The 137,691-nt window shown below is 51.1% G+C and overlaps 8 protein-coding genes across 20 annotated transcripts; 5 read left to right on the plus strand and 3 right to left on the minus strand.

Annotated features, from left to right (window-relative positions):
* Positions 1-1,215: 1,215 nt before the first annotated feature.
* Positions 1,216-12,209, plus strand: PELI3 (pellino E3 ubiquitin protein ligase family member 3). 4 transcript variants are annotated; one of them, XM_005227001.5, is made up of 8 exons: positions 1,216-1,333; positions 2,479-2,631; positions 3,167-3,238; positions 5,628-5,757; positions 6,588-6,689; positions 7,656-7,850; positions 8,169-8,357; positions 9,991-12,209. In XM_005227001.5, exons 2-8 carry the CDS (start codon positions 2,480-2,482, stop codon positions 10,558-10,560), a joined length of 1,410 nt encoding a protein of 469 aa, XP_005227058.1. In that variant the 5' UTR covers positions 1,216-1,333; position 2,479; the 3' UTR covers positions 10,561-12,209. The 4 variants fall into 4 exon arrangements, with proteins under 4 accessions (XP_005227058.1, XP_010819358.1, XP_005227060.1 ...); XM_010821056.4 differs by having other exon boundaries at positions 10,018-12,209; XM_005227003.5 differs by lacking the exon at positions 3,167-3,238.
* Positions 12,210-14,615: 2,406 nt separating this feature from the next.
* DPP3 (dipeptidyl peptidase 3) lies at positions 14,616-46,499 on the plus strand. 2 transcript variants are annotated; one of them, NM_001024513.2, is given in 18 exon segments: positions 14,616-14,657; positions 16,057-16,331; positions 24,677-24,766; positions 25,365-25,502; positions 26,085-26,159; positions 27,010-27,103; positions 30,963-31,093; positions 31,205-31,335; positions 31,414-31,472; positions 33,736-33,930; positions 34,173-34,285; positions 34,634-34,726; positions 36,349-36,411; positions 36,510-36,634; positions 36,762-36,882; positions 38,265-38,444; positions 43,087-43,249; positions 45,965-46,499. In NM_001024513.2, coding segments are annotated over 17 exon segments (2,193 nt in total). In that variant the 5' UTR covers positions 14,616-14,657; positions 16,057-16,061; the 3' UTR covers positions 46,117-46,499.
* A 1,766-nt stretch (positions 46,500-48,265) lies between these two features.
* BBS1 (Bardet-Biedl syndrome 1) lies at positions 48,266-64,395 on the plus strand. Of its 3 annotated transcripts, XR_009493371.1 has the most exons (18): positions 48,266-48,341; positions 48,680-48,756; positions 48,873-48,907; positions 52,011-52,283; positions 52,398-52,444; positions 52,591-52,629; positions 52,755-52,827; positions 54,390-54,521; positions 55,229-55,335; positions 56,886-57,006; positions 57,171-57,329; positions 58,458-58,527; positions 59,099-59,257; positions 60,135-60,268; positions 61,197-61,331; positions 62,101-62,187; positions 62,406-62,579; positions 64,272-64,395. XR_009493371.1 is itself a non-coding variant. In XM_010821174.4 (17 exons), the coding sequence occupies exons 1-17, from the start codon at positions 48,295-48,297 to the stop codon at positions 62,490-62,492; spliced, it is 1,782 nt and encodes a 593-aa protein (XP_010819476.2). In that variant the 5' UTR covers positions 48,266-48,294; the 3' UTR covers positions 62,493-64,395. The 3 variants fall into 3 exon arrangements, 2 of the variants coding, with proteins under 2 accessions (XP_010819476.2, XP_005227291.2); XM_010821174.4 differs by having other exon boundaries at positions 62,406-64,395; XM_005227234.5 differs by having other exon boundaries at positions 48,683-48,756; positions 62,406-64,395.
* A 2,488-nt stretch (positions 64,396-66,883) lies between these two features.
* Positions 66,884-77,427, minus strand: ZDHHC24 (zinc finger DHHC-type containing 24). 2 transcript variants are annotated; one of them, XM_005227111.5, is made up of 3 exons: positions 76,878-77,427; positions 75,562-75,839; positions 66,884-71,579 (listed from the first exon to the last, which is right to left on the minus strand). In XM_005227111.5, the coding sequence occupies exons 1-3, from the start codon at positions 77,003-77,005 to the stop codon at positions 71,284-71,286; spliced, it is 702 nt and encodes a 233-aa protein (XP_005227168.1). In that variant the 5' UTR covers positions 77,006-77,427; the 3' UTR covers positions 66,884-71,283. The 2 variants fall into 2 exon arrangements, with proteins under 2 accessions (XP_005227168.1, NP_001192908.1); NM_001205979.1 differs by having other exon boundaries at positions 71,171-71,579; positions 77,080-77,360.
* An 809-nt stretch (positions 77,428-78,236) lies between these two features.
* On the plus strand, positions 78,237-90,019 carry ACTN3 (actinin alpha 3). 2 transcript variants are annotated; one of them, NM_001076157.1, is made up of 21 exons: positions 78,237-78,445; positions 81,875-81,989; positions 82,166-82,285; positions 82,580-82,666; positions 82,746-82,833; positions 83,312-83,390; positions 83,472-83,553; positions 84,287-84,372; positions 84,675-84,767; positions 85,203-85,433; positions 85,558-85,705; positions 86,125-86,275; positions 86,795-86,903; positions 86,999-87,139; positions 87,402-87,584; positions 88,032-88,166; positions 88,257-88,436; positions 88,698-88,844; positions 88,941-89,006; positions 89,486-89,644; positions 89,731-90,013. In NM_001076157.1, exons 1-21 carry the CDS (start codon positions 78,299-78,301, stop codon positions 89,887-89,889), a joined length of 2,706 nt encoding a protein of 901 aa, NP_001069625.1. In that variant the 5' UTR covers positions 78,237-78,298; the 3' UTR covers positions 89,890-90,013. The 2 variants fall into 2 exon arrangements, with proteins under 2 accessions (NP_001069625.1, XP_024843025.1); XM_024987257.2 differs by having other exon boundaries at positions 78,266-78,445; positions 88,698-89,006; positions 89,731-90,019.
* Positions 90,020-90,157: 138 nt separating this feature from the next.
* Positions 90,158-95,749, minus strand: CTSF (cathepsin F). 2 transcript variants are annotated; one of them, XM_005227037.2, is made up of 14 exons: positions 95,412-95,749; positions 95,104-95,202; positions 94,728-94,812; positions 94,575-94,636; positions 94,368-94,443; positions 93,215-93,325; positions 92,950-93,095; positions 92,766-92,862; positions 92,602-92,682; positions 91,672-91,791; positions 91,521-91,585; positions 91,166-91,256; positions 90,746-90,804; positions 90,158-90,664 (listed from the first exon to the last, which is right to left on the minus strand). In XM_005227037.2, the coding sequence occupies exons 1-14, from the start codon at positions 95,622-95,624 to the stop codon at positions 90,590-90,592; spliced, it is 1,380 nt and encodes a 459-aa protein (XP_005227094.1). In that variant the 5' UTR covers positions 95,625-95,749; the 3' UTR covers positions 90,158-90,589. The 2 variants fall into 2 exon arrangements, with proteins under 2 accessions (XP_005227094.1, NP_001068884.1); NM_001075416.2 differs by having other exon boundaries at positions 93,215-93,328; positions 95,412-95,722.
* A 22,962-nt stretch (positions 95,750-118,711) lies between these two features.
* Positions 118,712-121,981, minus strand: CCDC87 (coiled-coil domain containing 87). The gene has a single exon (XM_005227235.5). The coding sequence runs from the start codon at positions 121,822-121,824 to the stop codon at positions 119,251-119,253; it is 2,574 nt and encodes an 857-aa protein (XP_005227292.2). The 5' UTR covers positions 121,825-121,981; the 3' UTR covers positions 118,712-119,250.
* An 86-nt stretch (positions 121,982-122,067) lies between these two features.
* On the plus strand, positions 122,068-135,731 carry CCS (copper chaperone for superoxide dismutase). 4 transcript variants are annotated; one of them, XM_059882906.1, is made up of 8 exons: positions 122,068-122,115; positions 122,448-122,520; positions 129,596-129,779; positions 129,994-130,171; positions 130,743-130,803; positions 134,959-135,036; positions 135,108-135,211; positions 135,335-135,731. In XM_059882906.1, exons 3-8 carry the CDS (start codon positions 129,677-129,679, stop codon positions 135,714-135,716), a joined length of 906 nt encoding a protein of 301 aa, XP_059738889.1. In that variant the 5' UTR covers positions 122,068-122,115; positions 122,448-122,520; positions 129,596-129,676; the 3' UTR covers positions 135,717-135,731. The 4 variants fall into 4 exon arrangements, 3 of the variants coding, with proteins under 3 accessions (XP_059738889.1, XP_005227132.1, NP_001422193.1); XM_005227075.4 differs by having other exon boundaries at positions 129,642-129,779; NM_001435264.1 differs by having other exon boundaries at positions 129,642-129,779; positions 135,292-135,615.
* The last annotated feature ends 1,960 nt before the right edge of the window (positions 135,732-137,691 follow it).

Consider the following 137,691-nt stretch of genomic DNA (forward strand, 5'->3'; position numbering starts at 1 on the left):
AAGGTCACAGAGGCTGAATAAATGCTGTTCCCTATAATCAAAGAAATGGGAGGTACAAAGGCCTTGTGCCCAGAAGCCCCTAAGGCCCTGCATGGTATCAGTCAGAGGCCTGCTCTCCTGCTTCTGAAGCCTGAGCAAGACTTCCTCCATTTTAATTTCCCTAACAGTTACAGTTCTAAACAGGCCAAGAGATAATAAGCTGTAGAGATCTTACCTGATGCATTTCTGGGTCTCTCCTGCTCTGTACCTCTGACTGCCCTCTTGCCATCCTGTGGTCCCGAGTCATAGCAACAAGGTATATAGAAGCCATGAGTCCAGACTGGAGTCACACAGCTGAAATCCACTTTTGATCCCTTTCAGGGAAAATAACCATGACCAAATCAGATTCCCAAATCTCTGTTTTCTCATCTGCAAAATGGGTGGTTAATAGTGTCTGTCTCCCAAGAATCAAAGGGTTTATTTTGTTCAAAGCACAGCCCATAGCACCTGCCACAGACTAATAGATGAGATCTCTTGCAAGCCCAGGCCCGGAGGGATCTCCATCCCGTTTGCGGCACCTCCGGCGGTGTGCGCAAGCTGGCGGGCGGGAGGGAGGCATTCCTGGACACCGGAGGGAGCCCAGAGCCAGAGAGCAGTCGCCCAGAAAGTAGTCCAGCTGGGCTGGAAGACAGATCAAACGCAGCGGCTTTCCTTTGCCTCCCCACTGATGCACACCCGTACCTCTGTCTCCTCTAGTATTTCCATTCTCTCTCTCCTTCCCGCCCCTGCCTCTCTCCTCTAATTCCGCAGTTTCCCCATCTGGAAGGCGGGAGGTGCAGAGTCCCTGGCCTAAGCTGCGGTAAAGGGCCTCCAGCCCAGGGAGGCAAGGTGGGTCTCAAGGAGAACCCGGGAGTCTCCAGAAACAAGGGCGGGGTCTGGGGAACCCGAACTGGAGAAGGGGGTCTCAAAGACTTACCTGAGAGTCCCGGCTGACGCGAAGTTGGGAGAGAGCGTTCCTAAAGCAGAGTGGTGGGCGTGGCTTCCAAGGGACCAGCCGGCGGGGCTCGATAAGGGGCGTGGTCTCCTGAGAAAGGGCGGGGCTCCGCCGACTGGGGCAGAGCTTCGCCGCAAGAGGCGGAGTCTCGAGGGGCGGGGCTTCCGTGGGGCGGGGCATAGGGACAGGGGGCGGAGCGTGACTGTTTGCGCTCGTACCCCTCCCCGGCCCCGGGTGTCCCCGTGACAAGGCAGCGCGGAGCCGCCGCCGGCCGGGCCCATCCCGCCGCAGCGGCCCCTGGGCCGAGCAGGGGCGAGGAGCAGAGGGAGCAGCGCCAAGCGGGGGCCAGAGCGCGGCCAGGTGAGCCCGCCGGGGCGGAGGGGGCGGGGGCTTCGCCGGGCGGGCCCCAACAGACGCTGGGGGCGTGTTTGAGTGTCAGGGTGGCGGGGGATACTCGGTCCGAGGGCGGGCGCCTGTGGCTGTTTGCGCGATCGCGCCTGCTGTCGCGGGTCTAGGGTGGGCTCTGTGCCCGTCCGGGCACCGCTCGCGGGGCTCCGGTTGTGCGGGACTGTGTGCGTGCGCGCGCGTGTTTGTGTGGAGGGGCCGCCGGCTGTGTCTGCGTATGTCTCTGGGCTGTCATTGTGCCCGCCCCAGGCGCGGGGCGCCGGCCTGCCCCGGCGCAGTCCCTCCTGCGCGGGGATGTTTTCCAAACAGGCTTCCTGCGGAGACGGGCTCTGCTGCAGCCCAAGCGGGAGGGGGAGCGCCGCCCCCACAGGCCTCCAGAGACCTGAGCGGCCCGGGGACTGCAGACTGACACCTGAGGGAGGGAGAGGGGCGCACCCGGGAGGGGTCCAGAGCCCTGTCCGCAGGGTGAGGACAAGATGGGGAGACTGAGGCAGGTGAATGGAGAGGTAGAGGTGGCCAGACAGGCGGAGGTGGGGAGGAGGGTGGGTAGAGAGGTGGCGAAAAGGACAGCGGCGGGGACAGAGAGTCATTGAGAAAACAGACAGACAGATAGAGGCCTAGACCAGCAAAGGGGCAGAAAGATTAAGATGGATAGGTAGATTCCAAAAACCTGACAGAAGGGTTCCTCAGAGGCCCTGGGGCTGAGAGCCAAACCCAGGAACTGAATGTAAGATGAGCAGTAGGGGCCCCCAACTCCTGGGGTGCTTTTCTTCCAAGCACATCCCAGACAGAGGTCCTGCCAAAAAGAAGCTTCTGGCCACCCCAAGTTGAGCCATCCCTCTGGCTCTGCCAAATATTCTGACCCTCTGATTGGGCAGCTCCTCCCTCTTGGTTCCACCCCATCCATCTCCCTTCCCTGGTATCCCAGCAACGCTGACAGTTTAGGGGAGGCAGAGGTGAAGTGGTTGCCATAGCAACAGAGTGGGTGAAAGGTCATTCTGGTCTTAGCCTAGGTGGCCTGCAGCAGGCTGGAACTGGCATTGAGGGGGGTTGGGGTGGGAGGCTGCAAAGCTCTTTTTCTCTTCTCCCACTCTGCCCAGAATGGTGCTGGAAGGAAACCCTGAAGTGGGGTCTCCCCGAACCTCAGACCTCCAGCACCCGGGGAACCAGGGCTCTTGCGTGCTCTCTTCTCCCAGTGAAGATGCACAGCCAGGGGAGGAGCCCATCAAGTATGGCGAACTCATCGTTCTGGGGTGAGCCTCCCTGGTCCGAGGGGGCGGGGCACCAGGCACCCCACAGGACAGCCAGACCAAGGGTCCCAGCTCTCCCCATTTACAGCCTTCTGCTGCTCGTCCCTCCTCACCTTCCCAGCTGAGAGACAAAGTTGACCAAGCCCACCTCAATTCACAATTGTTATTTTATCTTCCCATTTTTCATAAATTATGGAGACAACCCTGCCCACCTAAGTTTCTGAACGGAAGAAAGTAGCACCAGCTGCCTTTTTAAAACACCTCATGTGTGTAGTCTGGGATGAACTCTGGTCCTCCAGCAAAAGTGCTTGGTTCAAATCCTGCCTTTGTAAGTTGCTTAACTTCCCTGTGCCTCCATTTCCCCACTTACCAGTAGAGATGATGATAATAATAATACCTCAGAGGGCTGTTGGAAGGAACGACTGAGGTGATTTCTGTAAAGCACGTAGCACAGTGCCTGGCCTGCACCAAGTATTCTGGGAGGCAGGCGTGTGCCAAGCCCTTTCATGGACATTATTTCATTTCAATCTTCACAAAGATGCTGTGAGGAAGGAGGTGAGGAAACCAAGGCTCAGAGAGGGGAAGTGGCTGGCCCAAGGGCACACAGCTGGTAAGTGGCAGGGCTGGGATTTGGACCCAGGTCTTTCTTACTCTAGGTTTAATGCACTTCCACTAAGTGACAGCTGACCCTCGTGCTACAGATGAGGAAACTGAGGCCAGGAGAGAGGAAGCAACGTGAGCTGGTAGCTGAGTAGACCTTATCCGTTCCTGGTCTTCGCCTGACCAGGATGCTTGCCCCATGCACAGATCCCTCTCCTTCCTCCCTTCTGTACCTCCTTTTGGCCTCTCTCTGTGCCCTGAAGAGAGTATCTGATAAACTATGTTATCACTGTGATGACTATTTAGAAATAATAGTGGCTACTGTTTGTTGACATGTACGTGCCATGTGCTTTTATTTTTATTTTTTGGTAATAGTAGTCATAGATAACATTTATCAAGGGCTTGTTAAATATATGCCAAACTGTGCCAAGCATCTTAAAATGCTTTATCTCATTTAGCTCTCATAATGAACCTGTGAGGTAGATCCTTAGAAAATTAGCCCCATTTTACAGAGGTTATAGGGCTTCCCAGGTGGCACTAGTGGTAAAGAACCAGCCTGCCAACGCGGGAGACATTAAGAGATGCGGGTTTGATTCCTGGGTCAGGAAGATCCCCTGGAGGAGGGCATGGCAACCCACTCAGTATTCTTGCCTGGAGAATCCCAGGGACAGAGGCACCTGGCAAGCTGCAGTCCACAGGGTCACACAGAGTCGAACATGACTGAAGTGACTTAGCATGCACAGAGGTTATCTGATAAGCAGAAGTGCCCAGATTTAAGTCAGGTCCATCTGAACCCTCAGGCGTGTCCTGAACTGCCCTACCCCCCATATGTGGGGAGAGCTTACAAGTGCAAAAGTGATGCCCCTCTCAGGGGTGCTTGCATTAGAAAAGCAGCCACTTAGGAAGTCCCTGGCGGTCCAGTGGTTAGGACTCCACGATTTCACTGCCGAGGACCCAGGGTTTGATCCCTGGTTGGAGAACTAAGATCGTACAAGTCACGTGGCACTGCCCGCTCCCCCCGCCCCCAAAGAAAGCAACTGCTTCATGTCCCAAAGGAAGAGCTGGAATCACAGCTGGGAATGAGGCCACTGATGAGGGAGAGCTCAGACCTAAGGCGACAGGCCCTCTTGAGAGCCATCTGTTCTCCACAGAGCAGTGAAGCCCCACGCCGGCTGGACATCAGAGCCACCCAGAGAGCACATTGAAAAATTACCCACTGACAAGCTCATCCCAAATCTACAGAATCAGAATCTCCCTCTGTGGGTCCAGAGAAGATTCTGATTCAAGTGGTCCTTGGCTGTATTTGGCAGCTATTCATCCTTTTCACTTCCTGCTGCCAAACCTGCTGTGGCTCCCCAGTGCTTATGGACTAAAGTTCAGAATGCTCTTCCTGGAGTTCAGGGCCCTCCCACCAAGTTCATTTTCCCCGACTGCACTCTCCCACCCAAGTCATCACTCAAACCCTGCCTGCCACAGGGCCTTTGCTCAGGGTAAGCCCTCCTTACTGAGAATCTTCTGCAAAAGAGCCTGGAGTCAGACAGATGAGAGGTCAAATCTAGACTTTTCCCACTTCCTAGCCTGGGACCTCAGGCAAGTCATTTTACCTCCCTGAGCCTCAATTTGCCTCATTCATAAAATGAAAAGAAAGATAGAAAGACACTTGCCTGGCAGGACATTACACAGATTCCATTAGGTAATTAATAATGTGAAGTACCAGGAACACAGGAGGCTCCAGTTCATGGCAGCGATCAAGGTTATGACTCACCCCATCTTTGCCTTCTACAATCTGGACAAGGCTGGAAAGGAAGAAATTTGATGTGTATGAATGTGTAGAGATAGTGGCTTTGTGGGTCTACTTTTTTTTTTCTTCCTTTCTGGTTTCCAAGTAGTACTTGTGATCTAATAAATGACAGTTTGCTAAAGGTGACTCCTTTCTAGTTCTTCAAGGCCGGGTATAGGTGTCCCATCTCTTCGAAACCTGCTCCTGGGATCAGAATTCCTTTCTCCTGTCTCTAGGCCTGGGACACACTTGGCTTGTGTCTGGATCAGGGCAGGTGGCATCCAGGTTCCTCAAACAACTTAGGGCACAGAACTGGCCTGTGGTATGTCATCTGTACCACCCCAGCACCGAGTGCCTGACCAGGCATGGTCCAGGAGTCCAGAAAACACTGGTTAATTGAATGAAAACTCTTTTGAAGATCTTTTGACCACCCCCACCCCCCACTTCACTTCTCCAAGGCACCAATTTGATAGAGTAGGGTCTTTTATCTGGTAGTTCTAGGGCTTGTTTATTAAGGCAGGATCTGCCCAGAAGTTGGTGGTTCCTCCTAGTCTCTCAGGGACTCATCTGCTGTCACTCTCTGCCTGCAACCTTTTCTTCTTAACCCCCTCATCCACAGCTACAATGGGTGTCTGGCAAGTGGGGACAAGGGCCGCCGCCGAAGCCGCCTGGCGCTGAGTCGCCGGCCACACGCCAACGGAGTGAAGCCAGATGTCATTCACCACATCTCAACGCCGCTCGTCTCCAAGGCAAGCAGCTTGTCCTAGCAGACCCGGTGCCAGTCTTCCCAGTCCTACATGCCCACAGGCCCGCCAGAGCAGGGGAACCCACGTGTCTTCACTCATGACCCTGGGAAACCAGAGCATGGGGCTGGTGGGAGACTCCTCGCAGTATGTCGTAGCTTGCAAAGTATTTCCTGGACCACTAGATCCCATCCCTTGGGAGGGAAGTGGTCAACATCATTTGAGGCGGCCAAGGCTCCAGGAGGGGACATGACAATCACACTGTAATGACAAAGGCAAAGCCTTTGGCTTCGGAGGTTTGGGGTTGTAATTTGGGCTCTGCTGTTTCCAGTCATTTGACATCTGACCGTTTCCTTCTCTTCTCTGAGATGCAGTTCCTTCAACAGTAAAATGGGAATGATAACCATGCCTCCTTTGGGAAGCTGTAGGGATAAATAGGGGCTTTTCCAATGGCTCAGTGGTAAAGAATCTTCCAGCAATGCAGGAGACACAGAAGAGGCAGGTTCCATCCCTGGGTTGGGAAGATCCCCTGGAGAAGGAAATGGCAACCTACTCCAGCATTCTTGCCTGGGAAATCCCATGAACAGAGGAGCCTGGTGGTCTACGGTTCATGGGGTCACGAAGAGTAGGACATGACTGAGCAATGACCGTGCACACGGGGATCAAATAAGATAACCTGTGTAAAGGGCTGGCTGCAGAGTTTGCCCTCTGTAAGAGGTGGAACCACCCCTTCCCTGGGAATGGCTGCTGGATGTCAGGCTCCAGCTTCTGTCACAGAAGCGCACACTTCTCCTGACTATATCCCCAGAGAAATGACTTTTCCTTTCTGTCCCCAGGCACTGAGCAACCGTGGCCAGCACAGCATCTCCTACACACTGTCCCGGAGCCACTCGGTCATAGTCGAGTACACACACGACGGTGACACAGATATGTTCCAGGTAGGCTCAGGTGACCCCACAAGCCTCCTGGCCACTGGCCACCAGGCCTGGATGCTCAGCTGTGCAGGTGTCCCAGGGGGAGGCTGGCGGACCAAAGGCTGGGGGGCAGGTGCTTTGGAATCCTCAGTGCAGCGGACCACTCTTCAGACGAGGAAGCAGGATACCTGAGGGAGGGCTGTTGACTTCCCACTCACACAGCAAGTCAGTGGCTGGATCAAGGTTCACACCCAAGCCTGGACTCCCAGGCTATGGGAGACATACAGTTTAGGGGTTCAGAGTGTGGTGTGAGAGTCCTGCTGCTTGGCCTCTGCTCCCAGTTCTGTCACTTAGTAGCTGGACGACTTTGGGCAAGAGTCCCTTAACCTCTCTGGGCCTTGGTTTCCTCATCTGTAAAGTGGGGCTAATTTACAGTCCCACCTTCATTGGGAAGATTAACTGAGATCTGCACACGAACTGCTTAACATGATATATAGTAAACATTTACTCCAAATTCACTGTTTTCTACTACTATTTGAGCCTTCCCAGACTATGGGTGTCAGTTACCCTTTCACTGTTCTATCTGCAAATCAACTAGTTTTTTTTTTTGGTTAATTATTTATTTGGATGTGCCAGGTCTTAGTTGCAGCATGAGGGATCAAATTCCCTGACCAGGGATCAAACCCAGGCCTCTTGCACTGGGGAGCATGGAGGACTGGGCCACTTAGCCACTGGACCACCAGGGAAGTCCTGCAGATGAGCTAGTTTTTAATTGAGTGGGGCGGTTCCCAGAACTGTGGGGGAGACAGAGACAGAGAAACCCAAACAGCAGTGATTGGATGTGGACGTCTGGGGAACTGGGGTGGCGTTATCTCCCTGTCGTTTGGTCACCCTGCCCACAGAACAGCTTCCGGGAGCCCTGGGGTGGGAAGCCCTTGGCACTGACCTTTGCACACACCATTCCTGTGCTTGCCCTCCCCTCCCTCACAGATTGGCCGCTCCACGGAGAACATGATTGACTTCGTGGTGACAGACACGTCCCCTGGGGGAGGGGCTGCCGAGGGCCCCTCTGCCCAGAGCACCATCTCCCGCTATGCCTGCCGCATCCTCTGTGACCGCCGGCCACCCTATACTGCCCGAATCTATGCCGCTGGCTTCGATGCCTCCAGCAACATCTTCCTTGGAGTGAGTGAGCCCCCCCAGGCAGGGAGCAGTGTTGCATCTGAGAGTGAGCCCAGGGGTAGGCTGGGGAGGGGCAGCCTCCAGGGGTGATGGACCAGCCTGCAGTAATCATAACCACAACCTATGCGGGGATTAGCACCCCCACTTAACAGATGAGCAAAGTGAGGCTCAGAGAGGTCAGGTGATGCCCAAGGTCATACAGTGCCAATTCCAGTCCTCTCTGGGCCACCTCTGGGCTCCAGGGTACAGGGGCAGCACTTCCGGCTCGAGGCCTGCTGGGGGCCGCTCAGGGATGTGATCTGATCCCACGTGTGGTCCCAGGAGCGGGCAGCCAAATGGCGGACCCCCGACGGGCTGATGGACGGCTTAACCACCAACGGGGTCCTGGTGATGCACCCAGCAGGCGGCTTCTCTGAGGACTCAGCCCCGGGTGTCTGGCGGGAGATCTCGGTCTGTGGGAATGTGTATACTCTGAGGGACAGCCGCTCAGCACAGCAGCGGGGGAAGCTGGTAGGTGGCCTGTCCACCCTCCTCCCCATCCCCTCGTCCTTCCCGGGGCCCTCCCGATCTGCCCTGCCCCCTGCCCAAGCCAGGAGGTGATCTCCAGTCCTGCTGCACAGGGCAGCCCCCAACAGGCTCCATGTAGGGGTACATGCCATTTGCCCCACAGAGGGGACCAGACCAGCATCTCCAGGTGTAGCCCACATGCTGCCAGAGGCCCACGGGGTGATGTGAAGCAGCACGCACAGAACGTGGTACAGCCCCACGCGCTTCTGAGGATGTCAGCAGCTGAAACTCACAGCCTCTTACGAGGGTGACACTTGGCCTGTGTGTGAGCAGTTTATAGCCTGAAGTGTTGGTGGTTTTTAACGTGTCTGTCACGTTCAGGCAAGATTAGCTTTATTCTTTCCCAGCAGGAAAGGGCCTTGGAGTAGTGCTAACACAGGTGATGGGGAACCTAATGTTGGGAGCTGGGAGAGTCCTAGAGAGAGATGGGGCTTGCCCAATGTCACATGGCCACGATCCTCAAAGGGGCCACATAGAGGTTTTCCTAGGTGTGAACATATGGGGCAAGGAGATGCCGAGCCTCGAGGAAAAGCATGGCTTATCTTCCCAGGGCCTCAGTTCCACTGGGAGATCTGGGGAAACGTTATTTTGTAAAATTAGGCTTGTGAGCCTCTCACTGGTACCCGCTACTGAGCACCTACTATGTCCCAGGCACTGTTCCAAGTTCTCACACTGATTCATGAGAACCACTTGCTACACAGGGAAGTAAAACCCATCTTGAGGACAAGGAAATTAAGACACGGAGGGGATAAGTTACTTGACCAGAGACACAGAGTTAGTAAACACTGAGGCCAGAATTCATGCCCAGACTATCTAGCGCTAGAGTCCTTGCTTTTAACCTCAGCCCTTAGGCTTTGGGCTAAGCTGGTGTTTTAACACAGGAGATTCTGCCATCAGGGAAGATGAGCTTGAGAAAATGTTTTAGAAAACTTCCATTTTGGTCCAGGCCTTGTTTTTGGCCAGTATGTGGCATGTGGGATCTTAGTTCCCCGATCAGGGCTTGAACACTCTTCAGGGGAAGCACAGAGTCTTAATCACTGCATCACCAGGGAAGACCCAGTCCAGAGTCCCGTCTTTGTGATTTGACAGATGAAGTGACCGAGGCGCAGGTTTCAATGAGAATAAGGCATGGTGCCTGCCTGGGATTATTATTATTATTATTATTATTTTTTTGGCCTTGCTGCCTGGCTTGCAAGATAAGATCAAATCTTAGAAGACTTAGAAGAATCAGGGATTGAACCTACACCTGCAGCAGTGGAAGTGCAGAGCCCTAACCACTGAAAGTCCCTGCTAGTTTTTTGGGTTTTGGTTTTTGGGGGATGGTGCTTACCCAGGACCACTTTTCCTGCTGGCCCATGGGGCTTCTCAGTCTCCTCTGGTCCTCTGCCCCAGCCCTTACCCCTCTTCTGCCCCAGCCCAACCCCTCTTCTGACCCAGCTAGCCCCACGGGGTCCAGGGTGCACCCTCCAGGGAGGTTCAGGGGAATGGATGGGTGGCTTGACTGGGGTGATGGCGGCCGGATGGCTGGGGGTTCAGGAGCCCCTTGGGCACGAAGGCCCCTCTGCTGCCCCTGCAGGTGGAAAACGAGTCCAACGTGTTGCAGGACGGCTCCCTCATCGACCTGTGCGGGGCCACGCTGCTGTGGCGCACGCCGGCCGGGCTGCTGCGGGCGCCCACGCTGAAGCAGCTGGAGGCCCAGCGGCAGGAGGCGAACGCGGCGCGGCCCCAGTGTCCCGTGGGCCTCAGCACCCTGGCCTTCCCCAGCCCGGCGCGCGGCCGCACGGCACCCGACAAGCAGCAGCCCTGGGTGTACGTCCGCTGCGGCCATGTCCACGGCTACCACGGCTGGGGCTGCCGGCGAGAGCGGGGCCCCCAGGAGCGCGAATGTCCCCTCTGCCGCCTCGTGGGGCCCTACGTACCCCTGTGGCTCGGCCAGGAGGCCGGCCTTTGCCTGGACCCCGGGCCGCCCAGCCACGCCTTTGCACCCTGCGGCCACGTCTGCTCTGAGAAGACTGCCCGCTACTGGGCTCAGACGCCACTGCCCCATGGCACCCACGCGTTCCACGCCGCCTGCCCCTTTTGTGGGGCCTGGCTCACCGGCGAGCATGGCTGCGTCCGCCTCATTTTCCAGGGGCCGCTGGACTAGGCTCCCCGGGGCCCCTTGCTGCCGCGCCTGCCTGCCCGCCTGGGTCCCCCACCTCCAGGGAGCTCTGCATGTGAGACTCTACCTGCTGGCTCATCACCACACCAGATGGACGCGTTGGGTGGGTGGTGCCCTTCCCCTCCTAACTTGGGCTCCAGAGGGGGTCCCTGGACCCCCACCCCAGACAGAATGATGAGGCTCTCAGCACCAGCTCTGTCCTGGGCTGATGGAGGGAGGCCCAGCCCTTTTGCCCCCGCTCTTATAGGGGCATCCCACATCATGCCGCCTACACTGTGCCGCTGGGGGAATGAAGGGGCCACAGGTCCCTGACCCCCAGCTTAGGCTGGCTGTGCCCTGAGCCTGCCAACCCAGTTCTAGATAATCACCCCGCCGCTGCTGCCCTGGGTTCCCCTATAAACCTGCTGCTCAGCTGCCCTCACGAATCTGCGTGTCCCGCATGCGTGCAGTGCCTCCAGCCCCGAGTGAGTGCCGGGTGGGCGGCAGGCTGGGACCGACATCTGCGGATACCCACTGGGGACTGGACTCCTTGCCAAGTGTTATCTGGGGACACAGACTTGGTTCCCTGCCTGATAGAGTTCCCAGTAACTGAACGACAGACCAATTACTGAATGACAGCATGGCTTCCTGTGTACTAGGATCAGAGAGTCATCAGGAGTTGTGAAGCTGGTCTCACAGGTGGCTAGAAAAGTGAGACAGGCTTCACTGGAGGGGCTTAAGGGCTCTGCTTTGGTGGCCTGCTGGGAATCCCTACAGTAAAGGGGGTGCTCTAGGCAGAAAGGGGGCTCAGGGCAGGCTCAGGTGTAGGTATGCAGGGAACTGGGTGAGGGGTTCAGAGTGGCTGAAGCATGGGCTGCAGGGGGCAGAAAGAGGCTGGGACGAGAGGCTGGGGCCGTGCTGACAGGGAAGATGCTGGATGGAGGTTTGCATCCTCATTTCTGGACAGTCAGGGGTTGAGGAGAGGGAGAGGACTCGTGGTCCAGAGCGTTGGCTGTGACACAAGGGCTACTATCAACCAAATGCCCACTGCGTGCCCTGCACTGCGCTAATGGTAATAATAACTACGTTCATTAAGCACTCCCCAGTCACCAGGCTCTGCTTCTCAGAGGTTTTATTTAATTCTCACAGTAACCCAGGGAAGGAGGTGTTACCATTTCTGTTTACAGGGAGATTAAAGAACATGGTCCAAGTCACACAGTTTAGAAAGTGGTCAAGTCAGATTCTAATCCACAGATCCACAGCTGCCTGCCTGGCCTCAGAGCCTGCCCTCTCCTCCAGGGCACTGGGCAGCTCTCCTTGGATGGGGTGGGAGGAGTTGGGAGGGCAGCCCAGGTAAGGGGAACAGCATGGGCCAAGGTGTGGCAGGGAAAACGCTTGATGACCAATGAGCTGGGTATGGAGGGAGCAGAAACGAATGAAGGGTGGGAATGTTGGGCTGGCATCTGGTGGGCCTTTGTTGCCATGGAGACCAAATCTGAACTGGATCCCTATTCATCCTGGCCCATTCTCACCTCCTCCTGAGAGCCCAGGCAAGCTCGGGGTGCTACTGGGGTTGCCCCAGACCTTTCCTGGGACAAGCAAGCTGGAAAGATTAGGTAGATGGAGGTTCTGGAAATATAAAATTCTGAAAAAGAGCCTCTGAGTACCAACTCGACCTGGACATAATCCCTAATAGAAGGCAGAGCCTTAGATATTCCAAGGGGAGGGACCTGCCCCCTTCCACACAGCTGGTTGGAGCCACAGATATCAGACCTGGGGCTGTTGAGAGGACAGAGGGTATTTGCTGGTGGTGAGATGAGGATGCGATCAGATTCTTGCTTTACACCGCCACAGCGGGGGAGCCCCAATAAGGATGCTGGGGTGGACATGGGAGCATTGCAACTCCTACACACACACACACACACACACACACACACACAGCAGTAGGAATCCAACTCTTCCCAGCTCTCTGTTCTCTGTTGGGAACCAGACAGGGGAACACTTGCATGCCATTTCTATCAGGGAATCTCAGACCCTAGAAGGAGAGACAAGCAAAAGGCACAGGTGCCATAAGAGGGAGAACTCAGAGTGTTGGTGGAGGGGTCAGACGGCTCTGCCCCTTTCTAACTCTTGGAGCCTCAGTCTCTTTAACTGTTAAATGGAATAACTGTACCGCCATTACCAGGTGGTTGTGAATGTATGAAGGGCACCTGTAGCATAGGATGTACTTAATACTACTTCCTCACCTACCCCTTCTTTATCCCCATGGGAAAGAGCCAAGGCTAGGGGTGGCTATGACTCCAGTGAGTAGACTGTTGCATGTAATTCTGTGTGTGTGTGTGTGTGTGTGTGTGTGCATGTGCGCACACGCATGTGTTGAGCAGGGGGAGGGGACAATGTGGTGGAAGGCTGGACCCCGGTTCAGGGACACCAGAGGACTTCCTGGGTGGCCTTAGGGAAGTCAGTGAATCCATCAGCCTCCGTTTCCCCATATGTACTCTAGATTAAATTATATCCTAACTCAGGTTTTTTGCAGGAATTAAATGAGATCCTCCATGTCAAGCTGCTAGCATAGAACTTCAGGAAGTGCTCTTATTAGCTGTCTTGATGAAAATGCAGCTTGGCTGGGGGTTTCCCAGGAGTACTGGGATCCTTCCTTGGCCTGAGCTGCCCACTGGTGGCGATGGACGGCACTTCCTCCTTTATCCGTGTACATGTCAACCTCTCCCGAGTGTCAGGGAAGACTTTACACCTGTTTTAAAGACAATAAAAATTGGGGCACAGGGAAGAAGAGGGGCTATTTTCTAGGTACATAGACCAATTTATTGAGTTCCTCCCTGTCATGATCATCACCATCAGTGCCAACAGCACTGTTGTGCCAAACAGGGCCTTGGGCACCTTTTGTGAATGAGAAACTGGTGTGGGTGGTGGACACAGCTGCTCTGGGCCTAGACACAGGCGTGGCAAAAACTGGCAAGGAGGGTGTATGGATTTCAGGGTAGACCCTCTCCTCCACACTTCTCTGCACTGCACCCGGGGGCGTCAACACTGTCAACACTTCCCTCAAGCTTACAACTTCCCTCCAGGAAAGACGGATTTTTAGCCCGGTTTTCTGACTGAGGAAGTCAAGACTCACAGAGGTAAAGAGACTCATCGAAGGACACACAGCTACCAGGCAGTGGAGGCCCCCCTCAACCTTAGATGGCCTGGCTCTGCTCCATTTCTGATATGGGACCCTCAAAATGTTCCCCACTTGGCCCAGGCCAGGTGCTAGGCACTTTCACATGCCATTCCCCCACCCATCCCATCCTCTTGTGAGTTTCTCCAGACATGCAGCCTCGGCTCTGCCCTGGGCAGCCTTTTGAGGTTGTGGTCGGCCTTCTCATCCATCCGGCACCTGGCAAGCACCCCGAAACTGCCAGGCCCCTCGCCCCTTGTTCAGAAGAAACTGAGACGCGAAGATATTTAACTGCTGCCCTAGCCAGGTCCATGGCGAATCCGACAGGGTACAAGGCAGCACCTGCGGGCGTTTCTCCACGTCCCCCCGCCTCCCCTCCCCCCCACCCCCGACCCGCACGGTGGGACCATCTCAGCCCCGGCTGGAGCCCGCTGGACTGTGGACTCGACTCCCTAAACGGGAGTCTCGTCACTACCCATGGTCCTGGGTTCCTATACCCAAAACTGAAGTCGGGGGACTCAGAAATCTAACTCCAAAGGAGAGCGGGGGTCAGGACTGTGCGGGGGTTGTCGCCGGTGCTCCGTTCGTAACAGCCACGCTGCCCCGCCTGGTTTCGGGGTACCTTCTCTGCGCCGTCTGTTCGGACTAGGCCTGGGCCAGGCTGAACACGGAGGTTTCTGACCCCAGCGCGTGTACCGCCTGCGGACAAAAGGCCAAGGCCGCAGGGGCCATTCCGCTCTCCACCTCGTAGCGCCTGGGGGGCGGGGAGCCGGCTGGCCGGCTCAGAGCTTCTATTGGCTGGAGGCGATGCCCGTCCGGGCCCCGAGGCTCGGCAATTGGCTGGTGGAGGCGGAGTTGGCGGAGCCCCAATGAATGGGGGAGCCGGAAGCAGGAAGTGAGTGTGCGATCCGAGCAGCTGCTGCAGGTGAGGCGCGGCGACCGGGTTTTGGGGTCACCATGTGTTATCCTCAGGGGACAGGGCGCGTCTGGGCCGAGCTCAAGATCATTCCTTTTCTGCCCCCCCATTCCAAATTAATCGCGGCCCCGAAGCCAAGGATCGCTCCGGACAGCAAAGGGTTAACGTCCCTTTCGGAACCCAGGGGCTTGTGCCATTTGGGAGCAGCTTCGGGAGTGGTGGGGGTGGTAGGAAACTCTTTCAGAGTAAGAGAGGGCGTTGTGAATACTCTGGGTTGGGAGACACCCAGGTCCTAACTAGGCAGCAAGACTATCGATAAGCTGCTTGGCGTCTCTAAGCCTCAGTCTCCCTATCTGTAAAATGAGTTTTCTCTCCGCTCTGAGCTTCTGCAGCTAGGGAGGGTCCCCTGGCTGAGCACAGGGAGAGGTCAGGGGGATAAGAGTGGGACTGATCCTGCCAGCAGTGAGAACTGAAGAGTACAGGGAAAATCTTGTACTGCTGTAGGTACCTTCTGTCGATCAGGCTGACCTTGTGACCTCATCTAATTTGCATAGCCACCCAGTGAGGTTGGGGTTATTATCAGAGGCTGTCTTCTAGAGGTAGAAAAGTACAGCTGACTTGACATTTGGAGTCTGGGGTGAGCCAGTCTTGGAACCGGGGTCTTCCAGCTGGGACTCTGTCCTTGTGAACACAGTGGTGGGCAGAATCGAAGAACATGCAGGATAATTCTGAAGGGAAGGCTAGGAGATCAGAGAGGGAAGAGGGGTGACCACGGAGAGGGGCCTGGGAGCCCAGAGATGTGGAAGCTCGCTTTTGACCCCTCCCTTGTGTTATTAGGCAAAGCACCCCGCCTCCCTGGCCCTGGTCTCTCCATCTGTAATATTGCTGCTGCCGCCAAGTCGCTTCAGTCGTGTCCGACTCTCTGTGACCCCATAGACAGCAGCCCACCGGGCTCCCCTGTCCCTGGGATTCTCCAGGCAAGAATACTGGAGTGGGTTGCCATGTCCTTCTCCAATGCATGAAAGTGAAAAGTGAAAGTGAAGTCGCTTAGTCGTGTCCGACTCGTAGTGACCCCATGGACTGCAGCCCACCAGGCTCCTCCATCCATGGGATTCTCCTGGCAAGAGTACTGGAGTGGGGTGCCATTGCCTTCTCCAATCTGTAATACTAGGTAGTTGGATTCAGTCTTTAAGTTTGGGAGGCCACAGGCTGAATATTGCCTGCCAGAATATTGTGTAATCTTCTGGGGTGAGTCACCTAACCATCTCTGAGTCTCACTTGGCATATCTGGTGCATGGATGCAATGGTATTCCCTTCCTCATTCAGACTGTGAGCATGCAGACTCAGATGTACATGCCGTTGGTGTGGGATAAATGATGCCTGTGATCACGGTGATGGTTCTCAGCAGGGCCCATGGCGGACACCCAGTACATTCTCCCCAATGACATCGGCGTGTCAAGCCTGGACTGCCGCGAGGCCTTCCGCCTGCTGTCGTCCACAGAGCGTCTCTATGCCCACTACCTGTCACGGGCCGCCTGGTACGGAGGCCTGGCAGTGCTGCTGCAGACCTCCCCTGAGGCCCCCTACATCTATGCCCTGCTCAGCCGCCTCTTCCGTGCCCAGGATCCCGACCAGCTGCGCCAGCATGCCCTGGCCGAAGGCCTTACTGAGGAGGAATATCAGGTTAGTTCTCCCAGGCCAACTTGCATTCTGGGTGTGAGGGGCCGGGAAGCAGGGGTCCAATGGACTCTCTGTCTCTCTCTGAATTAGATCAAAGGTTTTAAACACAGGGACATCCCCTCCTGGAGTCTCAGTCTTCTCATCTACAAAGTATGCCTGAGGGTCGTCTGTACCTCTTAGGGTTGTGGCCCCCTGATGAGATAAATGATGGCTGTTATGATGATCACGAGAGCTGTGGAGTAGAGGAAACAGCTGTGGAGGTTCGGAGACGGTAGAGGAATGAGTCCAGTGTAGGAATCTGGAGGTCTGAGATCTGGACCAGATCTTCCTCTACCATGTTGCATGTCCCTGGGCAGAATGTTCTGCCTGTCATCTTGTTTTTATCTCATCTGTGGGTCTGTTGGCCAAGGAATACATGAATGCATTCTTAATGCTTTACAGCATTGCAGAAAGGCACAAAATAAAACACGAAGATCATTTTTTCTCAATGCCCAGCCCAGAGGTAACCACCAAAGATGGTGGGTATATAGCCTTTTCAGTCCTCTGTCTACACTGCATACCTGTACAAGTAGAAATACACATGTGTTAGTTGCTTATTTTCTCTTTCACATATGAGATCACATTCTATAGATTCTTATGAGTTCTGCTTTTTTTCACTGAACACTATATCTTGGAGAACTTCCATGGGGTACATAGAAATCCACCTCGTTTTCTTTTATTGACTGTGAAGCATTCCATAGCTTTGTACGATGTAATCAGTTTAGTCCTTTGTATATTGATGGACATTTAGGTTGTTTGTCATTCTTACAAACAAGACAAATAAGCATCCTTAAGCATGTGTGTGACTAGGATCTATTTTTAGAAGCAGAATTGCTGGGTCAAAGGCTCTGTGCATTGACAGTTGACTAGTGTTGTTAAATCATTTTCTGAAAAAGCTTCTCCAAGAATGTATAAGGATACAGTTTCTCTATATGTAAAATAAAGGGATTAGATTGCTTATCTCTGTGCTGAGGCCCAGGCTGTTTCTTCTATTTTTTGTTTGAACTTTGAGTAATCACATCCCATCTCTAGGCCTTGATTTCCTCATTAAAAGAGAGAATAGCTGGGAAAGTTAATGGAAAAGTGCTACCCAAGTATTCACTGTTTACAGTGGGATTGTTTTGTTTGGAAGTAGCAGAAACCCACCTCAAATTGGCTTAAATGGGAGGGAAAAAAATCATGACTCCCAGTTTCTGGTCTGGCATGTTGGGAGCTTAGATGTTGCCCATCTCTTCTAACAAGTAAAAAGCTGAAGAAATTGAAAAACCAACAACTCTTCTTAGATCCTTAAGAGAAGTGAGGTTCCAGAGCAAACTGCAGCCCCCAAAATTGGAGAAACAGACAGGCAGGTACAGAGAGTCACAACTTACCAGAGCAAAAACTCATGAACAGAAACCTCCATGGAACAGTGCTGGGGTAGGAAAATTGGAACTGTAATTGGTGAATTGCTAAAGGCTCAGTGTGGACAATTCTGAGAGTTGAAAACTCCAGGGGGAACTGGACATAAGGGGTCCCCACACTTTGGGGGGTTTTACCTTCAGGAGCTTCACCTGGTTCTCACAGTGAATTTCAGAGGAAAAAAATCCCTCTTGCTTCGGGCAGAGGGAGGTGAGAAGGAGCCATTTTCAAAATATGCTAGAGCATTCTGTTCTTCTTAACATGATCTGCCCTCAGGAGAAATTATTTAACCAGAACCAAACCTGTTAGGGATTTATTGGAGCCTAACTAATCTGGAAGAAGGGAAACACACAACTCTAGACAGCTCTGACCATCCGGTCCCATCTAAAAGGAGTGGGAATATGGGGCTGAGAAGAACATGTCAAGTTCAAAGTCCAGCAGCAAAGGCTCACTAAAATCATGGGACTCTAGAACACTTCCCCTGCCACCATTCCTTACCATCCCACTACTAAAGGCCTATTTAAGACAGTTCCTTTTACTCAGCACATCATGTCTGGCTATCAAGAAAAAAATTACAAAACATTCTTAAAGGCAGAAAACACAGCTTGAAGAGACAGAGCAAGTATCAGAACCAGACTCAGATACGGCAGGGATGTTGGACTCATCAGACCAGGAGTTAAAACAACTATGACTAATATTCTAAGGGCTCTAATGGATAAAGTAGACAGCATGTAAGAACAGATGGGCAGTTTGGGATTAACAAATATACAGTACTATATATAAAATAGGTAAATAACAAGGGCATAGTATATAGCACAGGAAATGAGACTCAGTATCTTATAATATCCTATAATGGAAAAGAGTCTGAGAAGGAGTCTAAAAGAATGCTAGAGGTCAGAAAATATTACCAGAAAGGAAGGGCACTTTTGATGGGCTTATTAGTAGACGACACAGCAGAGGAAAGAATCTCTGAGCTTAAGGGTATCTCAATAGAAACCTCCAAAATTGAAAAGCAAAATGAAAAAAGACTGAAGAAAACAGAATAGGATATCCAAGAACCATGGGACAACTATAAGGAATATAACATATATACAGTGATAAAACCAGAAGAAGAAAAAAAAACAGAAGAAATATCTGAAATAGTAATGACCGAGAATTTCCCCAAAGTAATGTCAGATACCAAACCACAGATCCAGGAAGTTCAGAGAACACTGAATAGGATACTAAATGCAAAACAAAAAAGAAACAAACCTCCATAGAGGCATATCATGTTTAAACTACAGAAAATCAAAGAGAAAGAAAAAAATCAAAGAGAAAGAAAGAACCTAGATGGAAAAAAATATCTACAGAGGAACAAAGATAATAATTACATCTAATCTTTCAGAAATCTTGCAAGCAAGAAGAGTAGACTGAAATATTTATAGTGTCGAGATAAAAAGCCACCAATCTAGAATTGTATGCCCTGTGAAATTATCCTTTAAAGTGTAGTGGAAATAAAGACTTTCTCAGACAAACAAAAATTGAGGGAATGTGTTGCCAATAGACCTGTTTTGCAGGAAATGTTAAAAGAAGTTCTCTAGAGAGAAGGGAAATGATATAGGTCAGAAACTCAGATGTACATTAAAAAAGAAAGGAAAAGCTGTGGTGAAGGAATAAGTGAAGGTAAAATAAAAACTTTTATATTTCTTATTCTTAACTGATCTAAGAGACACATTTATCCAAAATAATAATACCAGATCTAAGAGACACATTTATCCAAAATAATAATACCAGCAATATATCCAACTATGTATGCTTATGTACAAGTGAAATGAATGACAGCAGTGATATGAGGGAGGGAAGGCAAGAATTAGGATTATTTTATTATAAATGGACCATGAAATGGACTTGGATTAGTTATAAATGTATATTGCAAAGTCAACCACTAAAATGTCTATTGCAAAGTCAACCACTAAAAAAAGTAAAAAAAGAAGTGCAATTGATATGCTAAGAAAGAAGAGAAAATGAAATTGTATACAAGGCTAAGTTACAACCACCAAGGTAGAATAAGAATGGACGACAGGTGCCAGCATGGTCGGGCTCTGGTGACACTCCTCTTCCGGGCTGCAGATTGCTACCTTCTCGCTGTGTTTTCACATGGTGGATCATATGAGCTAGCTATCTGGGGTCTACTTAGTAAACGCATAAATCTCAATGAGGAGCATGATCTAATCTCCTCCCAAAGGCTCCCTCTCTTAATAGCCATCACCTTGGAGGTTAGGTTTCAGCATACTGGTTTTGGAGGGACACAAACATTCAGATCATAGCAATCAACAAACCTCTAGCTGCTGCTGCTGCTGCTGCTAAGTCGCTTCAGTCGTATCCGACTCTGTGCGACCCCATAGACGGCAGCCCACCGGGCTCCCCCGTCCCTGGGATTCTCCAGGCAAGAACACTGGAATGGGTTGCCATTTTCTTCTCCAATGCATGAAAGTGAAAAGTGAAAGTGAAGTCGCTCAGTCCTGTTGGACTCCTAGCGACCCCATGGACTGCAGCCCACCAGGCTCCTCCATCCATGGGATTTTCCAGGCAAGAGTACTGGAGTGGGTTGCCATTGCCTTCTCCGAAACCTCTAGCTAGACTAAGATAAAAGATGAGAGGTCACAAACTACTAGTATCAGGAATGAAAGAAGGAAAAAGAAAAAGAAATTAAAGAAGGGCTATCACTACAAATTCATGGGCAGTGAATATTCATGGGCAATATCCTTCCAATGATAATCAAAAAATACTCTAAAAAAGCTCATATGCACAAATTTGATAACCTATATGAAATGGACCAATTCCTTGAAAGACAATCTGCTAAAATACACAAGAAGAAATAGATAATCTGCAAAGCCTGTATCAAAGAAATAGAATCAATAATTAATAAACAACCTTCCAAAACAGAAAACATCAAGCCAAGATAAGTTCACTACTAGACATTTAAGGGTGACATTATACCAACTCTCTACAATCTTTCAGAAGAGAAAAGCAGAGGGAATACTTTCTAACTCATCTATGAGGCCAGTATTACCCTAACACCAAAATCAGACAAAGATTACAATGAAAGAAAACTACAGATTAATATGCCTCAAGACCATAGATGCAAAAGTCCTCAACAAAATAGTAAATTGAATCCAACAATGTATAAAAAGAATTATGCACCATGACCAAGTGGGATTTATCCCAGCTGTGCCAATCTGGTTCAGCATTCAAAAATCAATAAATGTAAATCATCACATCAATAGACTAAAGAAGAAAAATCACACAATCATATCAATAGATGCAGAAGAAGAAGCATTTGGCATTTGACAAATTCTAAGATTGCCGGGAGAAATATCAATAACCTCAGATATGCAGATGATACCACCCTTATGGCAGAAAGTGAAGAGGAACTCAAAAGCCTCTTGATGAAAGTGAAAGTGGAGAGTGAAAAAGTTGGCTTAAAGCTCAACATTCAGGAAACAAAGATCATGGCACCCGGTCCCACCACTTCATGGGAAATAGATGGGGAAACAGTGGAAACAGTGTCAGACTTTATTTTTCTGGGCTCCAAAATCACTACAGATGGTGACTGTAGCCATGAAATTAAAAGACGCTTACTCCTTGGAAGGAAAGTTATGACCAACCTAGATAGCATATTGAAAAGCAGAGACATTACTTTGCCAACAAAGGTTCATCTAGTCAAGGCTATGGTTTTTCCTGTGGTCATGTACGGATGTGAGAGTTGGACTGTGAAGAAGGCTGAGCGCCGAAGAATTGATGCTTTTGAACTGTGGTGTTGGAGAAGACTCTTGAGAGTCCCTTGGACTGCAAGGAGATCCAACCAGTCCATTCTGAAGGAGATCAGCCCTGGGATTTCTTTGGAGGGAATGATGCTGAAGCTGAAACTCCAGTACTTTGGCCACCTCATGCGAAGAGTTGACTCATTGGAAAAGACTCTGATGCTGGGAGGGATTGGGGGCAGAAGGAGAAGGGGACGACAGAGGATGAGATAGCTGGATGGCATCACTGACTCGATGGACGTGAGTCTGAGTGAACTCTGGGAGTTGGTGATGGACAGGGAGGCCTGGCGTGCTGCGATTCATGGGGTCGCAAAGAGTCGGACACGTCTGAGCGACTGATCTGATCTGATCTGAACACCCATTCATGATTAAAAAAAACAAATTGTAACTAGAAAACTTAGAGTTAATATCATATTTAATGGTGAAAAACTTCCCCACTAACATCAGGAATAAAGCAAGGATCTTCCTTCTCACCACTACTTTTCAATGTTGTACTGGAAATTCTACCTAATGCAATAAGACAAGAAAAAGAAATTACAGGTATACATATTGTAAAGGAAGACATAATACTGTCTTTGTTCACAGATGACATGATTGTTTAAGTGGAAAATCTGAAAGAATCAACAAAAACTCCTAGAACACATAAGTGATTATAGCAAGGTTGCAGGATGCAAAGTTAGTACATGAAAGTCAATTGCTTTCCTGTATTCCAGCAATGAGAACATAGAATTTGAAATTAAGACACAATTCCATTTACAATAGCACCCAAAAAAGTTGAAATAGTGATAAATCTAACAATGTGTAGAAGACGTATATGCAGAAAACTATAAAACTCTGATGAAAAATATCAAAGAAGAACTAAATAAATGGAGAGAGACTCCATGTTCATGGATAGAAAGATTCAGTATTGTCAAGATATCACTTCTTCCCAACTGTATCTATAAATTCAGTGCAATCCCAGTCGAAATCCCAGCAAGTTGTTTTGTGGATACCAACAAACTTATTCTAAACTTAATACGGAGAGGCAAAAGACTCAGAATAGTCAATACAATAATGAAGGAGAAGAACAAAGTTGAAGGACTAATGCTACTCTAGTTCAAGACTTACTATTAAAAAAAAAAAGACTTACTATTAAGCTACAGTAATCAGGACAGTCTTCTGTTGGCAAAATAATAGACAATAGATCAGTGCAATAGAATAGAGAGTCTAGAAACAGACCCCCACAAATTTAGTACAAATCTTTGACAAAGAACAAAGGTAATGTAATGAAACAAATATAGTCTTTCCAATAGATGGTGCTAGAATAACTAGACATCCACATGGTAAAAAAAAAAAAAAATCTCGACACAGATCTTATATCCTTCACAAAAATTAACTCAAAATGAATCACAGTCTTAAATACAAAACTAAAACTCCCAGAAAATAACATAGGAGAAAATTTAGATGACCTTGGGTATGCAGTTGACTTTTTAGTTATAACACCAAGCATGATCCATGATAGAAATAATTGATAAGCTGAACTTATTAAAATTTAATTTTTCTTTTTCTTGGCCATGTTATGTGGCATGTGGGATCTTAGTTCCTCGACCAGGGATCGAACCCACGCCCTCTGCATTGGAAGCACAGAGTTTTAACCACTGGACCTCCAAAGATGTCCCTAAAATTAAAGTTTTCTGCTCTGTGTAAGACACGGTCAAGAGAATGAAAAGATAAGTCATGAATGGGAGAAAATGTTTGCAAAAGATATATCTGATAAAGATGCCTTTCGGTAGCTGAGTCAATAAACAAACCGTGGTATATCAGACAATGGAACATTAGTGCTAAAAAGAAGTGAGCAATTAAGCCATGAAAAGACACGGAGAAAGTTAAATGGATATTACTGGGTGAAAGAAACCATCACGAAAAGGGTACATACTGTATGATTCCAGCTATGTGGAAAAGGCAAAACTATGCAGCTAGTAAGAAGATGGGTAGTTGGCAGGCGCTGGGAGGGGATATAGAGCACAGAGGATTTTTCAGACACTGAAACTGCCCTGTATACTACAGAGTAGTGTATCATGTGTAATGGCAGATATGTGTCTTTATACATCTATCCAAACCCATAGAATATACAATGCCAAGAGTGGTCCCTAATGTAAACTATGATCTTTGGGTGATGAGCTGCCAAGGTACATTCCTCAATTGTAAGAAATGTACCAGACTCGTGAAGAATATTAATGAGGTGGAGGCTGTGCCTGGCAGTGGGGTGGCGGGGTGTGGGGGGGAGCGCTTTGGGGTAATCTCTACTTTCCACTCAGTTTTGCTGTGAACCTAAAACTACTCTATAGAATAAAGTCTATTTTTAAAAAAGAGAATTATGGGCTCACATAATTGAAAAGTCCAGGGCTAGAGAGGCTTCAGTCATGGCTGGATTCAGAGACTCAGGGATACCATTGCGATGCAGTCTTCATCGCTCAGCTTTGCTTTCTTTTGTGACCTTAGTAGGGGAGCTCTAGGGGCTTTGGACTTGATGATTCCTGGTATGAAACAGTAGCTCTTCAACCGCTGGGAAACTTCTTGGTCAGGCTCTGGCTGGCCAGCTTGGGTCTGTGCCTACCTGGAGTTGGGGAAGGGAGATTTTGCCCCATCCCAAAAGGAAGCTGAGGCCATATTATCAGAGGAAGGGAGAGTAGATTTGGAGCCTGCAAAAGCCATAGAGTCATCAACCAAGGCCCCTCCATCCCTAACATTTTGATGCCTCTAGCGCCAGCTGCCTATCAGATGGGGGCTAAGGACAGGCTTCCTACAGGAGGTGGTGTCTGCGCTGGGCCTTCAAAGTCAGATGAGATGCAGGTGGCTGAGAGGGTGCTGATATGAAGGGAACAAGGTGGATGAGGGCTTGGGTGTATCAATATTTGGAAGCTGTTGAGGAGACCCATTTGGCTGGACCATGGGTGTATGAAGATTGGGCCGTGAAAGCAGCCCAGACTGGCACCTCCTGGGATGTGGGTCCTGCCCCCTAGATCTCCCCACCTCACCCATACAGCTTCCTCTGGGGTGTTAACATCCCAGGAGGGCCCCTCCATGGGGTGGGGAGGCTGCGTTTCCTCTGACACTGCCTTCCTCCAGGCGTTCCTGGTCTACGCCGCGGGCGTCTACTCCAACATGGGCAACTACAAGTCCTTTGGGGACACCAAGTTTGTTCCCAACCTGCCCAAGGTGAGCTGAGGAGGGCTGGGGAAGGTGGGCAGTTTGGGGCTGGTGGGGTGGAGTGGGGAAAGCAGCAGATGGAGCCCCCGCAGGAGTCAGGCTTTGACCTTGTCACCACCATGCCGCACAGCCTTGGGTCAGCCACCCCCCCGGGTGCTGCAGCGACCTCCCGACCATGCTGACCATGGGACAAATGAAGGGAGGCTGTGGAAGAGTTCTGAGCACCGTTCAGTGCTGCAGAGATGGGGCTGTCGGTCACCCCGGAGACAGTGGAGGAGAGTGGACGCAAGGAGTCCTTCTCTGGACCACAGGGCTCAGGCCCTTCTGGGGCAGACCCAGATCTTACACCAGGGCTTTCAGTCCCTACTCTGCACATGACTGGCCTGACGATCTTATTGAAATACAGCCTCTGACCCAGCCAGCTTGAGCAGGCAGGTGTGAGGTTCTGCTTTTCTCCGGCAAGGTCGATGCTGCCAGTCTGTTGACCACCCTCTGAGCCAGAAGGTCTTAGACTATGGGAGAAGAGCTTGGGGGTGGCTGGGGGGCTCCAGGAGGCAGGTTGGGTGGTGCGGCCTTGGCCAGGCCAAGGACCTCCCTTCCCCTGCAGGAGAAGCTGGAACGTGTGATCCTGGGGAGTGAGGCCGCTCAGCAGCACCCGGAAGAAGTTAGGGGCCTCTGGCAGATCTGCGGGGAGCTCATGTTCTCACTGGAATCGAGGCTTCGACACCTCGGGCTGGGGAAAGAGGTGAGGCCCCAGCCACGCTAGGGGGTGGGGGGCATCGTTGAGGGGCACCTGGCCTGGAGGAAGGGGCAACCGATGGGGAGACAGCGGGCTGTCCATCATGCCTGAGGCCAAGCTTCTGTCCAAGGCGGGTCTCAGCGTCGTCCTCAGTAAGTGGGTTGGATGGAATGCTTTGACATTCTGACATCCTGGGATGTTGTGTGCCAGGAGGAGGGAAGGAGAGATGAGCTGAGAGCTGAAGGGAGCTGGGGGCGGTGGGGGGTGGTGGTGGAAAGGAGGGGATCCAAGCTTCCCACATCTGGATGCTGCTTAGGAGTCGCTTGGGGTGAGGGACGCAGTGAACCTTAGGGTGGATCTGTGAGAGGCTGGCGCAGAGCTGTAGGAAGGCTGGGGATGGCCCTGTGTGTTGTTTGTGTTCCAATATTCTTCCCCTGGAAAGAGATGGAGAGGGACCTCGGAGGGTGCTAAGAGGAGGTGCAGGAAGTCTGAGGCTGGAGAGGGTGGCCAGAAAGGAATTTACCAGCTGACCCTGCAGCTCCAACCTCAGCAACAACTCCTATTTCCATTCTGCCCCTTCCCCGACAGGGCATCACCACCTATTTCTCTGGGAACTGTACCATGGAAGATGCCAAACTAGCCCAAGACTTTCTGGACTCACAGGTTTGGGGGATGGGCAGCTCGGGGTAGTGGCTTGTTGGGGTCCCCTTGGCACTGGCGGCCACTCCCCGGTCTCAGCTTGAGCCCAGAGGCACAGGCATTGGGGGTCCTTGAGGTGGAGAAGACTGAGGAACCCTTACCTAAGGGTCAGCATGAGTGCCCTGATGGAACCACCCCCACCCCACCCCAGGCTGAAGGGCCTTGTGACAGCCTCAGGGAAGGAGGACACAGAATATCAGACCTGCTTCAACAGAGCTCTGGTATCCATGTGTCAGTTTCACCTCCCAGCTCAGCCACTCAGTGATATCCCTTATCTGTGGCTTGAGGTCTGCCTCCTATAGCCCAAGTTAGCTGAGTTCATGAAGTGTCTGGCAGGTGTGATCGTATGTGCATATGTGCGTGCTCAGACAGGTCCAACTCTTTGTGACCTCGTGGACTATAGCCCGCCAGGCTCCTCTGTCCATGGAATTTTCCAGGCAAGAATACTGGAATGGGTTGCCATTTCCTCCTCCAGGGGATCTTCCCAACCTAGAGGTCAAACCTGTGTCTCCTGTGTCTCTTGCGTTGGCAGGTAGATTCTTTACCACCAAGCCACCTGGGAAGCTCACTGTCTGGCGCAGCACTTAGTAAAAGTGCTGTGTACTGAGTACTCAGTGTACTGAGCCGAGCAGGAGTCTGCCCTGGCCCGCCCACCCTGCTCCCTTCCCTCCCAGAAGACTACGGCTGGTCCCCCTGAGGCCCAGCCCGCTTTGCCTCTGTGTCTTCTCCCCCGGGTGTGCCCACTCTCCCTCCTTCCCACCCCACCGCCCACTCTGGATTTACTCTCCCCCAAACCCTGCCCTTTCTCTTCCAGAACCTCAGTGCCTACAACACACGGCTCTTCAAGGAGGTTGGCCAGGACGGGAAACTGAGCTACGAGGTGCGGTTGGCTTCCGTGCTGGGCACAGGTGAGCTCACAACCCCCTTCTTTTCCCTCTTTAGTGTTCCTGGACCAGCGTGGATGGGGCAGGAACCCAGGACAGGGGTTAGCTGCCTGAATAGCCACAGGGAGTAACAACAGTCATTCTAGCTATGGTGGATGTTGATGGAGGCTTATTGGGTGCCGAGCCCTGTGCCATGCTCAGCATATGGTGAGCACCCCTAGCCCTGGAGCTGGTGGTGATGTAAAGCTAGGGGAGACCCGAGGGCAGAGGAAGGGCCCTATTTCACTGGTGAACATCACTGCAGCAAGCCTCTGATAGGCCCCGAGTGTTGGCTGTGGTCCCCATCCTCCAGGCAATGGTGCAGAAGATAACAATTCATGTAAACAATGGAAATAGAGGCTGGACCATATGTCTCATGATGGCCTAGAGAGGAAATCCAAACTGCACGTCAGTGAAGGCTTAATGGAAAAAGTGTCCTGGAGGTTGGGGAGAATATAGAAAGGTGGGGCGGTGAACTTGCTGAAAGGTTTTTGCTGAGCCGTGAAAGATGCCAGGATTCTTGGCCTCCAGAGGAGAGGAATTCAATCTGGGGCCAGACACAAGGCTTGATCACTCAGAGCTTTTGTGTAATCAAGTTTTATTAAAGTATAAGAGAGATAGAGAAAGCCTCTACATAGACATTAGAAGCGGGCAGAAAGAGTGCCCCCCTGCTAATCTTTAGCCGGATGTTATATAGCTAATAGCAGTCTGCTAATTAGAGAAAGGAAATGTCTCAAAACTCAGAGACTGGCACCAGGCCCCTTACCTACAACATGCATTTTGAGATAACATTGGCTCAAGGTGAGTTGTCCTGGGCCATATCATGATTGACGTGAATCTTGAAGAAAGGCAGATTTCCAAGCAAATACATAGTTTCATTAACATAGATTAGGAGAACAACGTGTGAGTATAACATACTGGTTTGTCAAGTCAGTTCTGAGCCTTTAGGTGGAACCGACTTGAAGACAGAGTCTAGGGTAAATATATAGCACATTAACATAGCTTAAGACAAACATTTCCATAAGAAAAATGCATTGGTTAGCTCTAGGTTTGAGAAAAGTTAAGTTCAGGTGGAACCAGGTGTCCTTATGGTAACACAGAATTTTAAGAGAAACCTCTTTTTAAATCTGTACAGAGAAGGGGAAAAAATTCTAACCCTCATGGTTTGTTTCCTCCTGCCGCTTAAGAGAGAGAGAAAAAATGTCTGACACTTGCAGCTTATTTCCTCCATTTGGAGACCCCTGGCCTTCCTGCCTGTTACCCTCTCATTGCTAAACCCTGCTTCCTAAATATCTCTCAAAGTAGTACCTTCAGGGTAAAGCCGAGATTCACTTCTAAGGGTTCCATCATTCGGAATTTCTTGGTTATAAGTGAAGAAACCTATTTGCCTCAAGCAAAAGGGGACTTTATAGGCTTGAGTAATTAAGAAGCCCAGAATAGAAGGGCTTCAGGCACAGCTGGATCCAGTTGCTCAGATAGCATTCTCAGAAATTTTTCTGTCTCTTGGCTCAACTCCCTTCGACTTTATCCACAGCAGGCTGCTCCCACAGAGCCTGATAACCACTAGCCTGGCCGTTTCAGTAAAAAGAGGGCCCTTTTCTCCCAGAAGTAGTGTCTGAAGGTCTGGAAGTGGCTCAAGTTTCTCTGTTTTGGGTCTCCCATTTATATGAACCAATCCTTGTGGTTAAAGGACTGGTCTCTGATTGTCTAGACCTGGTTCCAAGCCTACCTCACAGTCAGGTGATAAGATCAGCTCCTCCCACTGCCTGGACTCAGGGTGGTTGTGGGCGGGTAGGTCCCAAAGGAAAACTGGAGTCTGTTACCAGGTGAGGGGGATATAGATGCAGTATTGAGACAAGAATCCAGGCCTCTATGAGGACCTATGTAATCTGGCCCTCCCTTCCCCAACAACCTCCCACCTCCTAGCCCCCAGCCTCCCACTTAGACTCTGGGCCACAGCCATGCTCAGCAACTTCCAATTTCCTGAAAACCCCATGTCTTACCTACCCACTCCAGGCCTTTGCACAGTCTGTTCCCTGTTCCCCCCAGAATGTCTCCTTCCCCTCCAGGTGTTCACCTGACGAGCACCCACTCGTCCTGGAGGCCAGGCTTGGACCTCACCTTCCCAGGACCCTTCCCTGTCTTCTCATAGCCTCTTTGCCCATCAGCATACCCAGTAATTTCCCGGTTATTTTCTGTTCACTGCAAGCTCCTTGAGAGGAGGACCTTTGTGTTTCATTCACCGGTGTCTCCCCAGCGGCCCGGCCTTGGTAGATCCTCAGATGCCAGGCAAATGAGGCCGGGTCGGGGACTGCACTCCTGGTGGAGGGAACAGCAAGAGCCAAAGTGAGGTGGTGGGGAAGTTTAGGGTTCAGCATGTATGTAGATTGACTTGACCAGGGCTGTCAACCGAAATGCCTCACGCGGCTTCTTCATACTGTTCATGGCAGCTGTGCTCCAGAGTGAACATCCCAAGAGAGCCAGGCGGAAGCTCTGTTGCCTTCTACGACCTGGCCCTTGGCAGCCAGTGTCACTTCTGCTGTAGTCACAAGCCTGCCTGCCCCTCTTCAAGAAGAGGGAATAAAGCCCCCACATTCTCACGAGAGAAGTCACATTGGGAGATAGGAAATACTGTGGCCATATATGGCCATATATACATATATTTAAAAATACAATCTGGAAGCATATCTCACATCAGGAGATAGGAAATACCATGACCATATATATGTAAATAAATATATATATTTTAAAATATAATGTAGAAGCGTGTTATATGGATCAAAGATAACAGGCAAGATACAACAGTATTAATATGCCATTGCTTCTCTAACAAATAGCCACAAAGGTAGCAGCATGAAAAACTCAAATTTAGGGACTTCCTTGGTGGTCCAGTGGTGAAGAATCCGCCTTCCAATGCAGGGAACATGGGTTTGATTCCTGCTCGGGGAACTAAGATCCCACATGCTGCAGGGCTACTAAGACTGCGTCCTGCAATGAAGACGGAGTGCAGCCAAAATAAAAATAAAGTGAAAAATTAAAAAAACCCGCAGATTTATTCTCTTATAGTTCTGGAGGTCCAAACTGGAGTCTCTTCTGGGGAAGTCTTCTTCCCTGCCTCTTTCAGCTTCTAGAAGCTGCCTGCATCCCTCGGCCCATGGCCTCTTCCTCACATCTTGCCCCCTCCTTTCTTCTCTCATCACATCTCCTACTTCCCTTCACCCTCTTGTCTCCTTCTTAGAAGGACCCTTGTGATTATATCTAGGGTGGGGCTAACTTTTTAAATACAATTTGCCACCCTGGGTTTGAATCCAACTCTGCTACTTGCTGCTGTGTGACCTTCAAAACCTAACTTAACTTCTTGGTGCCTTAGTTTCCCCATCTGTAGAAAAGAGATGATAATTTCCCTCTCCCCACAGAGTTGATATGAGGTTTCATTGAGTTAACACATATAAATCACTTAAAACATATCATGTTACAGAACACATATATATTAATATTTATTTGATTGTGCGAGGTCTTATTTGTGGCACTCAGGATCTTTCATCTTCGTTGAGCATGTAAGATCTTTAGTTGTAGCATGCGAACCCTTAGTTGCGGCACATGGGGTCTAGTTCCCTGACCAGGAATCAAACCCTGGCCCCCCGTGTTGGGAGTGCAAAGTGTTAGCCACTGGACCATCAGGGAAGTCCCCCAAATATATATATTTTTGAAGATAAAAGTTTATATTTTCTGTGAGCAATGGGGAGCCATCGAGGATGTTAGAGTAAACGAATGTCACAGTGAGAAGCCTGCTGGGATGTCTCACACTCGCCTTTCCCCTGAGCGATGATCCTTCTTCCCTCAGAGCCTAACCTGGATTCCGAAATGACTTCCAAGCTGAAGAGCTACGAATTCCAGGGAAGCCATTTTCGGGTGACCCGCGGGGACTATGCCCCCATCCTCCAGAAGGTGGTGGAGCAGCTGGAGAAAGCCAAGGTAGGGGGCGCTCAGGGCTGAGGTGTGCCACTCCCTGCCCCTCTGGGCAGCAAAGGCGGGTACCAGGATAGGGGGGCAGCCTGAGGCTGACCAGCCCCTGCTCACCCCCAGGCGTATGCAGCCAACAGCCACCAGGAACAGATGCTGGCCCAGTACATAGAAAGCTTCACCCAGGGCTCCATCGAGGCCCACAAGAAGGGCTCTCGCTTCTGGATCCAGGACAAAGGCCCCATCGTGGAGAGGTGAGGTGCCAGCCTCCATTCCGCCCCGCCCTGCCTCCCTGCCCGCCCCTCCTCCATCTCAGCCCTTCTCTCCCCCAGTTACATCGGGTTCATCGAGAGCTACCGAGACCCCTTTGGTTCCCGTGGAGAGTTTGAAGGTAACTTCTGGGAGGTGGGAGGTCAAGATGAAACCCTTCCCCCTTCCGCCTGATGACTCTCCCGTAGTAGAGAGTCATAGCAACAGCCATCAGTGATTTGCCGTGGACTGGACACCTAGCTATCTTCACTCATTTTGACAACCATCGTCCTATGAGGATTTCCCTCCTCACTTCACAGAGGTGGGAACTGAGGCAGAATTGGGGGGGTGACCCACCCCAGGCACCTCGGCTCTGAGTCACTTTGCCGTGCTGTCCCCTGTGTCTGGTCCAGGCCCAGGCTCCAGCTTTGTCACTTAACCCCACCTCTGAGCCTCCATCACTCCTTTTCAGGTGTCATGGAAAGTGAGGTATTACATGCAGACAGCTCAGCACAGTGCCAGGCATGTCAGTGGTGCTGGGTCTATGAGAGCAGAATTAACGCTGTGACTGTGAACTTGGCTGCTGTCATCCCAGGGCAGGTCGCAGGCTGCCTCGGCCCCTGTGCCCAAGCCCAAGTCGCAGCAGCCTCAGTCTCAGAGGTTCCCCCTTTGTACATAACTCATCATGATTATTAGAAAAGTAAGCCATGTTCATGGTCAAAAATTATGAAAACACACACCAAAAACAATCAATTGTGACTGCACCCACCCCAAGATTAAAGTTTGGAATGTACTTTTTGTCTTTTGTTTTTATAGAGAGCAATGCTTAGAAATGTATGTGTATAATTTAAAAATCCACACTTGTAAGTAATTGGAAAAGTACAGTCGTGTGTAGGGTAAAATGTGAAATCCTTCTTTCACTACCTCTCCTATATCGCTCCCCTCCAGAGGTGACCAGAGTTCACAGTTGAGTACAGGTCCTTCTAGACCTTTATCTAAGCATTCACACACACACACACATACACATACATGTTCCTTTTAAGTCATCTAGGTAAATGAGATTATATTCTGTATATTCTGTCACTTGCTTTTTTCACTTAGTCATGTATCTCGGATATCTTTTCCTTTCAGTATATATAGACCTACCACATTCTTTTAAATAGGTGTACAGTGTTCATAATATATCATAAATAATTTCCCATAACATTTGATATTGTACTCCATGTCTGCCAACTGCAGGGTGTGCCATCACATAGCTGTCCCCTGATTTTTTAATAATCCCCAGTTGTTGGGCATTTAGGTTGCTTTTTGTGCTTTGCTATTTTAATCATCCTTTCTTCTTGCCCTGGTGTGGTGGTTTCATCAGACAGAGTGAATCCAGATAGGGAGCCTTTGCCAAGCCCATCCCTTAGCCAAGGTTATCCCCTTCCTTAGTCTAGGTCAGGCTTTTCCAGGGTGTAGTCTATGCAGAGTTAGCAGGAATTATTCAGGGACTTCCCTGGTGGTCCGGTAGTTCAGACTCTATGCTTCCACTGCAGGGGACATGGGTTTGATCCCTAGTCAGGGAACTAAGATCCTGCATGCTACAGCCAAAAAAGAAGAAAGATTCAGCATGGAGCAGCAGAGAGTCTCTGCTTGCAGGACTCCTCAGTACCTTTAATATGCGAATGTGCATTGAGAGCCTTTAAGAAGTTGGAGATAGAGTATATAGTGTTGCCCAAACTTCTTTGACCAGGGAGGTCTTTCTTTTTGAAGGCTCTCATAGAAAATGTGTTCTGTAGAGTGCAATTTTGAAAATACTGCTTTGAGCCAGGAACTCTTAACTGTATTAAATCTGAAAGGATCAGCCCCAGCCCTCCAGTGCAGCAGCCTCACTCACCACCATGTAAGCCAGGTGCTCTAGCCATGCAGGACAGCTCACAGTTCCCCCAAAAAGAAGAGCATCTTTTTTCGCTCACATAGTCCCTTCCACTGGGCATCTGATCCTTGATCCGTTCCCCATCACCCACTAGGTACTCCCCACATACACCTTTAAGATCCATCTCAGGGCACTCCCTGGCAATCCAGTGGGTTAGGACTCCATGCTTTCCCTGCTGTGGCCCCTGATCAGGGAACTAAGATCCTACAAGCCACCTGGCATTGCCAAAAAAATTTTTAAGAAGTTTAAAAAGATCCATCTCAGGTGTTACTCAGTGAAGCCTTTTCTCTGTACCCTACTCTCCCCAAAACAGGGGCCTCCATGAAGGCAAAGCACAGGCCCAGGTTCTCCCGAGTGGCCAGCACAGGCTCACTGCGCCCAGCAGGCAGTCAATGCCTGCATAATGGCTGGAGGGCTATTACAGGAGAGGAGGAGGGTGTGGGATCCCCCAACCCTGCCCACTCACAGCCCACTCTGTCCCCCACAGGCTTCGTGGCCATGGTGAACAAGGCCATGAGTGCCAAGTTTGAGTGGCTGGTGGCAAGTGCGGAGCAGCTGCTGAAGGAGCTGCCCTGGCCCCCAGCCTTCGAGAAGGACAAGTTCCTCACCCCCGACTTCACCTCCCTGGATGTTCTCACCTTCGCTGGCTCCGGCATTCCCGCCGGCATCAACATCCCCAACTGTGAGCTTCCCCGGAGGGTCCTGCCCGCCCCCTATCCCCACCTGAACAAGACAGGGGCTCCCCAAACCCCCTAGGAGATGCCACTGAGAGTCACCCCCTCCCCCTCCACACACTCGCCCTGGCCACATAGCACCCTGCTCCACTTACATTCCCAGCCTGTCCCTCTGGTTAGACTCCTTGCCTGTGACCCTTGACCTTTGCCCTTGCCCTTTTCTCCCTGGTCTCCTTCCCACCTTCTCCAGATGATGACCTGAGGCAGACAGAAGGCTTTAAGAACGTGTCCCTGGGGAATGTGCTGGCCGTGGCCTACGCCACGCAGCGGGAGAAACTCACCTTCCTGGAGGAGGAGGACAAGGTGAGCACTGGCTCGGGGCCTGGCCTGACCTCAGCTGACGCGGGAGGGCGGAACAGGCCAGGACAGGGAAAAGGACGGGGCTTCAGGCCCGGCTCTGCTGCTTCCCCGCGGTGTGGCCTCGGGTCCTTGGAGCCTGTTTGCCCAGCCGGTGGTGGAGGAAGCCCCTTCCTCGTGGGTTGTTGCCAGGATGAGATGGGCTCTGCAGTGCCCAGAGTAGGACTGGCAGGTGGTAGACCTTTAGCAGATGTGTGCCTCACAATGGGCCCTCGGGCTGGCACGGGGGCTGTGGGCAGGCTGTGTGACCGTGGTGGGGCAGTGGGCAGCGTGGGTCTCTGCTTGTCTTGGCAGGACCTGTACATCCGCTGGAAGGGACCCTCCTTTGACGTGCAGGTGGGGCTGCACGAGCTGCTGGGCCATGGCAGCGGCAAGCTCTTCATGCAGGTAAGAACTCGAGACCAGGGGCTTCCCCAGCGGTCCAGTGGCTAAGACTCCACGCTCCCAGTGCAGGGGCCTGGGTTCAATCCCTGGTCAGGGAACTAGATCCACGTGCCAAAACTGAGTTTACATGCCACAACTAAAGATCCTTCTTACTGCTAAGGATCCCACGACTAAAAGATCCTGCATGCCAAAACTAAGACCCAGCACAGCCAAATAAATAAATTTAAAAAAAAAGAATAAAGGGCTAGTGCTGATACCAGTGGGACCCTCCTCAGTTCTAGGCCTATGGCTCCCCTTCCCCATAATCAGCCCCCCAGGGCGGGGAAGCTGGTCCAGTCTTGGCTCTCAGTGTCTCACCCTCCCCTAAGATGTCCCAGGATTGAGTGAGATCCGTAGGACAGGCCAGCGGAGGCCCCCACACAGAGTCTCCCACACAGAAGGACTTGCTTGGCTCAGGCCCAGGAAACCTGCCCTGAGGGTAATGACCCAGGCAGCTCCAGGGGCAGAAAAGCGGGGCAGGGGCGGTGTCTGGATGACCCCAGTCCTGAGGCTGCAGCACTGTCTTTGCATTGCTGTTCCCTGGACCCTGTACTTTTCTAGGTATTGTAGGGAGCTACCCCTTCCTGTGGGCCAGCCAAAGTGGCTGGAGCCCCCTCAACACCTACTCAGGGAATATGAGAAACATGTTAGCAGGCCAGGCGGAGCCCACTGTGGACTGTGCAGATGAGAGGACTGGAGGCAGGTGGGGTGGGGTCTGCTCCTCTTGGGGCCATGGCTGCCTCCCTGAATGGGGATCAGTTGGGCTTGGAAGTCAGAAAGATCCAGAGGGCAGCTGATGGGGGGAGCATCAGGCTTTGTCTTAGCTTCGAAGTCCCAGGGAAGCAGCAACAAACATAGCCCCTCTGTGGTCTTCTTCAGTCAGGTCCCCTCCCTGAGCCTCAGTTGGCCCATCTGTAAATGGGTTTCCTGACCCCTACCGTATGGCTCTTGTGAGGAATAAAGGTGAAGCCCTGGGATTTTCCTGGCATCCATAAGGCCCTCTGGAAATTGGTATTGTTGTTAAGAGACATTGTGCACAGATATTGTGTGCTCTAATTCTGCTCTGGGGTTCTTAGTCTCCAAGCCTTAGGTTCCTCCTTTGTGAAGCGGGATAATAATAGAACCTTCCTAGGAAGATGACTTAAAGGGTTAAAAGGCTGGCACCTGGAGAGGATGGTGAGGGTGAGAATCACGTGCTGTGGCTTCTCTGCAGCAGAGGGGCCACAAAGGTGAGGAGCCGCCAGGCCTCATGGCCCACGCACTGGGACATCTCCAGCTGGGTCTGGAGATACTGGGTCTGGGTCTTCACGTGACTTTCTGCACGTCCCTCTCCCTGATCCCCGGCCCACAGTGTCGCTCTCTGTGCAGCGGGGTAGGTGTCTCAGGTTCTTCCACCTCTGGGGGCTCTGAGAGGTGTCACAAAGCAGGTGTGGAGCCACCACGTGTCAGGCACCTGCTGCCCCTGCCATCTGCTCGCTGCTCCCTGGCTGCCTTTCTGAGCCCCTTGGATCCCGGGCTGAAGGCCTAACCTGGGCCCCGGGTACCCCACCCTCACCTGCCCCACGTTCGTGACCCTTCTCCTGCAGGACGAGAAAGGAGCATTCAATTTCGACCAGGAGACCGTGATCAACCCGGAGACGGGGGAGCAGGTGAGGGTGGCCTGGGTGGAGCTCCAGGGTACAGGGAGGGGGGCCTAGGTAAAGTGGCAGCCTCCCCTAAAGCCTGCTTCCTGGGCTCCCCCTCCCAGATCCAGAGCTGGTACCGGAGCGGGGAGACCTGGGACAGCAAGTTCAGCACCATCGCCTCCAGCTACGAAGAGTGCCGAGCGGAGAGCGTGGGCCTCTATCTCTGCCTCCACCCCCGAGTGCTGGAGTACGAGCCGCAGACCTGGGGTGGGGGGTGGGGGGTGCTCCTCTGTGGATGGGGGGGTGCTGGCAGGGAGGGCAGGGCCCAGGCAGCCTCTGACCCTGCTCCCCCACCTCTTCCCTCCCTCCCGAAGGATCTTTGGCTTTGAGGGGGCTGATGCGGAAGATGTCGTCTACGTAAACTGGCTCAACATGGTTCGGGCTGGGCTGCTTGCTCTGGAGTTCTACACCCCTGAGGCCTCCAGCTGGAGACAGGTAGGGGCTGGGGGACCCCTCAGAGGGAAGAGTCTCTCCTGGGGACCAAGACCAGGATTCTGGGTGTAGGGATGGGACAACTGTACCTACGAGGCACATGAACCGGGTTGATCCCAAACTCTACCACATGTGAGGGCAAGTCACATCACTGTTGTAAGCCTCAGTGTTCCTGCCTGTAGAATGGGAGTAATCGTCTTTTTGCCCACCTTTAAGGGAGAATCAGATGAGATGATGTTACTGTGACCACTAACAGGTGATACACAGGACTCCGTCTGTGCCGCTTGGTTCTAACCAGTTTATATGAACTGACCCCTTTGTCCCCAGTGTCAACCTAGGTGGTAGGTATGTTAGCACCTTCGTTTTAGAGATGAGGAAATGGAGGCACAAAGAGATTAAGTAACTTGCTGGCAAGTAACAGAGTCAGAATTTGAATCCAAGCAAACTGGCTCCAGAGCCATTAGGCTACGCTGTTTGGCTATGAGATGTACTTTGGAAACAGGGTAGGCAGGGACTTCCCTGGTGTTCCAGTGGCTAAGACTCTGCACTTCCACTTCAGAGGGCCTGGGTTCAATACCTGGTTGGGGCACTAGATCCCACATGCCACGACTAAAGATTCTGCATGCCGCAATGAAGACCTGGTGCAGCCAAAGTAATTGATTAATTAATTTTTTTTAAAAAGAAATTCAAAGCAAAAATTAAAAAAAAAAAAAAAGAAACAGGGTAAGCAATAGAAATCTTTTAAAAAGTCACCTAAGTCTGTTTTGAGGAGGTGATATTGGGTCATCGAAAGAACACACGTTTTAGAATCAGGAAACTTGGGTTAGTCCTTGTTCTCTCTTACCAGCTGTGTGACCCTGAGCACTTCACCTCTCTGGGCCTCTGTCTTGTCATCTGTAAACTGGGGATTATGATGCCCTCTTGATCCCACAGAACTGACTGCAAACAGGATTGTGGAGGAGAAAGTGGCTCAGGGTGGCAAGGGACCCTCTGGGGTAACTGCTGTCATCAGGGCAGGGTGTGGAGCAGAAGAGGGCAGGGTGGGTGACGAGGGGGCGCAAGGCTCTGGGTCCTGCCTGGAAATGGCCTCCTCGTGCCCCAGGGCAGCCTGCCCTTCCTTGTGAGAGGAGAAGGGAAGCATTTGAGGGGGGAGGAATTAAACACCAAAGGACCCACAGGGTGAGGGAGAATAAAACAACAATAAAAATTGACAGTTAGCAAGCACATATGATACATCAGGCCTTGGAATGAACTCTTGATACTGGGTTGGCTAAAAAGATCATTCCCGTAACATCTTAAGGAGAAACCTCAATGAGCTTTTTTGGCCAACTCAATACTTCTTACCTTGGGCCTACAAATGATTCCTTTCTCTTCGGCCCTGGCAGGCCCACATGCAGGCCCGGTTTGTGATCCTGAGGGTCTTGCTGGAGGCTGGCGAGGGACTGGTTACCGTCACTCCTACCACAGGCTCCGATGGGCGCCCCGATGCCCGGGTCCACCTTGACCGGGACAAGATCCGGACAGTGGGCAAACCCGCGCTGGAGAGGTTCCTGCGGAGACTCCAGGTAAGCAGGGGCCTCTTGCCTCGGAGGCCCCCTCCAACTCAGCCTGTCTGCACACTCTGTAACAGGGAAGGCTTCTTGGAGTAGGTTGTGTTTAAGCTGGAAATGGGAGTGCCAAGGAGGAAGCAACTGTGAAAAGATCTGAGTGCAGAAGAAACAGAGCATAAAGGCTGGTCTTGGGACTGGAAGGAGCTTAGTGGGTTGAGGGACAAGAAGGAGGAAGCCTGGAGCTTGGTGAGTGAAGGAGGGAAGGAGGGAAGGACGGTGTTCACTGCAGTCCTGGTTTCTCTCCCATGTTGGGATGTTTAGAGTCAGGAGACCTTTTGGGATTCTGGTGCCAGGACTAACCAGCTGTGTAATTGCCTTGCTGGCCTCCACTTTTCTCATCTGTTAAATACATCACCTGCCTCACTGGCAGGAATTCAATGAAGCAACATATATATGGAACTGAGCAATAAAATGGAGAAGGCGATGGCACCCTACTCCAGTACTCTTGCCTGGAAAATCCCATGGATGGAGGAGCCTGGTAGGCTGCAGTCCATGGGGTCACTAAGAGTCTGACACGACTGAGTGACTTCACTTTCACTTTTCATTTTCATGAATTGGAGAAGGAAATGGCAACCCACTCCCGTGTTCTTGCCTGGAGAATCCCAGGGACGGGGGAGCCTGGTGTGCTGCCATCTGTGGGGTCACACAGAGTTGGACACGACTGAAGCGGCTTAGCAGCAGCACCAGCAAAGCAATAAAAATCATGTTATCCAACCCAGTGTGACACCAAGTGTGGTCCAGGGACTAGCAGCAGCAGCAGCACCCAGAACATGCAGATTCTCAGGCCCCACCCCAGACCCCCTGATTCAGAAACTCTGAGCGCGAGGCCCCAAAACCTGCATGCTTACTAACCTTCCAGGTGATCCTGACACTCAGCAAGGCTGGAGAACCCCTGTTGGTGACCCACTCCTTACTGGGTAGTGCCTTCCATCAGAACAGGGTCCTGCTGGCTTTGCCAACCTGAAAAAGGCCCAGCCTTCAATTCAGCAAATATCTCTCTACGATTATACTCCCACCTATTTCCAGAAGGGATTTAAGGCATTTTCCTTAAAAGATATGTGTTTGACCATGAAAGTAAAATAAAATTAGGAATGAAAAAATATTAGATGCCCAAGGCAGTGCCATGTCCCAGATTAGATTCTGGAATAGAAAACAGACATTCATGGGAAAATGAGTGAACTCTCAATAAAGTCTAGAGTTTGGTTAAGAGTAACGTACACATTTTGCCCAATGTTGACAACAGATGAAACTGGGCCAGGAGCCCATGGGAACTCTCTGGGCTATCTTTGTGGCTTTTCTGTAAATCTAAAATTATTCCAAAACAGTTTATTAATAATAATAATAAGTCACTAGATAAAGGAATCAAATCCACCAAACCCTTGGCCAGTATTGAACTGTGACTTAGTGGTGACTGAACACAGGGTGTTCCGTCTTAGAGACTGAAGCAGGCGGATCTTTGTCCAGGATCATTCATTCAGCAGAATGGACAGTGCCACAGTGGTGGCTTTACAGAACATATGGAACATGGAACAGGAGATACAGAACATGGAGGCATTTTTTGGTGCGGCTGTTTCTTTCATTAGCCCCCTAGGAAAACCCAAGAGCACAGCAAAGACCTAGCCAGCAGGGAAGATGGAGTCTTTTCCACAGGGAAAGCCTTCAGCCACGGGATTACAAATAGTCATAGCTTTGGCTCACCCACATTGTAAAAACTGATGAGGTGAGATACAAATCTGTATTTCTGGCTTCTTGGAGGGCCTGCCATCAATAGACTTAATTCCCTGGAACCGAGCCGTGGCCACCGCGTTTGGCTATCTACACGTGCTCCACTCTCCAGTCCGCCAGGTCCACTTCCTGTTTCCTATACCTGCCTTAGTCACTCACTCATGATACCACCTGGCTCCCGTGGATACCCCTGTCGCCAGCTCTCTGGTTGAAGCTCCTGGTGGCTAACATGTCTACTTCATTAATCTATGTTCCCATGCTGGGTGTTAAGTATTATGCAAAAGAGAGAAAGGTGAGACAGTCTCTCTAACCTTCCCCCAGGAGTTCCCAGTCAGTTTTAATTCCTGCAGAGCTAGGGAAAATCATTCTACCCCTGGGCCTAAGAGGAGGAGTCCTACTTTGCCAGTGGCAAATTGGCAGAATAAATAAGGATCAGAGCCACAGATGTCAGTTATTTGGAAGAGAGCCAACTAGATCTCTTAGTCCTAATCTTTATAATCACTGAAACTAAAAATAGGCAGCTTAAACAGATTTTAGATCCAGCTGAAGATAAGAGAAGTTACAGAGAGTGCATCGTGTGTGCTAAGGCACTTCAGTCGTGTCCAGCTCTGTGCGACCCCATGGACTGGAGCCCGCCAGGCTCCTCTGTCCATGGGATTCTCCAGGCAAGAATACTGGAGTAGGTAGACATGCCCTTCTCCAGGGGATCTTCCCGACCCAGGAATTGAAACGTAGGTCTCCTTCATTGCAGGTGGATTCTTTACCATCTGAGCCACCAGGGATGCCCAGAGTATTTATATTTAGCACAGAGACACAAAGATAGAAAATTTGGAAGAAATTAAGAGACACGGAGGAGGGAGACTTCCCTGGGGGTCCAGTGGCTAAGACTCTGCACTCCCAATACTGGGGGCCTGGGTTTAATCCCTGGTTGGGGAACTAGATCTCACATGCCACAAATAAAGACCCCAAATGCCACAAGAAAGATAAAAGATCACAACTAAGACCCAGTGCATGAAATAAATAACATTAAAAAAAAAAAAAGACACGGAGGACAGTGTGAAAAGATCTACTGTACATGAACTGAAGTTCCAAGAAGAAAGGAGAGAGAAAAGAAGGAATTTTAGAAGAGATAATGACTGAGCACTTCATAGAACTGATGAAAGACCCAACTCAGAAATCCAAAGAAGCTCAAGAAATTCCAAGAATGACAAGCAAAACATGTGTCTAGAAATATCATAGAATAGAAATTCCTTGGTGGCCCAGTGGATAGGACTCTGCACTTCCACCTCAGGGACACGGTTTCAATCCCTGGTCAGGGAACTAAGATTTCACAAGCTGCACCATGTGGATAAGTAATACTGATAATGATAACTTCATCAAAACTTACCATAAAGAAGGTAAGAAGATGCATCTTAAACTGGGATAGGGTATTTATCACATATGAGTTAACAAAAGGTTAGCAGCTAAATATATAAAGAACTTTCCAAAAAAAGTGAAGAAAAAACAGCCTAACAGAAAAATAGGCAAAACTCATGAACCGAGGAAGAAAATAAATAACCCACCAACTTGTGGGATGTTGTTCCATCTCATTAGTCATCAGGAAAACACAACCCACATGAGATTTCCACCCACCAGCTCGGCAACGTGAAAAACTGTCAACATCACCCTGGTGAGCCGAGCCGGATGGACCGCCACCCCCCTGCCTCTGGGAGTGAAAACAGGTGCAGCAAATCTGGAAAACAATGGGGGCATCATCCTTTAAGGATTATTATCCAGACCTCGATTCTCCTGGGAAAACCTGCCCCTGATCACCAGGAGACGTACAATATGTCCAGAACAGCCTCGGAGGGCAAAAATCACAGGTTATACAGCAACAGTGGAAGAGACAGGACTGTGGCATGTTTGTAAGTGTAAGTTTGTAAGTATAGCCACGGGACTATATACTGCACTCACAAACACGTGGATCTCAGACGTAGTTCGAGCAGAAAAAGCAAATCACAGGATGTGGGCAAAAATGTAACATGAATTGAGAGTAAAACTCAGGGAAAACAAGAGGCTAATAAGCACAAAGTCAAGTGCTGATTCCTCAGGCGGGGGAGGCTACGAGGTGCAGTCAGGGAGGGATGATGTGAGTAACTGTTAAGCTGGGTGGTGGTGGTGTGGGTGTCATTCTTTATAAGGTAGGTACTGTATGTTTTTTATTTGAAATGAAATGTTTTTTATATGAAATGTTTTATTTTAAAAAGAGGGTGGGGACTTCGTGGTTGACTCTGAGCTCCTACTGCACGGAGTGAGAGTTCAATTTCTGGTCGGGGAAATAAAATCCCACATACCATGCAACCAAGAAAAAGTATTTATTGAACACTAAGAATATATTGGGCTTCCCTGGTGGCTCAGGTGGTAAAGAATCTGCTGGCAGTGCAGGAGACCTGGGTTCGATCCCTGGGTCGGGAAGATCCCCTGGAGAAAGGACTGGCTACCCACTCCAATATTCTTACCTGGAAAATTCCATGGACAAAGGAGTCTGGTGGGCCATAGTCCACAGAGTTGCAAAGAGTTGGACACAACTGAGCGAATTTCACTCAAGAATATATTGTCTGAACATTTGTCATGGTAAAAATTAAAAAAAAAATGTTTTTAAAAAGAAGATAATGTTACTATCCTCCTTGTGTACAGTTCAAGTGAGATAATCAAAGGGAACCATTAGCTTCACTTTAATATGGACCCTACTCAGTGCTAACACGTGATCTGCATGCCCGCGAGACAGCAGACGTGGTCCGGGGCAGGGTGCTGCTGGTCATGGCTCTTGGCAAAGCCCCGTGAATGCACGGAGGGCGTCCATCCAAAGGCACTAACTCCTGCATTCCCACAGGTGCTGAAGTCCACGGGGGACGTGGCCGGAGGCCGGGCCCTGTATGAGGGGTATGCAGCGGTCACCGATGCGCCCCCTGAGTGCTTCCTCTCCCTCAGGGATACGGTGCTGCTCCGCAAGGAAGCCCGGAAGCTCATTGTTCAGCCCAACACTCGCCTCGAAGGTAATGGACTCCTGGGCCCCCTGTGATAGAGGGCCCTCGGGGAGCACAGAGGAGGCCTGGAACTGACCCCGGAGCTCGGGAAAGGTTACTCGAGGTGGCTCCTGTCTCCCCCCTCCCTCCCGGCCCAGTCCTCCCCATGCCAAACCTCAGGCCCACACCTTCGCATCCACCACCACCACAGGCCAACCCCAACACACACACACACACACACATACACACAGGGTCAGGATGCTTGTGAGATGGCAACAGAAGGTTGAGGGCGGCCAGCAGAGCAGGGGCTAGTGAAACAGACACACCCCGGGCCTCGGAGGAGGCCGGGCATCATGCTGGAGAGTCAGGCCTGGTGGGGCCCAGGAGTGAGGTCAGGTGAGGCAGAGAGGAGGCACCCAGCAGGCTGAGAGCAGTCAAGTCAGAGCAGAGGTCAGCAGCCCCACGGTCCCTCTCCCCTCCTCAAGTGATGCTGCCGTTTCCAAAAGCCACGCACTTGTACCTTTTGTACTAAGAGCGTTTGCGCCTCCATGGGTAAGTGTGAGAGTTAAATGCAATAATTACCTCCTCCTAGTGAGGAGAGAGCATTTCAGAGGTTTAGCCTAAACTCTACTCTGGGGAATTCCCTGGCATCCCAGCGGTTAAGACAGCCCTTTCATTCCCGGGGCCTGTGTTCAATCCTGGGGGTGCCAGCACCCTGCTGCATTCACTCTCTTCTCATCCCTTGCCTCACGTTTCCCAACACTGGCATGTGAGGCAGTTGAGACGAGGTGGTGCCAGGCTGTGGTTAAAACATGAGCTTCAGAACTGCGCTGCATCCTTGGGCTATTCACTTAACCTTTCTGAGCTTGGGTGTCTTCATTCATAAAGCCCGTGTGGATTGTGCGCTGACTCTAGTGAACCTGAGTACTTCCTTCAAGTTCTAAGTGTATTCCAGGGATTAACCCTTTAAATACTCAATAATACCCAGTAAGGCATAGGTATTATTACAGGTAAGGAAACTGAGGCACAGAGAGTCAATTACTCAAGGCTTACAGCTTTTTACTGGAGGAACCAAGAGTCAGATCAAGAGCATTTGCTCCACTACGCTAGTCATGGGAAGCTGTGAGGGTTAAATGAAATAATTACCTCCTCCTGGTGAGGAAAAAGCATGTAAAATGTTTATTCCAAATTCTAGGGAATTCCCTGGTGGCCCAGTGGTTGGGACTTAGCGCTTCCACTGCCGAGGCTTGGTTTCAATCCCCCATGCAGGCTGCATGGTGCAGCCAAAAAAATAAGAATAATTAAAATAAAAAACACTTTAGTTAAAAAACAATATAAACTCCACTCTGTGCTCCAGAGGTGTCATGGTTTGCCAGCCCTCTCCCCTGGCTCACCACCCTGCAGGCACACCCTCTGAGCTATCACCCAGCTTCCTCTTCTTCATGGCGGCTGTCACTCTGCCGTTTTCCTGTCTGCTTCTCTCCATGGCAACAGGAACAGCATGTCCCCAGCACCTAGCGCAGGGCCGGGAGCCACTCAGTGCCTGTCAGTGAGTGAGTGAGTGGATTATACCAGGCTCCCAGCAAGTGCTCATTACATGGACAAGATCATCATTGCTTTGACTGTCCAGCTCTGGGCAGGCACTGGGGATGGACTCCTCACCTCAAGTTGTTCTCAGCCCATTAGAAATAAGACAGAGAGAGAAATGGTCTTACAAGGGAAGTGTTCATGGGTGCCCAAAAGACACAAACAGTGGTCTGAACACTTAGAGAAGGGAAGATCATATCTACCTTTGAGAGAATTGGGGAAAGGTGGGTCTGGGGAGGAAGTAGGGGGTAAACTTTGAGGCCCAAAGAACAGGTTGAATTTTCAAAGGTGGTGGTGATGGTGGTGGTGATTGTATTAATAGCTCACTTTTGAGGACTTCCATGGGCCAGAGTCTGGGTAAAAACTCTCCACGGATCAACTCCCAACAACTCAAATGAGGAAGTTTCCCCTATTTCAGCTGGAAACTGAGACACAGAGGGGCTGTATATTTGAAGTCACACAGGGAGTGGCTGGCAGGATCAGGATTTGAACTCGGGCCATCCGAGCTCAGAGCCTGTGCCCTTAGCTGCATACATCCCATAAGGCCACAGAGTACAATGAGGCACTGTGAGCAGGTAGAGAAGTGGAGGGATGTTAGAAGGAAGTGCTTCCCATGAGTATTCAGGGACACCACATAGGTTAGATGGGTGCCCTTGGAACAGCCCCAGTTGACAGATGAGGAAGTAGGTTCAGAGATCGCGATGCTTATGATAGCTGGCACTTGGTGAGTGTGCCTTCCACCCATTATATTATATTTAATCATCGCAGCTTCTTGAGAGATGTACTGTGCTTGCCCCCACTTTCCAGATGAGGAAACTAGGGCTTAGGTTAAGAAACTTGACCAGGGCCCCACAGTAGATGGAGATGAAGCAGTTCCTCCTGGAAGCCAAGGACTGTGTCTGTTTCACCTAACATGGCACTGTTGTAAATCTCTATTAAGTGAATGAATGAATGCAGCAATTCATTGAATACTCCCCCTTTAATGTTTCCTATCTCATAGGATTATGGAGTCAGTTAGATAATGAAATATTGAGCACAATTTTTGGCACATGGTAAAAACTCAGGAAGACAACTAGCTGCTTCTATGATTACGACTATGATTCTGTTTCCCTATTAAAACCTTTTCCTGCTGCTGTTTTTTCCCCATCTCCTCCCCAGGCTCAGAAGTACAACTTCTTGAGTATGAGGCCTCGGCTGCAGGCCTCATCCGATCCTTCTCTGAGCGCTTCCTAGAGGATGGGCCCGAGTTGGAGAAGATCCTCACCCAGCTGGCCACAGCTGATGCCCAGTGCTGGAAGGGGCCCCAGTGAAGCCCCATCTGGCCAGGCTTAAGGCACCTGTGAGGCCCTTCCCCGACTCGATCAAACCAAGGCTGTAAGTGGCCCCCTTTTTGTGGGCCCAGGAGAGGGGCAGGAGCCTGGACCTTGGTGCTACCTCAGCCAGGGGTGGTGACACTAAGCCCTTCCATTTGTCAGCACTTTCCAGCTTATCAGTGGTTCCCTTGTGTTATCTCATTTGATCTACACTGCCTTCTGCGGGGTGGGCAAGGCTCCTTGTCCGGATTCCCAGATGAGGAAATACAAGTTGTGAGAAAGTGACCTGTCTAAATCCTGCAGGATTCAAAACCTCTCCCAATCCAGTGCTCTTCATGTATTACTTTTATAACCAGAAAAATAAATATTGGAAACCACCACCATCTTCGCAATTTGTGTGGTTCTTTCTGGCCTTGGCCTCACGTCTCATTTGCTCCCAGCAGGGTGGTGGGATCAAGTCCTAGGGAGGGGGAAGGAGGGTCATTTTTAGGCTCCCATCTGCAACAGGATTTTGCCATCACCTCTAAATCTGGATATGCAGAGAGTCACATGGGTGAACATAATATGATTTTTGCCATCCTCCCTCATGGCTTTTCTTCTGTTTTAAAGAAGAACCTAAAAACTGGAACTAAGATCATGACTGTAGCCATGAAATTAAAAGATGTTTGCTCCTTGAAAGAAAAGATATGACAAACCTTAGATAGCATATTAAAAAGCAGAGACATCACTTTGCCAACAAAAGTCTGTATAGTCAAAGCTATGGTTTTTCTGGAGAAGGCAATGGCACCCCACTCCAGTACTCTTGCCTGGAAAATCCCATGGATGGAGGAGCCTGGAAGGCTGAAGTCCATGGGGTCTCGGAGAGTCGGACACGGTTGAGCAACTTCACTTTCACTTTTCACTTTCACGCATTGGAGAAGGAAATGGCAACCCACTCCAGTGTTCTTGCCTGGAGAATCCCAGGGACGGGGGAGCCTGTTGGGCTGCTGTCTATGGGGTTGCACAGAGTCGGACATGACTGAAGTGACTTCACTTATGGTTTTTCCAGTAGTCATGTATGGATGTGAGAGTTGGACCATAAAGAAGGCTAAGAGCTGAAAAACCAATGCTTTCTGATAGTGGTGTTGGAGAAGACTCTTGAGAATTCCTTGGACAGCAAGGAGATCAAACCAGTCATTCCGTAAGGAAATCAATCCCGAATATTCATTGAAAGGACTGGTGCTGAAGCTGAAGCTCCATTACTTTGGCCACCTGATGTGAAATGCCAACTCATTAGAAAAGACTCTGATGCTGGGAAAGATTGAAAGCAGGAGGAAGAGGGGGCAACAGAGGATGAGATAGTTGGATGGCATCACTGATTCAATGGACATGAGTTTGAGCAAACTCCAGCAGATAGTGAAGGACAGGGAAGCCTGGCTTACTGTAGTCTGTGGGGTCGCAAAGAGTTGGACAGAACTGAGTGACTGAACAGCAACAACAAAAAAAATTGGAACACCTCAATCCTAGAATTTAATCTTTTTTCCTTTTAATTTATTTTTGGCTGCTGGAGTACAGGCTCTAGGACTGGGGCTTCAATACTTGCCACAGAGGGGCAGAGTCAGAAGTTGTGGCCGACACAGTTGCTCTGTGGCATGTGGGATCTTCCCAGACCAGATCTTTTTCTAAATGGAACAGGTGTTTCCTTCATTGGCAGACAGATGGCTTCTTTACCACTGAGCCACCAGGGAAGCCCAGGAGTTAATCCCTTAAACTTTGGGTTTTGTTTCTCTATCCTAGACCTCGAGAGTAAGCAGGGAAGAAAGGACGCGGCCCCTTTTCCACCCAGGTAACCGTGAGGATGAGCGGACGAGTTAGTTTTGCTGTTGATAAACCGGAGAAGGGCACCTCTCCAGGCCTCAAAGCTCAAGGGGCCCGTGGCTGAGCCAGAGGTGCAGGGCCTAGAAGCTCCTGATGGGAAGAATCAGAGATAAATTATATAAGTCGGAACGAGGGATTGCATCTCAGCTGGTGGAAACCCCGGCAAGGACCAGCGCAACTTGCTCAGGAGCCTCTCTGTCCCGGGCCGGAAAGTTGAGCGCCCGGAACCTTGATACGCGAGCTTCCCCCCAACCCGGAAGCTTTTGGGCACTGCGCGGCGGCTGGCCACAGCCGGTTGCCAGGGTGACGCCTGGAAAGATGGCTGCTACGTCTTCGTCGGATTCAGACGGCGGCAAAGGCGAGAGGTGAAGGCTGCGATCCTTGAGACCCCTTTTCCTACATATGTAAAGAAGGTGCCCCGGTCCCTGGGATCTGGGCTCCTGCGAGTCTCAGCAGCGCTGGCAGTCCTTTAAAGATCACATAGGGAAACTGAGACCCAGGGAGTGAATGGGTGTGTGTGGGTGACTCGAGAGCTGCGATGGGGGAGCCGGAACTTGGACCCAGACTCTATACCCCTAGTTCAGAGCTCCCTACATACCTCATTCCCAGAAACAAGTTCCCGCAAAATGTTCTTCCTTCCCTTGGAATTCATCATCTGCCCCGCCCTCGCCCCTGTCCCCCAACTCTGTCCCTCTTCTCCCAGCAGTGAGGCCAATTCGAAATGGCTGGACTCGCTCAGCGATTCCATGGCGAACATCCACACCTTTTCCGCCTGCCTGGGTGAGTCTCTGGGACCAGGAACCCTGGTTCTGGGGAGACCGGGGTGTCAGATGGTCCTAGAGTTAAGCTTCTAGGATGCTGAGACCCTGGTTTATGGCCCTTTTTATGTTTTCCAGCGCTGGCCGATTTTCACGGGGACGGGGAGTACAAGGTAAGCCTGTCACCCCAGAAGTGAGGTTTCCTGATAGTTCCAAAGAAGCTCAACGTAATCTGGAATTCATGTGCACTTTGAAAAAGCACGTTTAGTGTTACACTTTATTTTTAACGTGGAAGTGGAGAGAACCTGTTGATTTCATATGACAGACTGCAGAAAGTACAGCTAAACAAAATGCTGCTGGAGATTATACTAAGACAAAGCCTTTTCATTTTGTTGACGTTAATTCTTGGCTGGAAGGGTGCATCCCATGGTTGGGGGCGGGGCGTTAGAATCTGGAGGGAATTTAGACAGGGAGGAGACTGAGAGTTTTATGTTTATCAAAAGGGTATGCATTTTAAGGTTAGCCGTGAGCTGATCGTCTTGAAGCTGGATGATGGCTATTTGGGGGTTTGTTATATGAGTCTCTAGTTTTGTATATGACTGAAATTTTTCATAATAAAAAGGTTAAAATTAAGATAAAAATATAAAGATAAGTAAAGAAATAAAAAATTTTAAAGGCACAGATTTTTTTAAAGGTTGAGAAATTATTGATCTAAAAGAAAGGAAGTTAACATATATTGAGTAATCATTTCTGGACTAGACCCTCTTTGAGGCATTTTCACATACATAGATACTGTTTATCTCCATTTTGTTAGTGGGAAAATAGATTCCAAAAGGCTGAGTTTACCGAGTTTGTAAAAGGTGGCAGACCTGGGCCTGTCAAATTCCCCATCACATGTTCCATTACAGCTCAGCCCTCACCAAGGGCAATGAACCTACAATGGATATGTTATGATGGCAGCTAGAAAGGAGTCATATCCTGCTTGGACAGTGCAGTAAGATTCGTGGCTTTGGCCCCCAAATCTCTGTCCATAGAGCATTCAACAATTAGCAAGCATACAGTGAACCCCTTGGTTAAGGGAATGGCAGTCCACTCCAGTATTCTTGCCTGGAGAATCCCATGGACAGAGAAGCCTGACGGGGTACAGTCCATGGGGTTGCAAAGAGTCGGACACAACTGAGCTACTAACACACACAGTGAACCTCTCCTGTGTGTAAGTTGTTGTGCAGACACTAAACTGAGAAATGAATCAGTCCACAGTCAGAAGGAAATACGGATACTGTCCTTGATTCATCCACAGTGTTGACTGAACACCTGGTGTATCCTTGGTGCTGGGTTGACGGCAGTGACGGGTAGAGAAATCACAGACCGCATGTGCTTAGTTGTTCAGTTGTGTCCTACTCTTTGCAGCCCCATGGGCTGCAGCCTGCCAGGCTCCTCTGCCCTAAACTGGAGGCAGGAGGAGGCAGTGCTACGTGAACTGTGCTGAAGGATGAATGAAGTGTGTCAAGAAGGCACGGAAGAGGGGAGGGCATCAGGCAGAGGGAACTGCACAGACAGAGGCAGAGACGCTTGCAAACTCACAGCGTATTTGTAGAGAGGAAATTGCTTTCGAACTGTGGTGTTGGAGAAGACTCTTGAGAGTCCCTTGGACTGCGAGGAGATCCAACCAGTCCACCCTAAGGAGATCAGTCCTGGGTGTTCATTAGAAGGACTGATGTTGAAACTGAGACTACAGTACTTTGGCCACCTCATGCGAAGAGCTGACTCATTGGAAAAGACTCTGATGCTGGGAAAGATTGAGGGCAGGAAGAGAAGGGGACGGCAGAGGATGAGATGGTTAGATGGCATCACCAACTCAATGGACATGGGTTTGGGTGTACTCCAGGAGTTGGTGATGGACAGGGAGGCCTGGCATGCTGCGGTTCATGGGGTCGCAAAGAGTCGGACACGACTGAGCGACTGAACTGAACTCAAATTGAACATTAGAAAGTTGAGGCCAATATAAAATAGTAGTTAAAACCACTGGCTTTGTTTTTTTTAATTTTTGGCTGTACCCTGCAGCATGTGGGACCCTAGTTCCCCAACCAGGAATCAAACTCATGCCCCTTGCATTGGAAGGCAGAGTCTTAAACACTGGACTTCCAGGGAAGTCCCAAGACCACTGGCTTTGGATTCAGACAGACCTAGGTTCAAGACCTAACTGTACCACCTACTAGCTGTGTGACTTTGACCTAACATCTCTAAGCCTTATAGTTTCCTCATTTGTGAATTGGGGCTAATAATTTTATCTACCTCACAGGTTGTTGACAGATTAAATAAAAGAGTACATGAAGTTACTGGTGTGGCTTCTGGCACACTGAGCATGCTCAGAATCCAGGCATTCTGTGGCAGCCTGCATTCTGGCTGGAGCATAGCATGGATGGGGAAGTGATAGAAAACCTGTTGGGATCCAGATCAGAGGGGCCTTGCAGGCTTCACTCAGGAGAATGGGCTTGCATGGCAGCTGCAGCAGCTTGGCGGGTAGATATACAAGAGCTCGGTTCTCCTTTGTGGGTTGCACGTCCCACTCTGTGCACTTGGTTCTGCTCCTTTGCCGTTTGAAAGCCAGGCCTCAGAGCCCACATGTGAGTTTCAGGCCCCCCAGTGACCTCAGTCATTGTCCCAGTGTGTAGAACAGTGTCTGGCATGGAGCAAGCCCTGAAGAAACACTTACTGAACAAATACTGAAAGTATCAGCTGCCCCCTGTTCCTCACTAGGCTCTGTGGTTCGCTGTCTCCTTTGACTTGCACTACAAGTGTCCTGCAGTGTGCACGGGTGCGTGTTAAGTTGCTGTAGTTGTGTCCAACTCTGTGCGACCCCATGGACTAGCCTGTCAGGGTCCTCTGTCCATGGAATTCTCCAGGCATGAATACTGGAGTGGGTTGCCATGCCCTCCTCCAGGGGATCTTCCTGACCCAGCAGGGATTGAGCCTGAGTCTTTTTGGTCTCCTGCATTAGCGGGCAGGTTTATTTATTTATTTTTTAACCACTAGCACGACTTGGGAAGCCCTGTCATGTGGTAGGTATTCCCATTTTGCAGGTGGGAAAACTGGCTCAGGAAGTCATTTTTCCCAAGGTCACACAGCTTGCAAAGCCTTTGCCCTCCTCCCACCCACCTGTGGTACACTCTGAGTATATATGGATGTGCACCAACAAAAAGCTAAGCCCAAGAAGAGGGGCAGTAGGGGTGTCTTTAGCCGCTAAGCCTGGAATCAGCCAGCCTCTCTCTGCAGCTGGCCATGGGAGACCTTGGCCCAGATGGGCGGCAGCCCCGCCTGAAGGTGCTTAAAGGACACACACTGGTGAGCCAGAAACCGCTACCCGACCTGCCAGCCGCTGCTGTCACCTTCCTCATGGCGTCACACGAGCCCCGGACTCCAGCACTGGCAATCGCATCAGGCCCTTGTGTGTATGTGTATAAGAATCTCAAGCCCTACTTCAAGTTCAGCCTGCCCTCGCTGCCTACAAACCCCCTGGAACAAGACCTTTGGAATCAGGCCAAAGAGGTAAGTGGCATGGGGGATGAGAGCAAGAAGGCAGAGGTGGCTGCTGCAGGTGGGCCTCATTCCCTGCCTGGCTCTGGAGCTCACAGGCTCTACCTTCTTCCCATGGTGGCACAGGACCAGATTGACCCCTTGACCCTGAAGGAGATGCTGGAGGGCATCAGGTGAGAGCCCACTGTCCCCTTTATGTGCCTCCCTCACCCCCCAGTTCCTACTCCTTCATCCCAGAGCCCACTGTCTGACACCCCCCTCCCCCAACACTGGGCCTGTTTCTCAACTCAACCTGCTGGGATGGTCCCTCTCCTTACAGGGAGAAGGCAGAGGTGCCTTTGTCTGTACAGTCACTCAGGTAAGGGCCCTCTGGACGGCCAGGGCTCCAGAAGCTCCCTGGGAGGGCAGGGGGAGAGGCTGTGGAGTGGCCTTGGAGGGCAGGCAGGCCCCGGGCGCACAGATGCCCCTACTCTGTGTGTCCAGGTTTCTGCCGCTGGAGCTGAGTGAAATGGAGGCGTTTGTGAACCAGCACAAATCCAAGTCCATCAGGCGGCAGGTACTGCCCCCTCTCATTTCCCTGTAAAAAATACAGTTTTATAAACAGACCATATAAAGCCAAACCTGACGAGTTTTACTTTGCAGTTTTCCTTCCAGCCTGTGCTGCCTATGTAGTCTGCAGGGCTTCTCCATTTCAGTTAGCAGTGACAGCTTTGAGTTGATAGATACAGTTATGTAACTTACATAACTTTTATCATCTTGGTAGTAAAGGTAAAATATTTTCATTAGGGAAAATTTTGAAAATAGAAATACAAAGGAGAAATACAAGTGACTATACTCTTACTACTCAGAGTACTCTTACCATTTTGATACATTTCTTCCATAAGTAGGCCTTTATATCCTGCTTCCCTTGAGCACATAACATTGTATCTTGAGCATTAGTCTTGAAGAACTCCATTTTTAGTGGCCCCTTGATCATTTCATTGATGATTCATTATTCATTCATAATTTAACTATTCGGTACAGATCATTGGTCAGAAGTGTTTCCTTTTTATTCACTTCATATTTTTCTTAGTTAGGATTTTAATGACTTTATTGATAGACCTACTCATTGATGAGCTCCAGTGGTTCCTGACCTTGGGGGCTGAGCCTTGTCCAGGGATGGGCTTTCAGAGCTGTCCCTGCATTTCAGAGCCACATAGGAACCACCCACTTGCTATAGAGGACATTTGAGCTGAACACGTTGACCAACGCATGCCTCCATGTTTGGCTAGCTGTAGATCATTCCCTGAGAAACATTGTTCTCTCCTGCTGATCAGCAGCTCAGATCCACAATTGTCACTATCTCTGAGTACTTTTAAAATGAGGAAGTGAGTTAAGTATTGCTTAAAAGATGCAGTGTGGGGGAGGCCATCTTCCCAGGTATGCATCGTGGCTACCTGGTTGGGAGCCACTAGCATCCACATTTCTGTAACTTTTCTCCTTCCACTAGGCTTTGAGGATTCTTCTTTTTTTTTATCTTAAAGGTAGTCATTCAGTGAACAGCTTTATCCAGAGAAACATCTTAGTCCTGCTAAATTATTTCCATGGGAGAAATTCCTAAAAAGGGGATCATCTCCTCTCTTGTTTTCTCTCCAATCACAATTAGAAGAACATATGCCCACTGTAGAAACTTCAGAAAAGCCCAATGAAGAAATTAAACCCTGCCTGTGATGTCATTGTCCAGAGATAACCAGTGTTTGTATTTAAAGGTTTAGCTTTCCACGGTTCTTTTTATTCATATGTTTTTTAAACTGTGATAATACTAATGTAACTTTTAATCTGTATTTTCTCTTAATACATTAGAAACATTCTCTCTGTCATTGAATCTTTTTTTAAAATCTGATTTTGGTAAATGACTGTGTGGTTTTTGATCATACAGTTTATAATTGACTTAGAGAATCCTGTTTTGTTAGGAAATTAGGTTTGCTGCAATCAACACTTTTGTAGATAAATCTTCTGTCACAGCTCTAAGACTCTTCTTCCTCCTTTGCCCTCTTTCTTTCTGGGGCGTCCTGGGAGGAGCTGGGGTGGGAGATGGTGTGAGGGGATCTCCTGGGTGACCCTGGAGTCCTTCTGCAGACAGTCATCACCACCATGACCACCTTAAAGAAGAACCTGGCTGACGAGGACGCTGTGTCCTGCCTGGTGCTGGGCACTGAGAACAAGGAGCTCCTGGTGCTAGACCCGGAGGCCTTCACCATCCTGGCCAAGGTCAGTGTGGGGGTTCTGGCCCTGTGCACACCCAAGGCCCAGGCTCCATTCCCTCCCCTCCCCCAAATCTCTTGCCCCAGTTAGTTAGTTCTTGGTGATACCTGTTCATTGTAGACAGTTGTAAAATGTAGACGGGCATAAAGAAGACAGACAACCCCAAATCCTACGACTCACGCATGTCTTCTGTGAAAGTTTTGGCACAAGTCCTTGTAGACATTTTCATATTTAGACACAGGTATATAACTTTCAATATTTTTTCTTTTTTTTACAAAAACAGCCCATGCTGTAGGATCCTGAAACCTGCTATTTTCAAGCAGCAGTAGCTCATCAGTATCTTTCCATGTCCATATTAAACCACGTCAGCCTTTGCAGAGGCCGCTTAACATCGATTATATAAATATTCTGCAATTTCTTTACCCTGTTGCCAATTGTATGTTTAAGTTATTTTCAGTTTCTTGCTATCATTAACCACCACCACAGCAGGCTTCCTTGCCAAACATCTTTGTGTGCTTATCTAAATACCTCCTTACATGCATTCCTAAAGTAGACTTAAAGGTTTGCTACCTGTTCCCCTCCAGAGAAACTGTTTGTTTTAAACTGTGCCCAGGAGGGTGTGAGTGAGGAGAGGGGCACTTAGAGGAGTGGTGTCAGGTCAGGGAGGGGGGCCGGGGCTCCAGAGAAACCGGGGTGTTTGAGTCTCTCTGCAGATGAGCCTCCCCAGCGTCCCTGCCTTCCTGGAGGCTTCTGGCCAGTTTGATGTGGAGTTCCGTCTTGCCGCTGCCTGCCGCAACGGGAGCATCTATATACTGAGAAGGTAGCCACATCCGAGCTCTCTAGGGTCAGAAGGAACATCTCAGAAACCTAGTGGTTTCGAGGGCTGGCAAGATGAGCAGGGCTTTGGAGTGAGAATGTGGGACTGGAAAGAGCCCAGAACTTCATAGGAGGCAGAGCCCTTGAGCGTAAGGGATGTCTGGAGGCTTGTCCCGTGGGGCCTGGCAAAGTGAGAGACTAGGCGGGGTGGCTGTGACACTAGCAGTGCAGTCAGATATTAGATAAAAATGGTCTTTCCTATTTGTTCTCTTGCTTTTATAGTTACGGGAAATTTCCTTATGCATTAGTTTGATGTTTCTTAACAGTCATTCTTTTAATTCAAGAAATGTTTTTGAGTACCTGCTATGAATTAAGCATTGCATGAGGTATTGGGGATATATTGATGAACAAAATACGTAGTCCCTACCCTTGTGGGAAGACATGTTAAGACCAAGATTATATTACAAATTGGATACGTGCTATGGAGGAAAAGTACTGGCTCAGTGAGGGATAAAAGGGGGTCAGGGTGATCAGCAAATGCCTGTCTGAAGAGATTACTTGAAGGTTAAGAAGGATCCAGTTCAAAAAAGTGGAGCAAGAGTTACAGGCAGAGAGCACGTAAGCGAACTCGGTGGGAAAGGCATTGGCATGTGCCACTTGAGCTTGGTGGCAAGAGATGACATAGCGATCAGGTCGACTCACGCAGGACCTAGTAGGACATGGTGAAGATTCTGGGTTTCATCTGCAGGGGAATGGAAAACCATTATGGGGTTTGACTCAGGAGATGCGATGAATGACATGATCCACGTCCATTTCGGAGGGTAGATTGGGATTAGGCCCAGAGACCAATGGAAACCTCTTCAGATGAGTCTTCAGATGGGCGATGTCTCTGGCTTAGACTTAAGAAAGGTGGGCCAGAGTCTTTCTGGATAAGAGAAATAAGATTCAGATGCCAGGAAACTGAAAACTCTGCATTCACACAGAGCAAACTCCTCCTGCTTTTCTGATAAATTACTAAACTATTATATTAAATGGAATCTCAGTCCATTACTTCGTCTCACCTGAGGTACACTCGCTGTAAACTGGTTAATGCCAAGTTATCACACAGATCACCATAGTGAAGTTGGGAGGAAGACCAGGAGGGAAAATACACATTCTGTTATCCAAGGTCATGCAGCTACTAAGTCCTAGAGGTGGAACTCGTTCCTGGGTCCTCTGCTTGTGGGCCAAGGCTGCTCCCAGGATCATCTGTGGGGCCTGGAAAGAGGAGGGTCAGCCAGGGCAGGAGAGAAGGTTTCTGGGCTGAGAGTGAGTGAGTGAGTGAGCGTTAGTCACTCAGTTACTCTGCGATCCCATGGACTGTAGCCCTCCAGGCTCCTCTGTCCATGGGGATTCTCCAGGCAAGAGTACTGGAGTGGGTTGCAATGCCCTCCTCCTGGGGATCTTCCCAACCCAGGGATAGAACCTGAGTTTCCTGCATTGCAAGCAGGTTTTTTTACCGTATGAGCCACCAGGGAAGCCCTGGGGCTGGGAGTGTGTGTCTTCATTCCACAGAGACTCCAAGCGTCCCAAGTACTGCATCGAGCTGGGCGCCCAGCCTGTGGGGCTTGTCGGTGTACACAAAGTCCTGGTGGTGGGCAGCAACCAAGACAGCCTGCACGGCTTCACCTACAAGGTGTGATCGCACGGCAAGCACCCCCAAAGCCTTCCACCTGCGTCTCCTCAGTCCCCCTCAGCAGGCGAGCCCTTCTGGCATTCCCTTCCCAGCAACTCCAGCCACCCCTTCTTTCCCCTTCTCAGCGCTGAGCCCCCAGCAGACACTTAGCTGTTCCCTCCCAGGGTAAGAGGCTGTGGACAGTGCAGATGCCTGCAGCCATCCTGGCCATGAACCTCCTGGAGCAGCACTCCCGGGGCCTGCAGGCCGTCATGGCTGCGCTGGCCAACGAAGAGGTCCGCATTTACCATGACAAGGTCCTACTCAACGTCATCCGCACGCCGGTGAGCTGCTGACTCCTCCCTGCCCCGCTCCCACCTTTGGGGCTCACTCACTGCCTCTCTGATCCCACTCCCCTGCCACCCTTAACTTTTGATGTATTTTGAAAACGTTTATGCACAACTCACTATATTGAAAGGATAAAACAATGACCGAATCCTTATTGTCGAGGGACTTGTAGTCTAAGGTGCGAGCCAGCCAGAAACACAGCTGATTCAAATACAAGACAGACTAAAGCAGACCAAAGCCCAGAAAAGGCACAGAGACAGACTATAGTGACTGGGGACGGGGGATGGCGGGGTGGGGTGGTGAGAGATACATAGGGATGGAACTCAGGAGCCATTTCACAGAGCAAATGACAATTCAGCTGGTCCTTGAAGCAGTTTGCTTTGAGAAATGGAGTGGATAAATGAAGGTGCAATATTCCAGACTGGAAATAACATGAACAGCGGCTGAGAGGCATGAGTGTTCTTGATAAAGGAATCCAGGTAGTTTGATGAATTTGGACCAGAGTTTTTCAAACAGAGTTTTGAGTCATCAGATCGATTTAATGAACCAGTATCAGAACCAGAAAAAAGTTCAGAGTGTATCACATGTGAAACTTTTGTGTATGTGTAAAGTGTCATATGTTGCAATATAAAATTTGAAAGCAGCTGGTTTGGACCACAGGCTCTCGGGAGCGCAGGCGGTGTGGTGTACAGGTTGGGGAAAGGACAAAGAGAAAAGGCAGGTTGGAGTCAAATATGGAAGGCCTTGAATGTAAACGAGGAGGGCAAAAACCATTGGAGGTTTTTCAGCCAAGAATAGACATGGTCATATTTGTATTTTGAAAGGCAACGGAAGCAGCTGTTTGAAGGACAGACTGGGGAGAAAGATGGCTGGGAGATGTGTTAGAAAGCTGAACTCAGAGGCCAGTGATGTTCAGTCTGGAACTATGGCCATGACTGAGCAGGGGGCAGGGTGGGGGATTAGAAATACAGGAAATATTTCAGAGGCAGCATAGCCCCCGGCCTCACCTCACATTTCACCTCGTACATCATATGTGGGGTCTCCCACCTTTGTCCCCCCTCCTCCCAGTCCTGTTCTCTTCACTGAGATCTTTTCCCAACTGAACTCTGGTGTTTCCACCATAGGAGGCAGTGACCAGCCTTTGCTTTGGCCGCTATGGGCGGGAGGATAATACCCTTATCATGACTACACTAGGTAAGGGGGTCAGGCCTGGTGAGGGTTTTAGAGGTGGGAGTCTGCGGGACAGGCCAGACCCTGGGAAGGAAGAGGTGCACGTGAACACGGGCGGGCCTGGGTTTGGGAAGCAAGGCCTGCCTACAGACACCATCCCGTCTGGGGCTGGGCCTTCACTGGGGACAGCTCATTAGCAGTTTGATGTCACTACCTGGGGCCAGGCCCTGGCTGTGTCTCCAGTTCACCCCAGTATCTGCCACAATGCCAGGAACATCAAAATAGTCAGTAAATAACTGCTAGGAACTCTCCTGGCGGTCCAGTGGTTAGAACTCCATGCTTCCACTGCGGGCGACCCAGGTTTGATCCCTGGTCAGGGAACTAAGATCCCGCAAGCCAAGTGGCTTTCCCAAGCAACTAAATAACTGCTAAATGAATGAATGCATTACTGGCAGGACACACTTCATTCCTTTCAGAGACCCACAGTCTCAACGAGAAGACAGAAGAGGATCAACACGAGGCAGACTGGGGAGAAAGAACGGGACTGTCGGGTGGGCCTGGGGAGGACACATATGCCGTCTGCCCTCTTGCCTAGGTGGTGGCCTGATCATCAAGATCCTCAAGCGCACAGCGGTGTTTGCCGAGGGGGGCGGTGAGGCCGGCCCCCCACCAAGCCAGGCCATAAAACTCAACGTGCCCCGGAAGACCCGGCTGTACGTGGACCAGACACTGCGAGAGCGGGAAGCCGGTACCGGTGAGGCTCAGGCCGAGTCCCTCCCCTCCTCCTCCTCAATTGGTCCAAAGTGGCAGCAACTGGCTGAATGCCACCCGGGTGCCCTGAGCAGCAGGAGGAGACCTGGGCGAACCAGGCAGGTCTCATGCCTATAGCGTCCCAGAGACAGCCTAGGAGGTACACCCTGCCAACAAAGAACTAGAGCTCAAGGTAGAGGGTGCTGCGGCTGCCCTTCGAGTTCAGAGGAGGGAGCAGCCGCTTCTAGGTGCAGAAATTCTCGTAAGAGCAGTAGAATTTGATCAAGGTTCTTCCTTTTCCTGTTTGATCTTTCATGCTCTTTTGTTCGTTCAGTACCTATGATTATGCCAGGCCTTGTGCCAGGTGCCTTGGATTAGGCCAGTCCCTACCTAAAGAGCTCAGTAGACCTTGCTAACTTCACATAGCATGACAGGTGCGGAAGTCTCTGCGGAGTGCTTTTGAGGCGCACAAGAGAATGTGTTTGCCTGGGAGCCTAGCAAAGGCTTTAGAGAGAGATGACATTGGATTTGACTCTAAAAGATGATTACAAGTCCACCAGCCAGACAGGGACAGGGAAGGGCGATTTTGGCAGAGGCCTGGGTAAAGGCACAGGGCCCTGCCTGGGTTCAACCAGGAGCCAACAAAGGAGGCCAAGACTGCGCGGGCGGCCGGGTGGTGGGAGAAGCCGGGCAGAGGGGCAGGGAGCGGTCCGCAGCATCCAGAGGCTGGCTGTGGGACCTCGGCCTCCTGTTGCACGCTCCCAGCCTCTGCTCACCGTGCCTTCCTCTCACCCTCTCCCCACGGCAGCCCGAGCGGGAGCCTCCTCCCCGCGCTGCCCCCCTCCCGCCTCACCGTCAGCCCCTTGTGTCCCTCCCCTCAGCCATGCACCGGACCTTCCAGGCGGACCTCTACCTGCTGCGCCTCCGGGCGGCCCGTGCCTACGTGCAGGCCCTTGAGTCCAGCCTGAGCCCCGTGTCTCTGACGGCCCGGGAGCCGCTCAAGCTGCACGCTGTGGTGAGCTTTCGGGTTGGGGGTGGTGGGCCACCTCAGGGCCAGAGGGGCAGAAGTCAGGGGTGGGCGGGAACCCCTCAGGCCAGAGCCGGTTCCAAGGCAACTAGGCCCCATGCCCCTTGTCACCTGCCCACAGACTCAGGGACCAAGACCTCCTCTGTGGGCACTCTCGCCTTCTCTCACCTGTGCCGCCTCTTCCACTCAGCTGGCCGCAGAGCAGGCACACTCTCCAGCCCCCTCATTCCACGTGGGACCTCAGACAAGCCCCCAGATGTGGGACCTGGCCCCCAGGTGGTCACATTGGGACGTTTCTTCCCAGGAGCCTGGAGGGACTCTTCAGGAGTCTGTTCACTTCAGTAACTGCCGGCAGCCCGAGGAGGTCGGACTGCCTGGTGCAGGGATGGGGCGCCCTGGGACTTCCACAGGCACGAGGAGAACGAGGAGCCCTTAGACACGCTGACCTCAAGGTCCTCAGGCCTCCAGCCAGCTCTGAGTGGCTCCCTGAGGTGTGCGGTCTGATCCAGTTGGGGTTCTAGTCTCTCTTTGTCTGAAGACAGTGGAGAGCTCCAGAGAGGAAGAGGCTACAGAGCACAGGGGGGAAGAGGGAGAAAGTGAAATCACCGCAGCCCCCAGAGGACGTGCGGTCGAGGCGGGCAGGGCCGCAGGGCGGCACAGGCAGGGGCCAGGCCTGTTTGCCCAGGCCAGCTCTGCCTCCCGCTCGCCTTCTCCTCCTGAGGCTGCCACTCAACTCTGTACCCACGGAGCCAAGCTTCTGAGCTCTGGGCCTTCTGATGGACAATGCTTTAAAGCAGTTGGAGGAGGGTGACTTGATGCGGATGAGGAAGCAGGCAGGCAGGTCCAGGGTCGACCTTCTCAGGACCCAAGCCCACAAGGTCCTAAGTGCTTTCTCCCCTCCCCACCCTCTCCACAGGTCCAGGGCCTGGGCCCCACCTTCAAGCTCACCCTTCACCTGCAGAACACATCAACAGCCCGCCCCATCCTGGGGCTAGTGGTCTGCTTCCTGTACAACGAGGTGCTCTATGCTCTTCCCCGGGCCTTCTTCAAGGTACTGGCGTGACAAAGGATGGGGTGGGGCCTGATCAGATGCCCACAGGTCAGAGGTGAGGGGGCTGGCAAGTGGCTGCAGCTACAGGGCAGACTAGGGCGCAGCAGGGGCCCTGAGGAGAGCCCCCAAGTTTGCCTGCCCCAGCTGCTTTTCTCCCCGCCTGCACGGGTCTGAGGGCAGCACTCGGAAGGTGCTGGGACAACAGTGAGAATCCAGGCCCCACCTGTGCCTCTCTCAGAAGCCTGTTGGTGCTGGGGGTCCCAGAGCCGCCCTGCTGCCCAGCCCTCCCACAACAAGAATGGGGACCCCAAGGAGAACCTTCCAGAGTGAGGCGCCTGGTGTTTCCCAGGTCCGCATTTGAGCCTTAGTTGGAAGGACCAGAAACCGAGAAGGACTTCGGTATGTGGAAGAAATAGCCCTAGACTTGGTTGGAGGTCAAGAGGTTTAGGGACTTGCCTGGCAGTCCAGTGATTGAGACTCCACACTTCCCCTGCAGGGTTTGATCCCTGGCCAGGGAACTAAAATCCAGCATGCTGTGCCTCACAGCTAAAAAGAAAAAAAGTTTACCTTTAATTATGGACACGCATGCAGCCTTGGGGCGTTCACTCCCCCGCTGAGCCGTGTGCCCCTCGAACGGGCCTGTCACCCCTGCCCGCCCTGCCAGGCAGTGACGTTCAGCTGGGACAGCAGGGTGACAGAGCTTTGAAATCTACCCAACACTGGCTGGGCGTGAGGGCTGACTTCCTCACCTCTTTGTCCCCAAACTTAGGTCCCATTGCTGGTGCCAGGGCTCAACTACCCCCTGGAGACCTTTGTGAAGAGTCTTAGTGACAAGGGCATCTCAGACATCATCAAGGTAGGTTGCCAGTTGGTACTAGTGCAGGGGAGAGTGTGAGTGAGTGTGGACAAGGCCCCAGGTGGCTGCCAAGAAGGGCTGGGTATCTGCACAGCAGAGGCTCCCCTCTCCTTGGACCGAGCCCTGCACTGGGGCTGGTACAGACCAGGCTGTGCTGGCCTCGGGGAGTAGGGGGGGAGGCAGAATGCCCCCTACTGCCATGGCCACCTTCTCCGTAGGTGCTGGTGCTTCGAGAAGGCCAGAGCACACCCCTGCTGAGTGCCCACATCAACATGCCCATGAGTGAGGGGCTGGCAGCTGACTGACCCCACGCTGGGGTTAAAGCCCCAGTGGAACCAGAACCAGGAGGATCCAGCCGCCTCCACTGCGCTGGGCAGAGTCCATAGTCCCAGGTTCGCTCCTGTGTGGCACCATGCTGGGCCGCCACCTCCCTCTCCTCTCCTAGCGCCCCTCCCTCACTACCCCGACCACCGGGTGACCCGCGGCACAGGTCAGTGAGCTCCTTCCTCCTCAGGAAAACCCAGGCGCTGGCCCTGTGGGCTCCTGCCACTCTAGTCTTGTCCCCACTTTCCTCCAGAAAGAACCCCCAGGTCCCAAGGAAGAGTTCTGCAGCAGTTACGCTGAGATGAGGGCATAGGCCCCGCCTTCTCCTCTGCCACTGTCCTTGGGCATGTCTCTTTGCTGCTGCTGCAGAGTTGGCAGGGGCCTGGCCCCAGACAGTCAGAGGCTTTTCTCGGTGACACTGAGCCCCCTGTTGCTCCCTGAGGTGCCAGAGGCTTGGCTGCTGCCAGCTCAGCTTGCAGGCAAAGCACATGCTCTGATCTCCCTCTCTTTCTATTCAGGGGCCCCGGGAATAGCTGCCTTCCCACAGAGGGCCTTTCTGAAGTGTTGGGCTCAGCCAAGGTCTCAGGCCTGTGATGCTCCATGAAGATTGTCAAGGAAGAGGCTGGCACAGGAGGGCAGAGAGTGCCTGGGCAGGGAGCTAGGGGCCCGAGGAGAGGAAGGCTCAGCTTGACAGAGCAGAGATGGGGTCAGGGCACACAGGAGGGGCATCTCTGGGGTCCTGGGGATGGGACTTGGGAGGCAGAAGCCTAGAACTGCCAAACAAAATGCTCCTCTTTGCCCTGGAGCCCAGATCAGTCAGGTGAGTGGCAAGTTCACTGGGCAGTGGCCATTATGTGTGAGATTTGCTGGAAAACCATAGCCCTTAGGTGTTGAATCAGGGATTGAATGAAAGTGCATGTTAAGATCTTAGGGGTCAGAGACGCACAGTCTGGGCCCTTGGTGCCTCCTGGAGTCCCCTAGCTAGTCTGCCTGGCTGACCTGCCAGCTGTCTTTCGGGTCAGTGCTACCCACGGCCGCCCTGAGCCATTTGTAAGCCAGGAGTCCTGTTCGCTGAGGAAGGGCCTTTGCCTTCTGACCAGGTACAGCCTAGCACGTGGCAGACAGCTCAGGCTTGTGGGAAGTAACCAAGTTTCTGGTGTTTCCATTTCCCCAAGTGTAAAAGGAGGCGGTTTGACTAGATTCTGCTCTAATATCCTAGCGTTTGGCAGCCCCTGTAAAGAAACCAGGAGTCAGCTCCAGAAAGGGGATACTTGGCAGGAATAAGCACAGAACTTTTGCTCTTGAGACCAAGGGCCCCACGTTGATGGATTCTGCTGGACAACAGCCTCTGTGCTGGAAATGGTGAGGGACAGCCCATAGCCACGCTCTCCGCAGGGAATGCATTTGGGGCGAGGTTAAGAGAATTAAGGGGTCTGGACCAAAGCAAGAGCCCATCCCCCTCCTGTCTGCATGGTCCAGCCACTCGCAAACATAGACCAGTTAGGTCGGGGTGGCCTGGGGTTCCTCAATCAAGCTGACTGAGGCTCAGGGGAATGAGGAGGAAGTTCAGTATGGAAATGGAAAGACAGGTAGAGGGATCGTCACTGTCAGTCAGATTTCAACCAAACCTGAAGGGTTTTCCAAGAGAGCTCATCGGAGATGGAAGGCCCTGCCCCAGAAGGTATCAAGCCCCTTGTCACTGGAGCTGTGTCACTGTGGTGAGGCCAGATGACCTTACAGTCCCTTTCACCCCTGTGAAGTGATGAACTGTGTGAACTCGGAACGAAGAAGTCTCAACCGGGGTCTCCTCATAGTTATCCAGGATGATGCAAGTGGAGAAACGATCCCGAGGCCCAACCGCTAATATGAATTTACATGATGTGATACTGTGTCGTTGTTCAGTCACTCAGTTGTGTCCGACTCTGCAACCCCATGGACTGCAACACGTCAGGCTTCCCTGTCCTTCACCATCTCCCAGAGCTTGCTCAAACTCAGGTCCATTGAGTCGTGATGCCATCCAACCATCTCGTCCTCTGTCATCCCCTTCTCCTCCTGCCTTCAGTCTTTCCTGGCATCAGGGTCTTTTCCAATGAGTCAGTTCTTCACACCAGGTGGTCAAGGTATTGGAGCTTCAGCTTCAGCATCAGTCCTTCCAGTGAATAGTCACGACTGATTTCCTTTAGGATTGACTGGTTTGATCTCTTTGCTGTCCAAGGGACTCTCAAGAGTCTTCTCCAGCACCACAGTTCAAAAGCATCAATTCTTTGCCGCTCAGCCTTCTTTATGGTCCAGCTCTCACATCCATACATGACTACTGGAAAAACCATAGCTTTGACTAGACGGACCTATTACTTAAAAACACATGAACCACGTGATGTGGACAGTGTAAATAAAGCAGTAGGAAGAGTGCATGATCCCCGTGCCCTCGCTAGAGCTCTGAGAAACGACATTAAGGATGAGGAGAGTGGTGCCTTTTTTTAATGTCAAAAAACATGTACCTACTTAGTACTCTATTTGTACTGAGTCGCTCAGTCACATCTGACTCTTCGCAACCCCATGACTGTCGTCTGCCAGGTTCCTCTGTCCATGGAATTCTCCAGGCAAGAATACTGGAGTGGGTTGCCATTTCCTTCTCCAGAGAACCTTCCCGATGCAGGGATCGAACCTGGGTCTCACACACTGTGGGCAGATTCTTTACTGTCTGAGCAATCAGAGAAGCCCCACTGGGTACTATGGAATCAGGCAATTTATAACAAGGAAACAGCCTCTTCCCATTCCTCAGTACTGTGCCCCTGCTACAATCATTTCCCGCTCTGTTAGCTATTCTGTAAATATGCTTATACAATCTTTGTTGGCTCCCTGTCATAATAGATGGGGCTTTAGCTCTCTTGTGGCAGCACCCTGCCCTCTCCTTTTCTCCCCAGTTAGGTAAATCCATATTCACTATTTAGATTACTACGTGACTGTCCGCAGAGCCAAGAATGGGGCTGTAATTAAATTACCTTTTAGTGTATTATTTTTCATGGAGTTAATAGTTGCCCTGTTTTTTTCTCCTTTGCTTAGTTTTCTATGTGTACCAACTGCTGGTTCTTCTCCGACCGGGTCTGACAGGTCCTCTGGGTGCGTCCCTTCATCCCCTGCTTAAGGGAGTGCCATTTGTTCACTAGAACTGCAGCAAGCACTTCTGGGAATTCTGTTTGCCAAGTTCTGGGCCAGATTCCTTAATTCCTGGACCCTGTGTCCTTTTTCGTAGTTCTTTTGTCCTTTTTCGTAGTTCTTTTACCCCTCACCTGGTGAAGCACATCCAGGGGTACCTTCTCTAAAAAGTCACTAAAGTTGGGCTTTCCTGGTGGCTCAGTGATAAAGAATCAGCCTGCAAATGCAGGAGACCTGGGTCTGACCGCTGATCCGGGAGAATCCCACATGCCACAGAGCAACTAAGCCCACGCACCACAACTACTGAGCCTGTGCTCTAGAGCCTGAACCGCAAGTGCTGAATCCCGCATGCCCCAGAGCCTGTGTTCCACAAGAGAAGCCACCGCAGAGAGAAGCCTGCACGCTGCAACTCGAGAGTAGCCCCGCTCGCTCCAACTAGGGAAATGCCACGCAGCAATAGAGACCCAGCACAGCCAAAAAATAATTTCTTTTAAAAGAATCTTTTTTAAAAAACTCACTAGAGTTAAAAATTTTAAGACACCATTCGTCTGAAGATTTTATTTAGTTCATACATGTATGTGATAGTTTGGGTCGAAAATTTGAAGGTGAAAGTCATTTTTATGTAAGGAAGTAATTTTTAAGGTAGTGCGCCCTTGTATTCTGATTTTTGGTAATGCCATTGAGAGGTTCCATGGCACTTTTGCTTCTGACTTTGCTCTGAGGTTCTGAAACATCTGACACGTTACCGTGTGTCTTTAGTTGTTAATGCTGCGGGGTGGAGGCTTGCGTCCTTCAATTCCAGAAAATTGTTTCTTGAGTGATTTCTTCCCATTTTCTCTGTTCTCTCTGGAATCCTGATGAAACCCAGCATCTGATAAATGATAATTCCAGAGAGAATAGAACTGAATCCTCTGATTTTCTTCTGTCTTCTATTATCTTTTGGTTCTATTTTCTGAGAGGTGTTTACCTTTCAGCTCTTCTCTGGAATGGTTCTTAAAATTCTATTTTATTTTTTGGCTGCACCACATGGCATGTATATCTCAGTTCCCCAGCAGGGGATCGAACCCGCACCCTCTTTAGTGGAAGCACAGAGTCTTAACTGCTGGACCACCAGGGAATTCCCTAAAATTCTGTTATTTTAATTCTCAGCTCTTTTTGTTCTCTGTTCAGTCTTTAATTATGGTACCTTTTCAAGGACATAGTTGAGTTCAACACCATCAATCAACTGGATTTAATTGACATCTACAGACTACTTCAGCAACACTAAAATACACATTTTTTGGAGCTCACATAGAACATTCACCAAGACAGATCATATTCTGGACCATAAAAAACACTTTAACAGATTTAATAGAAATCATGAAGTGTCTGCTCTCACACCAAAATGTAAATCAGTAACAGAAAAATAATTGGAAAATTTAAAAATACGTGCACATTAAACAGTAGTCTTCTAAGTAACACATGGGTCAAAGAGGAAATCTCAAGTTTTAAAATATTTTGAACTAAATTGAAATGAAAACAACTTATCAAAATTTATGGGTGCAGTGAAAGCATTGCTTAGAGGGAAATTTATAGCACTGAATGGATACATTAGAAAAGACGAAAGACCTAAAATCAATAATCTAGATTTCCACCATGGGAAGCTAGAAAAAGAAGAGCAAAAGTAAATCCAAAATAAAAGAAAAAGAGCAGAAATCAATGAGATCGAAAATAGGAAATCAATAGAGAAAAAGCAATGAAAACCAAAAGCTGGTTCTTTGAAATCTTAATAGAATCAACAAGAGAAACTGCCTATTTCCAAGTCTAGTACTGGGTAGAAGGGTGAGGGTGGCAGGGTTGGGGGAATCTCTCCTGAGAATTTTTAACCACATGCCTGCCTGAGTAAGTCTGCAACCTGAATTGACAATATCTGGGTGATCCAAACCACCCCTAGTTGAGAATTTAAAGTGCCGGGTTGGTTTGTCATCAGGCAACTGATAAACATATTTCCTCTGCGGAGGAATTTACTCTTAATCTCAAAAAATCCCCATTGATAGAATTCCAAAAAGTATGAATTCACAGTCAAAACTCATGAATTGCAAGAAAATATGGCACTGTGAGCAAGAGCAAACAATAAACCTGCATAATCAGGCCTCAAAAACTTAAGGTACTGGAATTACCAAACAATGTATGTGTTTTCAATATATTTAAAGAAAAAGGAAACTTAAAATGTAAGACAGCAAGAGTATATAAAATAAATCTGAAAAGGAACCAAACAATTTCTAGAAATGATAAAGTATTTGACATGTAAAACTCAACAGATAAGTGGGTACAACCACTAAAAACAGAAACAAAAAAACTTCAGTAGGCTGGTTTAGAAGCTGAAGAAAGACTTAACTGGGAGACAGATTTGTAGAAATTATCCAGAATGCCAGAAACAGAAAATACGTGTTATATAAGAGGCAAGGAGGATGGAGTAGGAAGGTCTAATCAGAGTCCCAGTGGGGACAGAGAGATGACTGAGAATTGAAGAGAAGACAGTTTTCTAGAACAGATGAAAGACATCAATTCATAGAATCAGAAAACCTAAGGAATCCCATTAAGATAAGTACAAAGAAAACCACACTGGGACACATCACAGTAAACCTGCAGAATACCAAAGAGAAAAAAACCTTTAAAACGGTTGGAGACAAAAAGTATCTTGAAAGGAACAGTAAGGACAACAAAATGGAGACCATAAAGACAGAGCCAAGTTTTCAATATATTGACAGGAAATGACTATTAGCCTGGAATTCTACATCTAGCAAAAAATAACTTTAAATAAAAAAGTAAAAAACTAGAAAAGACAGGCGATGGCACAAAATAAAGGGGTAGAAATTTATCCAATAACTTAATTAAAATAGATAAAAGTGACTAAATACTTCAAATAGAAAACATGTAAAAATCTATGTTCAGGCCATTCTTAGGAGGCAGAGAATGAAATAAAAGGATAAAAACTCAACATATTTGGAATAGAAGGGAAATTTCTCAGCCTAATGAAAGACTTTTTTACAAAAACCAGCAAATATATTTTATGGTGAAATATTGAAATTATTCCCTCTAATGTCAGAAACAAGTCAAGGGTGCCCACACTTTCCTCCACCCAGACAGAGAGAGGCAAGAAAAAAATAAGAGATATAAAAAATACCTTTTCATAGAGATGATTATACATATAGAAAACTCAGAATTTTCAAGCAAATCATAAATTTTAGGTTTCTTGGACATAAAAAATTATTTTCATAAGCCGTGAATAACAGCAGCACAATATCAAGTACTTAAGTTTAACCAATTTATGAGAAAAAGCAACTTTATTGAAAACATTAAATGGAGAGATACACCATGTTCACGACTGGAAACTTCAATCTCATGCTGATGTTGATTTTCCCCAAACATATATAGATTCAGTTGGGTTCCATCACAATTTCAAAGGGGTTTTTATTGATAGGATGTAACAAGCTGATTCTAAAATTTATATGGAAGAGCAAGGGCCAAGTATAGATCTTAGGGGAACACACACAGGTAGATGAAATGAGCAGTGGGACAAAAGAGAAAAATAAATTGTATATTTGACGGATCACTATACAGCAAGGAAAAGGAATGCCTTAGAGCTACACATGTTAATTTGGATAAATCTCAGACACATGGTATTAAAGGAAAAAGCAAATTGCAGTAAAATAAACATGGTATAGTTTCATTTATATAAAAGAAACATGCAAAACAAAACATCTATAATAAAATCACAGAGCAAGCAAGGGAATGATTGAGACAGCACAGCGTGTCCTCTACCAGGGAGAGGCACAGCAGGGACCACCAGGGTACCCATTGGGAGCGTGGAGCCTTAACCACGGGCTGCCAGGGAAGTCGAGGTATCCATTTCTGAAATGGGGGTAGGGAGGGTGTTTGTCTTGAAATATTTCCTTGCACCTCTTCACTATTTAATTCAAAACCAAAAGAACAAGAAAAGATTCTAGAGGATGGGGGAAAAGCAGAGAAGGAAACGGGAAGTCTGCCAGTGCTTGTACAAAGAGACAGCTACACCAAGTTCTACCAGAGTTAAATAGTAATAGTGCACACTGTTTAGAAAAGCAAAGAAGTCCTAGCAGCTCAAACCTTCAGGGGCGTGGGCAGAGCCTTGGGCTTCTCTGAGGGTTCTTGGAAGGCAACCTGCCATGTCAGTGGAGGGCTACCCCCTGCCCCGGCAGCATTTGCAGATTTTCACTTAACCCCACCTTTGGTCCAGCCCCTCACCCCCACCCTCCCCAGTTCCCCCAAGACACAAAGCTGCTTCAGAAGCCCACACCTCCGCCCCAGTGGGGTAGCTGCTTGGCTGCAAGGGGTCAGGGGGGTCCTGGGGGGAGGGACATCCTAGCTGCTCCTCACAGTCCCTCTTGTCAGCCCGACCTCGCCTTCCATGGTGCTGGTGGGACCCCAGAGCCTCTCCAGGGCTCAGGTGGGGGCTGGGGGATTTGGTGGCCTCTCAGCCCCTCCCTTGGGGAACACTTAACTGCAGTGTCTGGTTCTCTAGGAAAGTAAATGAGCCTCTATCCGCTTTTCATCTCTCAAAATGTCAGGTTTTTTGGTCTACTGCTGTCTCCCTATTTTCTCTTTGTAAATTTACATCATTTTTCATTTCCTTATCATTTTAGATTTTAAGAGGAAACAAGTAAACTCACAAAGCTAAACTTGCCACATGTAACTGGAAGTGTCTACTTACTATATTTAAATAAGTGATTAACAAGGAGCTCCTGAAGAGACCAGAGAAGAGGAGCTTAGCCATCTCGGCACCATCCTGCACAGATGCTTGAACATCCCTCCCCCCACCACCCCGATTTCTTGCCTTTGATTTTTTTGGTCAGGCAAAAAAGGGTGAAGTACAAAGTGCAAAGATCTGGGTTCATATCCAGACTCCTCCATTTACTACCCTGTGAAATCTTATCATGTCAACTCTCACAGCATTAAGTTCTTCACTGGCATAATTGCTGCCCAGGGTACCGGGTTAGCTGGAGACAAGTTCAGTGAGGTTGTGGCTGTTGAAAAGCTCCTCACTATAAAGCACTCAACCTGGGGAAGAATTGTGGGTTCTCATACCCTGGATCACCACATTCTGCCTTAGCCTGCTGCACCCCAACTCCCTAGCCCCCCTGCCCCAAGGCCACAGGAGGCAGAGCTCTGGATCCTCACACTCTCAGGCATTCTGTGGTTCCCAGGCCTGACAGTCAAAGGAAAGAAAAACAGCAGCCTGGGCCACCGAGGAGGACCAAAAACCCACAAAGCTGGAGGGAGTCCCAGAACCAAGTGGGCACTTTATTAACCTGGCAGTGGGGCAGCCAGGCAGGCCAAGCAGCCCCTTCCCAGACCTTTCATGGTCCTCAGGGGCCACTGGCAGAGGCCGAATCCCGGGGCCCAAGCCCTGGACCCTAGGAGTCCAAGCTGGGCAAGGGCAACCCCAAGGGTGGCAATGGGAGTTGCTGAAAGCAGGCATCAAGTACCAACCTGCCTCCCTCTGAAGCTGGGGGTGGGGGTGGGCCTGAAACGAGTTACGAGTCCCCTCTCCTGCTTGCCTTGTGCAGCTTGTACAAGCTCAGGCGCTTCCTGGAGTCAGGAAGCCATGAGTCCCACATCGGCTGCGGTCTGGAAGGTGATGCCGTCCCCCGGCAACGGGGAGGCCAGGAAGGGCCAGAGCCAGACGAGGACCCAGCGGGGCCCCAGAGCTGCCTGCAGGTTGTGGCAGGGGCCCAGGTCGTACGCATGCTGGCCCCGAGCCCACTCCCACGTGGTCTGGCCCCTGAGCAGCAGCATCCCGTGGAAGAGCAGTCCGGCCCCACACAACAGCGCACCCGCCACGCACGTGTCGGTCACGAAGGCCAGGGCGAACTGTGCCAGAGACACTCTGCCTGCAGGGACAGAGCAGAGAGGGTAAGGGAGTAGCAGCAGGCCTAGCCCTCCCAGAGCCGGCTCCTGCCCTCCTCCCGTTCCCTCCCTCTATGAAGCAGGGCGCGTTCCTCTGCTCAGCAACCTGCAGAGTCGCTGCTCCCTGGCCAGCCCGTGCTGGCTAACGGGAACACAGCAGTGAATGGGACACACATGGCCCCCTGCCCTAGACACACCTTCACTCCTGCACCACACCCTTGTGAGCACCCCCATGAATGCCAGGCTAGCATCTCCGATCTCAGGGAACTCACAAGAGATTCAAGAGATCATGTCTCAGTTACTTAATGACAGCTGTGATGGGCGTGACGACAGAAAAAACATCTTGGACCATCCTCATCTATAACAGGTAACAAGTATCAGCTGAACCAATGAACTGCAAGATGCCATGAAATGTTTTGCCAAGCAAGAGAAGCCTGACACAAAAGGTCATGTATTGTACGGTGCCATTTATATGAAATGTCCCAAACAGGCAATCCATGGAGATAGAAGATCAGTGGTTGCCAGGGGCTGGGGAGTGACTGCTTAAGGGGTAGAGGCTTTCTTTTGAGGGCAATGAAAATGGTCTAGAATTAGACAGTTGTGATGGCTGGACTACATTGTGAGTATACTAGAGACAATTGTGCAGTTGAGGATGGTTACAATTATGAGTAATTGTAATTGTAGTTACAATTAGTAACTGTAGTTACAATTATGCTATGTGAATTTTCCTTCAGTAAAAAAAAAAAAGCTGGCTTCACTGTTCACCTGAAACTGTCACAACATTGTAATCTTCTATAGCTCAATACAAAATAAAAAGTTCAAACAAAAATAGAGAGAGCTGGGCTTCTCTGGTGACTCAATGGTAAAGAATCTCCCTGCCAATGCAGGGTTCAATCCCTGGTCCAGGAAGATTCCACATGTCATGGAGCAACTAAGCCTGTGCTCTAGAGCCTGGGCGCTGCAACAGCTGAAGCTCGTACCCTCTAGAGCCTTTGCTCTGCAATGAGAGAAGCTACTGCAATGAGAAGCCCACACGCAACTAGAAAGTAGCCGCTGTTCACTACAACTAGAGAGCCTGCTGAGGCAAAGAATACCCAGTGCAGCCAGAAACAATGAGTGAGTGAATTAAAACGCAAAAATTAGCTTATAAAAAAGCCTATTGGTGGGGTGGGTAGATGACAGGCAAACTTACTAAGAGGCTCAGGGAAATAAACTTCATCTATTTTGAGAGTGTTGTCTATTTCGGGTGGTGTCTGAAGTTTGCCTTTTCATACTGTTCATGGGGTTCTCAAGGCAAGAATGCTGAAGTGATTCGCCATTCCCTTCTGCAGTGGACCATGTTTTGTCAAACCAGTCAGTCCTAAAGGAAATCAATCCTGAATATTCATTAAAAGGACTGATGCTGAAGCTGAAGCTCCAATCCTTTGGCCACCTGATGCGAAGATCCGACTCACTGGAAAAGACCCTGATACTGGGAAAGATTGAAGGCAGGAGGAGAAGGGGACAACAGAGGATGAGATGGTTGGATGGCATCACCGACTCAATGGACATGAGTTTGAGCAAACTCTGGAAGATAGTGAAGGACAGTGAAGCCTGGCGTGCTGCAGTCTATGGGACACAGCTGAGTGACTGAACAACTGAAAGTTGAGGAGGTATTTGCTAGCTGAAGAGGGAAGAAAATATTCTGTTTGAAGGTCCTGAGGCAGGATGGAGAGATGTCTGCAAAACAAGTGAGTGGATGGTTCTGAAAGCTCAGGAGAGAAGCCCAGCTTGGATGTGCAGATTTGTGAGTGGTTGGTACCCAGGCAGTCTGGACCCGGCAGAGTGTGTAGAGAGATGAGAACGGTGCCTCAGCCAGGAAACCAGGTCCTTGGGGACCAGAGAGAGGAAAACCAGAAAGGAAGGAGGGAACTCAAAGTACAAGCTGTTGGTGACGTCCAGGTAGAGCCCTTTCAGGAGATAGAAGGCCATCAGTGGTATGAGGCTGAAAGGTCTCTTGAAGCAAGAAGATAACTCAGAAGCCTCCTCTGGGTTTCGTGGAGACAGAGGCTGGGGACTGTGGCAATCTTGGAGAATGGGTGGGGCAGGGCCAGTTTAGAACAGGGGTGGGGAGAGGCAAGGAAAAGTAGCCTCTGAGCCCAGGCGAGTTCTTTGACTTGGCAGCTAATGGAAGACAGAAAGGGTGAGCTGGAGGAGGAGGACATGGGATGACAGAGGCTTGGTGCCAGGTGGAAAACCCAAAGGAAGCCCGGGGAGGGAGCCTGGAGCGGCCGGAGGAGAGGCGACCCACAGTGTGAGGCCTCCGAGTGGGCAGGAGGGGCCGGGCACCCGGGGACACTGGGGCAGGCAGCTTCCACCCCCGGACAGGACAGCCAATTCGGAACTACTTTGCTCTGTGATGGATTTTTAAGAGAGATGCGGGTTTGGAAGACAGGAAAGTGAGAAGGTTTGAGCTGCAGTGGAGGACAACCAGGAACTACTGAGGGTCTGCTGAGGTCAGCAGCCATGACGTGACATGGTGTCAGCTGTCACGAAGGACCAGGCATGTCTGGCAGCTCTCAGCAGACACAAGGGCTGACACAGAGAAGCCAGGAAGGCACAGCGGAAGGAAGATGGAGGTGAGAGGCCGGAGATGCTGCAGGAGGTTGGTGGAAGGTACCACATACCTGGGGCGGTAATGTGGAAGTTGCTGATGGACAGGAAGGTGAGGCCCAGGAGCTCCGGAGCAGATGTCACGGAGTAAAGAGTGAGAGCTGGGTAGGAGAGGAGGTGGGAGCAGAGAGGGGGTGACTGATGGGGTGATTTGGGAGGTGACACATTTTGGATTCTGATGGGCTGGGGTGGGATGTGGGAGGAGAAGATAAGAAATTGGGCCACTGGGGCCATTCACCCAGACTTTCGGATGCCGATGCACTCAACAAGGCCCAGGGCTGAGAGAGACTTGGTGCTGGACTGTCTTCAGTGACTGTGGGGAGCAAGTGGAAGACCGTGGATGACCAAGAGGGGTCATGCGTTCAGAGAGGAGCAGCTGAGGGCCTGAGTGTCCACGGAGGCAGGGAGGTCACTGAGGAGGGCAGTGCAGGAAGCCAGGGTTGGCAGAGGAAGGCCCTGACCACCCCACTGGGCCTTCTCCCAAGGTCTCCCCAGGGCCACAAGGAGGGGGTCCTGGGGACAGAGCTGGGCCTGGACAGGATAAGGAGACATACTCGCTGTTCGGAGTGGTCTGGAAGTTTAGTAACTGCAGGACAAGGTTACAGAGAGGACTGTGGACAGCTCAGGAGGAAAGGGTCAGGGAGAGGAAGCCTGAAGCATCGCACGGGGTGGAGGACAAAGCGTGAAAAACCAGTGGGGTTTCTGTTTTCGGTGGTGTTGGAGGAGAGTGTGTTCATCCAGAACACAGCCTCTCAAGCAGCCTCCTGATCCAAGATGTCCCTTCCCAACTTCCAAACACTGGACCTCCGCCTGCCTGTAACCTTCACTGGCTCCCCACTGCCCAGCCAAGTGAGGGCCATATCCTCATGCCACATTCAAGGCCCTCCACCACCAGTCCTCATCGACCATCCTAGCCTTAATCCTCACGTTTCCCACCAAATGTCTTCCCTGCTCCCAACCTCCAAGCCTGTGTTCACGCTGCTTCTGTAGGTATGAATGCCACCTCCCTACTGAGAATACTTCCTCACTGTCCCATCTGCCCAGTGAAATCCCACCAGTATTTCCTCCCCTGACTCTCAGCTAGAACTCTGTACCTGTGTCCAGGCCCTGTGTTTTACCAGACTGCACACCCACGTGAATACCCAGCTGCCCCTGCCTCCTGAAACTGACCTTGGGACTGGGTCTCTAGGGCACTACCTGGAGAAGCCTCCAGGAATTCCACTGCCCGCCAGGATGGGCCTCGGCCTCTGTGGGGAGGTTCCCCCTGACCCCACCCCCATACACACACACTCCCCCACATCCAGGGCTCCCCACCTGTGAGCAACATGAGCCAGGGCAGCAGGAGCAGGGCGGCGGTATGGAGGGGTGTGTGGGCTCGCAGCAGGGCCGACAGGGCCGGGCCCAGCAGCACAGAGGCATGCAGCAGGACGCCCGCGCCGTGGAGCAGGAGACACAGGAAGGGCCGGTAGTTGCGGAAGCCCACGCAGCGGCCCAGCAGGCGGCAGTGGTGGTCCCGGCGAAGGATGCAGATACGGCAGGCGGAGCAGTGCCCACTGCGCGGCGGCACCTGGCTTTGGCACTGGTAGCAGTAACTGCAGGGAAGGAACCACAGGGTCAGTCCCTCCAGCAGCTCGGAGAGCCCCTCATGGTGCCCAGATCAGCCCCTGAGCACATCCTGGAGAACCAGGCACAGCCTCTGCCCTCGCTAAGCCCCAGGTCCCTCACGGGGGAGTAAATGCAGGCTGGACATCACTTCCCAAGCCTTTCCACTTCTAGCACAGCAGGTCTGACAACCCCTGTCCTGAGGTCTTCAGCTGGTTTCTAACATCCGGGAGCAAATGTTTGTCCTCCACTGTTACCAGCTTGGTCCAAGTCACCATGAACTCTGCCCTGAATTATTGCAACAGCCTCTTGACTGGTCGGTCTCCCTGATTCCACCTTTATCCCCTCTACTGTAGTCTTGCCCCAGCAGCCAGACTGATCTGTTAAAAATCTAAATCGGGAATTCCCTGGCAATCCAATGGTTAGGACTCCTCACTTTCATTGCTGAGGGCCTGGGTTCGATGGGCGGCAACTACTGGCCCATTCCTGGTCCAGGAAGTAAAATCCTACAAGCCTGGCAGCAAGACCAAGAAAAAGAAATAATAAAATCTAAATCATATGCCTCCTCTGCTCAAAACCCCGAGATGGCTCTCCATTTTACTTCTGGTAAAAAGCAAAGCCTTCAAAGTCTGTTTACAAAGTCTTTATATCTCTAATCTCTCTTCTCCACCGCCCCCCCCCCCCACCTCCTCCTCCGGCCCCCACACACCACCTCAGCCACACTGGCTGTCTTACTGTTCCCTGAACATGCTGGGTATACAACTGCCTCAGAGCCTTTGCATTGCCTGTCCCTGCTGCCTGGCACATTCTTACCCCAGATGAATAAGGCTAACTTTCCCCTCTCCTTCAAGTCTTTGCTCAAACGCCACCTTCTCTATGAAGCCTACCTTGACCACCCTATTTGAGACTGCACTCTTTCTGTTTCCTGACCACCAACACCTTCTAACATTCTACATTATTTATTTACGAGCCTGAAGTTTATCATCTGTCCCCTCCCCCACTGAAATCAGGAATACGTTTTATTGTACCTCCAGTGCCTGGAATAGTACCCTGCACATAATAATGTACTCAACAATATTCGTAAGTGAATGAATGAAACTCGTTCTGCCTTCTGGTTGTAAAAGAGTTCTCTGTTTCTAACAAGCGGCTCAAACATCTTCAGGTCCTAGGGCCCTCCCCCTGCGCCAAGCTCCCGCTTCTCCCCCGCGCCAGATCCCGAGCCCCACTCACGCCCAGCCCTGGCCCAGACCACGGCCGGCCAGCATCACACCCCGGATGCTGGGGTCCGAGCGCAGGAACAGCCCCACGTTGCCCAGTAGGTTGAGCAGCTGGAAGGCTGCCAGCGCAACCTGCAGGGTCCGGGCCAAGGGTCCCAGCGGAGGTGGCCCGGGGCCTAGCACTAACACGTAAGCCAGCTCCAGGCCCACCGCCGCGGCCCAAAGCGCGGTGAGCACGAGGGGCAGCCGCGCGGGACTCGCCTCCGCGGTCCCCACCGCCCAGGGCTGCCCCATGGCCTGCACCCACTAGCGGTAGGAGCCCCCTAGTACCCCGCCGCTTCCGTATTGAGGCAGGGATAGTGGCAAACGGACGTCTGCTACAACCAATAGAAGCTCGGAAGGGGCTCGTGAGCGTTCCGGTTTACTGGGCGGGCCCACAGGTACGGAGATGTGATTGGACGGCCGAACGAACCAAAGAGATGCTTGGAATCTCATTGGCGCTGGAGCCGGGTAGAGCGCTGGTATAGCCCCGCCCCTCCCGCGGACGTCCAGCCCGCCCGCGGCCACCGGGCAAGCTGGCAGAGGTGGCCAGCAAGCCAGGATTGAGTTGCAGCATTGGTGGCGTCGGGGATTCCCGGCTCAGCACATTCCCCCTCTTCCCCCAGTAGCCCCGATATTAATAGCCCTGCCTCGGCCCATCCAGCTGGCTTGGAATCCCTCTTCATGCTCGAGTTGTCTCCCTTCATCACCCCAGAAAACATTCAAAACAGCTCGGCGCTTCGGTGTTTCTGACTGTGAAATGGGAATAGTGGTCCCTGTTTCCCAACCAGCGCGGCTCAGGAAAAGGGTCAGGAGGAGGTCCAAAAGGCAGCTTCTAGAGCGATCTGCAACCACGATTATTCTCGTCATCTTCATTGTACACATAGGGAAAGAGACTCAGAAAGGGCCCGTGGCTTTCTCAAAGTCAACACAGCGCCCAAGCGGCGGAGCCAGAACGCGAATCCCGGATCTCCGCCACGGGATCCATCCCAGAGCCTCAAAATTCGGCAGTCTCTTAGCCCCAGGCCAAACTTCTGCCTGGTCCCGACCCGAGCGCCCTCGTCCCGATCCGGCCCCACCCTCCTCCCCCATATTTAGCGCGAATCCGATCCGGGGCTGGGCCGGGCGATACTTAACGCGGCCCCCGTGTTCTGGAGCGCGCCGAGCAGAGCGGAGCCAGGAGCCCGAACAAGATGATGATGGTTCTGCAGCCCGAGGGTCTGGGGACCGGGGAGGGGCCCTTCGCGGGCGGCCGTGGGGGCGGCGAATACATGGAACAGGAGGAGGACTGGGACCGCGACCTGCTGTTGGACCCGGCCTGGGAGAAGCAGCAGCGGAAAGTGAGTGCTAGCCCATTTCCTGATGGCAAAACTGAGGCCTGAGAAGCCAGGCGGTTTGTTCTTGGCATCTCAGTAGGTCAGGGGCAAAAGCCTGTCTTACCCTCAGTGTCACTTCCTAGCCGGGGCTCTGGCCATCAATCCTCTGCTGTCCACCAGAGCCCGACGAGAGAGCTCGGGACCCTCATGAGGGGTTTAGGATGACAAGAAAGATTTCTGGGATCCCCACCCTCGCAAGGGTTCATTCACCTGGGCCCATTTTTGCTAAAGAATATGGTTTGGGTAAAGCCCTGGGGATCCAAGTTTGGGTGGGGTGGGGTCGGGAAAAATCAACCTTTCTCCACACACCGCCCCCCTTTTCTGAAATATTCCCAGACCCCACCTGAGGACATGCAGCTAGGCAACTAGTGGACTTAAGAGTATGGGGGAAGTGGTAACCATCCCAGACTTCCTACCCACCCTCACTATATTCTGTCCAGCGTGATGTCCATGGCCACTCTATCCCAATTGTCAGGTGAGGAAACTGAGGCTGAGGTAGGACCCACATCGTATACTTCAGAAAACAGTCCCCCTCCCTAGGCAACCTGGGGGTCTTTGCCCATTGTTTGTCCCTCCCCCATTCTTTCCCAAGATACCCCTCCCCACCCCAGGGGCCCTGAATCTGCTGAAAAGGCCACAAGGTCGGGAAGGAGGGGAGTCCTGGGTTCCCTTTTGCGGTAGGTAACCTGACTCTCAGGCCAGATGGACACTTTGTGCTGAGGCAGCGCCTTGGAGGAGCTGAAAGGGCAGCTGCTGCCCAGGTCCAGCCTTGTAGGGCACTCAGGCCTCCCCTCCCCGGTCTATTTTCACTCCTAGACTTTCCCAGATGGAGGGGGCATGACACCTGGGGACCCAGAAGAGAAAGTGATCTGGGCCTGGAGTGAGGAAACGCTGGGGAGTGGCAGGCTGGGGATAGGGGGGTACTGTGAGGTCATTAGACTCATCACTTGCCAACGGTGTGTGACCGCAGGAAAGGGCGGGGAACAGGGGTGCTTGGTGGAATTTGCAGGATTTAGAGAATCCCGGATTTAGAATCAGAGCACTTCCTCTGAGTTAGATGACAGGAGGTGACCCCAGGGGCTGGGAGGCTCAGCTGACTCGGCTAGGGTGCGCCGGGTGATCCGCCTCCCCCCAGGCTCCTTCTGCACCTGTCTCCAAGCAGGGCTGTGGTCCTCGGGTCCAGCAGTCTCCCAGTGATGTCATCCCTGCCCCTGGCTCCCGCTGCCACCTGCTCTGCAACTCCTCTCCCCACCCCACCCCCATCCACCCAGGACTCTCCCAGATCCAGGCTCACAGGCTCCTCATAAGACACAGGCTAGTCTGTACCTCGCTTTCATCAAAGTATCAGGAACATCCTTCCAACCCAACTTACAGCCACCCACTTCATCCACTTACTCAGTGATTGCACCCGTGTAGACACTCTGTAAATTCATTAGTGTTCCCTGAAGTTGGATAATCCAGTTGTTTCTCATCCAGCAGTGTTTATTACAATGTAATGAACATCTCTGTGCTCAAATTTAGCCCCGCCCCATCCCTGCTTTTCCCCCCATATCTTAGAGCACTCCTGTCTCCTCCCATCTGACACCAGAGTCCTCTTTATTCAGCCTCATTTGAAAACAGTTGTTTAATATTTCTTAGGGAGGTCCTGGTATGTGCCAGGCACTGTGTCAGGTGTCAGAAATTCAGCAGGGGATGAAATAAAGCCCCTGCTTCAGAGAGCTTAGAGTCTAGCAAGGACAAATGTTTCCATCTCACCCCCTCGCTCCTGACCCGTCCCACTCACTGACACCCTCCCTCACCCCGGTCTCAGTCGCCACCTCCTCACTTCTCCCTTCTGCTCTGCCAAGCCATTCTCTGCAACAAGAATGAACTTTCTAAAACACAGTTCTGCCCCTCTCCCTCCCTGTTGCCCTCAGGATCAAGTTCACACTCCCTGGCTTAACACTCAAGATCGTGCATGACCTGGCCTCTGCCGCCCCTCCGGCCCGCCTCTCACCATTTATACCCCAACATCCCCAGAGCAGTGCCCAGATAGCTGTAGCCCTACAATCCTAGCAACTGTTGCTCATCACCAAGCCCTTGCGGCTATCCCTGCCTGGAATGCCCTTGCCCGTCCTTCCCTGTTTGAGTAACTCCTACTCTTCCATCACAGTTCTGATCTGTTACTCACTTTCCCCAAGAGGTTTGAAGAACACCTCCCCTAAGCTCCTCAATGCTAGTCTCTCCTAGCACTTCGAAGGCCCACAGGACTCTTTGATTGCCTGTAAGTTCCTTTAGGGTAGGAACCAAATCTCATTAAAAGTCATGTTTGTCCTCTGAGGGAATCTGCTTCCATCACTATGGAGGCCTCGCCCAGACCTGCCTTTCGCCCTGCCCTGTCTGGACCAGAGCATCTGAGACTCCAGGATCTACAGAGAATCCAACAGCACTCTGCTGTGCTCGGGGTGGCATCAATCAGTGCTCAGCACCCACTTATACACCTGAGGGAAAGAATTCCAAATAACTTCCTTGGGGTGTTTGCTTTGGAGGGGGGATGGGAGGGGGAAATGCTTTGAATTCCAGGATCCTGCAAGATCAGGGGAGGAAGAACCTGAGACATCATTGACTCTGAACTGTAATTGTACAGAGAGACTGAGCCCAGGAGAGGGCGAGGGGCACATCCCAGGTCACAGTAGCTCAGTTGGGGTGGGAGTCCGAGTATGGATTCTACCAAGGACTGCCAGCTGAGGGCAGAATCCGGGGCCTGAGGCCTTGGGAGGTTGTAGAAACTTGTACACCAGGCTCTAAAGCACTGCCATCCCCCAAAGGCACACAGCATATATCACCCCTCCCATCTCAGACAGAGGCTGAGGCTGAAGCACGCCCTGGCCGGAGAGGGCGGATAGTCTCCTCCAGAAACCAGGTCAGGCTGCGCCTCAGTGTCCCGCTGTTCCTCAAGGGCCTGCAAAGCTCCGGCAGCCTCATGGTCTGCTTGGGGGCCAATTCACAATAGCCTTAGGAGGTCGGTGGGGCTGAGATGATAATAACACAGATGCACAGTCCCTCAGACAAAACCCACCAAGCCATCTGTGCTGCGACCTGGAATGTTTCCGATTTTAGTAAGGCAGTGTCCCTGGTGTCTCAGGGGGCCCCACACTGGCTGGAGACTGGCCAAAGCTGTTGTTGTCCTGGCAGCATCCACACTGGGATCTGAATGGGACCCAGACCCCATTTCTCCCCATTTTCAGGAGAATTAAAGCTCAGAGAGGGACAGGGGCTGGCCCCAGATGCACAGCAAGTGAGTGGCTGAGCTGGAACTTGCATCCAGGGCCTCGGGCTCTGAGATCTACCCTGACCAAGGAGCCAGAGCCCTGTCCTCAGCACTAGGGTCTGAGTACTGTCCTCTGCCCCCAGACCTTCACTGCCTGGTGCAACTCACACCTGCGCAAGGCTGGCACCCAGATCGAGAACATCGAGGAGGATTTCCGCAATGGCCTCAAACTCATGTTGCTCCTGGAGGTTATTTCAGGTGAGGGGTGCAAATCAGCGCACAGGGACCCCAGGACCCAGGGGAACCCAGAGAGCTGGGGGAGCAGTGCCAGCCGAGTGCTGGAGGGGATGTGCTGAGGGAGGGGGAAGTTTGAGGACCGTGTCTTCAGCTTCCTCTTGTGACCTTTGACCCTTGACCTCTCCTCTCACACCCAGGAGAGAGGCTGCCCAGACCAGACAAAGGCAAGATGCGCTTCCACAAGATTGCCAATGTCAACAAGGCCCTGGATTTCATTGCCAGCAAGGGGGTGAAGCTGGTGTCCATCGGTGCTGAAGGTGAGGAGGTGGCAGGAGGTGGCAGGTGGGGCTGGGGGCGCGGTTCCTCATCTCAACCACAGGGACAACCATCTGCACCTCACAGGAGCAACTGTAAGGAGCAAAGGTACCCACAGTGCTGGCCCTGGCACCCAGGAGGTGTTCAGTGAATCCTTTTGAAGTAAAATGATTGAGCATCTACCAAGTCGGTGCCAGCCTTGAAATGCAGACAAGGGGCCAGAGGGCAGGGCAAGGGGGAGGGGGGCTGAGGCCTGGTGGTCAGGTGGAGCATGTCCCCACCCCCCCACCCCGCAGAGATTGTTGACGGGAACCTGAAGATGACCCTGGGCATGATCTGGACCATCATCCTTCGCTTTGCCATCCAGGACATCTCCGTGGAAGGTGAGTGGTGGGGAGGTGGGGAGGATGAGGGCTGGCCCCAACCCCTCCCCAACCAACACTCACCCCCATCCCTGCCCAGAAACCTCGGCCAAGGAAGGCTTGCTCCTGTGGTGTCAGCGGAAGACGGCGCCGTACCGCAACGTCAACGTGCAGAACTTCCACACCAGGTCCGCCCTCCAGCCAGCATGTGGGGCCTCTGCTGGGGTCTGGGCCAGAGAGCTGGAGTCTGGCCCCGGAGAGCCAGGGAGGGGAGAGGTCACAGCCAAGCTCCTGCAGCAGCGTCTGAGAATGGCAGGACTCAGTCAATGCTGAACTGAATCCAGGAGGGTGAGGGGGAATTCCTGGAGGAGGGAGCACCGGAGACATCCCAGGAAGGGTGTTCCAGCCAGAGGGAGCCTTGTGAGCAAAGACCCAGAGGCCAAAAATTCCTAGAAAGTGGTGTAGCCTAAGCCCAGGGTAAGGGAATCATGATGAGCTTGGAGGAAATGGTCCATGGCTGGTAATCAGGGCCTTAAATGCCAAGCAAGGAATTAGAACCTGACTCCATTTCACAGATGAGGCCATCCAGATAGGAGGGCTCCTGGGACCAGGGTAGGGCAGGGCCCTGGCCTGAACCCAGGCCTGACCCCCCTTCTGTCTGTCCAGCTGGAAGGATGGGCTGGCCCTCTGTGCTCTCATCCACCGACACCGCCCCGACCTCATTGACTATGCCAAACTGCGCAAGGTAGGCCCCCCTAGTCCCAGCCCCGACTCCCCAGTCTCTGTCCCAGATGACCTTTCACTTCTCTCCCCTCACACCTCCTAGGACGACCCCATCGGCAACTTGAACACCGCCTTTGAGGTGGCCGAGAAGTACCTGGACATCCCTAAGATGCTGGATGCAGAAGGTGAGAGTAAGCCTCACCCGGGCGAGGACTCCACTTCCACACCAGGCAGCACTGTCCCACTTCCGCCCCTTTGTCCCTGCTCCTCCCTCCTCCCGGGATGCTCCGCCCCACCCCTCCCCCTGCTCCCTGGGCAGAACCCTTCCTGCCAACAGTTCCCCTTCTCCAGGAGCCCTTATCTGGTCCCCTGTCCCTCTCATCCAGTGGAACCAGCCCCTCCCGCCTTGGCCCTTATGTAATGGCTCTACCCTCACATCCCAGTTACCTGGGTCACTTGGTGACATGATAGTCACTCATGCTGGGAGCTCCTTTGAGGGGAGTCCTGCCTCCTGTCCCTGTGCCCATAAAGGCTTTAGTAGTTGAACCAGCAAACCTTTTCTGGTACTGTGCCTGGTACCCTGGATGTGAACTTGGAGGAAAGCCAGCCAGCCAGCCAGCCAGAGGCACAGCCTGTTTAGAGACAGCAGGCAGTGGACACTGGCGGTTCATGAGGGCTACAGGGTCTGCTCACTTAGCCACACCTTGATACTGTCCTCACCCCACCAAGGAGGAGGTCGCTGGAGCCTGGGGTGATCCGAGAAGGCTCCAGGGAAGAGCTGGCTTTGGGGCAGCTGGTGGCCATGATTAGATGTCTCTGTCCCTTCCCATCCCGAGGGAGCTCTCTGCCTGGGTGGGCGCATGAGCCCACTCCCCACCCCTGGCTTTGCCCAACTGACACCTGGCTGCCATTCCGCAGACATTGTGAACACCCCAAAGCCTGATGAGAAGGCCATCATGACCTATGTCTCCTGCTTCTACCACGCCTTTGCCGGGGCGGAGCAGGTAATGGGCTCAACAGTTGCCACCTGGGCTGGGCCTGTGGCCCAGGGGCCCACCCTTGGCAGCCCCTCAACATTTGGAGGTGCCAGGCCCCACTGGGGCACCACTGTCCCAGCTGCACATACTTGACCCCTGGGGCACTCAGGCGCAGAAGCCTCTGGCCTGGAAGCTCCCTCCTCACCCTACAAGGCATGAGGCCTTCATCCTCTCAGTTTGCATGGACTCAGTGTTTAGGGGTTGCAGAGGGAGTCTGGGTCGGGGGTGTCCTGTTTTAATACCAGCTTTTCTGCCCATTCCCACCAAAGGCAGAGACAGCTGCCAACAGGATCTGCAAAGTGCTGGCCGTGAACCAGGAGAACGAGAAGCTGATGGAGGAATATGAAAAGCTGGCCAGTGAGGTAAGACAGGCCACAGAGGGCCTCCCCCTCCCGCCCTTGCTCCCCCATCCCAGCCCTGCTGTTCCTCCCATCCCAGCTGACCCCCAGCCTGGACTGCAGAGCCCACCTCTCCTCAGAGTAGCCTTGGCCTCCTCCAGCCTCCTCCTGCCATCTTTACCCACCTCCTGCCCCCTTCTGCCCATCCAGGCTCCTGCCATCCACTCATTCATCCATTCAGTCACTCATCTCTAGACAGTCTCACGGCCCTTTGCTCTGGGCCAACTATGCTGGCCCCTGGACTCAGAATATAACCATCCTGCTCCTTCTCTGACTAGTGGGGACCCCTCCTCTGCTCAAGGCCCAGCCTGTTGGCCACAGCCTGGGCGTGGCTAGAGACAGGCAAGGTGAGCAGGCCCGCTCAGCCCTCTGTGCTCTGCCCCTGCCTGGACCCCTTAGCTACTGGAATGGATCCGCCGGACCGTGCCGTGGCTGGAGAACCGCGTGGGCGAGCCCAGCATGAGCGCCATGCAACGCAAGCTGGAAGACTTCCGGGACTACCGGCGCCTGCACAAGCCGCCCCGCGTGCAGGAGAAGTGCCAGCTGGAGATTAACTTCAACACACTGCAGACCAAGCTGCGGCTGAGCCACCGGCCGGCCTTCATGCCATCTGAGGGCAAGCTGGTCTCGGTGAGCCGGGGCAGGGGGGCAGAGGGGGACCCCTGGCCCTGCCTACATCCCCTTGGACTGTCTGTTCCCATCTGTATAATGGGTGAACCATGATGGAGGGCGCCTCTCTCTGCTTGGCCTGCAGGACATCGCCAACGCATGGCGGGGCCTGGAGCAGGCAGAGAAGGGCTATGAGGATTGGCTGCTCTCCGAGATCCGGCGCCTACAGCGGCTGCAGCACCTGGCGGAGAAGTTCCAGCAGAAGGCCTCCCTGCATGAAGCCTGGACCCGGGGTAGGTGGCTCTGGGGCCTGAATGTGTCCTGTGCAGATTGCGGGGAGCCTGGTGGGAGGGGGACGGGGTCCTGGTAGAAGGCACAGGTCAGGGGTAGGGGTTCTGCAAGGAAGCTGGAGACCTGTTTTCTAGTCCCTTCTGGTATTTGCAATCAAATAATACCGGAAGGGAACCAAGGGCCACTCCAGATCATGTAAGCTCAAGGACCCTGACGTTACGCAGGAGCCATGCCCTGGAACAGGAGCGTCCCTTCACTTTATCTCATTGGCGTCTCAGAGCAGACCCCTAGGTGTAGGCTGGGCAGGAATGATCACCTACGTTCACGGATGGGGAATCTCCAGTGTCACACACGGGGTTCGGACCCCCTGCTCCTGCGTATCCGTCCCTGGGTGACGCAAGCCGGGCTTCTCTCCATGCAGGAAAGGAGGACATGCTGAGCCAGAGGGACTACGAGACGGCTTCGCTGCAGGAGGTGCGGGCCTTGCTGCGGCGCCACGAGGCCTTCGAGAGCGACCTGGCGGCGCACCAGGACCGCGTGGAGCACATCGCTGCGCTGGCCCAGGAGCTCAAGTAGGCATGGAGTCTGCTGGGCCCACCGCGGGCAGGGAACGACACCCCTCGGCCTCAAGCCCCGCCCCTCGGCCTCAAGCCCCGCCCCTGCTCCCAAAGCCCTCCAGACCTTTCACTCTTTAATAACCCTACCTTGGTACCCCTGTCCTTCCCAGCACCACTTGCTCTGCCCTCCTCCTGTAACCCTGTCCCCTAAGCTGGCGTCTCCTTGCAGCTTTGGGCCGGCCAGGCCTTCACCATAGCCTTGGCCTCCTGCCACGTCCTTCCTGTAAACCTGTCCGGGAAACTCCAGGCCCCGCCCCTCCTCCCAAACTTTTCCAGGGACTGGAGCTGAGGACCCCCTTCTCCTAGGCACGCACTGAGAAGGCCCTGCTCTAGGAAAGCCCTGTTTCACCCCCATCTACCCTGGCTCCTTTATGCCTTCACCACCCCTGGGCCCAGAGTCCTACCTGAAGGGACAGTCAGGCAGAAATCTGGGCTGGAATCTGGCTCCGCGAACAACCCCCTTCCCATTCCCAGTGAGCTGGACTACCACGAGGCAGCCTCGGTGAACAGCCGCTGCCAGGCCATCTGTGACCAGTGGGACAACCTGGGCACGCTGACCCAGAAGAGGCGGGATGCACTGGAGGTGAAGCTGGGGACCCGGAGGTGAAGGCTGGACGCTGGAGGAGGGTGAGGGGCCTGCTGGGCGGGCTGCTAACTGGCCATCCCTGTGGCCCCCAGCGGATGGAGAAGCTCCTAGAGACCATCGATCAGCTACAGCTGGAGTTTGCCCGGCGGGCAGCGCCCTTCAACAACTGGCTGGACGGCGCCGTGGAGGACCTGCAGGACGTGTGGCTGGTGCACTCGGTGGAGGAGACCCAGGTGGGTGCGGGGGCTCCAGGTGTGCCAGGGTTGGATGGGATGACAAGGAAGTGGCCTGTCTTCTGTCGGCCACCCCTTTGGGCTCCTGGGGAATGGGGGGCCAGAGGAGAAGCCCAGCTCTAGAGTGCCAGGAGTCAGGAGGCCTGGGTTCTCTGGCCAGTGCTGCCCTGGCCCCCGGTGAATGGCCCAGAGCCCCTGGCCATCCTTTGTTGCCTGCGGGAGGTAGGGGCGCTGATTGATGCTTCCTGCCTGTCGTCCCCAGAGCTTGGTGACAGCACACGACCAGTTCAAGGCAACACTGCCCGAGGCCGACCGAGAGAGGGGTGCCATCCTGGGCATCCAGGGTGAGATCCAGAAGATCTGCCAAACGTACGGACTGCGGCCCAGCTCCACCAACCCCTACATCACCCTCACCCCGCAGGACATCAACACCAAGTGGGACACGGTCAGTGCCGCCAGTGGCCTTTCCCCGCCTCCCTCCTGCTCAGACACCTTCTAAACCACCCTGAGAATCTCAGGTGTCTGAGACACAGAGGATCAAGTCCGCCTCCGGATCTGTGGTCTGCCACAGACTGTACGTGGCATTGGATAGGTCCCCTTGCCTGACTTGGCCCTCTCTGTAAAATGGCCGTAACAGCATTTTCCTGTTGGGCCTGATTGAAGCAGAATTAGATCTGGTGTGGGGGCCAGATTGTTGTACAGAACAATCTAAGTTTGTTAAGAGTGTCGGCATGGGCCCTCATTTACAGCCAGGAAATGAGCAGAGAGAGGCTGAGTGACCTGCTCAGAGCTTGCCCCCTCCGCAGAGCCCCAGGCTCAGAGTAAGGAGCCCTGTGAGGGGCTGGAGCCCTCCCCTCCTGAGCTGCCCCTGACACCACCACCCTCCCTCCAGGTCCGAAAGCTGGTACCCAGCCGTGACCAGATGCTGCAGGAGGAGCTGACGCGGCAGCAGGTGAACGAGAGGCTCCGGCGGCAGTTTGCAGCCCAGGCCAACGCCATCGGGCCCTGGATCCAGGGGAAGGTGGAGGTAAGGCTTGGATAAGGGAGCCAACCTGGGAGACGGGGGCCGGGGGCCACCAGGGGCTGGAAGCCTTCATCCTGCCCGGTCCCCCTGTAGGAAGTGGGGCGCCTAGCCGCGGGGATGGCCGGCTCTCTGGAGGAGCAGATGGCGGGCCTGCGGCAGCAGGAGCAGAATATCATCAACTACAAGAGCAACATCGACCGGCTGGAGGGAGACCACCAGCTGCTGCAGGAGAGTCTGGTGTTTGACAACAAGCACACGGTCTACAGCATGGAGGTGGGGCCACGCCGCTTAGGACCGAGGGGAAGGCGGTGCTGTGGGCAAGCCTGGGGCGGCCATGGCTGGTTGATCAATACGTAATAAATCATCAAACTTTATGGCAGGAAGGGCCGCTGGATGTCACTCAGTGGACCCTCCCGATCGGGTCCAGCAAGGGGGAGGACTTGCCCGGGGTCAGACGGTGAATTGGGGGTGGAGCCAGAGCTCGTGGCCAGGCACTGGCCGCCCACTGACCCGGCCTGTCTCCTGCTTTCATAGCACATCCGCGTGGGCTGGGAGCAGCTGCTCACCTCCATCGCACGCACCATCAACGAGGTGGAGAACCAGGTACTGACCCGAGACGCCAAGGGCCTGAGTCAGGAGCAGCTCAACGAGTTCCGGGCATCTTTCAACCACTTTGACCGGGTCAGCAGGGGCCTCGCCCTGTGGGGTGGTGGACTTGGGGGCTGGCTGGGAGGCGGAGATCGGGGCCAGAGCCTGACATCTGCTCCCCAACTACAGAAGCGGAATGGCATGATGGAGCCTGATGACTTCCGGGCCTGCCTCATCTCCATGGGCTATGACCTGGTAAGTGTCCTCCAGCCCTGTCCAGGGGTTCCCTCCGTGGCCCTTCCTACATATTGATCACCCACTGTGTCCCTCCCACCTTCACATCTTCATTTCCTCCTCATCCACCTCCTGGGGCTGGGGAGAATTATCCCATTTCCTAGGGGGGCACCTAACAAAAGTTCAAAGAGGTGAATTAATTTGGAGCTGGTTCTGTGTGACTCCAGAGCCTGAGCTTGCAACATGTCCACCTCAGAGAGAGAGCACTACAGGGGTGTGGGCAAGAGGTCAGGACCAGCAGGAGCAGGGCATCGCCATGGGCAGGAAGCAGAGTTCAGCCCAGTGGAAAGGACTTCCCAGAGCCAGAGCTAGGGCTGCAGTGGACCGTCCACGGAAAAGGGGGGCCGCCTCGTCACAGGGGTCGTCAAGCCAGGGGGACACCAGGAACCCTCCTGGCTTAAGCACCGCCCGGGCACGGTGCCCGGCCTTTAACCCTGCAGGGGGAGGTGGAGTTCGCTCGCATCATGACCATGGTGGACCCCAACGCAGCTGGGGTTGTGACCTTCCAAGCCTTCATCGACTTTATGACCCGAGAGACAGCCGAGACAGACACGGCTGAGCAGGTTGTGGCCTCGTTCAAGATCCTGGCGGGAGACAAGGTGAGTCCCTGGCGGGGGTCGGGGGAGCTGGTGGGTGGAGGGTGGGGACTGGGACCTGGGGGCCCTCAAACCCTCTTCTCCCCCAGAACTACATCACCGCCGAGGAGCTGCGGCGGGAACTCCCGGCGGAGCAGGCCGAGTACTGCATCCGCCGCATGGCGCCCTACAAGGGGGCTGGGGCTCCAGCTGGAGCCCTGGACTACGTGGCCTTCTCCAGTGCCCTCTACGGGGAGAGTGACCTCTGACGTTGACCCCAGAGCTTCCCTACTCAAGTCCGGAGAGAGGGTGCTCCCTCTGGCTGATCCCACCCATCCCTTGGAGCCATGGCCACAGAGCCGAGTGTTTCTCAATAAAGATCCATCGTGGGCCCCTCTCCATCTCCGATTGATTCCTAAGGCAGAAGCTTGGGCCCTCAGGTTTTTGAGCAGGATCAGCTGCCCCACGTTGACCCTCCAGGGGTTCCCCAGCACCCCTCCTGGCCCTCAGGGTCTGAGCATTCACACCACGCTGGGGTCCAGGACACCTCTTTATTGTGTTAGAAAAGGTCGGTGACAAGTTTCTCTAGATGTAGAAGGCAACGTGGTCCCCCAGTCCAGGGGAACCAGAAAATTTACAGCTTCAGAGGAAAACTGGGGTGGGAAGACAGAGCCTGCTGAGGACAGAGCTGGCTTTAAGACCAGAGTATTTTCTTCCCACCTGCTCCTTGCCCAAGCCTAGGGTTCTTGCCCCAGCTTCGGCTGCCAAGACATCATCCTTCACCCCAGTCCTCCTAGCTACCGCCATTCAACAAAGGTGCTGTTGGGGAACTTCAGGGTGGGAGTGGGGGAGGGCCTGTGTCCCTGTGGCCTTTGCTCACCCTGGGGTCCCCAGTGCCCGTCCCTTGGCCAGCTGTGCCTCCTGGGGAGGGGCTGTTCTGGTCCGCCCCAGATCCTGCACCGGTGCGCCTCAGTTTATCACCGCTGAGCTGGCCATGATGTTCACGCCACAGGCCCCGGAGCCACGGTGCAAGTAGTAGTAACCCTGGGGGGGAGAGGGGCGTCGGTGAGGGCGCCAGGGCAGGACGGGGGCTGGAGGGCTAGGGGCCAAGCAGCCAAGACTCACCTCCTCACCCCAGTCAGTGCCCCAGCTGTTCTTGATGGCCCAGAAGGGGATGGCAGAGCCTGGGGGCAGGGCAGTGCGGAGCGCAGGGAGAGTCAGGGCCCCCCGAGTCTCCAGCCAGGGCCCCAGGCACTAGGCCCTCTTCACTGTCTGCTGTGGGCCTACTGGGCGACAGGTACTAGGGGAAGAGCAGAAAGCAAGACAGGCCCACCTACCACGCTCCCAGAAACCGGGAGCAGCTCTGGGGCTTGGGGAAGACGCCCACCCATCCACAACTGCTCACACCTCCCACCCCCTTGGCTCTCCCATTCACAGAGAGGATGGGTGATCCTGCCTGGCCCACAGCCGGAGACAGGGGGTAGGACAAGGTTCCTGAGATGCTGTGGCCCGGGCTGGATGGGTAGAGGGGCAAGCAGAACTCACGGTTGCCATAGCCCACGAGCAGCACGGCATGGTCGATGAGCCAAGGGCTGCAGAGGGGGCGCAGGGGGTGGGAGATCCCGTGGCGGTAGAACTGAGGGGGGAGAGTAAGAGCAGGGGGGCCAACGTGCTGCAATTACTGCAGCCCGAGCGCCTAGAGCCCATGCTCCGCAACAAGAGAAGCCACTGCAACGGGAAGTCCGTGTGCTACAACTAGAGAAAAGTATACACAGCAACGAAGACCCAGCACAGCCAAAAATAAATAAATAAAATCATTAAAAAAAAAAAAATCAGAGGCCAGCTCCAAGAAGTAGGGGAAGAGTCAGTCAGAGCCGGAGCAACAAGGCTGGAGCCCTACCTGCATGCCAAAGGCGTTGATGGCAATGGAGACGGGGCCGTTCTTGGCCAGCCAGGCCGCCAGCTCTGAGACGGGGGAGGGCCAGCGTCAGGGGGCATCCAGGCCCCAGCCTCCCGACCCAGGCCTCTCCTCACCCCCCGGCCTTCCTTACTTTGCTCATTCTTGCTCAGCTCCACTGAGTCGTTGATGTAGACCTTGGCCTTCTCTGCAGAGAAGCTGCAGGTCTGCAAGCGGCCTCGGTAGCTGTAGTCATCCTCCGTCTCCAGCCCTCCTGGGATTGTGGGGAGGGGGGCCGGCAGATCAGAAGTTAGAGGAAAGCTGGGCTCTACTCTCCGTACTTGTCTGCTCCTGGCCAGGGGCTGTGCTGAGCCCCTCGTACACAAGGCCTCATGTTCTCCATCTACCCCAGGCCACAGGCCATCCTCTCTGAAAGGGGCCTCTTTCTCGAGATGGCTCAGCTGAGGCCCACAGGCATGGGGCAGCCTCCAGTGAGACGTGTGGCAGAGAGGGAACCCAGCTCCCAACTTCTGAGTCCTGACTCCCCTCAGTGTTCCTAGGACTCCTGATCTTGGCTTTCTTGTCCTGCCCTGACCATCTGCTCCCAGTCTGGCCCAGACCCCTGCCAGGCTCCCTCCCCAGTCTTTGTAGGCCACCTCAATCCCTCAGCCCTCCTCTTCCCACCACTGCAGCCCACTGCTCAACAGAACTGCCAGGTTAGGTCAACACCTCCCCTCAAGGGGGCGCTGTTCTGCTCTTCAGTTTAGCAGCACTAGAAATACAGGCCTCCAAGCAGTGAAAATAGCAAGACCCCTGCTATGCACCAGCAACGTGACATACCTTCCCCTCACTTGACCCTCAAGACAATCCTACCAAGTGAGTACGAGGAAGCCCATTTCACAGGTGAGATAAGTGAGGCTCTGAAAGAGCTGACCTGCCCAAGGTCTTCAGCCAGTTAGGGGTCAGCATTAAGACTTGAACCCAGGTCACAGGACTGCCATGCTCGTCTCCCTCCCTCACAAAGTGACTTCCGGGGGAGGGAGCTGTGCTCCTGCCCTGCTCCTGAAGCCCCGTGAATGCATACCCAGAGTCCGTATGGCCGAGTAGGCGTTAGAGGGCAAGCCGCCCAGGCAGGCCTTGTCAGTCTTGTCACAGTCCAAGAGCTCTAGGAGACAGAAGACTGGTCCCAAGGAGCCCTCCGGAGGGGCTGGGCTGGGGACGGGGGAGGGGGCACAGCGGGATGCTCACCCTGCTCAGACAGGGAGAGCAGGGTCCCCCGTTTGAGGAACCACTGGCCCTCCACGTTGCCTGTGACTGAGAAGGCCCAGCAGGAGCCGCACATACCCTGCAAGAGACAGGCAGGTCAGGGCTGGGTCCCTCTCAAAGGCCAGTGCAGCCCGCTCATCCCACCCTCGCCTCTTCGGGGTCCAACCTGGTCCTTGACATTGGTGACAGCCCCCTTATTCCTCCAGTCCCACTGAGGCGGAGGAACGTCGGTGACAGGCTGGGCCGGGCGCATGTTCCTGCCAGGCGCATCTTTCAGGAGGGGATTCAGGTAGATGGTGCGGAACTCCTCCTCTGTGGACAGAGGTGGGTGGGGGTGGGAAAAGAGTATTCGAAGCCAGTCCTACCCAGGGGCCTTGGGAGCAGGCCCTGTCTCTTCCAGGCACCGTGAGGGCTCTGGCCACCACCCCTACCTGTCAGGTCACTGAACTTGGTGACCCCATACCGAGCTGTGCCACGGTCCAGGGCCTGGATCTTCTGCGCTCGCACCATATTATTGGCAAAGACGGACATGCGCCAACTGGCTTCTGAGGACCAACAAGCAGAAGTGAGGCTTGGACCCCAGGCAGATCATAGAGGAGAGGTGCTTGGGGATAAGAGGCAGAGGTTTCCGTGGGGAACAGTGGCCCTGGATCATGTCTGAAGTTTATTTCAAGAAGGGCAAGGGACGTCCCTGTGGTCTAGTGGCTAAGATGCCACGCTCCCAAGGAGGAGGCCTGAATTCAATCCCTGGTCAGGGAACTAAATCCCGTATTCCACACTTTAAAGATCCTGCATGCTGCAACTAAGACCTGGTGCAGCCAGGCCTTTACTATTTATAATAATAGTTAAATTATTATATTTAAATACTATAATTTAATATTTATTTTTATTTATAAAATAAGTAGTTAAATATTTATAATACTTAATACTATAAACATGTTTATTATCGATATATTATGTTAATAATATAGTATTATATTTTATTATTTACATAATATTTATTTATTATTAAATAAATAAAAAATATTTTTTTTAAAAGAGAAAAGGGCAGAACCCTGGAGTGGGTGTTAGGAGCAGATCTGCAAGTGATAAGAGTGAGGCCAAAATGGGGCGATGACTCCCCAGGTATGAAAAGTGAAACTGCTCAGTCGTGTCCGACTCTTTGTGACCCCACAGACTGTAGCCCACCAGGCTCCTCTGTCCATGGGATTTTCCAGGCAGTAGTACTGCAGTGGATTGCCATTTCCTTCTCCAGGGGATCTTCCCAACCCAGGGCTCAGGGCTCCAAAGACAGAAGGTCATGGGAAAAGGCCACCAAGCCAAGGGTCTGCCAGCAGAGAAAATATGGCCTTTGCCCCATCCCACTCTACCCAGAATGATGGAGATCTATGGTTTCTGACTAGGAAAATCAGATGGGAGAAGCGCCAGCTCCCTGAGGTGACTGCCAAGTCCTTGGAGGCTAAACAAGAACATGGGGGAACTTAGGGGTCCCTCTGCCCTTTCCCTACTCCAACACTAAGGTGCCAAGTTGGAGGGGAGGTCCTGATCTGACCAGGACACATCCAGCCAAGGCTAGGTCCTCACCTTCCTGCGAATCATATGTCCGGTTATAGGTGGTGACAAAGTCCTTGAAGATCGAAGCCATCTTCACAGAAAAGTCCTGGAAAGACAGAGAGAGGGAGTCTTTACAAGCAGTCCTTCTCAGACAGACGTGGGAGCCCCAGGCCAGGGTGGAGGGAAGAGAGTGAACCAAACGTGCAGCCAGTTCCCCAGACAGACAAGGCTCCTCACCTGGGGGAGGGGATCCTTGTTCAGCAGCGGAAGGAATGAACTGAAAGTCTCATTTCTGTCATCTGGAGAGAGTTGTAAGAGAGGAGAAGCAGGACTGAACCCTGAGTGAAGTCTGATCTGAACCATCCCAGCACCCCGGGGCCCTCCCAGCACCTGTAGTCTTGGTGTCGACTGGGCCACAGTCCCGCCTCAGTAGCATGTGTTTTCCTAGCTCGTCTAGGACTTCGAAGCTGCAGAGCTGCAGGAAAAGGAAGGAGGATGCCAGTCAGGGGGCTGCGAGGAGAGCAAGGCAAGATGGAGGAGGGTCCTCAGATGAGGACAATCTCTAAGGCAATCTCGCCCACAGTGGAAAGCGAGGCACCGTCCAGGAGCGAGAATCCAGACCCCCTCCCTTTATCCTTCCAGGCCTGGGTAGTGACAGGGTGGGGTAGATGCGGCCTCAGATCCCGCCCCCTTGACTTGACAGATCTCCCAACTACAGCCAGACTCAATCTGGGGGCAAGGGAATGGCAGGAACCCCATCACTCACCAGGGTCTTCTTGGACACCGGGAGCTGGCACACCGTGGGGTCGTTGCAGGGCGGCTCCACCAGGGTCGCCTTCAGCGAGTACAGGGACCCCCGGCCCGCCTGGACGGAAGGGCGAGTGAGTGACGGCACGGCCACCCTCTTATCTGTCCAGCCTTCATGGGGCCCGCAGCCCCACCGTGCCCTCTTCCCCTTTCCCCATTACTAGAAGTCCAACGTCCCCGCCCCAAGTCAGGCCCAAAGTTCCCAACCCTCGGACTAGAGCCCCGCTCACTGCGGACCCAGGAGCCCCGCCCCGAGCGCATCCTCACCCGGCGGACGCGACCGCGCACGGCCCCCAGCGCGGCCCTCGTCCCGGCAGCCCGGCCGCGGTTGTACATCTCCAAGGCGAAGCGGGCGGGCTCCCGCAGCTCCGGGGACGCCAGTTCCCAGGCCTGCGCGCCGGCCGCCGGGGGCTTGCTGGAGGCCGGAGCGGCGGCCGGGAGCAGCCCCAGCAGCAACAGCAGCTGCAGCCAGGGTGCCATGGCGAGGGCGAAGCTGGCGGCCCGGACTCACGCACGGACGGACGCGCGGACCAACCGACGGGGTGTAGCAGCCCGCGGCTGGGGGGCCCTAGTCCTCCCCAAGCTCCGGCGGGGCGCCGGCCAATGGGCGCCGGCCGGGGGCGCCTGCGCACTCGCTTATTTACGCCAGGCACGTGGGTGCGCTGGCTGTGCAAGACTGGCGGGCTGGACCCAGTTTCGACCGTAGGCAGTCTTGCAAAACCAGCGTCATCTGGGGAGACGTGGCCCGATCCCCGACCTTGAAATGATCTTCTTAGGTCTGGGAACTGCTGTTTGAGGAGAGGAAACAATACTGGCCAGAGAATTAAAACAACTACCACTTATTGCATACCTACTATTATGTTGCGGGTTATATGCCCTCTCCCTTTAATCTTTGTAGCAATCCTGTGAAGTAATAAATGTTATTATCCCCATCTAGTAATTGAGGAAATATAGGTTTAGAGAAACTAAGTGGCTTGTCAAACATCTGCTAAGTAAAAGGGCTGGACTTGAACACAGGGAGTGGACTTCAGAGCTTGAGCTCACAGCTCCATCACCTCTTTGAGGCCCCTCTTATCAGCAGAATGGCAGCTAATATTCCCTGGACTGGCAGTGTCACAGGCTGTTGCGCAGATCAAACACAAACATGTCAACAGTGCACAGGGTTGGGACCCTTCTTTCATTCCTTCAAGCATTCACTGCTGTGTTCCAGGGCGTAGCAACAGGAAGCATGAGCAGATACTCTGGGCATAATACTGCCTGCTAGCAGCTCACAGTCTAGTGGAGAGACAGATGAGAAAAAGGAATTTTCCTCCAAGGTGTTACCAACTGTGGGAGGGGAAACAGAAGAGAGTTTTTGGCAACCCACTCCAATTTTCTTGTCTGGGAAATCCCATGGACAGAGGAACCTGGAGGGCTACAGTCTATGGGGTTGCAAAGAGTGGGACATGACTGAGGGACTAACACTTTCACTTCCAAGGCCCTTCAAGCTCCAGTCAGGCCTTAGACCTTATCCTGTGCTGTGCACTTGACACTCCAGTGACACTCTATTTGCAGAAATTCAAGCTCTTGCACACCCTGGAACCTTCACACTGCTCAAACTCCTAGACACTTTGCTGCTCTCAGGGAGGCTTTCCTGACCCACGCCCATTGCCCCTGACTAAGCTCAATGGCACTGTCTCTGTACTCCTAGACTCCTAGCCCCGTGAACTTCCTCCTTCTGAAAGATCTAAAGCCAAATGAATTAAAAACAGGAATTTCTTAGGCCCAGCAGAAGCAGTGAGACTTTTCTTAGATCTGAGTTTCCAGAGATTGGTGTCATAGTTCACCCTCATGGGAAACAGTCATCTTCCCCAAAGTCTGTTTCTTGGTCACTGGAGACACCTGACAAGTGTCTAGAGGAAAGGGTGGCTCATCTCATCAGAATAAGGGAAGACAGCATACTTATAATTCATGGAAGGAAAGGAGGAATTTTTTTTAAGCCACATGTATGGCATCTCAGGCAATTCTCACAACAGCCTTCAAGAGAGAAACTGTATGATTACACATGAGGAAAGTGAACCAGGGATGTGTCAACATTCATAAAAAGTGAGTGTTAGTTACTCAGTCGTGTCTGACTCTTTACGACCCCATGGACATAGCCTGCCAGGCTCCGCTGTCCCTGGAATTTTCCAGGCAAGTAAACACTGGAATGGGTTGACATTTCCTTCTCCAGGGGATTTTCCCGACCCAGGGATCAAACCTGGGCCTCCTGAAGCTGAGCTGAAAAGAGGGAGACAGCAGAGGAGACTGGGAAGAAATGGACACTGCGTGAGGAGGAAGATGAAGAAAGAGTGATGTCAAGAAAGTAGAGGAAGAGAGTGGGTTTCAAGAAAGAGGAAGTGGCTGGTTGCGTTGAATGCCATGGAGAGGACAAGATGAGGGGATTGGGCAACAGGTAGGTCACTGGGGACCTCATTAAGAGTGCTTGACTGGGGACTTTCCTGACCGTCCAGCGGTTAAGAACCTGTGTGCCAATGCAGGGGACACAGGTTCGATCCCTGGTCCAGGAAGATTCCACATGCAAAGGAGCAACTAAGTCTGGCACCACAACTCCTGAAGTCTGTATGTCCTGGAGCCCGGGCTCCACAGCAAGAGATGTCAGTGCGATGAGAAGCCCAAGAACCGCAGCTGGAGAGTAGCCCCTGCTCACTACAACTAGAGAAAGTCACGCACAGCAACAAAGACCCAACACAGCCAAAAATGAAATAAACAACTAAATTTAAAACAAAATTTTTTTTTAAAGAGTGTCGGGTTGAGACTTCCCTAGTAGTCCAGTGATTGAGACTCTGAGCTTCCACTCAGAGGCCCGGATTCAATCTCTGTTAGGGGAACTAGGATCCTATAAGCCATATTGTGCAGCAAAAAAAAAAAAAAGAAAGAAAGAAAGAAAGAAGAAGCAGAGGAGATAATATGAGAAATATGGGCATGAATGGAGACAAAGATTTCAATAATTTTTGCCATGGAGGAGAGTAGAGAAATACAGTACTGGGGAGGGGGGGCAGCGCAGGGCATGCTGTCCAGTGGTTAAGACCCTGCACTTCCACTGCAGGAGACACAAGTTCTATCTGTGATCAGGGAACTAAGATCCTGCATGCCACAGGGCACAGTAAAAAAAAAAAAAAAAAGGCGTTTTTAAGATGAGAGACCCTAGAGCATGCTTATGACTTAATGAAATAGGAAGGGAGATATTGATGATTCAGGAGAGAAAGGGGAGAATTATAGGAATGAAGAACTTGAAAGGAGAGGGGTGGTAGTTCTCTACTGCTGTGTGGAACACTGCCACAAAATGAATGGTTAGGGCTGCAGTCTCATTGAAGGCTGGACTGAGGAAGGATCTGCTTCCAAGCTCATGTTGATCCTGGGTAGCTTGGCCTGCAGTGGTTTGAAGTAAGGGTTCAGTTCCTGGCCAGAGACTGAGGTTGGGTAGGGGTGATGAGAGCACCAAATCCCGCTACCAGATCAGCGGTCAGTGACAAGGCCCTGGCCCTTTGGCTTTGCAGAAAAGAATTCCCATAAAGACAGCAAGTAGAGTGCCGGGGTCCAGCCCCGGCTGATCCAGGGTATTCGAAGGGGAGACGGCTTCGGTGATTAATTTAAATATTCATCAAAGATATAAAGAGTAATAGAATGAGGATAGCTCAGCAGGAAAATTCAGTGGAGAAAAGAGGCTGAGTAGCTTGGTTTATGCGGGAAACCAATAAAACTTCAAGACAAGAAGCTTGCACCACTTACATAGGCCGCAGGCATCCTTCCGTTATCCCGAAGGAGAGGAGACACTGAGGCCTCCCCGGTCGGATCTTAGAAGCCCAGGCATAATTAGTAAGCATGGCGGGCTCTGCGCTCCAGATGGAGACTCAGCCAGAGTTTGAGAGAGAGAGAGACACGGGGAGACCAGTCTTTCGAGGAACTGATCCCAATTCTTTATTTTCCATGGTCTACTTTTATACACTGAGATGTTATGCAAAAGTCACGCGGGGACAGCAGTCCTGAATTTTATTAAAGTCAGGTGCTTCATACAAATGTATACAGAGGTCTTAGGGGTGTTACATCATCTTCTGGCCAGGGGGGCCTGTTGACAATTTATGACCCTCTCCTTGTGACAGCGGTCAGTCAACCAGAACACTTATTTCTCCAGGGGTGATTATTTTTGAAACAGATGCCACCCAAATAAAGTTACATTCCTATAGGGTGAGGGTGTAGTGGGTTTTAGTTAAGGAAAGAATTTACTTAGCCTAAGGTCTAATGTGATTTATATCAAAGATTAATACTTATTTCTTCTATATATTCATTAATGTGTGTAAGGGCAGGGGATGTGGAGACTTAGCAACAAACATTGGCTCAACAAATGAAAAACCCTTCACCAATACAATTTCTAATCAGCCCACTATACTTATACTAATGGTTTTCTAACTTTTCTAAGGAACATGTTTTTAGAAGGTTTAAAGCATCTCATGCCTCTCACGGTTGGGAGGCTGTGAGCAATCACATGTGGCTGGACAAGCCTGTCAGGCAGGATAGAGAACCTTCAGAGGAGTTTGTGAGTTTGGAACACTCCTGTCACGCCCAGGAATTATTATTAACTGGAGCTCTAGGTTAACTCCTTCTCCGAAAGAGGTGGTGGGGGACAACCCCCCGTAAAGTCAGAGGTGTAGGTGAGAGCACAAAGTAGTAAAGTAGGCAGGCTCTGGTTATGGGGGTAGATGCTCGAGAATTTCCAGGGGGACTCCTGAGGCTCGATCCCACCTTTGCGTATGTCGAGCCTCCTTCCTCATGACCTTTGCCATGGGTGGAGGTCCTCCCGCTGGCTCCCTGCAGTAGAGAAACAAGTAAAGTGTTCATTAGGAGGAAAGAGAGTATAGTACATGTGGATAGACACACGGGTGGACTCAAGAGAAAGACAGAGTCGTGCCCTCGTAGCTTTGTGGGACATTTCTTCCACATTTCCTTTGGCCAGTCATTTTGATTTACCTGGTTCAGAGTCCATATTTGGTATAACTCAGGATCCTCCCATGTGTGCATACACATCCCTTAGCCAAGATGGATTCTACCCAGGAGGTCTATGGGTAGTTAGCATCACTTGGCATCACTCCCCTTATGACCTCCAAGGAGTCTTTCTGCACATGTGTAGTTGGAGAGGTCTCCTGACTTCAAGGATGAGAAATATGGGGTCTTTTATCTTCTGTCTGGGCAGAGCCCGACCTCCTCCCCCGATCGTCCTGCTGTTTTCATCTTGGAATATCAGTCCACAGAAACTAAACTCCAACTGTCTGCCCCAGGACCCATCAATCTCCTGCCCCAGTGTGGCTGCTGGCAGCACTCAGTCCCTCATGGGACCTCAGTCTGGTGCCTCAGCTGTTTCCTGGCTGGTGGCTGTCTGCCACCCTTAGCTCCTCACCATGTGGATCTTCCCACCATGGCTGCTTGCTTCCCCAAAGCAGTGAGGGAAAGCGAGGCTATTAAAATCTTGTCTAATACAGTCACACACGTGATCACATGTACCCATCACCTCTGCTGAATTCTGTTGGTTAGAAGCAAGTCATGGGTCTCTCCATACACAAGGGGTGGGAAGGGGAGTATACAAAGATGTGGCCATCAGGAGGTGGGGGTCATGGGGGTCACCTCAGGAGTCTGTCTGCCACGAGTGTTCCCCAGGTGTGCTCCCAGTACCTCAAAATATTAACAACAGTAAAAATAATACATGCTTGGCTTCCCCGGTGGCTCAGTGGTAAAGAATCCACCTGCAATACAGGAGACTTAAGAGATCCAGGATCGATCCCTGGGTTGGGAAGATCTCCTGGAGGAGGGCATAGCAACCCACTCTAGTATTCTTGCCTGGAGAGTCTCATGGACAGAGGAGCCTTGTGGACTACAGTCCATAGGGTCACAAAGAGTCGGACACAACTGAAGTGACTGAGGTCAGCACAGCATATCTACATGCTAGGCACTCAGCATTTGCAGCACATGTACATGTATCAGCCCGTTGAACCCCACAACCGCCCCACAAAACCACCCCACAGCTATGATGCAGATAAGGAAACGAAGACAACAAAAGATTCAAGGACTTTCCTGGTGGTCCAGTGGCTAAGACTGTGGGCTCTCAATGCAGGGCTCATGGAGCCAAAAGTGAAAAATATATCAATAAGTAAATCTTAAAACAACAACAACAAAGATACCTCGTGCTGAGACCCGGTGCAGCCAAATTAATTTAAAATAAAACAAGAGATTCAGTTACTTGCCCAAGTTGCAGAAAGGGTGAAGTTGGAAACAGGATTTGAATCCAGTTCTAATGGAGACAGAGATTCTGTTTCTCAAATGGCCTCTGCCGACCCTGGAGTACAAGAGGGGTGCCGCTGAAAGTCAGGATAAACAGAGTGTTGTTCCTCCAGGCACACTCATGAACTAAAGTGATCGATCACCAGTGGCCCGGGGTCTAGAGTGAGAGGTGGGGGGTAGCTGACCATGCACGGTCCCGGCTTCTGCTTCAGTAGGTCTAGGTAAGGATCTTGGGATATGTGGGTGAATCTTTGGAATACTTTTGCTGGAAAAGTATGCCCTTTTATGTCAATGTCTACACTGAGATGAAGTTTATTTATTTTCTCTTTGAACATCCCCCAGATGTTAGGAATGGCGTGCAAAATTTGTAGCACTTTTTTTTTTTGGCCACGCTATGTAGCTTGCAGGATCTTTGTTCCCCAACCAGGGATTGAACCACGGCAGTGAAAGCACGGAGTCCTAACCCTGGACTGCCAGAGCATTCCCGCGGCACGTCTTGAAAGACCCGAATTTTCAGTGAATGGCCGCTCATCCCTAAGTCCCAGGATAAGGGGTGGATGTTACCTTCTTGTGCCACTAGGGTTTGAGAAAGTCTGTGTTTACACTGAAGCAAATGCTGCCCAGAAATGAAAGTGTCCAGGGGATGCCCCAATAGCCAGGACATGGTGGGATGGAACTGGACTTTCTAGGACAAGGTGAGGCAAACAGCAGGGTTTCCTTCTGGGAATTTCACCTGATTTATGAAAATGGTAGTTGACAACTGTATGATCTGACTCATTTCCAGATATCACCAACTCACCTCCTGACCTTCAGGAATGGTGGGCAACTTATCAAAATTTTACCCAGTAAGTGAAATACTTCAGTTTCATAAGACTTGTTTCCCCAAGCCTGAGAGGTAGGAGACAGTGAGGAGGAAAGAGGGCAAAGCATAGATTTTTGGTTCAGACTGACTGACCAGCTTTTAGTTCTGGCTTGGCCACTTCAAATTGGCTGTGAGACTATGAGAAAATTACCTCTCTGAGCCTTTTTGAGAAGGTTTTACTTTATTTTATTTTTTATTGTGCTGGGTCTCCGTTGCTTGTGGGCTTTTATCTAGTTGCAGCAAGTGGGGCTACTCTCTGCTTGCCGTGCGAGGTCTTCTTATTTCAGTGGCTTCTCTTACTGTGGAGCACGAACTTTAGGGTGAGTGGGCTTCAGTAGTTGCCACACGTGGGCTCAGTAGTTGTGGCCCACGGGCTTAATTGCTCCAGGGCATGTGGGATCTTCCTGGAACAGGGATCGAACCCGAGTCTCCTGCACTGGCAGGCAGATTCTTTACCACTGAGACACCAGGGGAGCCCCTGTGAGTCTTTTTTTTCAATTTATTAAATTATGTATTTTAAAATGCTGCAAAGATGAATTTTTTTAATGATAAAAAGTACAATTCACAAAGAAGATAGACATCAGTTCAGTTCAGTTCAGCCACTCAGTCGTGTCCGACTCTTTGCGACCCCATGAATTGCAGCACGCCAGGCCTCCCTGTCCATCACCAACTCCTGGAGTTCACTCAGATTCACATCCATCGAGTTGGTGATGCCATCCAGCCATCTCATCCTCTGTCGTCCCCTTCTCCTCCTGCCCCCAATCCCTCCCAGCATCAGAGTCTTTTCCAGTGAGTCAACTCTTTGCATGAGGTGGCCAAAGTATTGGAATTTCAGCTTCAGCATCAGTCCTTCCAAAGAATACTCAGGACTGATCTCCTTCAGAATGGACTGGTTGGATCTCCTTGCAATCCAAGGGACTCTCAAGAGTCTTCTCCAACACCACAGTTCAAAAGCATCAATTCTTCGGTGCTCAGCTTTCTTCACAGTCCAACTCTCACATCCATACATGACTACAGGAAAAACCATAGCCTTGACTAGACAGACCTTTGTTGGTAAAGTAATATCTCTGCTTTTCAATATGCTATCTAAGTTGGTCACAACTTTCCTTCCAAGGAGTAAGCGTGTTTTAATTTCACGGCTGCAGTCACCATCTGCAGTGATTTTGGAGCCCCCAAAAATAAAGTCTGACACTGTTTCCCCATCTATTTCCAAACCATCAAAACCAGGCTTAGTAGCTCAGCTGATAAAGAATCCACCTGCAATGCGGGAGACCTGGGTTTGATTCCTGGGTTGGGAAGATCCCCTGGAGAAGGGAACAGCTACCCACTCCAGTATTCTAGCCTGGAAAATTCCATGGACTAGTCCATGGGGTCACAAAGAGTCAGACATGACTGAGCAACTTTCAGTTAGACATTTAACAACAAAGAAACAAAGATACATAAAGCAAAAATCAGAAGAAATGTATATATAATCATAGACATATTAACATTTCTCTGAAAATATTTTATCAAGTGCAGAAAAATAAAAATAGGAGCATCTTGAATGATGTCATTAACAAGTTAAATATAATAGATCTCTATTTATATTAATTTATATTAAGCTTATATCCTACACAAGTATATTTAAAAATTTGTATCTCATGCATTGTTATTAGATATCCATAGGATATTAGAAAAGCTGGCAGAAAGATAGACATTACTAAATATCAAAAAGTAGAATTCTTTTTTTGTATGATTGAGTTATACATATACAATATATTATTTTTCCAATTATTTTTCATTATAGGTTATTATAAGATATTGACTATAGTCCCCTATGTCATACAATAAATCTTTGTTGCTTGTTGCATATCTTTTTTTAATTAGAAATCTAGCCTTATATTCATACTAAGTCAAACAAGTGGAATAAAAATGTCATAAATTTTTTAGTTTGGCAAAAATTCATAAGTTTTCTTATATATATATAGTACATATTATTTTTGTATACATGTATACAAGTTTTTCTACTATGCTTGAGAAAGGCTTGAGAAAGGATATATAAAAAAAAAAGAAGAGATGGAGAAATTGGGAAACATAAACTAAATGAAGTGGGACGACTGAATATGAAGTAGAAAAAGTGAAACCGACTAGAGAAAAGTAAAAGATCCGCACACAGTCCAGTATTTTTAAACAGGGCTGCTCGTTAGAAACATACCTGGTGCTTTGGAGAAAAAAAAGCAATACCTGGGCATTGTATTTTTCAAAACATTCCAAGATAATTCTGATATGCATCTAGATTTTTAAAAGTGATTACAGGTTTTTCTATTAAATGATAGTTTTGGTGATATAGAATTCTTTTATTTTTGTGTTGACTAATCATGATACTGTGGTATTAAGTAATAGTTACATAATATAACAGTGACGAATGTTCATCAGTTTTCACAATCAACAGCCAGACAAAAAATAAAAGATAATTACAACTGCAAGCCATAACAGGAACATGATTAGCCTAACAATATAAGATAATTACATACAATCTGAGGGGTCAGGCAGAGTGATGCGGTTAGTGGAAGTGCCTACATGCACATGTTTTCATTTGCTTAGTCAGTCCATGCTTCTTGGTTGGTGCATTTAATCCATTTACATTTAAGATAGTTATCAATATGTATGATTGCCGGGGACCAGCCCCGGCTGATCCAGGGTATTCGAAGCGGGGACGGCGTCGGCGACCTATTTATTTAAATATTTTATCAAAGATATAAAGAGTAATAGGATGAGGATAGCTCAGTAGGAAAATTCAGTGGAGAAAAGAGGCTGAGTAGCTTGGTTTACACGGGAGACCAATAAAACTTCAAGACAAGAAGTTTGCACCACTTACGTAGACCACAGGCGTCCTTCCGTTCTCCCGAAGGAGAGGAGACACTGAGGCCTCCCCGGTCGGATCTTAGAAGCCCAGGCATAATTAGCAAGCATGGCGGGTTCCGCGCTCCAGATGGAGACTCAGCCAGAATTTGGGAGAGAGAGCGACATGGGGAGACCAAGTTTCGGTGAACAAGGCCCACACTTTATTTTCCCAAGTAGTTTTTATACCTTAAGTTATGCATAGAGGATAATGGGGGAAGGGGTAGAGTCGTGCAGCAAGCCAGGCTTTCTTCCTGCAAACTTATCATATGCAAAAGCTTAGGTGATTTGCATCATCTTCTGGCCCGGAGGCCTGTTAACATTTTAAGACCCTTTCTTCAGAAAACTTATTTTTTTCTAAAGGTGACTGGTCAGGAGCCACCCTCCAAAAGCATTAGATAAAGTTGCATTCCTACAGAGCAAAGGTGTGGTGGGCTACAACAAGAAAAAGAATTAACTCAAGGGTCCCAGGTTACAAACATTAAAGCTACTACTTACACCAATTATATTAATCAATACACTGCCAAGGACACAGTAGGTAAGGGGTATGGAGACTTAGCAGCAAACATTGGCTCAATAAGTGAAAAACCCTTCACCAATACAATTTCTAATCAATCTTTTAACTACTCAAAGGAATCTGTGTTTAGACAGTTTAGAACATCTCCTGCCTCTCACAGTTGGGAGGCTCTGAACAATCACATGTGGCCGGAAAAACCTATTCAGGCAGGCTAGAGGATTTCCAAAGGAGTTTGTAGGTTGAAACACTGTCACACCCAGGAATTATTAACTGGAGCAGTAAGCTAACTCTTTTTTCAGAGAGAGGTAGTGGGAGACAGCCCCCCGTAAAGTCAGAGGTGTAGGTGAAAGCACAAAGCAGAAAGTAGGCAGACTCTGGTTTTGGGGGTAGCTGCTCTAGAATTTCCAGGGGGACTCCTGAGGCTCGATCCCACCTTTGCGTGTGCCGAGCCTCCTTCCTCATGACCGTTGCCACAGGCGGAGCTCGCTCCCCGCATATGATCCTATTACCAGTTTCTTAATTGCTTTGGGTTTATTTTCTGTAGGTAGGTCTTTTCCTTCTCTTGTTTTCTGCCTAGAGAAATTCCTTTAGCATTTGGTGTAAAGCTGATTTGGTGGTGCTGAATTCTCTTAACTTTTGCTTGTCTGGAAAGCTTTTGATTTCTCCATCAAATCTGAAGTAGAGTCTTGCTGGGTAGAGTATTCTTAGTTGAAGTTTCTTCCCTTTCATCACTTTAAATATATTATGCCATTTCCTTCTGGCATGTAGAGTTTCTGTTGAGAAATCTGATGGTAGTTACCTTGTATGTTATTTGTTGTTTTCCCTTTGTTGCTTTTAATATTTTATCTCTGTCTAGCTTTGATAGATGGACCTTTGTTGGCAAAGTAATGTGGGGCTCAGAACCTTCACAACAGTGCGAGGACTTCTTGGTATTACTGTTCTCCAGTTTGTGGGTCACCCACCCGGCAGGACTGGGATTTGATTTTGTTGTGATTGTGCCCCTCCTACCGTCTCGCTTCTTCTTTCTCTTTGGACCTGGAGTATCTTTTTTTGGTGGCTTCCAGTGTCCTGTCGATGGTTGTTCAACAGCTAGTTGTGATTTTGGTGCTCTTGCAGGAGGAAATGAGCACACGTCCATCTACTCTGCTATCTTTTACTAGAATCCCCCCTGAGCCTTTTTGTAGACATAGGAAGAAGATAGAAATGCACCTCATTTATCACATCAGTTCTAACCTTCTAGCAGCAAACGAATATTTACAGAGAGAGTCCTAAAGGGTGGAATGAGAAATGAGAGTGTGAAAGCCCAGGTGTTTGGTGGAGAAGGGGAACTCAGAAAGAGAAGGCCAATAAAGCAGAGCTTAGATGGCTAGGCTTTCACATACACCAAAGGTCTCAAAAGGAGATCTACCATCCCTGGAAATTTGAATTTGGACGTTTGTAGGGGCATTTTTGTTTATCACATTGATAGGAGATCTTCGGAGAAGGCAATGGCACCCCACTCCAATACTCTTGCCTAGAAAACCCCATGGACGGAGGAGCCTGGTAGGCTGCAGTCCATGGGGTCGCTGAGGGTCGGACATGACTGAGCGACTTCACTTTCAATTTTCACTTTCATGCATTGGAGAAGGAAATGGCAACCCACTCCAGTGTCCTTGCCTGGAGAATCCCAGGGACGGGGGAGCCTGGTGGGCTGCCATCTATGGGGTCGCACAGAGTCGGACACGACTGAAGTGACTTAGCAGGAGCTCTTCTGGTCCTTAGTAGACAGGGGCCAGCAGTGCTAGACATTCTTCAATGTTCAAGACAGTCCCACGTTACTGAGAATAGTTCCATGTCCTGCACAGCTGTCTAATGTGCCACTGATTATTTCTGTTGGGGTTTACAAGGGGCTCATACCATGTAGTTAAAAATGGCCCCCTGTGGTGACCTGACAAACAAGGGATGAGGTCACAGTGGCCACGTTGCTCTGGTGGGCATCCTGTGTTTTCCTTAAGGAGATATCCTGTTTTTCCCTGCTGGTGCCAGTTTCTCAAGACTACATGACCACCCAACCGTAAGACCCCTTCGACTATGTGACCGCAAGACCCCAGCTGTGGGCTAAAGATAAACTGAGGCCCCCTCCCTCCGGGGCACAATTTCCCATCGATAGGATATAAGAAGGGTTAGCTGTAAAAAGAGAGCACTGGTTTTTTCTCTCTAAAGCCTGTCACTTTCTTTCTTTCTTCCTATAATAAATCTTTCTCTGCCTGAATGCCCGGCTTGCTCTTTTTCTTCGCGATCGCCTTACAATTTCTAAAAGAGGAAAAATCTGTTTATAGTTATCTGCACCAAGAACCCTTAACTCTGTTGTATATGTAAACAGTTTTCCAGGAAGTCTACTAAAATGAAAATCCGGGGGGAATTTTCTTTGTATGAGTTCAGATCTTTATGAAGGATATTCACCATTTCAGAAGATCACATCTCTAAAGATCAGTATTTGGGGTGATCTCTGTTCACAGTGGGGTTCCCAGGTGGCGCTAAGTGGTAAAGAACCCACCTGCCAATGCATGAGACATAAGAGATGCAGGTTCAACCCCTGGGTTGGGAGGATCACTTAGAGGAGGAAATGGCAACCCACTCCAGTATTCTTACCTGGAAAATCCCGTTGACAGGGGAGCCTGGTGGGCTCCAGTCCGTGAGGTTGCAAAAGAGTCAGACACAACCTAGAGATTAAACCACCACAGTTCATAATAATCACTTTGTTACAGCTTTCAGTGTGATCCTGACTGAGCATGTCCATGTGGAACTGCAGATTTATTTAGCATAAACTGCTTTAATTTTCTTTTTCCTTGACTTTTTTTTTTCCTTGACTTTAAAAATTATGTTGGTACGTAGGATATTATCCATGAACTTCATCTCATTCATTTAACAACTATTGATGGAGTGCACAACTATTGATCAGGCACAGTCCAGATGCTGGGGATGTAAAGAGGGCATTGTAAAATATTTACTGTTAAAACGGCATGTTGGGCCTGACAGAGGTGAGATCCACTGATAGGCCCATCTGGGTTTTAATCCTAATTCCACCACAGTCTACTATTATGTAATCTGGTGTCATGTCAGCCTGAGAGTGAGTTGGAAAAGAATTTCCAGACATAGAGTATTTCAGAAAGGAGTGAGTTTATTAAGAACAAAGAGCAGAGATAATGTGGGCGCTGCAGGCACAGCGGGCTGACCTCCGGCCTGGCCAGGGAGAGGCGGCCGGATGCTGTTAGAACAATGGACCAGCTCAAGGGGGATCTGTGCTTTTCTTGGGCTAGTAGCCAATTGTTATAGCCAAGACAAAGGAAATTCCTGCTGGAAGGGTGGCATTAGGTGAGTGGTTAGGGTGCTCTAGGGTGATTACTGGGATGGGCATTTTTGCCTAATTTAGGGTCATGAAGCTGGCTGGTAAGGCTCGGGGGACTTTTGGCAACAGTTACAGTGGGGCTCGGTAAGTTCTGGAAGTGACTTTGGTTTTGGGCTCTGCGTCTGTGGCCTTGGTACAGGCCTTGCACCTGTGACCTTGGTACAGGACTCCATACCTGGGACGCGTCTTTTCCCCGCTCTGAGCCTCTTTGTATTGATGCGTTAGATTACCTAAGATCATGCAGTTCCTCCTATCTGCTCACTGAACGGCAGCCGTGGTGGACATTATTATGTTGACTGATTCCTTGATGACACAAGAGGCAATAACACTGTTCTATCTTTCTCAAATAAGTCCTCAAACTCCGATGCCTAGCTAGCTCTTTCTTTTGAGGCTCCGCATGTCCCTCCCATTCTGAGTTGTCCAAAATCCGCAGTGATTTACTCAGTCCCAAAGAGGTGCGGTGAGGCTAGTTTCTGAGGCTACTGCCAGTGGTCTTATCGCTTTCTCCACCGAGCAAGGTAACCGGAAGTCCTGAGTTCACTGCTGTTGTGACTTACTATCGCCACACGATGGCGCTGTTGAAGCTCGGTCCTGGCCACTCCCAGGGCGTCCACAGAGCAGAGCCCCTTTCAGGGTCAGGGACGGACTCGGTGTCCAGCTGCTGGGAATGCCGCCCTCCGCTGTCAGCCCCTCGAGGACTGCCTCGGCTGCCGAGTCATGCCCACTTGCTCAGGCAGCTGCATCTAATGACAAATCTGAAGGGTCATCCCAGCTTCAGAGCTCCCTGCTGGGTGGGAAGAGGTGTCCCTTGAGATTGCAGGGCAGCGAAAACTCTCCCGCTGCCCAGCCTCGCCTCCTTCCCTTCTCTTCCCCGGCTGTTGATCCTCAGAGTGCTCCCAGCAGACTTCCCGCCCGCCAGTCACTCTCTCCAAATCTGCTCCCCAGGGAACACAACCCAACCGGCACCGTCCACTTAGAATAAAATCTCATCTCCATAAGGCTGGGCATCGCCTGGTCCCTGTCCCCCTATCTGAACTCACCTCATGCTCTCTCGCTGCCCCGCACTAAGCCCCCACCACAATGATCCTCTTCCTGGCCACAAGGCAAGTGATTTTCAGGTTCAGGGCTTTTGCACTGGCTGTTCCTTCTGCCTGGAGAGACTCCGCCTGCTCTGTAGGGGGCAGGCTCCTACCCAGCGGTCCAGTCAGCCTAAATACTGTTTCTTCGGAGTAAGGACCCTCCTGCTTCCTCAAAGCACTATATTTGTCAGCACCCATCACACTCTGTCCTTATTCCGCTTATTCCCACTGGGCTGTGTAAACTTCTGAGAGCAGGGACCATGACTGTCTTATTGCGGTGTTTCTAGCCCTGATATGCCGGACCCTCAGGGCCATTTTCTCCCCCTAGACACCAGAGACTTCTGAGCTCTTCAGAGGCTGTGAAAATGTTAGAGTCTGGAAAAAAACTTTTATTGAGTCCAAAAAAAATTTTAATGGACTTGGCTACATATTTAATTAAATGCCTGAAGTCATCTCGTTGACTTTATTATTAAATTCAATATTCACAAAAATTTTGGTACAACTGAGAAGGATTTATGAGTTAGAGTTTCTCAACCCAAGCCCATCTGGTGTATACAGGCTGATTGTTTAAAAACATCACAGTAAATCATAATTTTTTTTTTTGTAAGAGCTTTGGGGTTGTTTTTTTTTTTTTTTGAGTATTTTTGTTTCTTTTTAAAAATTTTTTTCTGTGTGTCTTTTAGTCGTTCAGTTGTGTCTGACTCTTTGTGACCCCACGGACTGTAGCTCGCCAGACTCCTCTGCCCATGGGATCCTCCAGGCAAAAATACTGGAGTGGGCTGCCATTTCCTTCTCCAGGGGATCTTCCCGACCCAGGGATCGAACCCAGGTCTCCCTCACTGCAGGCAGATTCTTTACTGTCTGTGCCACCAGGAAAGCCCCTCAAATCATAATTTAAACAAGTTACATGAAGTAACCTGTGGGGTGTCTTCCATTTTCTCGACAGAGTCCATGGATGCGCAAGTTCTAAATTTTTATCTGTCACTTACTAACTATACTATTCAGTAGGACTCTGCTGATGAATACTACGGAATAAAGCCCATGCTGGACCTGGCCCTCCCTCCCCCTCCAACCCCACTCCCTTCCAGGCTTTTTAAAGGCTGGTTAATGCCAAAGTGCTTGTAGTTCTCCCACATACACTATGCTCCTCTCCCATACTTCTGCTCATGCTGGGCTGAGAAAGTTCTCTTCTCCTCTGCCACCACGTGCCTGATGACTCCCACTCAACCTTCTAGACTTTAGACTGCTTGAGTGTGGCCTCTTCCAGGAAGCTCTCCCTGATCACCCTCCCTCTCCTCCTCCTCTCCTGGGCTCTGTTGAATATTCCTTTTGTGGGCTCCCACTGTACCCTTCACATGCCATATGATTGAAATTATCTTCCTTAGTAAACCTGAAATTCCTCAGCAACAGGGACTGGTTCTCTTTGGTTTCCTCTGGCTCTGCCCTCCCTACTCCACCCCCCAACCAACCCCCCAGCTGTGTCTGGCACTTGGGAGGAGTTCAGGGAAAGTGCTCTGGGCCTGGAAGAAGAATGATGTGGCCTGAGTCACTGCTGGGAATCAAGTGGGCTGTGCCCAAGGCCTGAGTTCCCTCAGGTCCAAGTGATGATGAAAGCCAAGAATGTGATCATATTCAGCTTCTTCCCAAGGGCCTCAACTGGGCAGACTTGTTTTTGGTATTTGTGACGAGAAACAGTAAAACGCTTAAGAGCATGTACTTGGTGTCAAGACGTCTGGGTCAGAATCGAGACTCTGAAATGTTCCTAGCGGTGTGACTTGAGCAGGTTATATAACCACTTGTGCCTCAGTTTCCTCATCTGGACCATGAAATGATCATAGTACCTACCTCTACCTCACCACATTCTATGAGGACTAAATGAATTACTGCGTGAAAAGTGTTTAGAATGGAGCCTGGCACTTAATAATCATACAGTATTAGCTAGAGTCGGACACGACTGAGCGACTTCACTTTCACTTTTCACTTTCAAGCATTGGAGAAGGAAATGGCAACCCATTCCAGTGTTCTTGCCTGGAGAATCCCAGGGACGGGGGAGCCTGGTGGGCTGCCATCTATGAGGTCGCACAGAGTCGGACACGACTGAAGTGACTTAGCAGCAGAAGCAGCATCAGTGTGATTAAAATAGCCTTTTAAAATAAGTTTTAAAAGTGAGTCACTTTCAGGACTTCGCTTGCAGTCCAGTGGTTAAGACTCCACACTGCTACTGCAGGGGGCGCAGGTTCGATCCCTGATTGGGAATTAAGATCCATCTTCGAGAAGGAAATGGCAACCCACTCCAGTGTTCTTGCCTGGAGAATCCCAGGGACGGGGAGCCTGGTAGGCTGCTGTCTATGGGGTCGCACAGAGTCAGACAAGACTGAAGCGACTTAGCAGCAGCAGCAGCAGCCAGTTGGCTCAGCCAGAAGAAAAGTGAGTCAATATACTCACGCAGAGACATAGACAACAGACTTGTGGTTGTCGAGGGTGAAGGAAGGCGGGGGAGGGGAGGATTGGGAGTTTGGGATTTGCAGATGCGAACTAGGGTATATAGGATGGATAAAGAACAAAGTACTTGCAGCACACGGAACTATATTCAATATCATGGTGAACTATAAAGGGAAAGAATATGAATATATGTATGTATAACTGAGTCACTTTGCTGTACAGCAGAAATTAACATAACATTGTACATCAAATATACTTCAATAAAAAATTTTTTTACAGTGAGTCAATATAAAGAAAATTGTTTGGGGCCTTCCCTGACAGACCAATGGTTAAGACTCCTCGCTCCGAATGCAGGGAGCATGGTTTCAGTCCCTTGTCAAAAAACTAAGATCCTGCGTATCCACAGTGTGGCCAAAAAAAATCATTTGGCAAACAACAGTACAAGGAAGAGGTGGACCAAACACAGAAACCCCAAGACCAAGAGGGGTGGGACTGTAGGCTTAGTGGAATCAGAAGTACATGGGCCCAAATCCAGCTTCCATCAGCACCTGTGAACCATCAGATCTTGGCTCCGTCCTGTGGGTCTCAGCTTCCCAGAGTGACCGGGTCACCCCAAGCCCGTCAGCTTGTCCGCAGCTGGATGACCAATGTGCTGAGCTGCCGACTGTTTTTAAGTTGCGGTTTTGCCTCTGGCTTTGCCCTTGACATTTTATAAGCAAACAAGCTGGTCAACAAACCCTTCCGCCATGTTTACTGCCCTTGCCCCAGCCCCTGCCCACCCCTGACTCAAGTCTCACTGTCTCTGCCTCCATCCCCACTACTGTCTTTGCCCCCACCTCTGTCCCTTCATGCAAAAAATACAAATAGGGCCCCCCAGACCCTTTCTGGGGTTTTCATGATGTCCAAACCATTTTTGGTAATACTGCCAACATGTTATCTGCCTTTTCTCCCCTCACTGTCTCCTGAGTAGTGTGTTTTCCACAGGCTGTGTGAAGTCCGACATTGCAACAGATGCAGCAGAAACATAAATGAAAATCTGGCTGTCTTCTATTAAGCCAGACACTCAGAAGATTTGCAAGACAGTAAAATGGCCACCCTTCACCACTTAAAGTCATTTTTCATAAAATACATTATCTCTGTAAACGTATAATGGGATTCGTGTTTATTTATATTTTAAAAATGTTTATCAATTTATCTGGCTGTGTCAGGTCTCAGCTGCGGCACGCAGGCTTCTCTAGTTCCTTTGTTACCCGGTGGCATGTGGGATCTTAGTTCCCCAAGCAGGGATCGAACCTGTGCCCCCTGCATTGGAAGGTGGATTCTTACTGACTGGATCACCAGGGAAGTCCCAGCATTAAATAACAAATATAAATAAATAAATAAATAACAAAATATATATATATAATAAATATATTATAAAATATATTCTCTCTATATATTAAAATGTGCAAATGAATGATCCATCCCTTTAATGTAATAATGAATACAGAACATATTGGACTTTCATGGGTTTAGACCCTAGCCCTGCCTTGACAACGAAAGGGCTGCAGCAAATGATCACAGCCCAGATTTTAAAGTATTTTTCTGATGGCCTCTGGGTTTGGGGAAGGCCCAAAACTAAAACTTCCACAAAAATCCTCAGTAATTTAGAGAATTAATTTTGTCCAATTATCCTAGAGTCCAGTTTCCCCAGAGGGAGGTATCACTGCCCTCTCTTTCTTTGCAAGGTTGCCATGAGGATTAAATGAAATAATATCCTTAAAGCACTTCAGTGTAACTGGTTCTCAACACAGTTGAGTTTGCTGGCGTGGGACCTGGAAACTCCAGCTGCATGGAGGCCTGGCACCGAGCAGGAGCCCCCATTGGCAACCAGACCCCCCAGGCAAAGGACTTACTCCAGATCTGGGTTTAAGTCACAATTCCACCAGTTCAGAGGCAAGTTACATTCGACTGATTCTCAGTAGAATGACCGTAAACAGCACTTTTTAATCAGCAGAACAAGGATGAATATGAATTATCATCATTATTAGTTATCATTATTATTATTCCATATGTAATACTCACATATATGTAATAATGGTAATAATTCACCAAATCTATATATAGGATCAGCAGGGAGGGGTCACTAAGCCATGGGTTTAGGCCTGGAACTTCGGGAAAGTCAGTCCTAGGCCTTCAGAGTCTCAGATCCAGGGACTAGGATGAAAGGGAGGATCCGAGAGGCAGTGTTTTGAGGCAGCTGCAAGAGTCTCCAGGTCTCCTATGGCTCCTTCTTGAGCCTGTCCAGGGCTTCATGATGTCCTTTCACGTCCCCTGAGGCCCAGATATCCCAACTGTACCTGTGTGTCTAGGACTATACCCTCCCGTCCTATCTCTGTGTACTATTCCCATCCAGACGATCAGTGGTGATTTCCAAGGACTAATTCATGTGAGCTGTTTCCCAAAATTAACTTCCCAATGACCATAATGGCCATGAAGGAATAAAAGCATTCTTTGTATTTTTTGTAAGACCCATCCAAGCTCCCAATGCGCTCCTATGTACTGTGAAACTCTGAGGAATTTCAGGAATGCAGTATGTAATGTTCCCCAAGGTTATCTGACCGTGGAACCCTTTTCCCAGGACTATCACTCAGGACTAGCTTACTTGGCACACACTTTGGGAAATGCCGCACTAAGCCTGTTGGCTTCCTCCTCCTGTGTGTTTGCTTCTTAAAGGGGCCGATACTATAGAGCTTCAATTAGCAAACTACACCCTGAGGCAGCTGCCTGTTTTTGTAAATAAAGTTTTAATGGAACACAGCGTGCTCATCGGAGAAGGCAATGGCAACCCACTCCAAAACTCTTGCCTGGAAAATCCCATGGACGGAGGAGCCTGGTAGGCTGCAGTCCATGGGGTCACTAAGAGTCGGGCACGACAGAGCGACTTCACTTTCCCTTTTCACTTTCATGCACTGGAGAAGGAAATGGCAACCCAGTCCAGTGTTCTTGCCTGGAGAATCCCAGGGACAGGGGAGCCTGGTGGGCTGCCGTCTCTGGAGTCGCACAGAGTTGGACACGACTGAAGCGACTTAGCAGCTTAGCAGCAGCCTGCTCATTTACTTATATACTGTTATAATTGCTTTCACACAACAAAATCAAAGTTGAGCCTTGGGACAGAAACCATATCGCTCACAAAGCCTAAAATAGTTGGTACTGTCTGGCCCTTTAAAAAGCTTGTGGACCCCTGCTCTAGTGTTGCTCACCTGGGTTCTGTGTAACCTCTAGAGAACACAACAGCAGACCAGGAGGGAAACCATACTACAAAGGCTGACTATAGCGTATCTGCCTGGAGGGCCAGTTTCATTCAAAGCACCAAATGGCAATCCACTCCAGTACTATTGCCTGGAAAATCCCATGGACAGAGGAGCCTGGTTGGCCAAGGTCCGTGGGGTCGCAAAGAGTCAGACACAACTGAGTGACTTCACTTCATGGTTTATATTTTAAAAAAATTCAAAAACAAAACATGGACAGGGAATTCCCTGGTGGTCCAGTGATTAGGATTCAGGGCTTTCACTGCTGGGGCCAAGATTCCTGGTAGGGGAATTAAGATCCTGCAAGCCATAAGGTGTGGCCAAAAAAAAAAAAAAAAAGTACATATTACACAGAAGAATGCAAATCTTGCATAGATTTCAAAACTAAAAACTTCCAATTTCTCAGGCCTCTCAGGCTAGCACTGCTTTACCCTCCCTGCTCTCGGCCTCCACCCCAATCCCTCATACCTGACCAAGATGCTTGCTTCTGTTCCTCAATTCTAAGAGTTACCTGGGTGGAAAAGTTTGAGAAGTGCTGCTTTGTTAGGAAAACAAAGTAGAAGTGCATGCATCCATATCAGCAAAGAATGAATGGAGAACTTCTGGACCAGGGGCTTTACCTTACTTGTGCAGGCAGGTGAGGCAGGCTGTGTGTAAGAGCTTTCTTACCATAACTCACAGAATCAGTGCACCAAGACAGACCTGGGCTTGGAGCCTGGCTCTCCCATTAACTATCTTTATGATCTTGGGTTAGTCACGTTATCTAACTGAGCCTTCATTTTCTCAGGGGTAAAATGGTGATTAAAATACATGCTTCACGAGAAGTCTAAGAGATTGTGCAGAGAGAGTGTTCTCACTGAACTCAGTAAGTGCTAACTCACTACTAACATGTCAGCTAAATTTCCTGAATAGGTAAAGAGCTCAGAAAAATCAAGAAAGCAAAATAGTCAAAAACAATAGAAAAGTAGGCAAAGGGCTTGAGTATTTTACAGAAAAAAACCAACCAACCAACCAACTAGGGCTTCCCTGGTGATTCAGTGGTAAAAAAATCTGCCAGCCAACGCAGGAGACATGGATTCGATCTCTGGCGCAGGAAGATCCTACACGCAAGGAACAACGAAGCCCGCGTGCTGCAACCATTGAGCCTGTGCTCTAGGGTCCGAGTGGCACAACTACTGAAGCCTTAGCACCCTAAAGCCTGTGCTCAAGAGAAGCCACCACAAGGAGAAGCCCGCACTCCACAATCAGATGAGCCCCTGCTTGCCGAAACTAGAGAAACCCAGCACAGCCAAACAATAAAGTACTTAGAAGAGAAAAAACGCCTTTAAACTTAAAAAAGATGCAACTTCACTCAGAGAGAGGTGAGAACACAACTCAAATGAGATCCTATTTTTTCACGTATTACATGACAAAGATGAAACTTTCTGATAATACTTCTAGTGAGAGTGGGGAATTATTACTATTGTCAGGCAGTGTGGCAGATAATGCAAATGCTTACAGCCTTTGTGTAGCCTCAGTAATACCTATCAAAACTACAAATGCTGGGACTTTCCCGGCAGTCCAGTGGTTAAGACGCTGCATTTCCAAAGCAGGGGGTGAGGTTGGCTCCCTGGTGGGGGAACTAAGATCCCACATGCCGCATGGCATGGCCAAATAGAAGGAAAAAAAAAAAAAAATATATATATATATATATATATACTTATGCTTAGATATAATTCCACTTCGAGAAACTTTAAACCATAGAAACAGCTGCACATAGTGAATAAACGAACAAGGATTTTTTTAGAGCATTGTCTGTGTGTGTAAGATCTTAGTTCTCTGATCAGGAATAAAACCTGCGCCCCTTGCATTGGAAGCTCAGTCTGAATCACTGGACAGCCAAAGAAGCCCATGTCTTTGTTTGTAATAAGGGGCTGATTAAGCAAAATAAAAATACACACAGTAGGATATTCTATAGCAACCAAAACAAATAAAGCAGCTCTATGTGTATCAATGTGGAATGAGCTTGGGGCAAATTAGGATAAAATTGAAAGGGGCGAAACAGGAGACAATGCTACTGCTGGTGCCGCTGCGGACACAAGGATGAACAATATATTCACGCGTGTTCATACACACATCGGCTCTCTCTAAAATAATTTTCACATAATCCAACCTGCCCCCCTTCCTTGCCATGACCCCTCTGACTCATGTCTTTCTCCTCCTCGCTCTGCTCCACCCACACTGGCCACTTTGCCTTTCTGGAACACCCCAAGCATCCGCCTGCCTTAGCTGGCGGGAACACTGTTGTCCCGGATGTCCACAGGGCTCACTTCTTCCCCTCCTTCAAGCCTCTGCTCAAATCTCCCCTTCCCGGCGAGGCCTGCGTGGACTACCCCAGTAAAATCACATCCTTCACCCTGTTTCCTCTTGCCCTCCTCTGCCTTTTCTTTTTTCCAGAGTACGTATCATCATCCTCCATTCTATTATTCAATGTGCTTCCGTACTGTGTTTATGGTCTACAGTCTGTGTTCCCTCAGGAGAATGTAAACTTTACAAAGGGTAAGGGTCTTGGTTTTGTTCAGTGATAAAGACCCAGCATGAGTACCTAGCTGGTATTCAGTAAATATCTGCTTTTGAATAAGGGAATGGAAAGATACACAAGCAACTGGCAACAGTTGTCACCACAAGGAGAACGGGGTTACTGAAGGGAAGGATGGGAAGAAACACTTTTCAGTGCACACCCTTGTGTACTTTGTACCAGGTGCTTGTATGAATTGGTAAATAAATTTAATGGAAAATTTTAGCTCTGCCAACGGTGTGCTAGACCTGGAAGAAGTGACAGCCAACTCCTTTATCTGACACAGGAAGGTCCAGATGTACAGCAGTTAGGTACTTTGCCCAAGGTTACACAGGCAGGACTTAAACCCACATCTACTAACCCAGAGCATTAGCTCTTAGTTATCATGCCATTGAGCCTCTTGGCTTGGTGTTCTAATCAGTCAATCTAATGGCTCGTGATAGAAACGCTGAGCTGAGGTGTTCCACGGGGCATGGTTTCTGTCTGTCTAACATTTCCTATTACAATGAACTTCAAGGGATAGTCTTAGTTCTTTTGATACATGAGACTTTGGCTGTAATGTGCATGGTTTGACAGAAATGGGACTACTGGGCTTGGGGCTTCTTTTATGAGAACTTCTTGGTCAAAATACAGTGTTAATGTCAGTCCCTTGGTAGCTGGAATGCAGGTTTCCTGAACTCTACCCTCCCAGATACTTCTTCTTTCAAAGGAGTCAAGAGGTCTGGATGAGCTGCTGTGTGTATGGGGGTGACAGAGAGATCCGAGGGCGCTTGATCCGGTCAAAGAGTAATGGGAGTATTCCCTGGGGCTACTAAAGGCTGGCTGCTGAGCTTCCTGGACAGGACTGACTGATGGGAGGCCCTTTTGGCCCGGGTTAGGTGGCGGACCCGCCGCTGCTGCTGCAGCCAGTAGAGCATCTCCACTTTGTCGTGCTTCATCTTGTCCAGGTAGCGCCGCCCCTTGAAGGTCACCGGCTCACCAAAGACTAACTCGATCTCCTCCAGGAGGGGAACCAAAGGAGCCTCCACCATACTGAGCTTCCTTTGGAGACGGCCGCGGATCTGATTCTCCTCCAGGAAGCGACTCAGGCCCACATCAGTCTTTTGGAAGAAGCGGTTAGGGTCAGAGGCTTGCCGCTCAAACCACTCCAGTCTCCCCAGCAGTATCTCCCGCAGCTGGATGGGCTGCAAGGCCCGCTCCCAGGCACTCACCAGTGCCGGCAGCTGCCTCAGGCGGGCGTTGGAGCTGTATTTGATGGCCATGTCCAGCCGGTCCTTCTCTGGAACGTCAAGCATGGACCAAACCCGCTCCAGACGCTTCTGCAGGCTCAGGATTTTGTGAGAATCTTCCAGGAGGCTGCTCTTAGTTTCTAGCCTGTGTTCCAGCACCGTGTCCCAATCCCACTCTCCTGGCACAAAATCTGGTTCGTCATCTTCTAGCAAGGGGGGTGGGTGTTGGATCTTTATGGACTCTTTGATAGGGGCCACGGTCTCCACAGGACCCTCCTCTTCATACATTTGGAAGATGACATGGAGGAAATCTGTCTCCTGGGTGGTGAGGTACTTAAAGTAGTCACCCACAGACAAAGTGCTTTTCCACCAGTTCAGCCATCTGGCCCTGTTTGACCACCTGTCCCAGCTTTTACTTGCTTGGAGTGATGTGAAGGAGGATATCTTATCTGCATTGGACTGTAAAGTGCTTGATTTTTGGGGATAAAGTTCAGCCAGCTTGGTGTTGATGATACGATGCTGTTTTTCTTGACGTAGGAAGGCTGAGGACAGGAAGGCTGACCAGTCTTTATTGGCTGCAGGCTCAACCAGGGGCCCCTGGTCAAAAGTGAAGTGGTTGTTAGAGACACGGCTCATCAGCTCCTTGTAGACTTCCCTGATGCTACTGCCAAAAGTGCGATCTATATCCATTTGCTCGATAAGTTTGGGTTCCAGTTCACCAGCCAGGTGGTTGTATAGCACACCGGCCGGCTCAATGTGGAAGGAATCCAAAAAATTTCTTCCTGAGACCTGTACAGCAGCTATCTGGACCATCTGATTTTTTAGCTTCAAAGTAACAGTCACTGGCTGTGGTTCAAGTGGAGGGGGTTTAGGGGATTGGAGGCCCCGATGTTCCGAGGCCTCTTGCTCCTCGAGGCTGTTCAACTTTCTCTGCAGCTCTTCTAGGTGATGGGTAGTAGCTGGGCGGTAGGTCAGAGCCCCCAGGAGTGGGGGCAGCCCTGAGTCCAGCGGTGAGTACTGAGACCACCCCAGCTGCATATGCTTCATCATCTGCTTCAGGTCCTCAGCCACCGTGTCCCTTGCCAGCTCTGGTTTGCTCTCTGCCACCAGGACCAGTGGGGTTAAGGGGCGAGGACTGAGTGGAGGAAGGCCCAGCTCATCTGCTAGCCTCCAACCCTCACGCAGAGAGGGCATGGACTGGCCCCTCTGGAGCTGGGAGTAGAGGGGCAAGTGCGAGGTGGGGGGAGCCCGGCTGCGGGGAGCCACAGAGGTCCCAGGCAGTGATGCAATCTGTGAAGTGAAGGTGCTTTCTCTCCTCTTTTGCATGGAGGACAGCCAGCGCAGAGGCTTCTTCTTCTTCAGCTGGGGAATGGACTTCAATTCCTTCATTGGATCCTTTTCAGGCTCACTGACAAGGTCTCGCGGGCGGCTGAGTTGGATGAGGTAGTTCAGGCTGAGGTTGAAATGTGGCACTTGGGTGACGCCAGTGATGTGATGCCATGGGACCTGGAAGAGCCTGTAAGCCCCAAGGCCAGCGGCGCGCAGTCTGGGCGCGGAGACTCGGGCCTGCTCTTCTTTGAGCAGGGCAAGGAAGTCAGAGAGCAGGCTCCGGTAGACGTCGGGGCCGGTGAGGAAAACTGTGCAGTCCCTGGCGAGGCTGGCGGCCAAGCGGGTAAGCGTGGCTGATTCAGTGAAGACAACTGCGGAGGTCGACATGAGCTTCTGGAGGTGCAGGTAGCGTACGAAGAGCTGCTCGCAGCTGAGCAGCACGTAGATCAGGAGCCGCTTTCGTAGCCTCTGATTGTTCAGGTGACTCATGCCAAGTTCGGTGGGGGGCTCCTGCCAGCCGCACTTTAGCTCGTCCAGGATGACCTCGGTGAAACGGAGCCGTACCTTGTGAGGCGCCCGCGCCTCCAGGCCGCTTTTGGTCAGCCGCTCGGCTACCTGGCGGCAGACCAACTCCGCCGTCAGCCGTGGAACCGGTAAAGGCAGTAGCATCGGGACCTCCTGCGAGAGGTGCTCCTGAGACGCTGTGCGTGTCGTCCTGCGGGGGAAGAGCGACAACGGACGCAGCAACCGGTGGTAAATCCGCTGGAATTCGGGGTCCAGCTTATACGGCTCCATCTTAAGACGAGGCGGTGCCGACAGCGCCGGCTGCTCTAGCGGTTACTAAGGTAACGAGGGGCCAGCGGGCCCAAGTGCGCCTGCGCAATCCCTGCCCACCGTCGCGTGGATGCGGGAAGGAGCAGAGCCTTGCGTGCGCGCGCACCGGAAGGCGGGGCAAGGAGTGGCTTCCGGGGCTCCGCCTCCCCCTCCCGCGGCGCGGCTCCGGGCTGGCTCTTCAGTTCCTGCCTTCGGGCGATAGCTGGATCCTGGATGGCTTCGGACTCGGAGGACCGCGGGACTGCCTGCACGGTGAGGGTCGAGGCCTCGTGTGGGAGCCTCGCAGGGCAGAGAACTTCGGCCCCTGGAGAGCGATCGTTAACTTGAGAATGAGGGAAGGAGCAGACACCTGGGCTGGGGCCTGGGGCCAGGGCTGGACTGTGAGAGTAGGAGGACGCTTGGCGTTAATGTTACGGGGTGTTGCTCCTGGAATGATCGTGAGCGACAGTGAAGAAGGCGCTTGAGGAGGGGTCACATGGGGCGTTACTATAGGCCTTTAGGGGTTGTCCTAGGGGAGGTAGTGAAACAGGATCACGCAAGAAGTTTCCCCAGCTCCTATCAGCCCGTCCCTGCCACCCTTGCAGCTGGAGTTCGCGGTGCAGATGACCTGTCAGAGCTGCGTGGACGCGGTGCGCACGTCCCTGCAAGGGATCGCAGGTAAGAACCAGATGAACTTTTGTGAAAGCAAACCGGAGACCTCGGGGAGGGGCTGGCAAATCTCTTAGGCCTACCCCGCTCCCGTTTACAGAAACAGAAATGAAAACCTGGAGAGAGGAAAGAATGTTCTCAGAGTCACACTGAGACCCAGAAATGGAGTCTAGTATGCAGGTCTCAGGCCTGCTCTGCCAGATTTTTCTACTGGCCCTAACTTCCTGCCTTTCTGGTGTCTTAACCTCAGGTGCCTGAAAAGTAAGGAGGTAGGCAGAGAGTAGTCCCCCTACAGGGTGTTCCCTGGAAAACAGACAGTTAGTTCTTGCTTGAGAAGCAGCATAATCTTGACAAAGCAAACAGCAGCCCTGGCAATGTTCTATCCAGGTAGCCCTGGATTTTTTTTTTCCCCCACACTGCCTGGTATGTGGAACTTTCCCAATCAGGTATCAAACCTGTGTTACCAGCAGTGGAAGTGCGGAGTCTCAACCACTGGACCATGAGGAAGGTCCTTGATCTGGCATGATCAGCAAGCTCTGAGAAGGCAAGGCCACCAACATGGCCTGGAGAACTGCCTGTCTTTGAGTCTGTTAAAGGTTTATTCAGTGATTCAGCAGGTATAGACCAGACCCTGGGAGCTTTTTAGGGAGAAGGGTTCACAAGAGTTTCAGGCACAGCCCCTGCCCTCAGGTAATATGAGCACTTGAGCGTTGTGCTGGGAAGAGCCGTTCTTGAAGAACTCCTGCTTCTGAAGCTGAGACTGATGGCGCTTGGCTCTGTATCAGGCGGTTGTATGTCGCTGGCATTAGGGGTATGTGTTCCAGAGTCAGACTGTTCAGATTCAAATCCCGCCTTTGCCATTTAATGGCACTAAGGCCTCATGCATGTTACTTTTTTTTTTCTTTTTTTCCAAAATGGAAGTCTTAGACCTTTATCTTTTTTTTTTTTTTTTAATATTTATTTATCTGACTGCCTCAGATCTTTGTTGCGGCATGCAGGATTTTTCGTTGCGGCTCATTGGCTTAGTTGCTTTATGGCATGTGGAATCTTAGTTCCCTGACCAGGGATTGAACCCACGTCCCCTGCACTGGAAGGGGGATTCTTAACCACTGGACCCCCAGGGAAGTCCCACATGTTACTTTTTATGCCTGTTTCTTCAGGCATATGTGCAAGATAATGGAAGCTACCCCAGAAAATCATCAAGAAGAGTAAATTAGTTAATATGTGTAAAAGCACTTTAGAAAAGGACTTTGGCATATAGTGAGAGCCCATTGAATCTTAGGACCTGTGAGAGGAAGGGCTTATAGGGGGTAAGCTGGTTGGGCAGAGGAATGAGGGGACACGTCTTTGTTTAAAGTTGTTCAAATTGGTTTACTTTGGGGTTCCATTTTCACTCAATATAGATTTTATGTATCTCTCATAGGCTTCTTCACTCATTAGTTCATCTAGTTCTGAAGGGTTACTGAATGTCATCTTGATCAGCCAACCATCTTCATAACAGCATCTGTTGACAAGTCCTGGATTTTCTGCAGGAGCTTCATTCATTTAAGTAACTTCTCCTGATGGAGGAGAACTAGTAGCTTTCACACTTTCCACAGCACCAGACTCCTCTTGTTTGTTCAATTTTGTCCCCACTCCAGGCAGACTATAGGAAATGACGTCTCCCAAAGCTTCCTGTGCAAATATGCTGATTCTCATTGTTCCAACACCGTTTCCTGTTGTTCGTCATGTGTGTTTGCCTGTGAATTTACGCATGGAGAACAGAGCGCCCAGGCGCTGTCTGCCCTCAGCCCCCAGAGTGCTCCATGGCGGCTCCCAGCGCCACTTTCACAGAGGGTAGAGATCCTAAAGCTGGGTTTGCTTAGACTGTGTGTTTGAGGGTGGTGGGTGAGGGTCCAAGAAAACCGAACCATTCCACTGTGAGTAGAGTGTTCTGACCACAGATTTCCAAGGCTGTTAGGCTCTCTACCTCCTGTAAAACATTCTTGCTGGGAAAGCAGACAGCTGGACTTCTGCTGAACATAGGGCAGTTTCTAGCTGTTAGCAGATTTCTTAGTGACCAGATAAAGACTTCCAGTGACTCTCTGTTTCCTAGCCTGGGTAACTGGAATCAGCTTGGCTTTCTCATGGGCTGGCTCCCCAGAATGCAGAGGAGAGAGAGAGATGGGTTGGTTGATTTGCTCTCTCCAGGAGGCCTGGGTTTGGGGACAAAGGCTCTGCTTTCCTCCTAGGGGTAAGTGGGAGGCCCTCCCAGCCCAAGGCTCACTCCCTTGAATCCTTATCATCACTACCCTAGAGCCCCCTATGGCCTTGTTTTTTCTCCCTCTCTGAGCTAAACAGATACGGGCCTGGCCACACTCCACACCAGCCAGACTGAACTGCTACTCTGCTAGGGAGCCAGCCCTCCTGGTTCAGACCCACGTCAAAAGTTCAGGAAATGTACAGTCACAGGGAGCTTCTCACCGGGGCCCTTCCCTTCCAATGCAGAAAAGCAGCTCTTAAGAGATGTCATTGCTCTGCTTAAAATCCTCAAACAGTAATAATATTGAGAACTTCCCATAGGCCAGGCACTGTTCTAAGTGCTCTGTGTCAGATGACTCATTTAGGCCTTCAGTAGCCCTCTGAAATAGGTTGTATTATCATCTCCATTTGCAGATACAGAAGCTGAAAAGAAAACTCAACACAGAAAGGTTGAGTAAGTTGTCTTAAGGCCACACAGCTAGTACATGGCAGACTCAGGATTTCAACTCCAGAGCCCATACCCTCAACCACGATACTCCGTGGCCTCTCCCAGCGGCCTCCCCTGCATTAAAATTAAATCCAGATTCTTTCCTGTTGTCTGCAGGGCTTTGTTTGATTGGTCTCCACTTGTACCTTCACATCTTATTCTTCTCTTTACTCCAGCTGCAGCCACTCGGGCCTTTCTCAGACACATAGATGTCGTTCCTGTCTCAGGGTCTTTGCCCAGACTGTGTCCTCTGCTGGAATGTTCTTCCCTGACTACATTCAGGCATTTGCTTCAAGGCTCAGAGAGACCTTCTGTCCCTCTGTATCTCACTGTGCGTGCTGTTCACTGAACCCATGGTAGGCAAGGTGCATGTAGGGAAGCTGGAAGAAAACTCAAGGAGCTGAAGGAACTGCAGACGTGTTTATTCTCTCCTGGCTGGTGCTGCAACTGTAGCAGCAGACATAAGATAACATAGCCTAACGTAACATAACCTCCCCAACAAGGACTTTCCAGTTGGAGCTTATGTATGCTTACAGAACAAAAGTAGCCCGTGGCCAAGCGAGTACCTTGTGACGCACATGCGCAGTGCTGTTAGTGATCTCAGCTGTTACATAATCATTATTCACAAAAGGGCCTGACCACGCCATCTTGGCTAGTTTGCTTTTTCCCTGCACCTTCCTTGACCAAGCCTGTCTAAGTGTTCATCCCCGAGTTGTTCCCTCAGACCTGCTTCATTGAGCACACATTGCACTACCCGAATCTCCCTGAGCGTGTGTTTGATATGCATGCTCCTGCCCTGGAATACATGCTGCTCTGTGGGGCAGGGACATCACCTGACTTGTTCCCTGCTGCATCCCTGCTGCCCTGAACAGGGCGCATGAGAGGTGCTTAGTGTACATTTGTTAAATGACTGAATAGGCATGTGAATCCCTTGCACTTCATGTTTCTTTGAGCCCTGGGAGCCTCAGACAGTCAGTCCTTTGGGGCCCAGTTCTACTTCCTGTGGGACGAAGGGACCAAACAGTCAGCTTTGGGGTTGGACCGGCTGCCTTCTGAGCTTTGTGATCTCGAGCCAGCTGCGTAACCCCCCTGCCTCATTTCACTTGCCCAAGGAGGACAGTATCACCATCCTGATGTGTGTAAAGCGGAGCACACAGTTTGTGGCATTCCCTAGAGGCTCAGGCCCCAGGAGTTCCCTGCCATTCTCCCTACAGCCCCTTGGCACCCAGAAGCACCTCTGGGTGAACCCAGAGCGCCAAGGCTTCACGCCAGGTGGCCTAGTATGAGATGTTGTGTGAAGTGATGGCATTTGGGTTCTTTGGAGAATTTTCTTCTGGCAGAATTGCCCTGTACTTGCTGGGGAGGATATAGGTGTGTCTGTTTACAAATCCGGCCCCTCCCCCAACCAATGCGGCTGGGATCTATGGACGCAAGCCCATGGGACCTTTTGTAACACAGGCCAGATAGTCCTGCCTCTTGGATGCTGCCTCTTCCCAGTACCATTTCCGTGTTGCTTCAAGTTGGAGGGAATCTGAACAGCTGACGTTCCTTGTCTGTGCCTCAGGGATGATTATACCCTTGCTGGCAGGGGAGAGAGGGAAACCAAGGATGGAGGGAAATTGGATGGCTTAGCCTTCAGTCCACAGAGCGCTGGCTCAGCAGAGGGAAACGCCTCGTTTAACCTACGTTTGCTGGGCTGCCCAGGGCTCCTGGCTCCGGTGGGCTTTACTCTCACCCAGAACAGCAAACACACTAAGATCAGAGCAGGATGTTTGTAAGCTCCACAGGTGAGGTCAACGTTCAGAGTTCCCAACCATCCCCTGTATTCTGGTTCAGAATTCAAATGTCCTCTTGAAAGGTTTGTGAGCCCTGAAGATCTGAATGGAAGAGAAGCCCCTTCTTGTCCTTCTCTTGGCCCGACAGCCCTCTAAGCTGAGTGTGTGTCAGAATCACCCTGCAGGCTGTGTGCACAGCAGGGTGACTCAGGGATTTGGAGGGCAGTTGAGAGCCACTGACTTTTGAACCTGACGCTTGTGGGCCACACAGAGGATTGCAGTCCACACAGCTTGAGTTATGTGGGGGAAGTGGGAGCTGCCGCAGGAGGACGGGGGAGGGGGCCCCAAAGCTGGAGGCTGGAGCTGCTTCTCAGGGTGAGCAGTGTCCAGGCGAAGTGCTTGGAAGCTGGAGCTAGGCTGCCTGGGATGAGTTCGAGTCCCTCCATTTACTACAGTGCAATGAGTTTGAGCAAGATCTGGGAGTTGGTGATGGACAGGGAGACCTGGCGTGCTGAAACATGGGGTCTCAAAGAGTTGGACATGACTGAACTGAACTGAACTTGGAGCGTTCTTAACTGAACTTGAAGTTCTTAACTTCGCTGTGGCTCAGTTTTCTCACCTGTAAAGTGGGGATAACAGTGCTCAACTCCTAAGGTTACTTGTGTTAATACAGGTACAGTATGAGAAAGCCCACAGTGCATGCTCAGTGAATGTTAGCTTTCATAATGATGGTGATAGCCTCATCTTTTTTTTTAATGTGTGCCGGCTTTATTGAGATATAATTCATGTGTTATAAAATTCATCCATTAAAGTATACAATTCAGTGGTTTTTAGTATATTCACAGAGTTGTGCAGCCATTACCACTATCAATTTTTGTATTTCATCACCTCATGAAGAAAGTGTACCCTTCAGGGGCTTCCCTGGTGGTGCAGGGGTTAAGAATCTGCCTGACAATGCAGGGGACACGGGTTCAGTCCCTGTGGGAAGATCCCACATACCACTTAGCAACTAAGCCCATGAGCCACAACTATTGAGGCAACGTTCTGCAGTTACTAAAGCCCAGGTGCCTACAGCTCGCAATTATCTGAAGCCCAGATACATAGAGCCTGCATTTCACAAGTGCAGCCGCCGCAATGCACCACGCCTGTGCACCATGACTAGAGAGCGGCCCCTCTCACTACAACTAGCGAAAGCCCGAGCGCAGCACTGAAGACCCAGTACAGCCAAAAATACAATAAATAAATCTTAAAAAAAAAAGAAATTATACCCTTCGACTATCACCCTCCTGTTCTCCTGCCCCCTCATCTACTTTCAGTCTCTGTAGATTTACCCATTCTGGATATTTCATCCACAGTGACATCATCCAATATGTAGTCTTGGTAACTGGCTTTCACTTAATGTTTTTAAGGTCCATCCACATCACGGCAGGAATCAGTGCTTCATTCCTTTTTATGGCTGAACGTCTACCATCGTATGGCTGTACATTTGGTTTATTCACTCATCATTTGATGGGCTTTTGAGTTGTTTTCACCTTTTGACTATCATGAATATTGTGACTATCGATAGCCCACTTTTTTTTTAAGATTTATTTTTTGGCTGTGGTGGGTCTTCGTGGCTGCCTGCGGGCTTTCTCTAGTTGCAATGAGTGTGGGCTACTCTTTCTTGTGGTACTGGGGCTTCTTATTGCAGAGGCTTCTCTTGTTGCAGAGCATAGGCTCTAGGTGCTTGGGCTTCAGCAGTTGGAGCACGTGGGCTCAGTAGTCGTGGCACAGAGGCTTAGTTGCTCTGTGGCATGTGGGATCCTCCCAGACCAGGGACCAAGCCAGTGTACCTTGCATTGCAAGGCATATTCTTAACTACTGGACCACCAGGGAAGCCTGATAGCCCACTTTTATGTAAATATTTTTTCATCGTTTATTTTTTCAAAATTGAAGTACAGTTGATTCATGATATTGTGTTCAAATATTTTTAAAAGAACTATCTATGTTTCAAAGGGCTACCCAGGTGGCTCAGTAGGTCAAGAATCCACCTGCAATGCAGGAGATAGAGGAGATGCCAGTGCGATGCCTTGGGTTGGGAAGATCTTCTAGAGGAGGGCATGGCAACCCACTCCAGTATTCTTGCCTGGAGAATCCCATGGACAGAGGAGCCTGATGGGCCACAGTTCATAGGGTTGCAAAGAGCTGGACACGAATGAAGTGACTGAGCATGATCACATGCATCTATGCTTCAAACATAGATGAATAACTCTTGGCACAAAATAAGAACTCACAACAGTCCTGGGGGCAATGTGACTTTATCCTCACTTTGTAAGGAAACAAGCTCGGAGAGGTTAAGGGCCTGGACTTCCCTGGGGGTCCAGTGGCTAAGATTTGAATCTTCCACTGCAGGAGCTGAGGGTTTGATCCCTGATTGGGCAGCTAAGACCCCACATGCTGCTTGGCACAGCCGGGAAAATAAAAGAGAGAGGTTAAAGGCCTTACAGCTAGAAGGCGGCTTTGGAGCTTGCCTCTGGCCACAAAAAGGTGATGAAGATGGAGATGGTGAATCACCGTCTGTTTCTTTCTTCCCTGCTCCCAGCAGAGGGGTGCTAGCCCTCTGCTGCCCTCTGCCCCCTGTCTTCTAGGCATCCAAAGTGTGGAGGTGCAGTTGGAGAACCAGATGGTCCTGGTGCAGACCACCCTGCCCAGCCAGGAGGTGCAGGCCCTTCTAGAAGGCACTGGGAGGCAGGCGGTCCTCAAGGGCATGGGCAGTGGCCTGTTGCGTGAGTAACCACTATGGCCTTGGACTCTCTGGGAGGGAGGTGGCCTGGGTGTGGTACAGCTCTAACCAACCATAGGATCTGGGGGCTTTGGGTTGGAGAGGCTTCGGGGACCATGTGAAGGTTACATGGGGCTCTCTCCCTGCCCTTTCCAAGCTGATGAACGGGTAGGGCTGGGTGAGGTGGCGAGCCAGCCCTGGTGTCTGATACCTTACAGAGAATTTAGGGGCAGCCGTGGCCATTCTCGGGGGGCCTGGCCCTGTGCAGGGAGTGGTGCGCTTCCTGCAGCTGACCCCTGAGCGCTGCCTAATCGAGGGGACCATTGATGGCCTGCAGCCTGGGCTGCATGGACTCCACGTCCATCAGTTCGGGGACCTCACGAGGAACTGCAACAGGTGAGTCCTCTGGAACCTCCCTGGAGCATCCTCATTGCCCTGGTTGTGCACCCACTGTGCACAGGGGGCTGTACTCAGCTTTTTACACATACATTCACATATGGTCCTCACAAGTACCCTGGGAGGCGTATACACACAAGCCCAGTCTACACATGAGAAAACTGAGGCTCAGAAAGGTTACATGACTTGTCAAAAGCCCTAGAGCATGTAAATGACAGAGTGGGAATTTGAACCAAAATCTGACCTTGACACTCCTGCTCCTAGCTCCCAAATGGAAGGAGACTCCTGAACATGGGAGGATCAGTTCTCCGCGAGTGTCATGGTGTTTATCATGCTGCAATTAGTATTTACTCACCCATGTTTACCCTGGAGGCCTGCTGAGGACAGGTCCCATGACTGATTCTTCTTACTGATCTCAACCCAGAGCCTGGTACAGAGTGGGTCCATTTGTTGAATGAGTGGATGAATGAATGAATGAGTCAATGAATGGAACAAATGTAGTTAAAGTAAAAGGATGGATCACCTGGTCCGTGAGCTGTTTCACTGCCTACCTGCTATCTTTTCTTCTTAGCTGTGGGGACCACTTTAACCCTGATGGAATGTCCCATGGGGGCCCCCAGGACTCTGAACGGGTAAGTGTTGATCTTGGGCTGGGAGAGAACCCGAGATCTCAGAGGCAGGGCAGGCAGCTCTTGGAGCCTGAGAGTGTGATTCCATTTGGGGGGAGTCTTTCTCCCTCACTTTATCTTGTTCGGGTTAGAAACATTTATAGGCACTTCCTGTGCTCAAGGCCTGACCCCGTCTCACAGCCTGGCGAGGGAGACACTTAGAACTCTGTGGTTGCAGCATAGCCAGAACATCTTTGCAGGAGCCTCCGGGAGGCCCTGGGAACCCAGAGCAAGCTCCAGATCCAGTCCGAAGGGCACAGGCTGTGGGAGAGAGCTTCCCAGAGAAGGTGATGGTGTGGAAGTTAAAGGTTTTACCTTAAGTAAAACCGCTGTTCCCGGGACTTTCCTGGATGTCCAAGGGCTAAGATTCCGGGCTCCCAATGCAGGGGGCTTGGGTTCAATCCCGGTCAGGGAACCAGATCTCACATGCTGCAACTAAAAATCCCTCGTGCTGCAACTAAGACCTGGCACAGCCAAATAATAATAATTTTTTAAAAAGGCCATTCCTGACTCTGCAGCTCCTGGCCCTGGACTTTCATTTTACACCAGAGAATTGGCCCCCCTCGGCTGTGAGTCACATGCCACCTTAATGATTTTTGCCTTATCTGAGTCCTTCTTGTTCTGCTAGTTACTCAATGTTTTGATTTAAACTGGCTGATTTTTTTTCCCCCTTAAGTAAATTTAATTTATTTTTAACACTTGAATCTATCACGGAACATGATTTCAAACATGTTCTGAAGTGGACAGACTAGGGTCCCAAACCCCTGTGTCCCTGTCACCCAGCTTTAACAGTTGCCAGCTTGTGGCCAGTCCCCATTCCATCTACACCCCTGGCCCTTCTCCATTATTTTGAAGAAAATCAAGACGTCATTCATGTAATTCAAGTAGATTTATTTTGAACAAGAAATGATACTGCCACAGAAACCAGTACTTCTAGCTCCAAGAGAAGGATCCTTCTAAAAATAAATCAGTGCAGACCTTAAAAGTGTCATCAGGGGAATTCCCTGACGGTCCAGTTGTTAGGACTCTACATTTCTGCTTCAGGGGGCATGGGTTCGATCCCTGGTTGGGGAACTAAGATCCTGCAAACCATTCAGTGTGACCAAAAAAAGAAAAACAGTGTCATTAAACACCTACGAGGGACTGCGGCCTGCTTATCTTTGTTAGAGTGCTTAGTGAATGTTAAGAGAGGTCCTGGGTGTTGTCCAGGAGGACCGCCTTCTCTCCTGGGGATATTTCTTTCTTTTTTTTTTTTTTTACTTACTGGGCAGGGAGGGAGGGAAGGAGGGGAGCTTGGAGAAAAAAGAAGAAGGGGGAAAAAGAGCTCTGTCTCAGGAGGTGGTCCTCTGGGAGCGGGTGAGGTCAGGCTCAGCTTCACTCCTCGCTGACTCGATAGCTTTGCTCTCCTCCTCCCGCCACCTGGGGATATTTCTTAATGGCCCATCGACATACGCCTAATTCCATCTCTTCCACTTGTGGCGGTGTGTTCCCCTCCTTGCGAATTCCGTACCAGGGCAAACAAGTGAAAATGTGGTGTGTGTTTCTTAATTCATGTCAGTGGTAATTCTCTCTTTTTTGGACTTCTGACTGCTCTGTTACATTTCTAACAGTCAAAAGTTTTTACTTCTCACCCGCCACCCCCTAGGGAGCTGAGGAAGCCTTTCTATGGGGTCCATTGCATAGCGCCATGCTTGTGTTCCCTGCGTCAGTTATCTATTGCTGAGAATCAAATTACTTTAAACATAAGAGTGTTGGTTTTTTGTTAGTGGCGCGAGGCTTGCAGGATCTTAATTCCCCAACCAGGGATTAAACTGGGGCCCTTGGCAGTGAAAGCACCAAGTCCTAACCACTGGACCGCCAGGGACTCCCCAAATTTAGGGGTTTAAAACAGCAAGCATTTGTCATCTCACAGTTTCTCTGGGGCAGGAATCTGGACACAGCCTAGTTGGAGCTTCTGGCTGAGTGTCTCTCAAGGCCTGATTTGGGGAAGACCCACTTCCACACTTGTGCATGTTGCTATTGGCAGGCCTCGCTGGGTGTCGGCCAGAGACCTCAGTCCTGTGCCCCATGAGCCTTTCCCTAGGGCAGCACACAGCACTGCAGCTGCCTGTCCTCAGAGCCAGAGAGAGAAGGCGTCCAAGACCCCAGCCACACTCCTTTTGAAACCTCAGCTCGGAGGTGATGCCTGGTCCAGCCCACACTCAGCAGGTGTGAATCCGGGGGTGCTCCTTCAAGGCTGTCTTCCTCATGAGCTTTGAAAGGTGCTGAGCAGGTGAAGTGGGGAGAGTGGGAGCAGAGGCTCAGCACGGGGCCGCCCCACAGAGCGAGCCCCGGAGGCATGAACCCTCGAGACTGGGTTCTGGGAGGAAGTGGAGTTTCGAAGGGCAAGAGACTACCTTGCCTTGGCCTGGGCCTGCTAGGGGTAGGGCATCTGAAGGGTCTGGTGCCAGCTGCTCCATTGTACCCAAGCCCTTGTACAGACGGAGGAAAACTTGAGCAAGGGCTCCATAACCCAGCCACCATGGTGACTGGCACGTTCCTTTGGGATTTCAGCATCTGGTTTTGCCCAAATGGAAGTGAATTCAGTGAGGGGATTTATATCCAAGCCTGGTTGTCCCTTTGCACGTCTCCTAGCTGGTTTCCATGCTTCCTTCCGCCCTCCCCCTGCCCCGCTCCAGTCCTTCCCCTCCCTCTCCATGCACTGCATTTGAGAAATTGCTCCAAAGCATGGGGTAACCATGTCACACCCCTCCTGAAACCCTTCTTGGCTCCCCAGTCCCCGAGGGTACAGATCCCACGTGGCTGCGTGGTGTGACATTCGGTGCCACCACTGCCTGATGATACCTCTGAGCCACACACCGGGCGCTCGCATCCTCTGTCTGGTCCTATAAACTCCTCCCCATCCTTTACCTTCCCACCACAAAAGGCCCCAACACCAGGTGCAGCAAAAAGTGCCAGGTGTCGGCAACAGAGGTCCCCCAGGGAAACAAGATAAAGCAGAGGTGGCTCTTCTCGCCGCTTGCTCATCAGCCCCATCACGTGGCAACATCCTTTGTGACCAGCCCAAGGCAAGGCCATGAGTACCAGTCCATGCTGGCAGGGATCCTTCTGCCCAAAGTGTCAGGTTGGGGACGGTTTATTTGCACAGATCCTACTGTGACTCTCCAGTAGTCTTGTCACAGGGAAGCACACTCACTGTTGTAACCCTGTGCTTTGCAGCCACTAGTCTGCTCCATGTCTGGCTCCCCACAGTGTTCCAGACCCCTGAGGGTGTTTGACCACGTACGCATCCCCAACCCCCAAATCCCACCTGGCAGAGGGTGTCTGACGTAGGAGGTGGTCAGTAGCTGTGTTGTTGTTATTTTAGTCACTAAGTCGAGACCGACTCTTTGTACAAACTGTAGCCCGCTAGGCTCCTCTGTCCATGGGATTTCCCAGGCAAGAATACTGGAATCAGTTGCCATTTCCTTCTCCAGGAGATCTTGCCAACCCAAGGATCGAACCCATTTCTCCTTCACTGGGAGGCGGATTCTTCACCACTGAGCCACCAGGGAAGCCCCCAGTAGCTGTGTTAGCACATTTTTATACCTTCAAGAGGAAAGGTGGGCAGAAACAGTCTTGGGGGCAGGATATGCCCTCTGCTCCTGTGTTTCTTCTCTCTGTTCCTGGAGGCTGGACATCAGGGAAGGGATGCTGGCTGCCTCTGATGGTCAAGAAGCCAAGCTTGGCCAACTTAAGTGCAGGGGAACTGCAGACTGCCAGGGGCTGACAGAGTCATCGGGAGGCTGGAGAACTGGGCTTACAAAGAAGCAGGAAGCATTCTGAGGCTGGGATGCACAATGGGCAGATGCCTCCTAGGGGAAAGCAGGCTGGGTAGTGGCGTGACTTCCTAGGAAGAGGGCCACTGGCTATGTCCAGTGTGCCATCACCCGACCCAGGATTTTAGTTCCAGGGGGAGAGAGTCCAGTTGCCTTCTGTGTGTCCTGGGCTGTCCCTTCGTCCTACCAGACTGAACCTGTAGGAGGACACTGGTACCCTGGGGACGGGGAATCAGACACTGGGAAGCCAGAAGTCAGCTGCCGTGTCCCACATGCCCTCTTCCCCCGGCTCTCACTGCAGCACCGCGGAGACCTGGGGAATGTCCGTGCCGATGAGGATGGCCGAGCTGTCTTCAGGATTGAGGACGAGCAGCTGAAGGTGAGGTGGAGGAGAAGGCAGGGACCTTTCCTAACAGATCCAATGTCTGAGGCTGTTGTCTCCCCTCAAAGGTGTGGGATGTGATTGGCCGAAGCCTGGTCATCGATGAGGGAGAAGATGACCTGGGCCGGGGCGGGCATCCCTTGTCCAGGATCACAGGAAACTCAGGAGAGAGGTGAGTGCTCTGCCCGCGGTGTACACAGAGACCTGGAGGGTCCTGGTGGGTGCTCAGTTCGACCCCACGCTCTTCTGCAGGTTGGCCTGTGGCATCATCGCACGCTCTGCTGGCCTCTTCCAGAACCCCAAGCAGATCTGCTCCTGTGATGGCCTCACCATCTGGGAGGAGCGGGGCCGGCCCATCGCTGGCCAGGGACGGAAGGAGCCTGCCCAGCCCCCTGCCCACCTCTGAGCGCAGCCTCTGCCTCGGGTCTGTCACCGTCCTCCCTGCTGAGCACCGTCCACTTCCAGAGGGAGGCCCTGCTCACCCAGTCCTGGGAGAACCAGTGTGCAGGCTATGTTTGATCTCAAAGGGTTGCTTGCTCTTCCCTTGGCAAATTAAAGTTTTATTTTCACATGGAACTTTGCGTTTTGTCTGTGTCCCCTCCTCCCTTAATGGGCTTAGTAAACACAGTCCCTCTGCCTCTGTCCTCCCTGTTGAGGGCCACCTCTTGGCTTTGTAGGCAAAGAAAACTGGATTCAAATCCACACAGTTCTGGGACTACCCAGTGGTCCAGTGGTTAAGACTCCATGCTTCCACTGCAGGGGGCATGGTTTTGATTCCTGGTCAGGGAAGTTTGCATGCGCATGGAACGGCCAAAAAGAAAAGAAGAGAAAATCCACACAGTTCCTGAGGGCCACTTCCTTTTCCTCAGGGTAACAGCGAAAGACCATAGCAGACGTATTTCTGTTTGTGGCCTGACCCCTCTCCCTTCACTATGGCCAGTTGGAACCAAGATGGACACCTGACCCATTCAGGGCCTTGCTTTCCTGAAGAAATCAAAGCAGATCCAGCTTTAGTTTCCCCCTGAGCGTATGGGAGCTGTGGGTGGGCCTTTTCTCCCTGCCTTTGTCACTGTTCAGTCCCAAGTCATGTCTGACTCTTTGTGACCCCATGGACTGCAGCATGCCAGGTCTCCCCTGCCCTTCACTATCTCCTGGAGTTTGCTCAGATTTATGTCCATTGAGTCGATGATGCTATCTATGCATATCTATGCTATGATGTCGATGAGACAACAGCTATCTCATCCTCTGCAGCCCTCTTTTCCTTTTGCTGTCAATCCCTCAGCATCAGGGTCTTTTCCAATGAGTCGGCTCTTTGTATCAAGTGGCTAAAGTACTGGAGCTTAGTTCACTGATTCCCTAAGATGTTGATGTTCATGCTGGCCATCTGCTTGACCACATCCAATTTACCTTGATTCATGGACCTAACATTCCAGGTCCCTATGCAATATTGTTCTTTACAGCATCAGACTTTACTGTCACCACCAGACACATTCACAATTGAGCATTGTTTCCGCTTTGGCCCAGCCGCTTCATTCCTTCTCCCTGCCTTAGGGACTGAATATCAGAAAAAGCTGATTGATCTGCTGGGGAGGAGGAATAAGGCAGATTCACAGGAAGAACCTAAGAATCGCAGGAGAATGCCAGATGCTCCAGAGTCCCCAGTCTGGTCCTTCCCTGAGGCCAGCTACCTGGAAGTCAAGAGACAGTTCTGTATCCCTTCCAATGCATCACCACCTATTTTTTTAAAATCTGGCTTGAGTTGATTTCTTTATTCACGAGTAAAAGACTCTTAATTAATGGAATAAATAAAGTGCTTGGCACAGGGCCTAGCACACGGTAGGTTAAGGGAGCAGTGGTGGCGAATCTGAGGCTCCATGGGGTGCCTAGAGGCAGACTGAGCCAAGCTCCTGTCTCACACAGATGGCCAACATCCAAGGACCGGTGTATGAGGCCAGGAACTCTGGGGCTCCCCACTCATCTGTTCTGCCCACCTGCCCCCACTGGACTGTGTCTCTCTTGCTTATCCATGACAAAGCTGCTTTCGTGCCCAGGTAGCTAGGCTGGCAGGGTGCAAACTTTGCCCCTTACACGGACTGCTTGGAGCTGGGTGGGTGGTTTCACAGTCTGTTGGCCTTGGCTTAGATGTGCCTGGCTCTGCTCCCATTCCCCAGGCCCTGCCTGTTTCCCCATCAAGGCTGCTGGCTCTGCCTCTAGCCCTGTTCTTTCTCACAGAATCTACATTGGTTGCTTTCCAGCTTTCCTTGGTTCCTGGGGAACCAAGTCCTTTTAAGCCTAGGCCCAGGCTGTGTTTCTCCACCTCAGAATCATTGCAGAATGTCCTCCTGGACTCTGCCCACAGCCAACCCCTGGCCTCCTCTCACCTTCATCTGGAATTCTAGCTAGTTTCACCCATTTATGGCTAAGCTGCTCACCATCCCCTGCCACTCTCTTTCTACTCCTAAGGGATCAGTATTCCCATTAGCTTTTCTCTCCTTGAAATTCTCAGCTGTGTGGTTTTCAAACTTCGAACTTTGTTTTTAAATCACAGAATACTGTTTAAATACCTTGAAACCGCATCTGTAAAGCAGAAGTGGAACTACAACCAAAGCTGCTTAGTTGTGACTAAGCTCCCCCAAAGCCCTGGAGCTCTAG

The sequence above is a fragment of the Bos taurus genome, chromosome 29, assembly GCF_002263795.3.
Source record: "Bos taurus isolate L1 Dominette 01449 registration number 42190680 breed Hereford chromosome 29, ARS-UCD2.0, whole genome shotgun sequence".
Lineage (NCBI taxonomy): Eukaryota > Metazoa > Chordata > Mammalia > Artiodactyla > Bovidae > Bos > Bos taurus.

Bases quoted from the DNA above. Each gene is read 5' to 3' on its own strand.
- PELI3 (XM_005227001.5), top strand. From the start codon at position 2,480: ATGGTGCTGGAAGGAAACCCTGAAGTGGGGTCTCCCCGAACCTCAGAC. The intron at 7,851-8,168 runs GTGAGTGAGCCC...GTGTGGTCCCAG, and splicing joins CCAGCAACATCTTCCTTGGA to GAGCGGGCAGCCAAATGGCG. The intron at 8,358-9,990 runs GTAGGTGGCCTG...CTGCCCCTGCAG, and splicing joins CACAGCAGCGGGGGAAGCTG to GTGGAAAACGAGTCCAACGT.
- DPP3 (XM_005227044.5), top strand. From the start codon at position 16,062: ATGGCGGACACCCAGTACATTCTCCCCAATGACATCGGCGTGTCAAGC. The intron at 31,336-31,413 runs GTGAGGTGCCAG...TCTCTCCCCCAG, and splicing joins AAAGGCCCCATCGTGGAGAG to TTACATCGGGTTCATCGAGA. The intron at 43,250-45,964 runs GTAATGGACTCC...TCTCCTCCCCAG, and splicing joins GCCCAACACTCGCCTCGAAG to GCTCAGAAGTACAACTTCTT.
- BBS1 (XM_010821174.4), top strand. From the start codon at position 48,295: ATGGCTGCTACGTCTTCGTCGGATTCAGACGGCGGCAAAGGCGAGAG. The intron at 48,908-52,010 runs GTAAGCCTGTCA...CTCTCTCTGCAG, and splicing joins ACGGGGACGGGGAGTACAAG to CTGGCCATGGGAGACCTTGG. The intron at 58,528-59,098 runs GTAAGGGGGTCA...CCTCTTGCCTAG, and splicing joins CCTTATCATGACTACACTAG to GTGGTGGCCTGATCATCAAG.
- ZDHHC24 (NM_001205979.1), bottom strand. From the start codon at position 77,360: ATGGGGCAGCCCTGGGCGGTGGGGACCGCGGAGGCGAGTCCCGCGCGG. The intron at 75,840-77,079 runs GTGAGTGGGGCT...CCTTCCCTGCAG, and splicing joins GGTCTGGGCCAGGGCTGGGC to TTACTGCTACCAGTGCCAAA. The intron at 71,580-75,561 runs GTGGGGAGCCCT...CTGTCCCTGCAG, and splicing joins CTGGCTCATGTTGCTCACAG to GCAGAGTGTCTCTGGCACAG.
- ACTN3 (XM_024987257.2), top strand. From the start codon at position 78,299: ATGATGATGGTTCTGCAGCCCGAGGGTCTGGGGACCGGGGAGGGGCCC. The intron at 83,554-84,286 runs GTGAGAGTAAGC...GCCATTCCGCAG, and splicing joins TAAGATGCTGGATGCAGAAG to ACATTGTGAACACCCCAAAG. The intron at 88,437-88,697 runs GTGGGGCCACGC...CTGCTTTCATAG, and splicing joins ACACGGTCTACAGCATGGAG to CACATCCGCGTGGGCTGGGA.
- CTSF (NM_001075416.2), bottom strand. From the start codon at position 95,624: ATGGCACCCTGGCTGCAGCTGCTGTTGCTGCTGGGGCTGCTCCCGGCC. The intron at 94,444-94,574 runs GTGAGGAGCCTT...CTGTCTTTCCAG, and splicing joins ACAAGGATCCCCTCCCCCAG to GACTTTTCTGTGAAGATGGC. The intron at 90,665-90,745 runs GTGAGTCTTGGC...TCTCCCCCCCAG, and splicing joins GCACTGACTGGGGTGAGGAG to GGTTACTACTACTTGCACCG.
- CCDC87 (XM_005227235.5), bottom strand. From the start codon at position 121,824: ATGGAGCCGTATAAGCTGGACCCCGAATTCCAGCGGATTTACCACCGG.
- CCS (XM_005227075.4), top strand. From the start codon at position 122,077: ATGGCTTCGGACTCGGAGGACCGCGGGACTGCCTGCACG. The intron at 122,521-129,641 runs GTAAGAACCAGA...CCTGTCTTCTAG, and splicing joins GTCCCTGCAAGGGATCGCAG to GCATCCAAAGTGTGGAGGTG. The intron at 135,037-135,107 runs GTGAGGTGGAGG...CTCCCCTCAAAG, and splicing joins TTGAGGACGAGCAGCTGAAG to GTGTGGGATGTGATTGGCCG.